The following is a 144,179-nucleotide window of genomic DNA, read 5'->3' as shown; positions in this document are numbered from 1 at the left end:
GGGGACTCTTGTACGCGAGGATGCTGACTCCAAGCTGCATGAAGGGCACCGTGAAGTCCACTGCGGTTCTCCGAGCCTGAGTGATGGTCAGGTCACAGATGCCCATGTGAGCGTCCTGGGGAGGAAGTCATCTTTGAGCATTGCAAATAGGCAGCGATTGAACTCACATTATTGATGATCTCTCCGATGATGCCATTCCACTGCTTCGTGTCCTTGTCCTGCTTTCCGTACTGCTGATCAGCCACCGGCACAAACTGGTACTCGAAGCCCACCTCCTCGGCGATGGCACCAATCAGGTCCACTGCATAGCCCTGGTAGATGGCATTGCCCGTGAGATTCAGCTCCACCGCCGTTTCGTTGTACGAGAAGTAGGGTGGTCCAATGCGAGTGGCCACGCGGTAGATAATCTTCTTCTGCACCTTGGCATCCACATTGCGCTGCGTTATCTGCCCCCGCGGGTCCCACACGGCGATTCCGATGCCGTCCAGGGGATCGTACACCTCGATGTTGAAGGTTATCCGCTGTCCCTCGTCGTCAAACTGAAGGCTGGTGGTGCGAAAGTTGGTGTTGTTCATGCCGGAAGTCTGCCGGAAGATACCTCAGAGATTGCCAAGAGTTCTGGGCCATCGGTGCGGCTCTGATTACAGACACTTACCCCCTTCATCAGGCGCATCAGGTAGCGGCCCATTTGCCAGGTGCGACCTCCGGCGGCCGCAAAGTCGCAGCTCATTCGAGGCACCCCCATCCGGTCGGGGTAGAAGTAGCTGGCATTCCGCCACGACTGCGAGAACAGCTGCAGTGCATCGTGGATCAGGTCGTGGAGGAGAGTGCGGGGGGCATCATTCGTCTCAAAGACGACATTGTCCCGCTGCGTAACGTAGCCATAAGGCAGGGAGTACTGGAAGGGAACCGAACACTGAAGAAAGGGCCATCGAATAGAGGATAATGGACTCACGGATGGTGGTTCTGGAGTAAGCAGAAGACGCGCGGCGGTTATGTTCACCGCAAAGGATTCGTTTGCTGCGGAGAGCTCTTCCAGATGATCCGTGTATGTCTCCAGATTGGTAAGGAATATGTGCTGCAAGGATGCGAGGTCAATCAATAAGCAAACACATCTAAAGCTACCTACATTGAATTGCCCCGTCAGACCAAACTCGGAGGAAGCATTTAGTAGCTCCACCAGCATCCCAGGAGGACAGTCGAGCACCACGCGTCGTTCGCCCCTGATGCTTTTCCACATGACGCGGTAATCGTCGTCCTGCTGGAACTTTCGTACGCGCACCACATCATTGTGGACCTCCCGTAGCTGCAGCAGATCCTGCAGGCGAGCAGAAGCCTTCTCTGGAGGATCCATGTATTGTGAGCATCCAAATAAAAAGAGCAATCCATAAAAGTCATACTGTACGTACCGTCACTCGAATCGTAGACAATAGTGAACTTGCGCCAGCCAAAGTTCTGCACAATGTCCGCATAGGCCTTGGACAGTATCACCTGCGAGGGATACAGGTTAAGGGTCATCTGATGGTTGGGTCTCTCTGCCACATGCTCCTCGTCCGCCACATCGAACTCGATGTGGGGTATACCCGTATTGTTGCAGACCAACGCAACGATATCTACGGAAACAAAAGAGAGAGATGGATTTGTAGATGGACTGTATCTCTCTCTGTTGTCAAACAAATCGAACAGATGCGAAGGCTTTCCCCCATTCGCTGGTGCCACAGATTCGTCGAGAAGCTTTCGGTCTTCGGTGTTCTATTTTGCTTTCGTCTTCTACACAAGATCTGCGTCCCTCCCTGGAATGCTTACCGCTCGCCGCCTTTGAACTTGGTCCGAAAATAGCCGCGACACCATTATCTATGAGATCGCAAGCTGAAAGCGAAATCGAAATTGAAAATTCACTCGAATAGAATGCGAATATTCCACATGATTCCCGTGTAGATTCACTCACCCTGCTCCTGCATTGTCACACTCCCATCCTCGGGCTTCAGGCGTTTTATCAGTGGATACAAACGGAAGGTCTGCTCCGACTCTGGACCATTGATGGCACTCACCACCGCCATGAACTCCTTCTCCAGCTCCAGTTCATCGTCGTAGAAGAAGGCACCTGCCGGAAGAAGTGCTCTCTAAAAAGGATTTCCAACATCCCCCACTGCGATGGCTATCTCTTACCAATGTTGATTTGTTGCTGCAGGCTGTCGCACACGAAAAATGCACTCCACATGCAGCAGAGCAGAACTATGCGGTGCGTCCACATTCCTTTTCACGAGAGCTTTTACTCTGGAATTCTCACCCAAACTTGTGGCTTGCAGAGCTATTTCCGGAATATTTCGTGTTCGCTTTTCACTTGAAACGCACCCGTCGGCAATTCCACGGCAACTGAGGGGAGAAGCTCTCTTTTCGTTCCGTTGGAGATCGCCGATGCAGAGGCAGATGGAGAATCCCCGATCAGCTGATTGGAAAAGCTCCCGACATCTGTTGACCTGCTCAATCGTATACTCATCAGGTGATTGCTGCGGTAGATTATGTGACCAAAAGGAAAACTCTCCCTTGGAAGGCTGTCCATCAGGAGCCACCAACAAAGCGATTAGCTCCCCAGGGAGCCCCACTGCCCCATGGAGCCGGACACAGCTCAATCAGACGCAGACTTTCACACACGGATGGAGCTGCTTGCTGCCTCTTTTTTTCTTCTCCATTGAAAAGCGATGAGGTGTCAATTTTTCATGGCAGGCTGGTTGCTGCCAGAGGCAGACCTGGCAATAAGACGACAGCAAACGCCTCGCAGTCATCATCGGTGGTGTTCCTATCGGGGGATTTGCATAAAAGGAACATTCGGCATTCAGCCATGCATACTTTTAATGGATGGAAGGAGCAGGGGATGGGACACACAACATGGAAGTAACAATATGGCCGCTGGTGTCATTTTAGCCTTTGCCTCTGTTTGCTCAAAGGATTTTGCCGATGCCGAACACGTTTCGTGCTTTAGCCTGCACCTTTTTGTCGAAATTTGAATAATTCCCCATCTTCTCCATCCTATGCCCAAACAAGGTAACAGGCGAGCAGGGCAGGAGCAGGAGCGAGAGGTAGAAGATGGACCCACAGCTAAGCCGTTAATATTCATTTGCTGGGAGGGATGGGGGCGGGATATGCCCCCGATTTCAATATGCCTCCAGCCGGGCGGCTGATGATGATAAATGCTCGCAGGCAACGTCCAAGGGAACTATTCCTCCGAATTGAATATTCACCATTAGTAGCAGCTAATGCCATAATCTGGCGCAGGGTGGGTGGACGCACGCTTTCTTTTTCGATTAAAACTTTTCCACATGGAATTTTCTGCGAGTAATGAAGTCAGAAAAGAAGAGAGAAGAAAACTAAACCGAGAGCGGGCATAAAAAATGGCAAGAGCAAAGCTCTTACAAAACATTTTCTATTACACGAAATATTTATGGTTATCATGCGGACGGCAGCCACAGCCACAGGCACAGACACAGAGCTATAGAGCTATAGAGCTAAAGCAAAAACATGGCCACGTATGAATGGAATGCCCGCCAGCTAGCCAGCAGAGGAAGCGAAGCCAGCATCCACCATCTACCATTCGAATCCCATGCCATGCCAGTCCCAACCAAAGCACACACAACATAGCACAACAAATCCAGATCCAAGCCACAACAGCAGAAGAATCTCCACAAACTTTTGCTAGGTAATAAGACCGCTCCACCGGTGGGGGCATGCCAGGGAGGGGCATGGAGCATGGCGTCCCCCTGGCTAGTGCAAAAAACTTTTTAATACTTGCCATAATGTTGCCAAAAGGATTATCCAAAAGAATGACTTTTAATGGAGACAGGAAGTAAGCGCATAACAGACAGAAGTATTAACTGTTTCCTTCCGCTTTCGGGGAGTTGTCGAGGGGCGAAATGTGGGCTGGGGTGGGTAGTGGAGTACGGAATGTGGGCTATGGCGAACCTCTACACACATATTTACAAAACTGTCAGCTGCTAAGCGCTCCTCTGGCATGCTCTATGGGTGTGTGTATTCTGTGCTTGTGTGTGTGTTTTGTGGCACGTAAGCTGTGCGGAAATATTGCAACATGCTCATAACGTGGAGACTCCAATCCTCAGGAGTCGAGTCGGGAGTCGGGGGTCTGCGTCTGAGTCTCAGTCTGCGTCTCGAGTCCAAAAGGCTTATAATGATTACTTTTATTTTCCTTACAGGCAGCAAAAAAAAAAAGCGGACTCGCCCCAGTGTCGACCGTCGAATGTCAAGTGTGGAGAGTACATTTCTTAGTCCGGATTTGGGATTTGCCACTGGCGGTTCCCTTGGTTAATGATTGCCCTGAGACTCGACCTTCGGGAAATCCAATCCAAATCCAATGAAGAAACGGAGCAGCCTCCATTTGCCCTTCTTCTTGGGGTTTTCCAATATATTTTCCTCTCCTTTTGCATTTTAATGAGTTCTTCTTCTGAATTATGAGCCCCTAAAGGCGCGGGGCAGGGCGGAAAGGTTCAAGCCGATGACAACAGTGGGTGCCATAATTTTGCATCCTTCCCTTGTTGTTCTTCTCCCTTTTGCCGTAAGATAGATGCTCCTTGCTGGAGCAGTATTTTTCTTAGAAAGTATCCTAAGTCGAGTTCAGCGGAGCCGTGTCCTGGCTGCAGGATATTGCTTTAATTGAAATTTATGCTAAATAGATTGACACTAATGAGCAATGGCTCCTGCTCCTGCTGCTAGTGCTGCTACAGCTGCTGGCCAGGTAATTTCACGAGAGGAGACTATCTGCATAATTAAATTGCTTGCCAGCCATCACCTTCGCCTTCGCCTTCGCTGGCCCCGGAGCTGCGGGGCTATACAGTGATGTCAACCGAGTTATTATTATTATTTTAGCATTTTTATATGAGCCCCATTTGCATGGAAAACGAAGCGGAGAGGAGCGAAGCGGATCAGAGCCAAGTGCCAAGTGCCAACAGCTGACAAATGGCTCAAGTTGCGAAGGCTTCCGCTGAGAGGGAGGGCTGAGTGCTCCAGTTCCGTTCCGGATGTGACTTTTGGCGACATGTGTAGTGGAGATCTCCACCACTGCAGAATCGATTCCAGTTTCAGTCCCGTGTGCGAGCAGTCTCTCTGTAGCCCCATTTATCGCTTTGCTTTGGTGACGGAAATGAGTTTTTGTCGTAAACTTTTATGGCAATAAACGTCGCTTGTTAGTCCGGAATCCGTATCCCTCTGCCGCCTCTCCCTGCCTGTCCGTCCCGTCCCGTTTACGCACTTGGCACAGAAATCATAGCCACCAGGGCCGTTGGCGAATAAACATATAAATAGCTCGAGAGCCAAGGCTTTTGTCGTTGTTTCTACGGCGTTACACATTTCCACGCTGCATAAAAATAAGCGCATGCCTGCCATTCAGCCCTATGGAATGGAATAGTGGGCCTTGGCCCACTATGATATGGAATGAGGTGGATCTGTGACCATTTTCCATTACATTTGCCACGTCACGGCACATTTCCCTCGCATGTTCCACTCTCTAACCAGAGTCTATGGCATCTCTCCTTCCGTTTCCGGTTCGGTTCGGTACGGTACGGTACTGTGCGGTTCGGTCGGGGCTTCAGTGCGGTATACTTCGGTGTGCTACTGTATCCTCTCCCTATCAGTGGCAGTTCCTTCCCCCTCTGGAGAGCCACAACCCATCTGGCGCTGTTATCATATTCTGGCTTTTGTTTCGCTTCCCTTTGTGGGGTGTCTCGCGTCTTTTAATTCTTTTAACAATTGCGCTAAAAGTTGTGCATTGAACACTTGGCTGCCTTTCAGCCAACAATAAAAATGGGCACGGAAACGTAGCTGTAAAGTATACCACTCTTGCCGTGGCACACCCCTTTCCCTATCCACACCCCGTGGTGTATGGCATGAGATAACAGAAATATTGTTTACCGCAATGCAATTGTTGCCAAAGAAAAGCATCGCATCGCCCATGAGTTGGGTAGAGGGGTGGTGGGGTAGTGGGGTAGTGGGGCAGGCGCCTCCTTTTCATTTGTTTTACTTTATTCACACCCCGTGCCAAAGTTGTCCGAGAGCCGCAGTGGCAGTGGCAGTGGCAGCGGTAGTATGGAGAGGCAGACGGAGAAGCTGCAGGAGCGTGTACAGCTTCCGTTTCCGCTGAAAAGTTTCATTTCCCACACGCTGACTGAGCCGTTATTGTTGCCACACTGTCGTTGATGCTGCCCGTGATGCTGCCTCTGCTGCTCCTCCGATGATAAAGTACAAAATTAACTTTTGAAATAAACAACAAAAGCAAAAACGTCGCTCTCCACTGCCTCTGCCACAGCCTCAGGGGCGAATGATATACGAGTTGGTGCAGGCTCACGTGTGTTCTCCTGGACTCAACGGGCATGTAAAATACCCCAAGATACGAATACGAGGAATGCATACGGTATATCATTCACCTGCAGCATCAGACCCGACCCGACCCTCATCGAAGAGTCAAGAGTTCTCGACTTTTAGGCACGTAAAAAATATGAAAAATTTCGCAGAAGCAAGCAGTTCATAAAGCGCACAGAAATCAAATCTCTGGGTGGCGCCCCAGGCTGTGGCCGCGGCAGCATCAGCTCATAGGCGCATGCATATTTAATGCGGGGGCGTGCCGCACAATACTCCATTTGCCACGCCAAAGCCCAGCCCAGCCCGGCCCAGCCCAGCCCAGCTGCCGCCCTGCCCCAATCCGCTCCACTGTGACTCCGTGTGCACACGCCATCAACACGAAAAGCAATCAAATTGCAAAAATTTGTTTCATTTTCTGCGATAACATGACTTGAATTTGATGAATGCCTTGGCAAGAGAGCCCCAATGCCAGCCAAGAGAGTGGGCCTGGGATAGGGATATTCCGTAACAAGGATATTGGCAACGAAAGCCAAATGCCAATCTCGGCGCGCTTTTTACGAGCCCAGGAATGGGAATGGGAATGGGAATGGGGAGGCAGCATGGAAAAAATGTGCAGATATGGCCAAATGAAAGAGTTATGAATCCGCAACTTTGTTGCTCCCCAGGCGCTTCTGGCTCCAGCTCAAGCATCGCCCTGTCCCGCAGTCCGTGTCCCGCTCTCTCGCTCTTCCGAAGCGAGGCGAATGCCAATGCCGATTACTAATACGCCCTGTTGTCCGCTTCCCTTCCATCCTCAATCAGGTCCCGTGCTGAACTCTGTGCTGTGCCCGATCCTCTCCTCTCTTCATGCGCTGCTTTCTGGCCAGGGATTAAAATAAATGCGCCACATTTGTATGTGTTGCACGAATGGAGAGCAGAGTGTGCAGCGATGAGAGCACATCCTGGAGAGGGTGTCGTCGAGGCAGGGCTTAGCCCGATTCCCTATTTCCGATAACCGCTATTTATGGTTAGCTGCATTGGCCATCCCATCGCCCATCATCCCTCACACACCCCACACTCCCCTTCAACCCAGCGCCCGCTGGGCACCAGCATCAAATGCAAAAATATATCTCGCTCTCTTTTTAAGGGAGGCCCTGGCAACCCCGCGGGGGCTTGGGTGCGGATTTGGGGCCACTTGGGGTGTCATCAACTTGACGGAGTCCGCTCAGCACTGACGGAACGCACCGAAATTTTGTAATTACGACCACGTCAAAAGCACTCGCCGCACAAACAAAGCCGCGGACCAAGAAATAAATGACCAGAACGGGCGAGGGTCCGAGGGCGTCCGGAAAAAAGCAGAAAATTAAAATTAAATTTCAAGCATTAGGCGCTCTCTCAACTTTCGTGGGCAACAATTTAGTCATTTTAATGGGCATTTATATGGTTGGCCAGTCTGTGGAAAGTCAAAATTTAAGGGAACGAATGGAGCCACAGCCACGGGTCGACCAGGACGCCCGAAACACGCAGGAATCATTCCCTAGAAAAGGTGGAACATAATCATGCGAAAGTCCGGAGTAAGGGGCCCCAGCTGTTGATACACTGATTTTCAAATATATATAATATAATGGAATATTCTGCTGGTAATTCCTTAGTCAGGAATAATTACATATATGTATTATTAGTATACCTAGCACTAAATGAACATCAAGATCCTAAGTAAGCCATTGTAACCCCTATAAACTGTATATAAACCTCGCCTATTTCGCATCAGTACGAAAGAAAGCTCTGAGGTCATTACTTCTTTGAAGCCCAATTTGTCGATTACATTTTGTTAGAGGTACATGAAACGGTACCGTACATGACGACTGACATATTGACGATCATCAGAATCAAATGAATGCATTGATTCAACAGATGAATATGCCTCATTCACAATGTACAAGCGAGTCTTCGAAAGTGCTACCAAAAATATAAAAGGCTACGAAACCTGCGTTGAAAACCTTGATGCAAATGTTTGTGGCATACAAAAGGATGCTCTTCCCATCCTTCAAGCTACGAACAGCTCAATCAATATGGCTTCCAATTCGAAATAATATAAGTCTTTCTTTCAGAATATTTGGGTATTTTCGTCACAGCTGTCTGTAGATCCCATTGAGCTCTTCGTTAGTTCCCATATTTGTTGGCTGCTGCTGATGTAAGCTGCTTTCTGTGCCGCCCTTACCGATTCTGCTCCCCCTTCCTCACTCTGATTGATGCTCCCCATATTCTAAGCATATGCATCGTGGGTATCGTTGTCAACGCTACCATCCCCCCACCTGTTCAATGGACACCCAGACAGTAGCAGCAATTGGCAACATAAAAGTCAATTTATGGCGTATAAACCGCTTTGTTGTCAGGGGAACTCAATTACGGGGTTCTGTTCTGCTCGTGTCCTACGTCTCTCTGTTCCCTCGGTTCTTCCTGTCAAAGGAGCGTTGCATAAATCTGCCCTCCTCCCACCTACCCCCACCCACATAAGTCGCATTATCGAAATATTTTAATGAATCAAAGTAGAGTTTCCTGCTCGTTCCTCACCTTTGATTTTCTCTCTTTTATCCCCTCGACTGCCACGAGTATTTCAAACGACTGCTCGTTTTCGGGTAGCATTTCAATCGAGCGATATGACACATCGTCAAAGTTGGCATATTTCATTATCCTCCATAGTCCCAGCCCTCCAACCTCCACTCTCCATCCTTCATCCTCCATTCGAACATCGATATCCCAACGATATCCTCGTATCGTTTGCATGTTGCGTGTCAGAGTTCAATATGGAAATCGCACAAAAAGAAACAGCCGGGGACTCGAAGCACAAACAACATTCAAGTGTTACACTTTAGTTCTAGTCGCAGGGGAGGCCATGGGCCTGGGCCTAGGGAAATTTTCATTTCATTTCGCGCGTCATTTGAGGCGGCGCCGCTTCGAATTGTTGCAACCGTTCTCATTCTCGTTCTCCCGTTCCCGTTGCCTGATCAAAATTGTTCTTCGAGTTGTTGCTGGGCCATTGATTGAAATCGCATAAAAAACAATGCCCGTATAGTGGGGGACAGGGACTGAACAGTGAATAGGGTCCTCAGGCCCGAGCTCCTCAAAATATTTACGACTCTGTGCGTCGCAGGTTCTCTGTTTCGTTCGATTTTGTTTGGGATTGGGATTGGGTGCTTGTGCCCTAGGTTCTGGTTCTGTTTCTGTGTTCTGGGTTTCTTTTATTAAAAGTTTTGATTGTTTTTCGCGTTTCAATTCGTAGCTTTCACGCCTAATGACAGCCGAGCATGCCATGAAATATGAGTTGATTGCCACGAGTGAAGGAAGAAACTTCTGTTGCTTTTTCTGTCGAAGTGGGTGACGGTGGGTCATTGAAGGGTTATAAATCTACTCGAAGCTGAAGCAGAAGCCGAAGCCGAAGCCATTGGCAATGGGGCAGCCAACCAACAAACAAGCTCATTAGGCCGCACCAATTACTTCTAATTAATGTCTTTGAGACGCATAAAATTTGGTTAAGTTTCCAGCAACTGCCATTTTGCCCGTTTACCTTTTTACTTTTTACTTTCGTTGCATGCCAATTAACTCTGAACGCTCATTACAGGTCTCGCGATGAAAGCTGACAGCTTCCCTCAGCCTCAGCCTCAGCCTCAGCCTTGGTCCTGGCCTAGTCCTGGTCCTGGTCGTGGCTAGTACTCCTCTCTATGTGTGTGTGTGTGTCAGTCTCTGCGGTGCAACGGGGCGTATTAATTAGCTACTCGAAGCCATCGCCCAACGACCAGCAGAGGGTTCAGCGGCAGGTCGTCACCATGGAGCGGCTTCAAATGTTTCCATTTGCAGGCAGTTCAAAAAGTGTCTGCTCCTCCTGCTGGAGAGCAGCACCTGCTCAAGGCCCCGTGCCCCATCTCCATCATCATTGTCGTTAGCATTACGTCAACTAATTGGCTTCATTTGGGGTTGCCGAGTGGCGCCGCCCCACGCCTTTCGCTGCTGGCAGGACTTTCTAATTGGCAATGAAAGGAGCATAATTTATGAATATGTCGCGCACTCGTTTCATGCTACACTTGCCTGCCAAAGCGACTGTGCTGCCTGCCTCATCGATGCGGCGCTCTTTGGTGCGCTAATTGTGAGTCTTGCTGAGGGTAAAAATAAAACCCAATCATTGCCTGACCTCTCGTTTTTACGTGTAATTCCCAACCAGTTTACACAAATCTATCCGTCTCTCCCTCCGACTCGCCCCTGCGACAGGAGTATTTAACATGCTTCTGCACTCCTGGCTGAAAATGTAATAAAAACCCCTTAGACCGCAGCATCACTTGGCTTTCCACCAAAGTTCTTTCGCCTTTTTATGCATCGCATTTTGGACATGGACCTGGGAAAAGGGAAAAGCATAAAGTCAGAAATTGCATTTCCCTATCTGCGATAGACGAACAGTCAGTCAGATGAGCGACTCTATGCGGATGGGCGGCCTAACAGTGCTTCTCAGAAGTGTAAGGCGATTGCCACGTTACTGTCGTGGAATATCCATTCTTTTTATATGGAAAATATTCACCTATGCCCGCTGTAAAGCTAATGAGCTGTTCTCACTAGCTGTTGAAATTAGATTTAAATAGAAAGTCGAGCTGGCTTAAACAAGAGACAAAATTTATTATTATATCAACAGTCTATATTGTACTCCGAGTTATGCGAAAGTATGTATTTGTGTGCACGACCGATGCACATCAATGTGATTCTGATTTTTACAAAGATCAGAAGATCAGCTCGAGTCTGACCAAGGGCAAGCGGACCGAACTGTCTGTGCCCTAGCGAAAGTGAGAGAACGATAAAGAGCGTCAGAAGGAGACCGCTAGAGCAGCGCGGGCTGCAGCTAGGCCGAGAACGAACGATAGATAGAGCGCGAGAGAACGGCTGGATCGAAGAAGGGGGATACAGAGGCGAAAAAACGGCCGTCGCCGCGCGCAAGTACATACAGATATCCGGTAAATCAATCAATTGGTACAATGGGCAGTGCAAAAAGCGAACAATATTTGTGGATATACGTTACTCTGCACCACTGGCTATTATTTTAGGATTTTCGTTGACCAATATCGAGCTGGGAAACCCGACAGCCACAAAAGTTGTCAATAGGATACCTATCATGTTCCTATAGTTACGAATGTTCCCAACTGTACCTATCAAGGAATATACATATGTACATATGTATATGTAGGTGTAGTATGTACTCGTATAAATATGTAGTTGTAGTTGCAGTGGCAGTTGCTGTAGTTCTGTTTGTTTGTCTGTTTGCCTTTTATTTTAATTTCCCTCGACGGCACACGCTCTATATGTGTCTCTCCCTGCCGCTCCCTATCCGTCTCGCTCTTCACAGAGCACTTTACACATTAATGTAAAAAATTTGTGCACTGATGTAAGTGCGTCTTCCGCAGTTCAGTGGCCCTCCCCCTTCCCTACCACCGTGCTGCTGCCACTGCCTTTTCCTCTGGCTTGCCCAGCCCCAACCGCCCACGCGCCGCTAACGATACTGACAGCCAGCCAAGCCGCAAACCAAACAGGCAGACGGACAGACAGCAACGCTCCCATTTTCGCATTTTCCCATTTCCCCTCCCTTCCGGGAGACTGCGCGCATTTTAATAAAAACGAATTAAAATGTGCACTAATATGTTTTTATTATTTATGTTTATGTTTGTATTTGTATTTGTATTTATTTACGAGCATGTAGCAAATAAATTGCACTCGAAAAACTCGAGTGGATTCTGTCTGTGCGAGTTTGATGATTGTATGGGTGCGTGTATGTATCTGTGTGGCTGGAAAATGTGTCACTGTGGAAATTGCTTTGTCAGGTTTAGTTTTGCATCCAAAGTTCCATTAAAGAGCCCCTCCCTCCCACAGAGCTGTCTGTCTATCGCTATTCCTTGGTTCGGAGAGATGCTCTCATGTATATTATATCATTTGCCATATGCGGATTAGCCATAAGCCGCTTTTGGCAGAGCAGAGGAAGCACCCATTCTCGTTCCCAATTCTCCTCCACAAGCAAACTTTACAACAAAACTGAGCTCCAACAACAATGGCTGGAGCTCATGAAGCCCAAGGATGAGTACAAGTGGGTAAACCGCTTTCGTTGAGGCACTTGAGTTGAGTCGGTGGCTTATAATTTGTTTGACAAGCATCAGAACAGCCACAGCCACATCCGCACATCCTACAGCCCCACCACACCATTAAAACCAGCTTCAACTCCTTCTAAAATCGCTCTGACAACGAAGCAGTACCCAAAACACACTTGTAATGCCATTCTCGGAAGAGATTCTCTTTATTACTATCTTTTAACATATAGTTGATCCCTCAGTATCGAATTCTCCTGCTTTGGGAAAGTCATTGAAGAAATCGATCTTGGTTTGATTGGCCTTAAGCCCTTTGAGGACTCCTCGGTCTTGTGCTGATGGACTGTTCCATGTGTCGACCACCTGCAGCGCCTGCAGAGCGGTGCGCAGTTCGAACAGAACGGTCCCTTCCTTGGATCGCATATGCTTGGCCTGCACTACTTGGCTCCGCAGCTGGATGAGGCCCAACTCCCTCAGCCAGCGACGTACCAGAGTTATGGGCAACTCAGCGGTGGAGATCGGATGGGTTGAGTCAGAGGTCACCAATATACGCGGACTGAATAGATCGTAGGTGTCGCAGGGCCGATCAGTGGAAGCGTGGATTCCGCCTGCCAGAGTTATGAGCAGTGCACAGCTCGTCAGCAGTAACATCTTGGGGGCTGTTCGAGATACAAATCCACACTGACAACAGACCCCAGAACGCAAGTATATTGCTCCCCAGCTCATGGCTGGGCTTATCAGCAGACTTGGCCGCATCTGATCTTGGGGTCAGATGTACTACGTGTAGAGTGGTTCTGCTTTTAAGCATCTCGGTCGTGAATCACGTTGCCATCGCCAGTAGCCAGTAGCCAGTAGCCAAGACCAGCATCTAGGGCAGACTTGGCTGCTGGCCAGGGACTTAATGATGCATACGTGTCGCCGCCATTTGTCCTCGGTGAGTGGACAGTGTATCAAAGTGGCACTGCTGCTGCTTCTGCTGCATCCGAGAAAACCAATTAGGAACAGCGCCAAAGAGGCTCCCAGCGGGACTTCTTTCAATTAAATTGGCGACACAAAAACAGGCTGGAGCTGGAAGTTGGGAGCTGGGACCGAGAGCCGGGCATTTGTCAGCGGGTAAAACAATTTGCTGCTGTCAGATAAGGAACTCGGGGCCATTGCCTAACATTTCCGCACGCTCAATTTAATAAGGGCAGCTCTCATTAGCCGCCGTCTCGACAGTGGGGGATACTGGATACTGGATCCCGGATCCAGGACCCAACTCGGGGCACTGACTCGACGACTTGGCCTCCTTCATATGGGTCTGGTCTTCAGGGAGTTGTTGTTTTTGTCGAGCCCCCCACATAAAACCCAAATTGAAAAATGTTAAATTATCATCAAATTTCATGCACTATCAAAGTCAATTTCCTGTCATCTCCGCTGCCGCAGCAGCAGTCAAGGATCCGTCCCATCCACTCCACTCCACTCCACTCCGCCAGGCCACTTCAGGCTTCCGTCTCCTGCCCTGGCCTCCAGTCACAAAAATAATTTATTCAACTTGATGCCACGGTGGCCGTCGCTGTCGGCGGTCGACGGTCGACGGTCGACGGTTGCTGGGACGGTGGGTGGACGACCGCTGCCCTGCGGTTCATTGTCAGTTAAGCTTTTTAAAAGAAAACCACTTAGAATGTTGACATTATCCTTCACTTTCTATTTATTTTGTCATTTAATCAACTTCCTGCCCGACTGACTGTCGCTGTGCGGTCCGTCGTCGTCGTCGGCGTCGGTATCTGCGTCGTCCCTGATTTGCATACCAACTCGGCCTCGTTTGATGATGGAAACTGTGGCATGGGGTTCCGGATGGGCTTAGGGAGACATCTTGAGATGGACGCCGCCCCATTTGTCGTTTGTCGTTGTGTTCGGACGGTATTTGTGCTCCGGCGCCGTCTGGCTCAATCAGTCAATGGAGCCATAGTCAGAGACAGAGACAGAGCCCTCTGGTAAATAAAAATTGCTTTTTGCCGCATAACCTGTGGCCTACTCCCCTTGCAGTCCCTGCAGTCTCTGTCCTTCTCCGTCTCCTTCTCCACGCATTAGTCCTTCATGCCATGCCATATGCCAGCCAGCCCATCGATGGAGAGACAATTTGATATCAAACTGAATGACAATCTCCCTCTCCCGCACTTGGATGACATTTTGGGGTTGCTCATTTACCGTTATTAAAGCAATTCTATGAATATTTTAAAAGCTCTCTCGTTTCGAGGCAGGCAACCACCCCCATCCCTCATCCCGTATAATAGGTTTAGAATCTCACTGAGAAGAAGGAGCAGAGCCTGGAAGGAGAATAAATACGGCAGGAGAGAGCATGTAAATAATGTGAGAGTGCTAAATGTGTATGTCCTGGACCCTGAACGAGAGACCTGCTGGCTCTCGCCAGAGATGGGGGGAAGGAGGGGCCGCCGCCTAAGCCGCATTTGGGCAGCGAGCCCCATAAAGGAGAATCCTATTGAATGCTCCCTTTGTTTTAAGCATGGAAATGCTTTTAAACAATTCCTTTCCAAATGGAACAAAAAAGCACGGGGAAAGGCAAATTTCTTGTATTGCTTCTTGTTTATTATTCGCTCAGTCAGTTCTAATGAAGGCCGCCGCCGCCGCCGCGTACAATGAGCGCACAGAGTCCACTCAGGAGCACTTATCCCTGCTTACGCTGCCCAGCCCCCAGTATCCAGTCCGAGATCGGACTCTGGAATCCGAATGGGAGCAGCAGTACAAAGGATGCGATAGAAAATATGATGGCAAACTTTTCTTTCTGCTTACTGTTTGCTGTGGAAAAAGTTTCGGACCAGAGGCGAGAGCTTAATGCTGAAATAATTACGCCGCCAACGCACTCGGACGCCCCTAGAGGAAGCTTCTGCCGCCAGCAGTCAGGGGACAGGGGCATGAGGCATGGGGCAGGGACCTCTAGTACGTGACGCATCGATGAGCCGGAAGGGCAACACATAACTTTGCTGTTGCGTTGAGTGTTTCCTTCTGAATTGATTAAACATGAAACATGTGAACGGGAACAAGAGATCAGCAAACTCATCGAAAAAGTGGAGTGGCAACTGTGTACGGGCTCTGTTGAGTTGTTGTGCTGTTGTACTGCTGCTGCATGCCACCGGGCGCTACAGAAGAGGAAGAAGGCCATGGCAACTACATGGAAACTCTGTCCAAAAGTTTGCCCTATGTGTTAGAGTTAATTAGAAGCCTATTGATAAAGTTGAATTGCAGCTAATGTGACAGAAGTTTGTCTGTCGGCCGCTCAATGTGGCCGCAATGGCAGCCAAGAGGAGGAGGAAGTGGTGAGGAGGCGGTCGCTGGTGTTGGCCCAGCGGTAAACTAGATGCACATTTATTAATTAAAATGCCACAAAAACACAAACACGCATCCATCCAACTCCCTCCTGTCTCCGTTGCTTTCATTAGCGTTTGTCAAGTGCTCATCAGAAACAGAGACAGAGACAACAACAGCAGCAGCAGCAGCAGCAGTGCGAGTAGCAGCAGCAGAGGGTAAATTGATGGCCATGTTTGTTAGTTTAATTATGCATTCGGAGTACGGCAGTGCAGCAGCGCAGCAGTCCTTCCACTGAAGTGTGTGCGGGGGCCACTCTGTTATCATTCACAATATTCGCTGCTGTCAGTGTCGTAATAATGGAAACAGGACAGGAGCATCCCGCAAACAAACAAACAAACAGCGCATGCAAACAGCAAACATAGCAGAGGTACATACATATACCTAGATACCCAGATACAGAAAGTTCGACCAAAGATAGGTACACAAAACACGCAACGTGCATATTGGCAAATGTGTCGGCAATATTAATTTTTGGCTGCATATTTAGCCAGAGGCATTCGGATTTTTAATATGGCTGTGGCTATGGCTGTGGCTTTGGCTTTGGCTTGTGGCTCCTCTGACAACCGCAAATTTCTCATAACATTTTGTAATTGCCATAAATTAAATCACTTTGTGGTTGCAGGTTCTGGTGCAGTTGCAGCAGGTGGGACCGTCACCCGCTGTTTGGATAGGACGCTTTCGAGTCACCATCTCCCGCTGATCAATTCTCACTATCACTTACTGATTGTTCATGATTATGATTATCCATCTGCCATTTAATCAATTCTTGATTGTTCACCCGAAACGATTCCCCTTTTGTTTTTTGGGGAACCATTTGGTTTCCGCTAATCGATTCTATTGATTGTCCAACCATCGGAAACGATTTTCAAACTATCAAAGAGGCAAACTTTAAGCCACTCTCCACTAGCCATTAGCCACGTGTCGGTTCTGGCTAATTGACTTTGGCTAGACGGACTCTGGGGGCGGGTGGAGGCCGCCTCGAAGTGTCTGCTATCCCGAGTCCCGAGTCCCGGTCCCGTGACTCAACATATGGTGGGTCCGGGGCAAAAGGGAGAGCTGCGTGAAATCCAATCAACTTTTTTCTAATCAGGCAAAGTATAAAGTAAATTCAATTACGCGGCTACTTTGTAAATCCGCCAGGATCACGCGCCTCAGAGGCGTTCGTTCACAGTGCGTATGTGGCATGCATGTGGGAGAGACGAGACACGACTGTCGTGTGTGGGTGTCCCAAAAGAAATTTTGAAAATAAATAGAATTCCTCCAAAGTCAAAGCAGAGTAAACAAGTGCGAAGGCTGATGGGCGGAAGAATGGCGGATGGTCGCTGAGATGAGGATGAGGATAAGGATGAAGGGGAATCCATGGCAACTAATCAGAAATTCCGTCTCATGCGCTGCCTGCTGCCATTGCTGCCGGGATGTGAAGTGTGCCACCAAAAAAAGAAGCGGAATACTACAAGAGGAACGAAAGACAGACAGACAGGCAGCAGGACGAAGACGGACTGCGGCGCAGAGAGAGGACGAGCGAGAAGCGGGAAGCGGAAAGCGGAAAGCGGCGACTGGCAGCAGAGACAGCCCAAGTGGCATCTCTACGGCGCTTGGGATTATGCAAAATTCAATTTGCAACTTAAATGTGTTTATTTTGCGTTACGCTGCTGCTGGGGCAATTTTTATTTTCCCTGAAAATGAGGGATTTACTTACTTACCAAGTGGTGGTGGCAGAGGCAGAAGCAGTGGCTGTGGCAGCGGCAGGGATCCTTCCTTCCTTCCTTCCACCGTTGCAGAGAGTGTGGGTCGTCGGAGATAAGCGAACGGGTAGCCTGTGCCTGCCGCCGCGTTACCCAACCAATGAGCAATACCGCCATCAATTTTCCAATCTTATTGAGCGTTTAAAAATGTGTGTGTTTGTGTGTGTGTGTGTGTGTGTATGTGGGAGTCGGGAGTCCGGGCGAGGCGACAACGACATCGACATCGACATCGTCCTGTGCCCGGCTGCAAATTGCTGATTTACAAACAAAATGAGATTTCCGCAGCCGGAGTTGAGGGAGCGGAGAACCGCAGTCCGCCTCTTTTATGGGGCAACATAAACAGTTTGCTCAGCCCAAGCCGCACGCCCCAACCTTCCTGGGAATCACGGGTCCTTTGCATAATAAAAGGAGCTGCAGTTCAGAGACAAATTGCCGAATTCAATTTGATAGTGAATTTAGTCAGCCGTTTATTTAATTTTATGACCCAATCAAAGCCATCGAAATGATGAGCCAGAGACCCGAACCCGCTCCCCACCGTCACCGGACCGGACCGATGGACTGAAGGGGACTGAAGCGGGGCCTGTAGCTGGGGCAGGACCTCGCTCCTGTCTGACTTGACTTATCACAGCCCGGAGATTTCATATCGCGCTTTTAATTACTTGTCAGTCAATTTTCTCATGACAGCAGCCGAGGCAGCAGCACCAGCAACAGAATTAAAATTCAAATGGGTCTGAAATTAAAGTCAGTGTGGCTCCCGGGAAGCAAGGCACTGGGGTACTGGGAAGCAGGGCACTTGCTACGCAAATGACAGTTGAATGGAAATTTAGTTTTAAACAAAGCGTTAACTGAAGCCCCCACCAACCAACCACCCACTCCGACACCCCACCCCACCACAGCTACACCACCAAACCGCCTACAAGGAAAATGTTTTAGTTGCCGCACGCAAATTAGCCGAAAGTTTTCCCTCAAAGAAAGAGGCGCACAATGAGGGGGAGGTGGAAGGGGCAGTGCCTGTGTCGCCTTGAACTCTGATATACCATGGCACTCCCTGCCCGTAGCCCCCCACACCGGGACTCGCTCTCTCAAAAGAGCCGCCCCCCTGAAAATGAATATTTGATAGGAGTGCGAGAGGACAAATTAAAAGCGCTTGCAAAAGCTTGTTGCATACTTTATGGCGCTAATTTAGGAGAGGGCCGTCCATGGGACAGGCAGAGACGGAGTCAGGACCTCGCTTATGTAACGGGACAAGTTAAGCCCCACCCCTCGTTACTTGAGTCCATCCCATCATTCCGCTGCTTGTTTATGCACGCACATTAATTTCAAAGGGCTGCTGGGGGTCGAAAGAGAGTTTCCCTCATTGGCACTGCACTCGCCACCCCCCACCCCCTACTCCACACAACCCACAACCCCAACCACATTTCAATGTTGCACAACTAAATGCTTTTAAGTGCATTTCATTGTTGCCACACCCCCACTCTAGCCGCCCTCTCAAACCGATGCACTACTGTCCGCCAGAGGGAAACAGTCGCACAAAAGTTTTGGGCCCAAAAAATGTGCACCATTTTGTGGCCTGGAAAATGCAAACAAGCGAGAATGCTTGAACGCCACTTGCAACAACTTGAGGTGTGTGTCAGAGATGGTAGCGCGACACGTCCCATCCCCCCATCCTCTCCATCACTTTGTTTAATGAACATTGCGTATACGCACTGGACACCCCAACCACAAAGAGCCACAAAGTGTGCGTTGGCGATGGCGATGGAGCTGCCTCTTTGGGCGGCCCCTCATAAATATTCATTCGCAATTTATGTAAATGCCTCCCCAGCAGATACCAACAGATACCAGCAGATCCCCCACGCTTACCTTTAATAATGTGTCGCGCTTTAATTATGAATTAATTGCGAATGATTTCAACATCATGCATTTTAATTGACATGCCATTGTGCGATGGCTACGATCTATGTGTACGAGTATCTGCAAGGTGTCATCCACTCAAACACACTTACCCTCACTCACTCGCTCACTGGCGCACACACACTGGCAAACACACACATAGCATCATTTATCAGGCGACAGGGAATGTCCGGCGACCATGTCCGTGGGCCATGGCGGATCCATTGTGTGGTCGCCGCTCGTTTCAATCAATTTCATTTCGTTATCGTTATTGACATTTTGTAATTTAATCGTGTGCTTTGTCGCATGTGGCCCGTCATTCCACACACACTCTCACATGCAGCACACTCACTCATCTGGCTGGCTCTTAACTTTATCACCGTGTTTGGCTTGTGGCAGGAAAAAACTGAAACGGCAAACAGATGACACAGAAGGAGAAGATGAAGGGGCAGTCAGCCAGCCAGCCAGCCAGCCAGCCAGCGAGATATCCAATGACGTGGCAAGCGGCAGAGGCAGCCAAAATGGCAGCAGCAACAGCATTAATAATGGCCCCAACCGAACCTGACCACTGTCCCCGACCGACACACCAATGCAGGGACAGACAGCAGGTGCAGCTGGTGCAGCAGTGGCCACTAATTAGTTGCAGCCACACAAATATCAGGGAGGGCAGATCCTTAACCCTTGGTATGATGCAACATCGATTCTTCTTGGCCCATGGGTGAATAAAGAAATTAGACAGACCGCAGCTCCCCACGGTCTAGAGGAAAAAGGAGCCCAACTACCAGCCGCATTCACTGCCACATGTTGCCTTTGCCTTGATTTTTGTGGTTTCCTTCACACACACACACTCTTACACATGTGACGTAAAACGCTTAAAAACTCATTTAGCCTCGAAGAAGAAGGAGGGCTAGAGCAGCTGCTGCCTCGGCTCGCCTTTTCCCACTTTAATATAAAATGTAAATTTACACAAAACTACTTTTTTCGGGCTGTAATTTCCCCAACGAGTTTTACCCAAGTCAGCAAATGTTGTCCCTGCCTCTGTCCCTGTCCCTGTCCCTGTCCTTCGTTGTGGTGAGGTCAACCACAGGAAGGAATATTTTGAGTGGTTCGAATGAAATATTGGATATTCCAAAACGAAATGAAACGAAAGCGGGCATGAAACGAGCCCAAGCATAAATATGTCGTAATATTTTAATCAAATTATGCAACTCAATGGACATTCGAGCTCCGTGGCGAGGCGTGTTGCTGCCACTGTCGCTCCCTGCGGGTTTCAATTACGACAACATATGACTTTTGAATTAAATGACCTGAAAATTGTCCCTACTTTGGCTCTGGCACTCAACCGTCCGTGGCATAACACACAGACCCAAGCACGAACCCACAGATATACAGATGCACAGACACGAGTACCAATACAAATACACTTTACGATCTCATCAACCTGGATAATGGCCAAATTAGGGAGACATTCTCGAGTGGGTGGATGTGGATGTAGATGTGGATGGACTAGTCGAAGCACTCAATACCCTAGCAAATTCATTGTTCCTTTGGCAGCAATTTGGTGGAGAATTTCTCCATTTCTTAAAGGCTAAAGGGGAAACGACCACAAAAACAGCACAACAACGAGCAACGAACCGAAGGAGAGAGAAAAGAGAAAATACAGAGAATACGAGCGAAGAAGAACTCAAATGAGGCGAGACAACAACACAATCATGTACAATAGTAAAAGGGAACATGTAAGGAGGCGACAGCAGAGGAAATGAATCGACTCGACATCGAAGCCCTCGAAAGACGCTACTTGGATTGCTGGGATATGGATTTAATCGCTTACACAGAATAGATAACAGCGAATAAAGCATAAAGTCGTCGCAGAAATCTTTCTTTATACCCATTATGTAGATTATTTGTAAAATATACACATATATAATTTTCCTAAAATTCATAGGCTCCTAGTGTAGGGCACCCCACATATTGAGCTTCGTTTTGTTGTTTTGTATTTTTTGTCGTTGTCAACACGCTCATATTTGTGGCCAGTGAGAATGGAGAGGACAAGATGAGCGAATGGCAAAAGAGACTACACCTAAACACACACACGGACATGGAAACGGACATAAACGGACATGTATGTACAATGTTACAACAACGACAGGGCCCAGGACTCCGGCAGAGGCTAGAGCTGAAGCTGGAAGTGGCAGTGGAGCTGCGGCCAAGGATCAAATGAAGCACGCCAATGGCACCCGAGTGGGCTAATCAGCAACACACTCGTAGATGCCTCCTGTTCCGTCAGACCATCAGCGAGTGAGTAAGTCCCTCCGACGCTTCCGCCCGTCAGTCAGTTGGTGGGTGAGACAGTCCAGTCAACATTCGACTTGGAATGAAAGAAAAATGGGGGAAAAAGGGCACACAAAATTGCCATTTTTCCTACGCTTCCTGCCGGCAAAGATGAACCATGGAAATGGAAAAAAGCTGAGGACCAAGGGAAAAACGTATAAAATGAAGTGGAAAAAACGTAAACTATGAATGCGGCCATATGCACACAGATACTCGTACACACAAGCGTATGTGTAGATATCGTGTATCTGCTGAAGGAGTATGTATCTGTTTGTGGAGTACGCCTTGTATGTTTGTGCTTTTTATTTGTTTTCTGTTGTTATTACGACTCCATTGCGTTTAGATGGAGATTAAGTCGCTATCCCCTTCTGTTACCCCACCATACCCATCAGTATCCCCTCCTTGCCCTCAACCATTCATAGTCACTGGCTCTTACGCCTTTTTTTCGTCCCGTTTCGTTTCGTTTCGTTCTGCTTCTTCTTTTGATAAGTACCCTGGAGAAGAGTATAATGCCTGCACAAATGTTTGCGACTTCGAGGAACAAGCATTTCTAGCTTCATCAAATACAGATGTCGGGTTCCTAGTAAAATTGGGATCTTTTTCCATTGCATCACGTCAAAAAGTGAATTACTCCGCCTTAGTCGGATAATAATATTAAGATACTAGTATTTATCTTAAGGCTGTCAAGCGCTTCTACATAGCTCTGCAATTTGTGTTTAAAATCTGATGAATAAATATGTAACTCCCACACTAACAATGGATGTTCGAGGGTATCTAAGTCTTCGACCCCCAAAGTAGCTTTTCTCTTGTTTTTTTTTTGTTTTTGTAATTTTTTGCTTTATGAGCAGTTTATTTGTTCTCTGAGTATGGGTAGGGGTATGTGAGTGTGTGCCTGGGGCCATATATAGAATGCGAGATAGCTGGAAACTCTGCACCAACATTTGTTTATGATTTTAGTAACAAATGAAAACTGGAAAAAGAAAGCGGAAAATATTGTATATTACAACAGAGAGAGTGGGAGAGAGCAGAGGAAGAGGCAGAGGCAGAGGGAAAACGAGCGCCGCTGCTTGACTATTATATTGCTTTTGTGGGAATGCCAGGAACTCTGTGTGTGTGTGTGTGGGTATGTGTACTTTTATTAGTCACTGTCACAGAGAACGAACGCGCTGCATAGTTGCTCCCCAAAGTGCTATCGCGCAAAACGATGTTGATGCTGATGTGTGTGTGTTGATAAGCGGGCATGGTAATTTTTTCCTCTCTTTTTCTGTTGTCCCCTTCCCCCTGATGCTATGGCTGTCTCTCTGTTATTGCCGAAAATGTATTAAAAATACACGCACACAGCCGCAGCCACAGCCATCTTCACCTAGATGGGTAGGGTTGCCAGGCTTTGGGGGGTTCTGCGTGCGAGGCGGGAGTGAAGGCCAAAACGAAGTCAATCGACAACCCTGGGAGCGCACTGTGAAAATCCACGCACGCCCCAAAGTATGCAAAGCCAAAAGCAAAAAATATGTTTAGTCCTATAAAAACAACGCGAACGCACGCGTGTGGCCGTTGAGTGGGGTGTGTGGAGGAGTGCGACGGAAACACATAAAAGAAAATTGACTGCGAAAATTGATATCATTCTACCACCTCACACCACAAATGAATGTCCTCCTGCTGGAGTGGAGATGCGTCATTTAGTTTTGTTTTTCAACATTTTGTTGCCGGATCTTCAACTTGCTCTTATCTCAACTGGAGATCCTTCCTGTTTTGTCAATGGTTATCCTTGAATCAAGCAGAGTGCCGCTCTTCGAATTGCTCTAGGATCCACTTCGAACTGCGGACTGTGGGCTCTTGGCGCGTTAGGCCTTGTCACGCTCCTTCTACGCACACACACATCAAAAGTGGCATTCATTAGCTTTATGCTTATGCCGTCGAGGTTTATGAGTCTCAGAATGCGTCACTCGCCCTCTCTCTCTCTCTCTCTCTCTCTCTCTCTCTCTTTCTGTGTGTGTGTGTGTGTGTGTGTGATTTTTAAGCCTCATTGCGAAAGCCCAAAGGTGTTGTGTGCTGTGTCCCTGTCTTTGTGTGCTCCCATTATACATGTCCTCCCCGCCTGCGTCTCCGTGCACAGCTCGAGCATAATTTCTAATTAACTTTTTGCTCGAGGGCGTGGTTGAGGTGCGCTGCGAGTTACCCCACGATGTGGTGTCGATGAGATCCCCAACTCCCTGTTCCTACAGATCCCAGCGGTTCCCTTTAGCACGTCATCATAAAAATGTTTTGCCAACACATTTATGCGACGCCTCTTGGGCCCTGTACAGATACGGGTGGCAGGGGATTGTGGCAGGGAAATGCGTAACAAATGAAGCAAAGAAATATGTACCGAACGCAGCAAAAACATTCCTCAGCTCTCGGAATGGTTGTAAAAACAGCAACCAGAAAAACAACCAACATCCAACAACCACACACCTGTAAGCCGAAGCTTCTTCGTTGTTTTTATGCGTTAAGTCATTAAAATGAAAATTTATTATGCGCACTCCCCCCTCCCCTATGCAGGGGGTGGAATGGAGACCCGGGACGGGGGTACACATAAGATGAAGGAAAGGACAAGCCGCCTATGCGGCGTGGCGCATGGCGTATACGCAATGTAAGTCAGCATATATCTCATTAAGCCTGGCCGGAATGCCGCTGAAGTTGCTTCTGATACTGATGCTGCCCGGGCTGTTGCTGCTGATGCCATAATGAAGCCAATAAAGCTTTTTATCTGGCAGACAACGTGATTTATTTATATGCCTGAGAAATTATACCTAAAGCCGCCTTTGATTTCAAAGCCATATAAAGTTATGCACTGCCTCCTGAATTAAGAAAAAGGGGGGGGGGCTAACGATAACTTAAATCTCTTAATACGCTTTCGAGGAAAAAGTAACCCTAGATTAAGGCTTGGGGTTTCTCGCACTGAAACCAAAATGGAGAAATCGCTTGCTGTCAAACGGAAATAATACCTGGACAAACTGAGACTTGCCTTAAACCATACGGTCCTAAAGGAACAAAAGATTTGCCGTTTCAAAGTTCGATTCTGTTTGCAGATATTGAAGTTTGGGTCTTTCATCACTGATCGCTAGATCTCTCATTTTTTCTTAAATGATGCCGAAATGGAGCCAAGCTCCCCTTCCATATAGAGAGTGGGGATCACGACACTCATTAAAGTTGGCTGGTGGTTCAGGTAATAGCAATTACATGTCACATCCCTGCGGAAGTCCGTAATTTGCCAATGCGTGTGCGTGTGTGAGCGGGCTGCCATCCAACTATCCGGAGGAGAAAGTTTGTCAAGTGAAATTTATGCGAGCAGTGGCTGTAATTGAAGCGGAAATCCACAAGAAGCAGCGCCCGAAGAAGAATCTAATAATTTACTTTATTTGCACCTTTGAAGAGTCGTTCTTGTCGCTGTCGTTGGCATCGCCAACCATCGCCCCCAGCCCCCAGCCACCACCCCCATCTCCTCTGTGATGGCAGCTGTGGGCAAAACTTTTACACGTACACATGCCATCAGCAAAATGGAAAAAGTTTCGCTTTCTCACTAGCAACTTGCCTCTGTCTCTGCCTCTTCTGTATCCTCTTCTCTGGCTGCTTTCCTGCTCATCAAGGCGTGCAAATTAAGAAAATTATCATGCATCGTACCTAGGCGACGGGGATGCCCCGCTGCCCCCATCTGCTCCTGTTTCTTCCCCAAACCCCAACCCCAACCCCTGGGGTAAACTTTCTGTGAGCCCGAATCCAATTAAACATAAAAATAAAATAAATTGTGACATTTTCCAATTAGCGGAGCGAATAGTTGTGTGGCAGCAGCAGCAGAAGCAGCAATGGGAGGCAAGAAAGATGAGCCTGCTGACAACATGTGTCATGCCCCCCATCATACTCCTCCTGGCCTGTCAAGACAAATGCCGGCACCGAGATGTCTATCGCTGTCTGGGAATCGCAGTTGGATTTGGAATACGGATACGCAGAAGGAGTCGTAGGTTGGGGGCTAATTAATGGCGTCACAGCAACAAATAGCAACGGGGTCTCCAAGGAGCAGTGTTCGACAGAGGAATACCCTAACCAATATGAATCCAACTGCAACAAGTAGACTGCTCGTCATGTCCTGCCTTCTGTTTAGCCTAATATTCTCAAACTCTAGACTCTCGTCTGATGCTAGAAGCATTTCTCGGAAGCTGAGACTAGCTGCAAATTACAAATGAGCTCCAGACACACTCAGAGATGGAAATAGGGGCAAGAAGGACAGTCATCCAGACAGAAGGACTGAGAGTCGAATGTGAAAATAATTGCCAAAAATAACACAGAATTTATTTATGCTCCACTACTCTGCCGCCTCTCTACCCTGCACTCTGGTGTCTCTTCGTGGGGCGGTTCTGTGCGGTGCGGTGCGGGCTCTGAGGGCAATTGGCAGTGGGTTTTTATGATTTTGCTCGGCATGGCCATAGACAGCTCTCTAAATGAGCAAAAACACATAAAAATGTTGAGCAATTTCTCTGCGGCCAGAGCTCTGGACAGACCAGACAGAAGTCCTCCTTTCGGTTCCATGGTTTCCTTCGCTTTTGGCTTGTGTTTGCTTTGCTCTGACCAACTCTGCTTTCTTGCAATTTGCAACTAATTGCTACAAATTAATTTTAGTATGCTTTTAATGGCATTTTGAATGTGGCAGAGATGGACAGTAGGACATGGATGGGGAATGGAGAATGGGGAATATGGAATATGGAATGGGGACAATGAAGCCCTTTGTCTGAGAGCAAAAAGGGATTTTTGTGGCTTGCCTTTTGCTGTCTTGCCTTGGATTTAATGAGCTGCGACAATCGTCAGTCTCCAGTAAGGGACAGCCTTAGCCTAGAGACTGCCAACAATGGAGCGCATTTGGTTGATAAGGAAGCGGGGCTTGCCCCTCCTTTCAGGGCCAGGCTAAGCAGAATGAAAGTTTTACAAGAATTCTGCGCAATGGAAAAGATGAAATATATTTCGTGCCCCACTCGAAGGCGGAAGATGGAAGGCAGTGCGTGCTCATTAGATCTCTATTGTGCTGCATCCGGATTCTGGATTCCGGTTTCCCGGAGTCACTGGCACTTCACACCACTCCCGTGCCCCTTCCCTGCGCCTGTCTCTATCTATGTCGCCACCTCTGAATGTAAATCAATTTGTCGTCGTGTCAACAGCACAACTAATTTATTTATGAGTTCGCTTTAAACTTTGATTATTCATATGCCAGGCCAGTGGTGTGCCATAGCAGCCTTCCTTTATCCCCCAATCCTCAATCCTGAGTGCTGGGCCTCGTATGTCCTCTGTTGACTTTCATTAGCTCAAATTACCCAAAAGTACTCGAGTATTGCACGCATAAATCAAACGGAAATCAAATTCACTTGCAGATGCAGTCGAGGAGTCGGCTTTGGGTCCGTCCATAAATGGAGACCCCTGTCAGGAGTACCATCGGATGACCACTGCTGTCCCTCCCCCTCTTTGTGGCATGGCCACGCCCTGGCCATGTCGATGCCACCGCCTGTGTTTGGTTTACGTGCTTAAATTGGCAATTAGCAGATTAATTGTCACTGCCAATATATGCGTCAATATTTTGTGCAACCGACAGATGCAGTTGCCGCTGCAGTTGCCGTTGCAGTTGCATCTCTGCCCCTCTGCACGGTACCCGTACCCATCCAGCCATACATCCCATCGTCATCCTGTGCACACGTACACGAACATTGGTTTTGCGTTTGCTTTACGGCCCTGTTGTTTACACAATTGTTGCTCTGTTCTGTTCTGTTGCTGTTTGATTTCACTAACGAGCATTAGCATAAATTGCATCAGTCAGAGCCATCGAGGGGGCCATCGTCATCGTCGCCATATGGACACTCGATTCGTTTGTGTGTGCATCATTTGTCAGCTGGGCATGGTCCATTCGGTCTGTCGGTCCAGTGTCCAGTGTCCAGTGTGCTGTGTCTACTCTCGGAGACTGTCAAAATTCACGTTCGAAACGAACGGATGACTGCGGACATTGGGCAGTCAATCAATTGTAAATTTTTAATGAGTTTTCATTCGGCATTGGTCTGACAGCGAACCAACTGGCCATCAGAGCTCTGGCCTGGCCCTGGCTCTGGCTGTGGTCTCACTGTCCCTCTGGACTCTGGACTAAGCAATTTGTCACACTAATTAGCTGCTGCTGCGGTTGCCCGCTAGCTGGCGTTGGACTTGCAACAAATATCACGTGTACGCCACCGCACTGCCATGCTAAGTGATGCAAATGGCTGTGTAAACGAGCTCAACCATGATATCCACTCCATGGAGCTTTGACAGAGGGTATTATCTATGTCTAGTACTAGTTCTTGTGTCTTGTCTTTTCTTTCTTTAGCGCCGCAATAATTTCACACAAAATATTTCCGCAACACATCGTCGATGGCAGGTCCTTTCCTGTCCTTTCCTCATGTCCTTGCAGTTGCTCCTACATTTCACTTGACTTCACGTCCTCATCCAGCTGCAACTTATCATTTTATAAGCATTTGTTTTTCTTCTGGTCTCTGTTTTTGTTTCTTCTCTTGTTTGGACGCTGCTGTGGCTGCTCCTCCACCTACTCGTTCCACTCGGCCTCCTATACCCGTGCGCTATACCCTTCCAGAGGGTAATATGATAATCTCTTAAGGATTATGAAACATAAGCGCTGAATTGTAAATTTAAAGTGCATTCAATTAACTTTAGGAAACGTTCGATCAATCGATCTAGTAAGGGTATCAAAACTTCGGTTCCTTTCTTCGGCTCCTTCCGTTCTGGTTTTTCTTTGTCTTGAATGTTTTTTCTGTGTGCAGCATAACAAAATATTTTGTTGCATTTTGTTTGCTCTCAGCCCTGGCTGTTCCTTCTGTCCCTTCTTTCTTCCTCTCTGGTCTGTCTCCTGTGCACACTTTATGTGACAGATACTTTAAAATGTGGCAAAGTGGTTTTTGGCAAGCCATCCACAGTTACAGTCGCATTCGCATTCAGTTCTCGAAGTGGTTTTGGGTCACATGCTGCTGCCATGTCCATTCTTGAGGGCCATTCCAAATGAAATTAATGCAGAATTATGTGCCACGTAAACTAATTTTTATGCGACTGCCACTTCCGCCACACTCCGGCCACTCCTCACTCCCTCCCTAACCCTTCTGGCGGCCTACGATTTACGAGGGATCGCACTTGCCCGCAATCCTTTCATAACATTCGGAGGACCGTTTTATTGCCCCGTTTGCTGCCACTTAGGGGTGAAGCGAGAAAAAACCAAAAAAATACCGCGTGCCGCATTAAAATGTTGCCGGGCTTTGGCTCCTCCGCCGGCCTCTAGCTGCTTCTTGTTGTTCCAGCTGAAATTTATATTAGGCCAACAAAGTCGCCCTTCGAAGATGCGGATAGGATGGGATGAAATGGCACTAGTATTCGCATAGGGCTGCTTTTGGCGTTGGCGCCTGCTCTCAAGTGCTCATAAATTCACGAAAATTTCACAGCCGCCGACGGACCAACAAAATAAAAAGCGACGGCTACGGCTTTGGCGTTGGCGGTGAGAGGATTGGAGTGGGAAAAGCGGCGTCAGCTGTTGCAGGCAGCATCCTTGTATAACCCACGCGCCCCGACCCAATCCCACTGCCGGGCACACACTCGACTTTGGTTTGGCAACATAAATTGTTAAAGAATTGCCACTTTACAGTCGTAAGGAGCACATAAGCCGGACAAATAAAAACCCTTTGCTGCTCCACCGCTGCTTGAACCCTTGAGGTTCCCTTTGGAGAGGGGTCAACGGGCGGCAGCAGCAGCAGCACCAGGTCCCCTCCCATTGCTCTTCGACCCTGGTCAACCGCATCGCACAAGAGGAGAGCAAGAGCAATCAGTCGCAGACTCCGGATTGGATGTCATAAAAATGTCATCTAGCGAATGGCACAGACTGGGACAGGGAATGGAGTGGAACTGGGACTGGGCGCTGTTCTTTGTCATCATTATGGCATCCAATTTGTACTCAATAAAAATAGCAACTCAACTGTGATGTGATGAGTGGGGGGTCTGGGACTGACTGGCAATTGTTTTCCATCAATGTAACATGCCCGAGTCTTTGAGTCCTTCCCCCTGACAAACCATGGAAGGATGCTGCAATTTTGGGCCAACCCTTCTCCCGCTCTAACCGCTCCATACCGTCCCAGCGGACATGTGCGGCAGGCGGACAGCGCCGTTATCTGTGTCCCTGTCCGCATCCGTGGAGGAGGTCCGAGGATGCATGTGAAGTGCCGTGATTTATAAGCGTTTTGCCGGCGATAACAGGTCCGAGGACACGCCCACAGCCCACAGGCAAACAATGGAAATGAGAGTGGGAACACATGCAAATCCTCCTCCTCTTTCTCCTCCTAGTCCTTTGATACCCTTCTGTTGCCAACCATTTCTTTCAATTTTCTTTGTACGGCTTTTTGTGGTCGCCTGGCTTTTCCGGCAAATTTTTATCTCAAGTTCGGACCCGTTGACAATAAAAATGGCAATAGGAGAGGCCAACCGCACAACAGTCAGAGCACAGCACAGCATAGGCATCCTGGGGCAGGCCCAGGCCCAGGCCCATATCATTAATTTTGCACAAAAGGACGAAATGTCCTTTGCCAAATGCAGTAGGATAGAGAGCAAGCAGAGCAACGGAGCGAACGGACCAACAAATAAATAAGGCAAGCAGCCGGACTTTGTTGTGCATTGGCAGCTCTGCGGTTGGGATTGCTCTCCGTCTAGATGGAACCGGAGATGGAGATGGAGATGAGGATGGGAATGGGATTGGAACCAGAGCTGAGGTTGGGTTTTGGGGCTGAGGTCGAAGATGTGGCTGCAACACGTTCGACATTTTGTGGGTCTCACGCTGCGTTGGTCATTGCCAAATTGAAATTGTTTTCCGCCAGCAAACCCTCACCGCACCTCGCACCAGACCGTATCATGCGATGGAAGGACATTCAAAGCGAAAGAAAATGAGACAAAGAATAATGTCAGGAAAATGAGATACATACATACATGTATATGGTTGGCTGCTCGGCTTGAGGCACCGCCTCGGCTGGCCGCACGGCTGCGAGGAACTTTAGCATTGAGTATCGGACCCCGACATAAATTATATAGACGGATCCATCCGAGACATTAACCTAGTGGTCAGCCATAGGATCCGAGACGTGAACCATTGGAAAACCTAAAATTGTCAGTGTTGGACAATTAACATTTGAAAACCAATGCGCCAAGGCATTGCCAGACTGCTGGAAATCGTTGTGAAATTGTGGCGCGAATTTGAATTTCACTTTGCATTTAAACTCAAATTATTATATATATAAAAAATTTTATAATTTATTTTATTCGAAATAGCACATATTTGACGATGAGTGATACTGAAGTACACCATGTGGCCAATGACGCGCCAGCGCCACGCGTAGATACTGACGATGACAAGGTGCCAGTCAGAACCGAGTCAGAGACAGAGGAATTGCGAATTAGTGCAAGGCGGAATACGCCAAAATCAAAGGGGAACTTCTGCTGCATAGCCAAAGAGTGTAAGCTTGAAGGCCATCTTGAAGACATTCCCCATATACCTCCCTGTTAACCCGCAGACTATAGCGAGTACTCCAACCTGATTGATTCGCTGCACATCATGCCTCGTATTATGATTCACCATCGCCGATTCAAGGTCAACTCCACCTACGGCCTCACGCTCAACATCAGGAACAATGGACTGGTAGGCTATCACCCATATATTCGAGTCCTCAATCTTCGTCGCTGATCAACCCACACCCATACAGTATCCCCGACTGATCCAAGTAAGCACGGACAGCCCCGTGGACACATCCATCTCGATACCCGAATTGGATCTGCATCGCTACCTGGAAACCGACCAGACGCTAGAGGTGAAGATCTGGATCCGAGCCACCACCTCGCGTGATATCAACCGAAGGCGCCACATTTACGTCGAGTCCTTTCACCCGAACATCATCTTCCAAGTGCCCATCATTGGTATGTCTCCCACTCAGATATCAGTCCCCAGTCTGTACGATGCCCCTCTATAGTGGTGTACAAGCTAGAGGAACCCTCATTATGCGAGTTCTTAACCCTGCCGCGCTGCGTCCCTAACAACAAGTCGTACTACGAGATGATCATATACAATCCCACAAAAGAACGCATCCGAATGCGCTTCAGAAAGTATGTACTAGTCGTTCAAATTACATCACCGAATCCAATCTGAATGCTGACTCCCATTGCAGCACAAATCGGGGACTGACTTTGAACACTCTGAACAAGGATCTGCTGCCGCCAAAGGACTATATCAAAGTGCTCCTGGTATTCCACGCCCAGAAGCTGCAGTCGCTGAAGGGATTCTTCAACATTAAGTTCGGTGTGAGTAGGTATTCGTGACAAGAGATCAGTCGCCGTCGCAGCATTCATACGATTAATTTCTCCCTTCCTAGGTGCATCCAAAATTATCATTTTCGACTTCACGGCCAAGTCGATGGGCGTTCATTTGAGTGGAGGTAGCGTATCCTTCGGCCTGACCAAGTTCTCCCGCGAGGAGCAACGCACTATAACCGTGTGCAACGAGTCGCCACACGAGGTGAGGGTGTCCTGCAATTTCGACGGAAACCCGAATCTGGCAGAGTCGGCGTCGCAGAGCATTGACTCCCATTTCTCGAACAAACTGATCGATGAGGCCGTCAGCATGCGCAGCGTCCTTCTCTTCGACTTTGAGGAAAATCCCAACATACAGAACGTCAGATACAGCATCTCAGCCGCCAAGCACTTCGGGTTCGTTACGCCGCACTCGATTCCATCCTGGTCGTCGGCGGAAATCGTCGTGAGCTTTAGGCCCTTGTACGACGCCACGGAACCCTTCCCAGACGATGCGGAGCCACCGTACTTCCAGCGCACCCGCCTCACCTTTTGCATTACCGATTCCGAAGATTGCATCGAGTCGCACTTCCTCGTTGTCTCCGGAGAGATTGACGGCATCGAGGTGGAGGTGTATCCCAAGTTGATTGACTTTCGCAAGATCTATCTAGGGGAGGAGCACTGCTCCCAAATCAAGATCCTTAATGTGGATGGTGAGTCTGAAGACTTTGCCGACCACTTCATCTACATATATATGTCCTCTGGTTACTTCCAGCTGTGCCCGCCAAGGTGGCCTACAAGGACACTCTCGAGCCGGACATGGGCGGGGTGCGCATGACGCCCATGGAGGGATTTTCTCTGGAGCCCTGCTGCCGGGGCACCTTTAACCTGTCCTTCTACACCACCCATCCCGCCCGTTTCACGATCACGCTGCGCTTTAAGGTAGTGAATGGAGCCCACTACAAGGTCTACCTCAAGTGAGTGATCAGAAAATTTCCGTTAGCACGACCTCCTACCAACAACTCCTCCATCCTGCTTCCAGAGGAACTGGGCAGCATGTCCAGCTGCGCACCTTTCCACAACTCGTAGAATTCGGCAGCATACCCATGGCCGTGCCTCAGAAGCGGTATATGCTGCTCATGAATCCGCTGGCGGTGCCTATTACGCTGCAGGTGAAGGCCAGCGACGATGGGGAGGAGCAGCCGTTGGTGCTGAATATTCGCGACTCCACGGAGATGCTGCCCATCACTGTGCGGGATCCCATCAAGCACTTGCAACGGGCCCACGAGGACATGCGCAACGATTCTCTGGAGTACAACAGCATTAACCTGACGTCAAACACGCCGGATATGCTGTCTATGAAGTCCCTCCACATAAACGAGTCCTTGTACAGCATGGAATTCGAGGAGGAAGTGATGGGTAATACCATCTCTAATGGATACTGATCCACGGATAATTTGATATCTGTTTCCTTAGAGCCCGTTCCAATGTTGGCCAGTCACCTGCTGACGAACCTGAAGAAGCAGAAGATTTTCGACAAGACGGAGACTGACAAGCGGGTGATCCAGGAGGCGCTGCATGGACTCATCAATACCAAGTACTTCTCCATATTCACCAAGCACAACAACTTTATTTTCATGGACTGGAACGCGATACCCAGTGACCCGCGTGAGGTCTACTGCGACAACGAGATTATCTACCTGCGGCCTAACACTGGACGCACCATCACCATCCTGCTGATCCCCAACCAGGTGGGGTACTTCCATCGCGCCCTCAACGTCCGCATCTGCCCCTCAGTTCTGTCCAATTCGGGCTCCAGTGAGGATCATCAAAGCGTGAAGACGCTCATCAAGTCGGATTTTCTGTGCTCCAAGCTATGGTTCGAGTACAACTGCGTGACCCCAGAGATTGAGTGGACCAACATGGTGGACCTCTCGCCTAGGACTGTCTATGCGGGCGAGAAGTACGAGTTTGACATGAGCTTCTATAACAGATCCACCACCGGTGGTTTTCTGCACTTTGATGTCATTGTGAGCATCTATTCATCCATTCTGCGTGTCGATTTGGTTTAACCCACGTCTCCTCCGATAGCCAAACGAGATGAATTTTCGGGATGGAATCTGGAAGTTTTACATTGGCTCTGGTTCTCGCATCTTCGCTAAATGCACGGTCACCTTTCGCTCTCTGGGCAATACCCGGCTTACGGGTCTGGTCAAGATTGTAGGCGCCCCTCGGCCCTACCCCTTTCATCTGATCGCCAACGTCCTGCCCACTGAGATACGCATCTCGCCCACCTATGTGCACCATCGCCTGCAGACCTATGAGCTTCACAAGGTCCACTTCTACATAGACAACTACACGCCCACCAACACTAAGCTAACAATGAATTTGGTAAGGAAAATGTCAGTTATTCTGTTCTTAGCTATCACTTTTGTATGCTCTTTCTATAGAAGGACACCACCGGTCAATATCTGACAACAAGGGGCGGAGTACTGGCCTCGACTGGACAGAGCATGTACACCACGTTGGTGGCGATATTCCCCGATCCAGACCTCTACCAGAACATCCTTTATGTGGACTTGCAGTTTGACCACGTGATGGAGATACCCATCACGTTCCTGGTAGAGGGAGTGCCGCTGTACTTTGAGCCCAACATAAGAGAGGGCTTCGATGCTGGGCTGCTCTACACCGACACCAAGGAAGAGTTCCACGACAAAATCTACAACCACCGCTTCCCTGTGAAGGTGATCAATAAGGGCCTCCGCTCCTACCGCGTCACCATCACCCGCCTGAAGACCTACGCCCAGAAAAATGGACGATTCTCCTCCTGCTCCTCTCAGCCACTGACGGCCCGTTTTGATATAATGCCCAAGCATCTCTACCTACCCCCGGAATGCGTGGAAACCCTGGAGATAATGACCAGCTCCTGCCAGGAGGGCGTGGTTTTCAGCGACTTTCTGCTGCAGGTCACCGACCAAAAATATCCGCAGCGCAAATACACCATCAAGGTCACGGCCAAGGCCACATTCACCGACTGCCAGCTGATCTGGAACCGCAAGCAGATGCTCTTCCAATACCATAGCTGTGAGCCGCTGAGGGAGCGCTCAAACGTACAGACCCCTATTCTGATCAACCAGCATTCGGTTCCCATTGCCGAGGTTAGGCTCCAGGCCACAGGGCCCTTTCGAATCAAGGAGCTCTACGAGGACTCATTCGAAAAGGAGATCCTCATGCCCATCGAGTCGCTGCAGCACAAGGAGATATTTGTCATCCTTAACAGGGCGGCCATGAAGCAGTTGTTCTGCAAGCAGATGGAGGGTCGCATCAGCGTCTGGGCCCTGGGGCGACAATTAAACGCGCTCTCCCTGAAGGTCTCTGTCCAGGCGCCTGACGTACTCATCCTCCAGCCCGAGGTGGTGCTCTTCGACCGTGGCATACCATTCGACAGCAACGTAAGTCTCATCAATCAGGGCTGCCTGCGGGCCGAATTCAAGTGGAAGCGCCTGGAGACGTCCGAGCAGTTCGTGGGAGACATTGATGATCCGGAGGGCATGGTCGCCGACTTCCTCTCGGAAATCCTGCGCATGCTCGAGTACAACTTCAGCTGCGAGGACGAGCCCAACATGACCCTCCGCTACCAGCAGTGCCGCTGCCAATTCAGCCACCACTCGGAGACGGGCGACCTCATCCTGGAGATACTCGATGAGATCGTCAACGACCTGGATCTCAGCCACCGACCCCTTGTATACCCAAAGGAGGAACAGTCTGGAGAAGACACCGCAATGGAGCAGAACAGCACCACGAGCTTCGTGCGTGACACCATCTACGACCTGCTCAACAGACTCCACGTCGATTCCAGTGACCAGCTTTCTCCCGCCTCCTCGGAGTACTGTTTCGCCGAGCGCTTCATTTACTTCCACGAGAAGCAGGGCGAGGTGGAGGTGCCCGACGTCCAGCCGGACCACCAATGCCTGCTGCACTTGCCCCACATTCGGCGCTCACACGAAATGCGGGCCCTCTTCCAGCTCACGGTTGTGGGCGGACGCAGCCAGTACTTATCGGTCACTTTGGTCAATCTCGCACAGAAGATCAAGTTCCACAAGGAGAGCGTTTACCTAGGGACTAAGGTAGGCACATGAACAGGCACAGGACACTCCACTCGCTCTCCTTTATCTCATCTTGTCTCCCCTTCAGCCGTGGTACGAGAGTTTCAATGCCGTAGTGCGCGTCACGAACGTGACCAAATACCATCTACAACTGGTGGTCCTGGAGATTCCGCCGGAGAGATCACAGGAGAAGCGTTTCATCGAGGGCTACTGCAAGCTAGTCAGCAGCGATTACATTCACTTGGAACCTCTGGCCAGCGACCAGATTCGGGTCAAAGGTGTCCTCGGCTTCAGCGAGAGCTTCTTCCACACTTTCGGGGTGGTGATCAACGCCAGTGCCTCGAACCAATTTTGTCTGAGGGGCCAAGGGGTGATGCCCATTTTGGAGACGGACTCGAAGCTGAAAGGGGTCCCCCAGGAGCAGCTTGCTATCCTGGAGGAATATCGCCTGTTGCAGCGCATCTACTACTATGAGATGTTCAAGAGCATCACCGAGACGGATGGGGAGCTGACCGCAGCCGGTGGCGAGGAGGAAGGCATACAGGAGGATGTCATATCCGAAGATTTCAGTCAGCTCTCGGAGAGCGAAGAGGATATGTCCAGTGCGCGACAGCGCTATCACGACACCCAGCTGTTCAAAATGGTCCGGAGCTACGTGCTGGTCAACAACAACCAGGAGCTGCCCCACGCTACCATTCTCAAGCAGATGCTTCTCGGCGAGCGATATCGCAACCGCCTCCGCGACAGCTCCGAGTTGTATGCCAAGCACCAAGAGGTCTACCAGAGCCAGCAGAAACTCCACAAGGCGGCCAGCTACAAGCTGCCGCCGAATGTGAAGCACTTCACCGTCCAACCCATTCCCTGCGAGCAGCAGGGCCACATCCTGGACCTTGGTCATCTCAATCGCAACACCTTGCGCCGCTTCGAACTGCAGCTGCACTTCTTCGGCCCCGGGAAGCTGATAGCCGCCGCCCGCACGGCTGTCCGGATACCCGGTCTCTTTGTCGACTTTAGCATTAGCCCCGAACTGCAGTGAGTATCAAAAGTTGAAGGCGAAATGTAAATCACCATATATTCTATCTTATCTACGCGTCTCGATTCTCATTAGCGCTGATAAGAAATTCTCGTTCTGGTCCGAAAAGTGCACGGCTCTGGAGTACTTCAAGAAGAAATATCGAAACATGCTGGAGCGCCTGATGGATGCCCAGGATCCCAATCTGAAGCACGCCCACTCCTTCGATCTGGACCAACTGCTGAAACATCAGCGGTCACTGTTAGGCAAAGACCGGCACTTAATGGAGGAATACTACAACAGTCTCAATCTCTCGATCTATCCCGACCACAAGCATCACTTTACCCTTGCCAAAGTATACTCAGACAGTCAGATGAACTACTCCGGGGTCGATGTCCGAGTCGTTGGCTACTTCAAGCCAGAGTCGCGTTACTACCAAAAGAATCAATTGGTCGAGGACTACATATACATAGACGTGAGTAAACGTTTCACAAGCAAGCTTCTTTTCTATATCCTATATCCTTCCCTATAGCTTCACATGGGTCCTACCCTTCCTATCCTGCTGAAAGGCTATATCGCCACTTGACTTATTTCTATTCATTGTGGGTGTTTGCGTTGAATATTATGGTTTATATATTGTGTTTATGTGCATTAATAAAGCTCTTCCTTCGATTTGGGAGGTGGGGTTCAACAGTACATGTTCAGCTGTCGAAAGAAATAGTGAAAGATGAGTAACACGAGAAAGGAGCTTGTCACGGGCAGACCCGCCGCTTTGATCCACCCGAGTATGTTATAGTCGTCTGGATAGAACTCGAACTGCTCGGTGGGAATCTCACCGCAGTTGGAGATGACGACCGGCTGCACGGGAAAGTCATCCGTGTCTGTTTTTACCTGATAGGAAACGAAAAATGTATTATTCAGAGAAAATAGAGGATCAGATTCAGGGGTTACTCACATCTTCTATGGCATAGATTGTGTCCATGCCCTCGAGAACCTTTCCGAAGACCGTGTGTTTACCGTCCAGCCACTTGGCACCAACTGTCGTTACATAAAACTGGCATCCGTTGGTATCTGGTCCCCGGTTCGCCATGCCCAGATACCCGGGACGGTTATGCTCAACTGCCAGGGCCTTGTCCTCATCCTCAAAGTAGTCGCCGTAGATGCTAATGGAGCCGGTACCGTCGCCGTGTAGGATGTCTCCGCCTTGAACCAGAAATCGATCCACCACCCGGTGGAAGCGGGCACCCACGTAGCTGGTACCGTTGATTCCGCGCAGGCAAATATGCCGGAAGTTGGCCACCGTCTTGGGGGCCAGCTTTCCAAACAGGCCGAAGGTGATCCGCCCTATGGGCTGCTTATTGTGTTTCACGTCCATGAAGATCCTTGAGGTGACCGTAAAGCTGAGTCCACTGACGGTGGCCAGTAAGCCATAGCAGTAGAGTGCCACATGGATGAACTTCATAGCGAATAGTGGAGGACTAGACTGGACTGAACGCGCTGATGAAATAAACTGAAACAGAATGAATAACAGAATTGTGGGTCGCGGGTGCCGCGAGGAAGCCGCACAAGTTTCAGGTTAAGTGCAACCCCTAGGTGGGACGGGGCGGAAATCGATTTGTTTGGCGGATGGACAGAGCAGACACCAGAAGTGGGAGAAGTTTAAATTCATCATATGACTTGGTCTTTAATAATGTAGACATAGGCTCTTAAAGCTACAATAGTAAGGGGATTCGTAAAATTGGGGCGTACAAAATTCAAAGCGATCGATCTCTCGATAAGTACAAAGTAACAATATCTTGTCCACTACCTAAACTTGTCTTCTGGGCTATACAAGTAATGATTAAATAACTTAAGGATATGACCTACATCTACTGACATATACCAGATACATACATATATACAGAGCTATAATAACTAAGGGGCGGGCAGGTACAGGCAGGAGGCCTGACCTGGCTACAGTCTTCAGTGGCTTCAGTGAACGGCTAACGGCTAATGGGGGACATGGCCAGCCTCTATTGTGGAAAATAACGCAGATTATGTGTAAATATGTGTTTCCGTGTGCGTGTGCGTCTGCGTCTGAGATCTATACAACTGAATCTTCCTGGGAAGATTCGGGCAAATTCTACATGCGCTTATTTTGCGGGTGCACGTACTTGCAAGACTTGCCCATTTTGCAGTGACCCCGCATGAACTGCTTGCAGATGCCCGTGTTGCCGCCTCTATTGGAGCCAGATCCCGCTGTGCGCCAATTGCCACCGGAGTTCTCCTGGAAGTTATTGCCGCCACTGCGCCAGTTACCGCCGCCTCCATTGTTCTTATTTCGATTATTATTGTTATTCCGTGGTCCGCCACCGTTGGGCATCGGGCCCAGTCCAGGCCCGGGACCCATTGGACCATTTGGACTGTTGTTCATCATAGGTCCGTTGGGTCCCATTGGACCATTGGGACTGTTGTGCATCATGGGTCCATTGGGTAGCATGCCTGGGCCGGGGCCAGGTCCGATTCCAGGTCCCAGTCCAGGTCCTAGTCCAGGTCCTAGTCCAGGTCCAAGTCCTGGTCCGGGTCCGTTCATCATCATCGGATTGAATCCTTGGTTGAATGGTTGAGGGGGGCCAGATGCATAGGGAGGACCTCCGGGACTGCCAAACTGATTTCCCATATAGTTTTGGGGCGGCATTCCTCCCATATTGTTAATATCCATGCCGACCGGTCCCATTTGGTTCTGCCAGATTGGAGCGTTAATTGGTCCGGGAACTGGTCCAGGAACGGGTCCTTGCATCGGCATCTGCTGGTTGGGAGGAAGATTTACTCCGTTGGGCATAAAGTTGTTGGCGAACGGCTGAAAGGGATTGTTGGTCATCATGTTGGGGGGTCCTCCATGACCCGGGCCCATCATGTTGTTCATGCCACCGTCATTGTAGGAAATGTCAGGGCCACCGGAGTTGCCTCCGACGCCTCCGATGCCACTGGGAGCATAGCCTTTGGGCTCGGGCCACGTGAGGTCGCTGTAGTCGTTGACAGCATCGTGGTTACCGGTGAGGTCATCCATTGGGATGACCGGAATGTCGTGGGCAAAGTGGGGTTCCAGCTCTGCCTCGGCGGCGCTGTCCGGAATCATGTCCGTTGAGAAGTAGAGCGCTCGTAACGTTGTCGCCTCGCGTTCGGCCTGAACCTGGCGCTGTTTGGATAGGTTGCCGTTGGGGTGATCCGGCACGTTGTCCACCTCAATGAGGGGGCGCCACTCCATTTGCGGCTGCATGGAGTCATCGAAGCCTCGCCGGGAAATGTTCAAGGCGTCGCGCTCGCTATACCGCTCCAGGTTCTTCATTTCGGTGAACGTCTGCTTGGTAACGTTAACTCGCTCGGATAGATCCACCTCGAAGAAGCGGATTTGGGTGAGCTTGTCCTCCGGCTGCCAAGTTAGCTTCTTTTTGGGGCCCTTGCGACGATGCAGCATCAGAACGCCGGGTGGGCCATCAGGTCCGCATCCTGGTCCCGGCTTTTTAGGCTCCTCGGGCACGTCTTCGGCGCCATCAGAGCCGGCCTCAACAGCGTCGACGCTCTCACCGCCCGCCTTCTCCTTCTGCACCTTCTGCTCAATGTCCTCTTTAACCCGCTTCAATGGTATATCATCGTCATCCGCATCAACGGACCCATTGGGTGAACTCGAGCGACACTCATCGTTCTCCTTGGTGCTGTCGTCCGACTTTTCGTCTCCCTTCGACTCGTCCAGGGTGTCCTGGTAGAACTTCAGCGGAGCCAATGGCGCATCCTTGTCCGTAGGCGAGTTGGCCGACTGTGTCCGCTTGCGCTTTACCACCTTTTTGGGTTCGATGGATGCTGCCAGGGCATCCGAGAAGAGATTCGTCTCCACCAACGTACAAACTGTAAGCAAAAAGTCGAAACAGATCGTAAGTAAGAAATCATAGAAGGGATTTTTTAATTAGATATATTATATTATGATTATTTATACAGATCTGTACAATTGGTGGCTTTTGCTTTTCCCCCTGTTTGCTCTTTTAATATAACCCTATGGGCGCTATGGATACCCTACTCAATAAAGTATTATATAAAATGATCACAGACGTCGGGTCTGGAATAACGCATCGGTACACTGCTTGTGGTTGTTTGAATGTGTGAGCAGGCAGGCAGGCAGGCTGGCTCCTTATCCGTCGAATCGACAGAGGAAATAGAGATAAAGCCAAGGCCGAAGCCCCTGCGCAGGTGACGCACTACAGTGATCGGGGTGTGGGTGGAACACTGGCAAGCGTCTTCTCAGTTCTCAGATATTGGTAGCACCAGGGAGATGGGAATCACACCCGACACACACACACTCGCACCAAATGCTGATGATCTTGAAGATCAGACCCCACGACAAACAGCTTGGTGGCAGTCTGCTGATCGATCTGACGAGTGTGCGCTTCTCTACCGTGGGTACCAAAACCAAAACAAGAACCGCCAGCTCAAGTTAACATTGTCTTGGGTTTTATTTTCGTTCAATGCATTTTTTATTCAATAGAAAAAGTAAATTTTTCTAATGGAAAATCGTTTTTATTTGTATGTGGGCTGGCAAGTGAATCTACATACCTTAAAAGCTTAACCTAAAGCAGTAACGAGTACGTTTAAAGAGATTTATATACTTAACACCAGGCAGACACTTGGCACCAGGCCCAGTCTTCGTCTTGTACTGATGCGCATGCGCAGTGACACCGCAGAAGCGACACCGTCGCTGTCGTCTGGACAGGGCAATCATCCGCAAATCCACACATCCAACATACACTTTCTTCTAATATTCATATCATTCCAAAACTGGATATCAGTTGCTTAGCCACAAGCCATGACTCCAAAGGAATCGAGTAGATAGCCAATTGATTGTGTAATTGAAATGCACGGCCCCCATATTTTCTGGTTTTTTGTATCTTCTGTTTGAGAAGCCTGAATTTAGTCCAATTGTCGTGAAACTGCCCCCCAGCTAGAATTAAACACCTTCAATCGGGAATAGATCAACAAATAATACAGAAAACACGGTTTTCTGATAACTGAATCGACAAAAAAAAAATGTAGCAAAAACCACCAATATACGACGACCTGTGAATAAACGCTGAGAGAAAAGGGGATTAGTAAGGAAGTTTGGAATAGGAGATGCTTACTCTTTTTGGGAGCGATCAGCTTGGCCGCTCCTGGTCGCTCCACGTGGCCGGTTACATTGCTCATGTCGATCTTGGGCTTCTTCTCCGTCGGCGAGTCTCGGGGCGGTGGCGAGGGCCTCTTTACAGTGGACGACAGCAGGGCTGATGGTGTCGGGACGATGGATGTGGGCTTCTTCAGTCCCTTTCGAGAGGGAGGAGGCGGCGCCTCTTCTGTAAGTCCGTGCGATCTGAATTTGGACTGATACGTCTTAACAGTGGCCGCCTTGTCAGTGTCGCGTCTGATTTCTATGGATATCGATGCCTTTCGGGACATGATAGGTATCGATCTGGGCTTTTGAGTCTCGCTCTCAGCCTTTTCCTTCTTTTCTACAGTACCCGTGGCCGGTGAATGAGCCGGGGATAGAGTTGGCGCTGGTGGAGGCATCAGCTTGTTGTCTTTCTCTTGCTTCGTTGCCGTCGACGAAGACTTATCCTTCTCCTTGTCGCGGTTACGATCTTTGGACGAGCTCGAGCTCGAGGAGGAGGAACTCGACGACGACGACGATGAAGAGGACTTTGACTTGTGCTTATTCGAAGAGGACGACGAGGATGAACTACTACGCTCCTTATCTTTACTGGAGCTAGAACCAGAGCTAGAGCGAGACTTGTCCTTGTCACGGTGTTTGTCGCTGGAACTCGAACTGCGATGGGACGAAGAGGACGACGAGCTCTTTGACGAGCTCTTCGATGATGAGGACGACGACGACTTATGGCTAGATGAGGACGACCTGTGACTGGACGAAGACTTTCTATCCTTCTCACGATCTTTCTCAGACCGTTTACTCTTGTCTCGGGCGCTCTTATGCTTCTTATTATCAACCTCCTCCCCGGATTTAACCTCTGCTGAACAACTATCATCTAAACTTGATTTTTTCAAATTCTGGAGACTGGCACTTGTCTCAGGACTTTTGCTGCTCTTAACACCAGCCTCAGATGGCTGCGTGGAACCATCATCGTCAACATTATTCATATCATCTGTGTCCAAATGCTCGACTGACTTCCATTTTATGGTTATGCTGTTGTGGTTGTTGCTATTTTGGGCCGAGGCAATGGTGTAGTTCATGGTCACCGGCGTTCCCGCACTATCCGTGCTGTCCGACGACGAGGCAGAGTCCACCGTACCACCAGTGGCCGGATCCGTCACTGTGGCCGCTGTAACCCCAATCTGGGGCGGAATGGCAGGCACCGCCGCTGCAGGTGCACCACTCGTGTTCTCAGTCACAATCTTCAGCCATTGTTCGACTAGCCGCTTGGCTAGAATGCGAACACCTGGAAAGTTGACCGAAACAGTAATAAGTAATCCCTTCCAGGTACGAGCAGAGCACAGGTATATCGAGACGGGGATCAATAGACTCTTACTTACCTTCGTTGCCGCCATCCTTGCACAGAGCCTTGACCAAAATGGGTGCTGAATTTATCTTCAATCTATTCACATCTACTGGGGAAAGCAGCAGTAATTCTAGGATCTCCTGCACCAGGGGCCAGTTCATAGCTCGGATGGAGTCATTCAGCCAATTGTAAACCAAAGTCCATCCGTTCGAGGCCATGAAATCCCCCAGAAGCTCCGTCTTAGTCGACTTCAAAATTTGTACATAAACGCACTTGGAAACCAACTTCTTTGAATATTTCTGCATGAGTCTGCGAAAATTGGGAAACATAATTTATTAGATTGACGCTAGAGGGCGCTTCGACTTCGACGCGCTCTCAACTTACCCTGCTATGCGCTTCACTTCCAGAGCGCTCAAAATGCCACCATTGTTGTCTAGGAGCACCCGTAGGCACTTCAATAACTGTAATGGTACTATTCGCGGCTTCAAATACAAAAAGAAATTAAATCAAAAAAAGTTAGTAACTGGGCGGATTCCATCACTCAGCCGAAAACTCACCATTTTTCTCTCTATAGTATACAAAAATACGAAAAGGGTGGCAGCACTGTACCACAGCAACAGCTCTATTGCCGTCTCTTTCACACGCGTGCAGATTCGATCATGCGTGCGAGAACCAACGTTTTTGTGGGCGTGTGCGTGACTAATGCATACAATTTGTCCAAAGATTACGTAATTCCATTTAAAAACAGCTCTTAAAGCCTTGTGTGGTATATCTAGAATAGTAAAAACACCATACTGAGTACAAACTTGTATACTTGAAGATCGTAAAATTCCACTTTCAAAACTATATACATATTCCTCCTTTAGAGGCCACCAAATGCCAGTGCGTGAAATCAATATTTCAGGAGAATACCTATTTCGACTTCCTATTTAGTATTGGGACTAAGATAAATCTTCTCTGCAATTTCCAATCTGTTTGCATATGAGCTACGACGAAAAAGAAAAACGTGTTTCGCGTTTATACAGAGTTGCGCTTATCGAATGATAGCAATCGATAATTGGCCAACACAACCCTGCACTCTAAGACTAACAACTCGGTTTTTTCTATATCTTAGGAACAAAAAATTATGAACATGTAAAAAGTTTTTAATGCACGAATGTTTCTCGAGTTGAATTTCCTGCAACTAACTTTGACGTTCGATCAAAAGGTATACGGGAAATCTACTATCTCTCACCAGACTACTTTCTCATAGACAAGTTGGCAGCACCTTGCCACGACACAAAGACGTTCAATGACGCCATATTGATTTTCACGATTTTCTTTTCACACTGCGCAATTAAAACGCAACCAAATGAAATCCAACATATATGCGTTTTTATAGCAAAATGATTACAATATTAGCCACTCCGTTATTCTGTTTTTCTGCAACAATTAGCAAATTGCCATGCGTATATCAGATATCAGTTTTATAAAAGTTTCGTATGAACAACACGTCCACGCCCCAAATAGCTATGACTTGGCGACTTTCTCCGCAGACACTTCAGTAGTTTTATTTAAGCCTACCAGAAAATAAATAAGATTTTATATCGTCCTTACAGTTTTCGCTCAGATTATTTAGTTTTTTCGACGAAATTAGCGGAAGAAAAAACTCCAGCCGTGCGCTATGTGTGTGTATACAGAACAGTGTGACCGCGGACTTATCAATGGCATACGACCCTCAGAAATATACCGAAATATACCGTGTCATTTAAAAAATATACCGTAAACATACTGACGAATTCAAATTCTATTTTACATATTCCTATTTTTGATATTCTGTGGAATATTATTAGCTTGATGGAACATTTAGCCATGCCCACATAATTTTATCCGATTAATCAATCAATTTGCCACTTGACTGGTTTATTTTAAATACTTGCTTTAACTGCATTTTGCGTAAAAAAGGTTTTAGCGAAATGGTCAAACAAAAATGTTTTTGGCGAAATAGGTCAAAACAAAAAAACGAAAGAGGATAGTTGTTCATATTGCTCAATTTAGAGATTCCGTTGAATAATTCTGTCTAACGAAAACTTTTAGTTCTGCCCACATAATTTAAGTCCGTTGATGAATAAATTTTCTTCAAGATTGGCTAGATTTTAGTCCTTGCTTTTATTGTATTTTGGCTAAAACAAAGCTTAAACCAAATAGTTAAACAAACAAAAAAAACAGTCGCAATGTTGCTGGTATTTGAAGACATGATGCGTTTATATGCCTTTTTATATCCTATTATTATCTTGTATTTATATATCCTTGTATATCCTTATACCTATTCTTGGTCTCTATGGAAAGACGATGAGCTGCAAAATATCGTTGAAATAGGTTTAAAGCAGAGGCAAAATTGCATTAATTGGAGCCTGGGATGACAAACATAACAAAAATCACAAACAATAAAAATCAAAAATAATAATTATATAATTCCGACGAATTCCTCAATTTTGATCTTCCATCGAATATAATAGACTATATAGACCATTTAGCTATGCCCACATATTTTTATAAGATTGATGAATCAATTTTTTACTTAACTGGCTTAATTTAAACACTTGCTTTTATTGGATTTCTATATAACGTTGAAAATTAAATTTAATAGATTGCTGAAATCGACAAGACATACCATTATATACCGATATACCGTAAATATACCGTCGGTTCAATTTTGACCTCAAACAATACCGAAAAGACCCTTTACATAGTTCAACTACTTCAGCTAAATGGCTGAAAACTCTTCTTGATTCATGCCATCTTTCATCTGAACTTAAAAATAAAAAAGCTAACTTTCACCTGAACTTCTCTAAAATGATTAAATTTCATTCATTATTTTTGGTGAAAAATTTAAATAGCCCCTTGGCTCATAATCGTTACCCGTCAAGGATTGGAAACCATATTTCTCAATTTGGATGTTCCCTCGAATATTACTAGCTAGATAGCACATTTAGCCATGCCCACATATAAACTATTTTCTAACTAGTTTATTTTATCTCTTTATTGTTTAAGGTTTAAACAAAAAGGTCAACAAAAATAGTGGCAACGTAAGTGAGTATGAAATGTTGTAACATAAATGAGTATAGAATGTGACGTATGTATGTATGTATTCTTGCGATCGGGAGGGTCCTGCCAATCGACTGCCATCGGAAAAAGGGACATCCATTTTTTCACGATTTTCGCAAAAAATTATGATGGTTACATCATTAAAATTGCCAAAAATCGGCCTCATTTTCATAGTCGAGATTTTGATGCTGTTCGACAGTCTGGACTCTCACGATCCTGGGAGAGTTGGTCCTTTAACAATCGTCCCATAAATAGTCGAGATATAGCCTTTTGAAGATTTATATTTTGCATTTCATCATAGTACTGGGTTCTTCTGCTCACTATATCTCTGCCATACGGCACCCGATCGGAGTGCGGCATGTCTTTTCGAGATCGGGAGGGTCCTGCCAATCGACTGTCATCGGAAAAAGGGACATCCATTTTTTCACGATTTTCGCAAAAAATCATGATGGTTACATCATTAAATTTGCCAAAAATCGGCCTCATTTTCATAGTCGTGATTTTGATGCTGTTCGACAGTCTGGACTCTCACGATCCTGGGAGAGTTGGTCCTTTAACAATCGTCCCATAAATAGTCGAGATATAGCCTTTTGAAGATTTATATTTTGCATTTCATCATAGTACTGGGTTCTTCTGCTCACTATATCTCTGCCATACGGCACCCGATCGGAGTGCGGCATGTCTTTTCGAGATCGGGAGGGTCCTGCCAATCGACTGCCATCAGAAAAAGGGACATCCATTTTTTCACGATTTTCGCAAATAATCATGATGGTTACATCATTAAATTTTCCAAAAATCAGCCTCATTTTCATAGGCGAGATTTTGATGCCGTTCGACAGTCTGGACCTTCACTATCCTGGAAGAATTGGTCCTTCACCGATCAGCCCATAAATATCCCAGATATAGAATTTCGAACATTTAGATTTTGCATTTTATTAGAATACCGGTTTTTTCTTCACGCTATATCTCTGCTATACGGCGGCCGATCGGAGTGCGGCATGTCTTTTCGTGATCGGGAGGGTTCTGCCAATCGACTGCCATCGGAAAAAGGGACATCCATTTTTTCACGATTTTCGCAAATAATCATGATGGTTACATCATTAAATTTGCCAAAAATCGGACTCATTTTCATAGTCGAGATTTTGATGCTGTTCGACAGTCTGGACTCTCACGATCCTGGGAGAGTTGGTCCTTTAACAATCGTCCCATAAATAGTCGAGATATAGCCTTTTGAAGATTTATATTTTGCATTTCATCATAGTACTGGGTTCTTCTGCTCACTATATCTCTGCCATACGGCACCCGATCGGAGTGCGGCATGTCTTTTCGAGATCGGGAGGGTCCTGCCAATCGACTGTCATCGGAAAAAGGGACATCCATTTTTTCACGATTTTCGCAAAAAATCATGATGGTTACATCATTAAATTTGCCAAAAATCGGCCTCATTTTCATAGTCGTGATTTTGATGCTGTTCGACAGTCTGGACTCTCACGATCCTGGGAGAGTTGGTCCTTCAACAATCGTCCCATAAATAGTCGAGATATAGCCTTTTGAAGATTTATATTTTGCATTTCATCATAGTACTGGGTTCTTCTGCTCACTATATCTCTGCCATACGGCAGCCGATCGGAGTGCGGCATGTCGTTTCGAGATCGGGAGGGTCCTGCCAATCGACTGCCATCGGAAAAAGGGACATCCATTTTTTCACGATTTTCGCAAATAATCATGATGGTTACATCATTAAATTTGCCAAAAATCGGCCTCATTTTCATAGTCGAGATTTTGATGCTGTTCGACAGTCTGGACTCTCACGATCCTGGGAGAGTTGGTCCTTTAACAATCGTCTCATAAATAGTCGAGATGTAGCCTTTTGAAGATTTATATTTTGCATTTCATCATAGTACTGGGTTCTTCTGCTTACTATATCTCTGCCATACGGCACCCGATCGGAGTGCGGCATGTCGTTTCGAGATCGGGAGGGTCCTGCCCATCGACTGCCATCGGAAAAAGGGACATCCATTTTTTCACGATTTTCGCAAAAAATCATGATGGTTACATCATTAAATTTGCCAAAAATCAGCCTCATTTTCATAGGCGAGATTTTGATGCCGTTCGACAGTCTGGACCCTCACGATCCTGGAAGAGTTGGTCTTTCAACAATCGTCCCATAAATAGTCGAGATATAGCCTTTTGAAGATTTATATTTTGCATTTCATCATAGTACTGGTTTTTTCTGAACGCTATATCTCTGCTATACGGCAGCCGATCGGAGTGCGGCATGTCTTTTCGAGATCGGGAGGGTCCTGCCAATCGACTGCCATCAGAAAAAGGGACATCCATTTTTTCACGATTTTCGCAAATAATCATGATGGTTACATCATTAAATTTTCCAAAAATCAGCCTCATTTTCATAGGCGAGATTTTGATGCCGTTCGACAGTCTGGACCTTCACTATCCTGGAAGAATTGGTCCTTCACCGATCAGCCCATAAATATCCCAGATATAGAATTTCGAACATTTAGATTTTGCATTTTATTAGAATACCGGTTTTTTCTTCACGCTATATCTCTGCTATACGGCGGCCGATCGGAGTGCGGCATGTCTTTTCGTGATCGGGAGGGTTCTGCCAATCGACTGCCATCGGAAAAAGGGACATCCATTTTTTCACGATTTTCGCAAATAATCATGATGGTTACATCATTAAATTTGCCAAAAATCGGACTCATTTTCATAGTCGAGATTTTGATGCTGTTCGACAGTCTGGACTCTCACGATCCTGGGAGAGTTGGTCCTTTAACAATCGTCTCATAAATAGTCGAGATATAGCCTTTTGAAGATTTATATTTTGCATTTCATCATAGTACTGGGTTCTTCTGCTCACTATATCTCTGCCATACGGCAGCCGATCGGAGTGCGGCATGTCGTTTCGAGATCGGGAGGGTCCTGCCAATCGACTGCCATCGGAAAAAGGGACATCCATTTTTTCACGATTTTCGCAAATAATCATGATGGTTACATCATTAAATTTGCCAAAAATCGGACTCATTTTCATAGTCGAGATTTTGATGCTGTTCGACAGTCTGGACCCTCACTATCCTGGAAGAGTTGGTCCTTTAACAATCGTCTCATAAATAGTCGAGATGTAGCCTTTTGAAGATTTATATTTTGCATTTCATCATAGTACTGGGTTCTTCTGCTTACTATATCTCTGCCATACGGCACCCGATCGGAGTGCGGCATGTCGTTTCGAGATCGGGAGGGTCCTGCCCATCGACTGTCATCTGAAAAAGGGACATCCATTTTTTCACGATTTTCGCAAATAATCATGATGGTTACATCATTAAATTTGCCAAAAATCGGCCTCATTTTCATAGGCGAGATTTTGATGCCGTTCGACAGTCTGGACCATCACTATCCTGGAAGAGTTGGTCCTTCACCGATCGACCCATAAATAGTCGAGATATAGCCTTTTGAAGATATATATTTTGCATTTCATCATAGTACTGGGTTCTTCTGCTCACTATATCTCTGCCATACGGCAGCCGATCGGAGTGCGGCATGTCTTTTCGAGATCGAGAGGGTCCTGCCCATCGACTGCCATCGGAAAAAGGGACATCCATTTCTTCACGATTTTCGCAAATAATCATGATGGTAACATCATTAAATTTGCCAAAAATCGGCCTCATTTTCATAGTCGAGATTTTGATGCTGTTCGACAGTCTGGACTCTCACGATCCTGGGAGAGTTGGTCCTTTAACAATCGTCTCATAAATAGTCGAGATATAGCCTTTTGAAGATTTATATTTTGCATTTCATCATAGTACTGGTTTTTTCTGAACGCTATATCTCTGCTATACGGCAGCCGATCGGAGTGCGGCATGTTTTTCGAGATCGGGAGGGTCCTGCCAATCGACTGCCATCAGAAAAAGGGACATCCATTTTTTCACGATTTTCGCAAAAAATCATGACGGTTACATCATTAAATTTGCCAAAAATCGGCCTCATTTTCATAGTCGAGATTTTGATGCTGTTCGACAGTCTGGACTCTCACGATCCTGGGAGAGTTGGTCCTTTAACAATCGTCCCATAAATAGTCGAGATATAGCCTTTTGAAGATTTATATTTTGCATTTCATCATAGTACTGGGTTCTTCTGCTCACTATATCTCTGCCATACGGCACCCGATCGGAGTGCGGCATGTCTTTTCGAGATCGGGAGGGTCCTGCCAATCGACTGTCATCGGAAAAAGGGACATCCATCATTACAATCATTAAATTTGCCAAAAATCGGCCTCATTTGCATAGGCGAGATTTTGATGCCGTTCGACAGTCTGGACCCTCACTATCCTGGAAGAGTTGGTCCTTCACCGATCGTCCCATAAATAGTCGAGATATAGCCTTTTGAAGATTTATATTTTGCTTTTCATCATAGTACTGGTTTTTTCTGAACGCTATATCTCTAATACGGCACCCGATCGGAGTGCGGCATGTCTTTTCGAGATCGGGAGGGTCCTGCCAATCGACTGTCATCTGAAAAAGGGACATCCATTTTTTCACGATTTTCGCAAAAAATCATGATGGTTACATCATTAAATTTGCCAAAAATCGGCCTCATTTTCATAGGCGAAATTTTGATGCCGTTCGACAGTCTGAACCCTCACTATCCTGGAATAGTTGGTCCTTCACCGATCGGCCCATAAATATCCCAGATATAGAATTTCGAACATTTAGATTTTGCATTTTATTAGAATACTGGTTTTTTCTTCACGCTAGTTCTCTGCTATACGGCAGCCGATCGGAGTGCGGCATGTCTTTTCGTGACTGGGAGGGTCCTGGCAATCGACTGTCATCGGAAACAGAGACATTTATTTTTTCACGATTTTCGCAAAAAATCATGATGGTTACATCATTAAATTTGCCAAAAATCGGCCTCATTTTCATAGTCGAGATTTTGATGCTGTTCGACAGTCTGGACTCTCACGATCCTGGGAGAGTTGGTCCTTTAACAATCGTCCCATAAATAGTCGAGATATAGCCTTTTGAAGATTTATATTTTGCATTTCATCATAGTACTGGGTTCTTCTGCTCACTATATCTCTGCCATACGGCACCCGATCGGAGTGCGGCATGTCTTTTCGAGATCGGGAGGGTCCTGCCAATCGACTGTCATCGGAAAAAGGGACATCCATCATTACAATCATTAAATTTGCCAAAAATCGGCCTCATTTGCATAGGCGAGATTTTGATGCCGTTCGACAGTCTGGACCCTCACTATCCTGGAAGAGTTGGTCCTTCACCGATCGTCCCATAAATAGTCGAGATATAGCCTTTTGAAGATTTATATTTTGCTTTTCATCATAGTACTGGTTTTTTCTGAACGCTATATCTCTAATACGGCACCCGATCGGAGTGCGGCATGTCTTTTCGAGATCGGGAGGGTCCTGCCAATCGACTGTCATCGGAAAAAGGGACATCCATCATTACAATCATTAAATTTGCCAAAAATCGGCCTCATTTTCATAGGCGAAATTTTGATGCCGTTCGACAGTCTGAACCCTCACTATCCTGGAATAGTTGGTCCTTCACCGATCGGCCCATAAATATCCCAGATATAGAATTTCGAACATTTAGATTTTGCATTTTATTAGAATACTGGTTTTTTCTTCACGCTAGTTCTCTGCTATACGGCAGCCGATCGGAGTGCGGCATGTCTTTTCGTGACTGGGAGGGTCCTGGCAATCGACTGTCATCGGAAACAGAGACATTTATTTTTTCACGATTTTCGCAAAAAATCATGATGGTTACATCATTAAATTTGCCAAAAATCGGCCTCATTTTCATAGTCGAGATTTTGATGCTGTTCGACAGTCTGGACTCTCACGATCCTGGGAGAGTTGGTCCTTTAACAATCGTCTCATAAATAGTCGAGATATAGCCTTTTGAAGATTTATATTTTGCATTTCATCATAGTACTGGGTTCTTCTGCTCACTATATCTCTGCCATACGGCACCCGATCGGAGTGCGGCATGTCGTTTCGAGATCGGGAGGGTCCTGCATTTCATCATAGTACTGGTTTTTTCTGAACGCTATATCTCTAATACGGCAGCCGATCGGAGTGCGGCATGTCTTTTCGAGATCGGGAGGGTCCTGCCAATCGACTGCCATCGGAAAAAGGGACATCAATTTTTTCACGATTTTCGCAAATAATCATGATGGTTACATCATTAAATTTGCCAAAAATTGGCCTCATTTTCATAGTTGACATTTTGATGCCGTTCGACAGACTGGAGAGTTGGTCCTTCACCGATCGGCCCATAAATATCCCAGATATAGAATTTCGAACATTTAGATTTTGCATTTTATTAGAATACCGGTTTTTTCTTCACGCTATATCTCTGCTATACGGCAGCCGATCGGAGTGCGGCATGTCTTTTCGAAATCGGGAGGGTCCTGCCAATCGACTGCCATCAGAAAAAGGGACATCAATTTTTTCACGATTTTCGCAAAAAATCATGATGGTTACATCATTAAATTTGCCAAAAATCGGCCTCATTTTCATAGTCGAGATTTTGATGCTGTTCGACAGTCTGGACTCTCACGATCCTGGGAGAGTTGGTCCTTTAACAATCGTCTCATAAATAGTCGAGATATAGCCTTTTGAAGATTTATATTTTGCATTTCATCATAGTACTGGTTTTTTCTGAACGCTATATCTCTGCTATACGGCAGCCGATCGGAGTGCGGCATGTTTTTCGAGATCGGGAGGGTCCTGCCAATCGACTGCCATCAGAAAAAGGGACATCCATTTTTTCACGATTTTCGCAAAAAATCATGATGGTTACATCATTAAATTTGCCAAAAATCGGCCTCATTTTCATAGTCGAGATTTTGATGCTGTTCGACAGTCTGGACCCTCACGATCCTGGAAGAGTTGGTCCTTTAACAATCGTCTCATAAATAGTCGAAATATAGCCTTTTGAAGATTTATATTTTGCATTTCATCATAGTACTGGGTTCTTCTGCTCACTATATCTCTGCCATACGGCACCCGATCAGAGTGCGGCATGTCTTTTCGAGATCGGGAGGGTCCTGCCAATCGACTGTCATCGGAAAAAGGGACATCCATTTTTTCACGATTTTCGCAAAAAATCATGATGGTTACATCATTAAATTTGCCAAAAATCGGCCTCATTTTCATAGTCGAGATTTTGATGCTGTTCGACAGTCTGGACCCTCACGATCCTGGAAGAGTTGGTCGTTTAACAATCGTCCCATAAATAGTCGAGATATAGCCTTTTGAAGATTTAGATTTTGTATTTCATTAGAGTACTGGTTCTTTCTGAACGCTATATCTCTGCTATACGGCGGCCGATCGGAGTGCGGCATGTCTTTTCGTGATCGGGAGGGTCCTGCCAATCGACTGCCATCGGAAAAAGGGACATCCATTTTTTCACGATTTTCGCAAATAATCATGATGGTTACATCATTAAATTTGCCAAAAAACGGCCTCATTTTCATAGTCGAGATTTTGATGCTGTTCGACAGTCTGGACTCTCACGATCCTGGGAGAGTTGGTCCTTTAACAATCGTCTCATAAATAGTCGAGATATAGCCTTTTGAAGATTTATATTTTGCATTTCATCATAGTACTGGGTTCTTCTGCTCACTATATCTCTGCCATACGGCACCCGATCGGAGTGCGGCATGTCGTTTCGAGATCGGGAGGGTCCTGCCAATCGACTGCCATCGGAAAAAGGGACATCCATTTTTTCACGATTTTCGCAAAAAATCATGATGGTTACATCATTAAATTTTCCAAAAATCAGCCTCATTTTCATAGGCGAGATTTTGATGCTGTTCGACAGTCTGGACCCTCACGATCCTGGAAGAGTTGGTCTTTCAACAATCTTCCCATAAATAGTCGAGATATAGCCTTTTGAAGATTTATATTTTGCATTTCATCATAGTACTGGTTTTTTCTGAACGCTATATCTCTAATACGGCACCCGATCGGAGTGCGGTATGTCTTTTCGAGATCGGGAGGGTCCTGCCAATCGACTGCCATCGGAAAAAGGGACATCCATTTTTTCACGACTTTCGCAAAAAATCATGATGGTTACATCATTAAATTTGCCAAAAATCGGCCTTATTTGCATAGGCGAGATTTTGATGCCGTTCGACAGTCTGGACCCTCACTATCCTGGAAGAGTTGGTCCTTCACCGATCGACCCATAAATATCCCAGATATAGAATTTCGAACATTTAGATTTTGCATTTTATTAGAATACTGGTTTTTTCTTCACGCTATATCTCTGCTATACGGCAGCCGATCGGAGTGCGGTATGTCTTTTCGAGATCGGGAGGGTCCTGCCAATCGACTGCCATCGGAAAAAGGGACATCCATTTTTTCACGACTTTCGCAAAAAATCATGATGGTTACATCATTAAATTTGCCAAAAATCAGCCTCATTTTCATAGTCGAGATTTTGATGCTGTTCGACAGTCTGGACTCTCACGATCCTGGGAGAGTTGGTCCTTTAACAATCGTCTCATAAATAGTCGAGATATAGCCTTTTGAAGATTTATATTTTGCATTTCATCATAGTACTGGGTTCTTCTGCTTACTATATCTCTGCCATACGGCACCCGATCGGAGTGCGGCATGTCGTTTCGAGATCGGGAGGGTCCTGCCCATCGACTGCCATCGGAAAAAGGGACATCAATTTTTTCACGATTTTCGCAAAAAATCATGATGGTTACATCATTAAATTTTCCAAAAATCAGCCTCATTTTCATAGGCGAGATTTTGATGCTGTTCGACAGTCTGGACCCTCACGATCCTGGAAGAGTTGGTCTTTCAACAATCGTCCCATAAATAGTCGAGATATAGCCTTTTGAAGATTTATATTTTGCATTTCATCATAGTACTGGTTTTTTCTGAACGCTATATCTCTGCTATACGGCAGCCGATCGGAGTGCGGCATGTCTTTTCGAGATCGGGAGGGTCCTGCCAATCGACTGCCATCAGAAAAAGGGACATCCATTTTTTCACGATTTTCGCAAATAATCATGATGGTTACATCATTAAATTTGCCAAAAGTTGGCCTCATTTTCATTGTTGACATTTTGATGCCGTTCGACAGACTGGAGAGTTGGTCCTTTACCGATCTCGTCCTATTTATCTGAGATATACCCTTCCGAATATTTGCATATCATTAAAATACTGTTACTTTATAAAACTCTTCCTTTCTTTTTAGCAGGTCGCACCCTCGGGTTGCTAGGAGTAACACTTGCGTGCCCGCGGTCACCGATGCGCTTGTTTACCAGGGGCATGATTCGGGACATGATTCTTGTCTCGCGAGGCTGTGGCCTTTTGTCCGACAATTTGGCCCGGCCACTGCCATGGCCCTCTTCCTTGCCTTCCACGCTGTTTTCTTCGTCTTTCCAGTTCGCTCACTGTCGGTACCTCCTCCACGGGTGATTCCGCCGTAACTCCTCGTCCTCTGTGACAGCCACTGGCTGGCCTGTCGTGATGATGCTGCTGTGTAGCTGGCCTGACAATGTGGCGCCCGGTCCGCTGCAGCAGTGACCAGTGATCGACGGCGGAGTTGTTGGTTTACGCCAACAGGAAATACTGTCAGCCACCCCCCTTTCATAAACCGCCGGATCAAACGCTGGGCTTCAGCTTCACGACGTGTAAGCGAATCCATATATAATTTTGGACACATTTTTAATTTTATCTTCCTTCACACAGGACTTACATATGTACCCTACGCTTTGCCAGAAACCATGTCGTATCTGATTTGCCCCAGCCAGACGGTCCCATCCAAGCATGAGCGAGGCGTTTTCGAGTCAGACCGAGTCTTATCCCAGCCAGACAGAATCGTATCTCATTAGGACAGAAGCGCACCCATTGCAAGATACACACCTAACCAGCCATCGTCATCGTTCAACCTAGCCATCGACAACAAGGACTTTGACTATGGCAACCAAGGGAGGGGCTATGCGGTCTACTAGATGCTAGATACACGCATCCATTCATTTAGATAGTAACTAAAACTGTTTTGCACTTGTTTATTTATTTATACTAAGCTAAGTTTTGATGAATAAAACTATTGAAAAATTATCCTTGCTGTATCCTTAATCCGGGAAACTATCCCGATTACAAAAAGGCGTGGCACGCCGAAATCGATTCACAAACAGTGGAGAAAACTAAATATTTTTAATTGGGGGAAATGTCCTTGATCCTTGATAAGGACTAGCAAATCTGAGACATTTTTCCAATCAAAGGAAGCCAATGCACGCCCAGATCGGTCCACAAATAGCCGAGAAAACTAAATATGTATGGCTGGGGTTTTTGGAGTCCTTATCAAAGGATCAGGGACATATATCTGATCAAGGGAAGCCATGGCACGCCTCGATCGGGCCACAAATAAAGGAGAAAACAAGATGTTTAGGTCTGGGTACAATATCCTTTATCCTTGGTCCTTGATAAGGACTCTATTAAATCAGGGACATTTTTCCGATCACAGGAAGCCTTCGCACGTCCTGATCGGGCCTCAAATAACGGAGAAAACAAATCTAGGCTGTAATTTGTTATTTTTGAAAGTGTAGTTCAAGAAATCACCGATAGGGGCGCCACCGTACAAAAAAAGACTCGCGTCAAATGGCTGGGATACCAGGCGAACAGAAATCAGCAGCAAGCAACTGTAGGAACTGCAAAAAATTTTCGCAGCATACCTTAGGGGGCTCGAAATTTAAAAAAATCATCGACCTTCTGCTGATTTCTGTTTGCCTGGTATCCCAGCCATTTGCCGCGAGCTATTTTATTTGTACGGGGGCGCCCCTATCGGTGATTTCTTGAACTACACTTTCAAAAATAACAAATTACAGCCTAGATTTGTTTTCTCCGTTATTTGAGGCCCGATCAGGACGTGCGAAGGCTTCCTGTGATCGGAAAAATGTCCCTGATTTAATAGAGTCCTTATCAAGGACCAAGGATAAAGGATATTTACTCCAGACGTATATATATTGCTTTTGCCGTTATGCCGTCACGGGCTCAGATCTTGATCCTTGATCCTTCGGTAAGGACATCAACCGCCCCAACCATACATATTTAGTTTTCCCGACTTTTTGTGGTCCGATCGGGACATGCGTCATCTTCTTGTGTTTGGAACAGCACCCTTGATCTAATGCAGTCCTTATCAAGGACCAAAGATCAAGGATATTGTACCCAGACCTAAACATCTTGTTTTCTCCTTTATTTGTGGCCCGATCGAGGCGTGCCATGGCTTCCCTTGATCAGATATATGTCCCTGATCCTTTGATAAGGACTCCAAAAACCCCAGCCATACATATTTAGTTTTCTCGGCTATTTGTGGACCGATCTGGGCGTGCATTGGCTTCCTTTGATTGGAAAAATGTCTCAGATTTGCTAGTCCTTATCAAGGATCAAGGACATTTTCCCCAATTAAAAATACTTAGTTTTCTCCACTGTTTGTGAACCGATTTCGGCGTGCCACGCCTTTTTGTAATCGGGATAGTTTCGCCGATTAAGGATACAGCAAGAATGATTTTTCAATAGTTTTATTCATCAAAACTTAGCTTATTATAAATAAATAAACAAGTGGAAAACATTTTTAGTTACCATCTAAATGAATGGATGCGTGTATCTAGCATCCAGTAGACCGCGTAGCCCCTCCCTTGGTTGCCATAGTCAAAATCCTTGTCGATCACCATGTTGAAGGATGACGATGGTTTGTTAGGTGGAAATCTTGAAATGGTTGCGTTGACTGGGATAAGACTCGGTCTGATTCTGATAGGACTGTCTGGCTGGGGCAAATCAGATACGACATGGTTTGTGCGCCAAAACTGGCACATCGATGTACTGCTAAAACTAATAATTCTATAAACTAGATACATATGTACATACATACATATGTATTTCGATGGATGATATGATGCGATGCGAGTGCAGAAAGTCCACGCCGGTTAGGAGCTCACGCGACAGACTTTACAAGATGGCAGTGTATTAATCTCTACTGAATATATTAAGCGTACTCACCTGGATTATGGTGTTGGCAGGCGTTCGATAATATATATTGTAAGGATTGTGCTACAGCATATAAAATCATTTTATTGTCTTTAATCTAACATATGTTAGACAAAAGTTTTTGTCTAGCTTTCTATAAATAAGGTAAAGTTCTATTGTCAGTGAAAGGATATTATTCATTTTTATTGAAATATATAGGTATGGCTTACGAAGACTTTCTGCTAATTATCTACGCATTATTTTTTTGATTTTTCTGAAAATGTTCCGATTTATTTCGTTTTTCTTTCAAGATATACCTACATTTCTTGATGTTGAAAAGTTGACGCACTGGTAGTGGTGCCAGTTGTTGAATGGACACAAATGAACAATAGGTTTTTCTTAGCCCACTGAAACAACCTTTAAAGACCATCTCGATTTGTCTCTCATGCTCCTGGCAGCATAGTTACCCAATTCTAATGTTATATGGCTATAAGAGCATTTCTACACGACTTATACATTGCTGCATTGGACAAGAGGGTGGTCCTATGAACTTCAAGAAGGTGCATGGTGTGTGACCCAGAGAGGGGATCTGATACCAGTGTCAACTCATAGGAGCGCGAGTTAGGCGCCACTGTTAGCTTTACAGCTAAGCAGTCAGTGTTTTACAGTTATATACGTTAAATTTGATTTAACCCGGCTTTTATCTACGCCCCACAATGGAAACTTTTAATATTCTTGGTTTTTATTTTATTTTTTTATTATATTTTAGCAACAAGTTTATTGAATTTAGTTTCGTTCATATACTTTTTATGCTTAATTTCATTCAATTTTCCATATCCGACTTCATACTTTTGTGAGTTTCTGTTACAATGTTTTATTCTTTTCCGTGACTGTTGTTCTTTTAGCTTACTCGTAGTTTTTTATATGTTACACAAAAATGTATGGCATAATCGTAAATTTTTAATCCGAATTTGTGTTTAAACTATATTCAAGCTGTTACTTAAATGTGTCGCTTGGGTTTTTTTTTGGATATTCATACATTTATATATAGAAATAATATTCCTGGTTTGAAAATGTAGTATAGCATAGTTTCATTCCTTTTTTCTTCTTTACCTCTCCATCTTCGTCTCCCTTCTTTGCTTTTCTTGATTTTTACATACATACATACATACATAGCCATAGTCAAATTCATATACGCGTGTTTTTTCTGTAGTTCAATAAACTTAATTAATCGTTTTATTTTGTAGATTTCCCTTTCAATAGGTGTATACCTCGACCATATACATTAATGTAAAATCTCAGACTTTAATTTTTAACTAAAGTGCACTACATACAGAAATCGATCAGTGAAATGCGGAACTAAATCGAAGGTCTTCAGTTTGTTTTCAGTTTCAGCCGTGAATATAGCCGTTACAGGTATTGTAAAATAAGAGCAGACTTTACTAATAATTCCAAATAACTTAGATAAATTTATTTTGTATTTTCCTTAGAAGATCTTTTGAAGTTTAATATTTCGGCTAATTAAATATTTATTTACTTATTCTCTGTCGCACTGTCGACAGACCGGACAGACCGTACGCAAATACTCGAACTCAAAAGCGGTTTCAGAAAATCCATTCCATTCCATTCATATTTCGTATTTGCCATTTTCTTTTCGATCAATAATTATGCAACATTTACTTATCAACGCTTCGACAAGACAATCAAATGTAATCACAGTTTTATGTTTTCCTTCTTTATATAAACTCATTTTCATTTAGCTATTTATTTCACTATTTTGAGTGTGTCTTTGTGTGTGTGTACTATATGTATGCGTGTGTGTGTGTCTGGTGTTTCTGTGTTGGTTGTAATGGATGTTCTTTGTAGTTCTTGTAGTTGTTTTTTGGTTGTTGTGTGGGTGGTAAAAAGAAAATATTAAAAGAGTAGTAATTACTAATTACTTAAGTACATGCCTAGTCTTCATGTGCTTCAAAAACTCACCTCACCTATTCTCACCTTTCCCATCTCATGCCTAACCATTCCGATCCATGCCTTCACTTCCCTTCTTTATGAACATCTCATCTCAACTCTCGACTCTTAACTGATCTCTTGCCTGTATTATCTTTCAACCTTATTTTTTTTAGAGTATTAATACTATTACGTATTTAGAAAACTTTAAGAATATTGCACAACTTGTGAAAATGTTTACTTGACTGCCGTTTCTCATTTCGTTTTTAATTTTTTAAAAATATTTCCATTAACATTTAATTCCTGAGTTGTTCATAATCGTTAGCATGATTATTACATTCTTTTTGTTGGTTTTTCATTACCAATATAATTGTAATACATATCGAAAAGAGTTGGTTTTTTTTTAAATGCATGTATACTTCTTCGTGAGTCTTGATAATGCCCTGAGTTTGCTTCGTTTAAAACTATTCTCTTTTTTTCCTTTTTCAAGTTTTTTTTTTACCTTTTACATATACATATTCACGTAGTTAAAGTACATTTAAATACACATTCACATTCAAACGTTATTCTCAAAGTGTTCGACTGTTGTCACTTCTCAAACCATTCTTTCTTTCTTTCTTATTTGATTTCAAATGATGAAAACTTCGTTTGGTTGATTTGAAAACTTTGCAGTTCAGAACAAAGTTGAATCGAATTCCCTTTTAACATTGACAAATATATCTCTTTTGTGTCATGTGTAACTCAAGTCTTGTTGCATTCAAATTTCAAATAAGGAACCAAAAAAGTGACGGCTAATCAAAAAGATGATGAAAGAAACTCTTCGATCGGATGTAAACTTAAATTCAATCAACACTCAATCCTGAAAGTCACACCAACTGTCTTCACTTTTTCCTCAAAAGTTATTCCTATCTTTATTTTTACGTTATTCTTTATTCCGAAAAATTTGTACGATTTCATCTTTCTCATCGTTTTTATACATATGTATGTATATCTTTAAATTTTAATTTATCTGCTAAATTTTGTTATTCGTTTTACCTGAAATTTTGTACTGTCATTGTTCCAAAAGTTTTTTGTAGGCTTCTTTTTGTTTGTTTTTTGCATTAAGTGTGACCTACACATACATAATTACTAAAAAGATATACATAAATCCAACTGAAAAAATGAAAATATATAACTAAAACAAATATAACGTGTACACACATATATTAAATTTAATTTGTACTCGCTGCGATTTCTCATGTTAGACAAATTTACAACAACTTGATTTACACATTAAGAGGGGTGTAGAGACGTGTATTGTACTGTACCCTATAGGAGGTGGATAGGATATATAGTCGGATATCGTATGCACAAATACAACTAATTAAAGGAAGAATTCTCTTCCTCCAATTTCGCATTGAACTGAACTGTAAAGTCGCTTAGGCCTAAACACATTGATTTCCATTTCATTAATTTCGATAATTATAAAATTTTAGTATACATATTTTCGTTACAATTAAAATCGAAGGAGGGAGCGGGGAGTAGGAATTCCATATGTTGTCAGAGTGTACTGTAAAGGGAGAAATTTTGTGGAATGAAAATTGCCAATTACGAGAGGTTTTTGTGTTGTTTTTTTTGTTTTTTGTTTTTGGGGTTTAACATTTATTTAGTTGCATTTTTTTTTAGCATTTACGTGTGTTTAGATTATAAATTTAGATTTAAACGTAAGGGTTACAAATTAGAAAAATGTGTGTTTGAACAAGCCAATTTGTTGCGATCGAACAGAACAAACATGAAAAATGATTAAAAATTATAAAAAAATATATATTACATTAATTTGCCTCCTCCTAAACATAAACTGGGTTCGGTTCTGTGCTTCCTTATATTCTTGTGCTGTTCTTCGCATTTTTTATAGTTATTTGAAATAACTTAGATAAAGTAATGTAATCATAATAGGTAATAGGTGGTGGGTGGGGTGGACTGTAATGGGGTTTTGAGACAAACGGTACGGTCACAAAATAAAAATAAAATTGAAATTGAATCATAATCGTAAGTACAATTGGCTTGTTGCGGGGAGGACTTCCGTGGGTTGCGTTGCTGTTGCACTAAAAATTTAATAGAAAAACAATTACTAACAAAAATATATAACAAAAATTACATCGATCTCTTACAAAATGTTTCGTGCACTAAATTTCATTCGAAATTTAACTTAATTTTCTTTTGTACCTGTGCACACACTATTATGTACTATATATTTGTATGTATATCGCTATCATTTTATTCTCGTTACGGTTTTTGTGTTTGCTTAAAAATAGTTTTTACAACGCAAGAGGGGTAGGGGGTAACTAAACTGATTCCAGAATTACGAATATACAATACACAATACACTCTTTAATATAGTTTTTATGTACAATAATGTTTTGCGACTCTCTTCTGGGAGTCACGCTTCGTGTGCTTTTCTGTACTGTACGCTCTAAATGCAAAATGGCGACATTTGTTTTCGTTTTTTATTTTACGTTTAGATTAAGTTAATTATGCTTTCGGGGAATATTTCTTTCCTGTTTTTTTTTTGCAAACATATTTTACAAAGAAATTATTTTACGCCTTCTTGTCGAAAAGTTGGGCCTAAATTCTGATTATAGATACAAATATTTTTCCTTTTTTTAATTTTTCTCTTTGTTTTCTTTTCAAATAAATATTTACGTTTGTATAATATTTGATGCATATATATAGATTTCTTTTGCATGTGTCTAATAATTGTTACATATTTTCGTTTTTGTTGTTTTTTTTTTTTTTTTTTTTAGCCAAAGTTTAAGCCTAAAATTGTTGGTTTTTGCAATTAGTTTGCTTGTTTACGCAAGTTTCTTTTAGAAAATTTTCCACTTTCGTTAGGTAGAAATGTTTTAACTTCTCATTTTGTTTTTATAACCGTTTGGGGTTTCAATTTTGTTTAGTTTTAGAGTTTTTCTTGGCCTCTGGGCACTCGGCTCAAGGAAAAGTATACTTTCATTTAACTGTATTCGTTTTTCTTGCTATCCTTTTTTTGTGGATTTTCTTTATTTCGTTATTTTCTTTTTTTTTGTTTTGTTTTTTTTTTGTAAATTTGGTAGCCTTAAATAATTTCTTTGTATTTTTGTTTATAGTAGGATCATATAGAATTATGTGTGTGTTTTTTTTATTTAGTTCATGCCTCATTTAGTTGCTTTGCCAAAAATGTATGTATACAAATGATCTTAATCCTGGTCGTACTCGTATTTCGCCTACATCTGCTCTGCTCTCCAGACATACTCGTACATGGTAAAATTGTAGGATACTCATATATATCCGTATAATTAGAGATTAGGCGAAAGTATATTTTTTTTATGTTTTACATTTAATTTTTAATTTGTGTAAGCTTCAGCGCATATTTACATTTATGGATTCCAAAGGAAAATCTGTGGTGGATTTTTCAACCGAATTTTGTTTAATTAGCCAAAAGTTTTCCATTGTGTACATATGTATGTATGTATGTGCGTGGCGTGTGTGTAGGCGTCACCATTTTACAAAAAGAACCAAATGAAATGAAAAGTGTATAAAATAATATATGTAGGTATTCATTACTTCGTTACTGCGCAGTCTATGGCTTTTGAGGTAGTTCAGTTTACTATTGCAGTTCGATCTGGTTTTGGTTTCCCATTATAGCTATTGTGTGTGTGTGTTGGTGTTGTGTGTGTCTTTTGCATTTAAAATTAGTTATTGTTAATCGGTAATTGGTTATTGGTTATTGGTAATCGCATGTACCGTGTGAACTAATCAATAAACGAACTAAAAACTAAAGCTTTCCTTTATAGCATCTTCAATTACAACAAAATAGTTTGTGTATTTCCACCCCACATTCCATGGAAACCGAAATCATAATCGTAATCGTAATCATAATAATAATAATCGTAAAATTAGTCGAAACAAAGCTTAAAAAAACACAAAGAGGTAGGTTGCTTCCTGAGGTATATGAGTTCCTGAGTTTGATTACAGTCTAATTTCAAAAACGAAAACGAAGAACCTAGCATAAAAACTAAATTAAAAAATGAGCTAAAAGTATTACATATATTATGGTTAATCATAAACCCCTGAATATTAAATATTGTTTGATTGATTCACGGACTGATCTGATTGGTTAATTGATTGATTAATGGGTTGGACCTCGTTTCAGTCCTTGGATGGAGTCCCATCAACGTAATTAAAAATAAAATGTAATTCAGACTCCAGCGAACGTTGATGGGGAACCCCGTCTTCAGGACTGCTATTAGGGGTACTCTATCTTCATGTGTGTGTATGGTCGTGTGTGTGAGCGTGTGCGGCAAAGAGGTAGTTTTGGTTAAAAATATTGCCATGTTTTAATTGTATAATATTGCTATTGTTTTTGTCTCTATTTCTCAACACGAAGGCAAATTGAAATTCGAATGGGCTTTTCATCTTTATAGGGGAAGAATTAAGCATAGAACGATAAAAACGAATTGAATGAAAATAAAAACCTTTTCTTCATTTGCAACTTCAAAACGATATCACAGAACAAACTGGGTGTCGGTTAAGTAAGAACTATTTTAACTTTACTTAAAAAATCGGAGCCCAAAGAGCGAGCTTCCTTCATGCGTGGATTTTGTATAGTATGCGTGTTTTGTATGTGTTTGTGTGTGTGGTTCAACAGTTAATATATTTAAAATATTCAACATTTTGGCTATTATTTTGTTAGCTTTTCTATGGAGTTGTCTGGCTGGTTATCAGAGTGGACATCCTGTAGTTATCAGGGGACTTCCTGCTATTGCCTGCTATGGAAATTCAGTTAGCTTGTCTCAAAATCAAATTAAACCCTTCTCTATATCTTTCTCTCTCTTCTTCTCTGTTTCTCTGTTGGCGAGCCTAAGTGTTCCTACATATGCGCTTAGTGCTGTATGTATTACAATGTATATATACTATATATCTATGTATATCTAGGCTTTCCATTATACAACTGAGGCCACACATATATGCTGCAGACACACACATATGTATGTATATAGATGTATATGTATGCATATTGATAAATGTATTTACAGGTTTTGTCCGCTCTGTGGAGGACTGTTTCCCACTTGGGGTTTTCTTTCAATCTTTGCTTACAACAAATATTTATGTTTTTTTGTTAGTTATTTTACAGCTTGTTCTTTGTGGGTTTTCTAGCGGGGGAAGGTGGGCTTGGATTTAGTTTTCCTCCCTCCCCTTTGATGTAGCCTTCCGAAATTATAAGAGCCGAAATAATTAATTTTGAATTTTTGTTTGGTGGTTTTTTCTTTTTTCATTTTTGGTGCATTTTTTTGTATGAAAAATGTTTTCCAAAGGTGTGCCAAAAGTTGTTATGATTTTGAATTTTGTCATGCTGTAGATTTTGCTGTTTTTGTTGTTGTTGTTTGTTGCGCTGAAAGTTTTTGAGAACGTTTTTGAGTGGTTGCTACTGAATCTTTTACATCGTTTCGTTTTCGTTTATCAACATGTTTCACACTTGGCTAGAATTAAACAATTTTTAAAAAATAATTACATTTACTTTACGTTTCTTTCCTATTTGTTTTTCTTCATCCTCCATCATTCCCTCATCGTTATATATATTCTTTGTTTTATAAAATTTCACTAGTAGTCATTTAATTATATATTCTTATATAGGCACCCAATTTACCAATGATTTTTTTTTTTCTCTTCTCATTACTTTCTTAAGAAACTTTTAAATTGAATTTCGGTTTTCTTTTTGTTTTACGCCAAAAGAAGCTAAATGGTTTTGAAATTTCGAGGCCTAAAATTGATTTGAAAAACTCAAGAAAACAAAAAGAAACAAAAAAAATTAATGTATTAGTATTCTTCTTTTAAAGCAAATCTTTCACTGGTTTTAAGCAGAGGTGCCAGGAGGCTTGGCCCTCATATGGGAGGCTTTCCATCACATATCCCGACTGTATACCTCGTTTGCCTTTTCGTATTATAAATTTAATAAAATTATTTACAAAAAACCTTGGACAAACGGCAGTTTGGAAGTGAGGTAAGCCCGTTAGGGGTTCCAAGCAGCCTGTGGCACCCCGTATTTCTTCCCTAGGCATTTATCATCTTCTCGTCTCATTTCGTTTCTCTTTGCTATGTTGTATTTTGTTTCTTTTTTGTTTATACTATTTAATTATTGCAGGTACTTGTGGTTGCGGTTTTGTTGTTGCTATTGTTGCTTTGTAGTTTGCTTATTTTTGTTTGTTTGTTTGTTGCAGCTATTTTTTAATAGTTCTAAATTCAGTTTTCTTTAGCTTTACGTTTCGTTTGTGTTGTGTGTTTTTTACTTTAGGAAATCAAAAATAAATACGCGACAGTCATTGAGTCGTATCGATCCGATCGATCGATCTACTCTTTCAACACACGAAAAAAACAAACATCTGACATTTGTTTTAATCTTTTTTGTCTACATTTGAGGCTGTACCAATCAAAAACGTTCAAACTTTTTGCATTCACTATTATTTGTTTGTTTTATAGTTTTAGTTTTAATTATCTTGCAGTTTTGCAGTTTGCGAGCTTTGCAATTTGCGAAATTCTCTTTGATTAGCACCCTGAAAACAATTTTTCAGCCGGATTGCAGTGTTTATAGTTTATTCTGTTCTGTTCGGTTTTTTTTTTTGTAGTGTTCTGTTCAATTATTGTTCTGTATCTGGTTTTGTAGTTGTTTCTGTTTCTGGTTTCTGGTTCTGGTTAATGCTTCTGTTTCTGTTAAATATCACTAATTTTTTTATGTGTAGTTTGTTTCATTCGTTCCATTTAGTTATAAATCATTTTTGGTCTGTTATATCCTTTTTGTGGCTTGTTCCAAAAAATATTTGTAATGCAAAATTCTGCAAAAAGTTGGACATCAAATACTGCCTTCTGTTCGTGTGTGTGCGTGATGTAGTGTGCTTGTGTGTGATGCATGTGTGTAATGTTGTCGTTGTCATACAAATCTTATGAAACATTAGTTAATTCTTTGTTTTGTTTTTTTTTAGTACAAATTTTCCCTGGGCCTCTGGTGCCAGGGCCTCCAGGTTGCTTGGTTGGTGGTCTCCGAGGGCAACAGCAGTTGCAACAGTAGTCATCTGTTTCTTTTTCATCTTCTTAGCGCGCGCGTAAATCATTTGTAAATCACTCTCCTCTCCTTCTCCTTTATCCTTCATCCGTTTATCGGTATCAATTCTTAACCTAAATCTATGCAGCTTCTTTGGGGGGCTTCTCTCCTTCTTACTGCTCTACATTGACCTTGGGCGTGGAGGTCAATGTTGGCGTATCGTTGGGCGGTATAGTGTGGGGGGGGTTGGTGGGCGTGTGTGGCATTCGATTGTAGATCTCCGGCTCAGGCTCCGGCTCTGGCTCGGACATGTGCAGATGATGATCGTGTTCGTCCTCATCCTCAGTGTCCGACAGGGGCTCTATTTTCGGCTCCACTACGACGAGCTCGGAGCCGGGCTGTGGCTCTGGCACGGACTCCATGTCCACCTCCATGTTCGTCTGAGTCCGCATCCGCTCGAGGCTACCATCGCTGGCCTCGGCTTCGGCATCGCTGCCGCTGCCACCGTCGCTGGTGCCCGTTGTGGTGTGGCTGGTGTTGGTGGTTGTGGTTGTGAGGGTGGTATTAACCGTTGTGTTCATCGTGGTGTCCATGGCCTCTGCTTCGGCCTCGGCCTCGGCCCGCTGGGCCTGTTCGACGGCCATCGCCGCTTTGATCTGCTGAGCCAGCTCGTGGTGCATCTTCTGTTGCTGCTGCTCGTAGCTGAACGGTTCAGTGCCCGCTGAACCGCTCGTGTGTATTGTGTGTGCCCCCGACGCCTGCGATGACGCCTCCATCTCTGAAGCCGCCGCCTCCTCGCCCCCTCCTACCGCCTCCGGTACTGCGGCCATCGCATCCCGCCGCTGCATGCACTTCTCGAGTGCCATCTTGAGTGATTTACGTTTACGCTGCTTCGCCGCCTCCTTATGGGCGCTCATGACTACTGCTGCCGCTGCTGTTGCGGCCGCTTCCTATGGTGAATGATTGGCGGCCGCCGCTGCAGCCGCCGCGGCTGCCACATGGGCAGGGGCAATGGTTGCCCCAGCCGCCAGTCCGATCTCCTGCTTGTGCTCACGGGCGATGTGCCGCCGCACCGTGTTGTTTCTGGTGAAGGTCCGTTCGCAGAACGGACAGGGTACACGAATGCCCTGATGACGCTGACGGATGTGGGCGCGCAGGTTCGTCTCGTACCCGTAAAGGCGGTCGCAGTACAGACACTTCAGCTTCTTGCCGTCCGCTGTGTTCACACTGTTCTTGTTATTCATCTTGGTGGCATTCCAGACGTTCAACATGTCGGCCGGCGCTATCGATGCGGCCAGATTGCCAGACAGCGTTCCATCCGCATTCTTCAGGTTCTCCAGCAGTGCGTTCGGGGTTGTCGATGAAGTGTTAGAGTTCGGCGGCGGTGGTGGGGAGTAATTTGAGTTCTCCAGCTTCACTCGTAGATCTTCGGCTCCATTCTGATATTGAGATAGAGTATAAAGGATTAGTTGGTTTAACTCTTTTTGTTGGTTTGCTGGTAGCACTCACATCTGTTGACTCATCCATGAGCTCGCGGTCATCATCGTTTGCCTCATTGGCACTACCATTGTTACGCTCTGATTTGACAATGCGATCCAGCCCACTGTTGGCATTGCCGTTGCCAGCTGTGGTGCTGGGACTGTGGTTCTCATAGCGACTAAGGGCAGGACAAGACAACGAAGAGATAAAATGGTTGAATAAGTGTTGGATCAGCTTCAATAGGTATCAAATCATTCGTTAACCCACCTGGACTGTGGCGAGGCTCTTTCCGAGTGCATGGTATCCGCTTCGGTGGGTGCCGTCGATGAGGCACTGGACGATGGACGATGATAGGGTGGCTTGTTGATGGGACTTGGGCACTCGGAGGACGAGTTCTTGGAGCCGTCGCGCAGCACAGAGCCACGCAGCTCCTGCTCGGCATACGGACTGCGGAGGGCACGCTTGCGCAGCGGCTCATAGGAGATGGGTCTGTACATGGGCGGCACATGGGTGTACCCCATGGTGGAGGATGAGCTACTGCCCGGATGCATCATCGAGTCGCACTCCTGCTTCAAGCTGCCAGTCGATCCGCCCAGATGTAGAGCGGCGCCAGCACCGCTGCCCAGGCTAATGGGTCCATTGTTGCCACCCACTCCATTGCCACCGGCTCCGCCAGCTCCGGATCCAGCACTCAACGGTCCATGGCCCGCTGCTGTGCCCCCGATAATGTTGCCACCGGCACTGCCACAGCGATCCAGTGCATTCGCACTGGCCGCCAAGGCACTCAATCCGCTGGCCGCCACACTGGCGGCGGCTGCCATTCCACCGGCGGCCATGCCACTAAGGGCACCTGCCAGACTCAGACCGTTACCATTGCCGAGGCTCCCGGGAATGGAGTTTACCCCGGAACCACTTCCCAGCCCGATGCCTGCTCCTCCGCCCGGCATAATGCTGCTACCACTGAGGCTGTTGCGCATACTACGTCGCCCTGTGGGCGAATCTAGCGGCGAGCTGTCGCCCATGTGTTGCTGTTGAGCCTGCTGTGCGGCCAGACGACCGGTCTCTGTGGACAGTCCCTTGACCTGATCGAAGAGATAGAGACCTTAGAGAGATGTGCCCCATTCAAAAAACACTCCACTACACTCACCTGCAGGCTCTCGGCAGACTTGAGGAAACTGTTGAGTGCCTCTTGGGACACATGCACCTCGCCCTTGTACATGAACTCCAGGAGAGCGGCCATATTATCGGGCGTTGTGGCCTCCAGTATGATGACGCACTGACCATTGGTGGGCGTGTTCTCAAACAAATCGGCGAACTTCTTTGAGCAGGCCGCCAATATAAGTTTGTGTGCTTTGAATACTGCGCCTGTAATGACAAAGAGGGGTAAATTTAGTATCCCTTAGGCAGTTTAGAGGGCTTAAAGGGCTTCCAATAAAATCTCTGTTGCCTACTTAACATATCCCTCCATATATTAACGCTAATAATCTTTGCTTCCTTAACAATTTCCCTTTCCATTAAAGCAAGTCTACCGGCATCTCATCCCAGTCATAAGCAGTAGCCAACAGGTGGCGCCGAAAACGGCGAAACCAAGACCTTGAACTCGTAAAAAATCATGTCAAATATATATACTACGAGTAGTATAATCTCCCCATCCTTCCTTCCTCCCACACCCACCCATTTACATTCACATGCATAGAGAGAGAGCGCCACACACACATAAACACGTAGCACAATAAAAAGCGAAAAGCAAGGAAATGATTTCCTTGCTCTTGACTACACACACAAAAACAGACACACAATGAGCTTTTCTCTCCCCCTTTTTCTAGTCTCACAGTCCCTTTCGCTGCCCTTATATACATACATACAAATACATATGTACACTATATATACTCTCTCTCTATCTGTGGGTCTGAGTTATTATTCAACATCAATGTGTCGCCTTGGTCTTGGTCTTGCTCTTGGTCTTGGCAATCTTTTGTGTGTGTCCTGGCGTCTGAGTTTACCTGGCAACTGATGGGCGGAAAAGCACCATCCCACGCTGGAAAACACAGTCACTCCAAAATAAGTATATTTTGATGTGCTCTCTCCCCCACCACCCCGCTTTTCCTTCGAGTTGCTTTTTGTGGTATATGCGATGTTTTTCGGCTTTTTTCGGCTAACATTTTTCACGCTTTTCTTTTGGGTCCCAGGACAGCTGGATGGGGGGTGTGCGCGTGGGTTTGGGTGTAGCAGGCGATTTTGAAAGTTATGTGTCGCTCCTTTATGGGGCACTTGTTGTGTTGCCAGCGAGCATTACTTAAGCCAAATTGAAGTGACACTCGAACACCGGTGGCTGCTGCTGGTGCTGCTGCTGCTGCCATAGAGATACTCCACACTGAAGAAAAGTGACATTTTATTTACCGCCAACATTGTTCATAAATACATTTCAAGTTTGACACTTTTCGTAATTTGAGGCAGTAGCAGGAGCAGCTGCTGCATTAAACATTTCCTCGGGGGCTTATCGCAGTGCAGTACCTTTTCCCCCGTCCATTTATATATTGATTTCAGCAGAAATTGTGCCAGCTCGTGCTGGTGCGCCTCCAATGCCAATTGCCAGATGATAAGACAATTCTAGGCGGATTGATAGTGATAACAAAACGGGAATTCGTGAGCCACAAGACACAAAAAACAAAACACCATCAAGGTCATCCATACAAAGCCGCATTGCTTAAGAGCTTTGAAACCATTCTCGGAAGTAGAGATGGAACACGGGTGCGCGGGCTTGGCTCAGAATACGTGGGACAGAATACTGCGAAACCAGCACTGAAGGCACCATCATTGCACCAAAAATAGGCTTTGAAATGGATTTTGTTTCAGGCACGGATTCCCACCACTAACTCTACTAGGAAGTGAATTAGAAAAAAGCACCACCAGTAATCCAAGTCGTCGTCGTCGTCGCTTTTGTCGTCGTCGTCACTCATTAGCACGCAAAAAATGCTACCTATCCGCGCCGATTATATAATATTCGTGGATTAATACTACGCAAATTGCATTTCACATATGCCGCACACTTGTTTACCCTCCGCACAATATATATACAACTTTTATTTTGGTTGTTTTCTACGTTCTGTTCTCATGATTATGTTCTGCCTTCTTTTTTTTGTTTTTTGCTTTTTGTATTGCTTGATTTTCTAACACTTGATACAACAGAAATTGGGTCACAATCACCACAAAAGAAAACGCCAAAACCCACAATACACTGACGAATACGAGTATATCTCTCTCTCCGTCTATATGTGTGTGTTCCGATATGACTGTATGGTCTGGCCTTGATAAAGAAATGTCATATAATGTGTAGAAAATAATTTCGTGGGCTGTTTACGTTTTGGCTCGCACCCCCGATCGATCCGATCCCCCGTCCGATTAATGCCCGAATAATCATAGTAGTATTCCTCAACAACTTGTTTTGATTTGGGGCTGGGTTTTTGGCACCCGCTAACACTCTAATGCAGTTTGGCAATAACATTCCGCACAGAGTACTCGAAATATTGGCAGGTTTTCGGGTTTGGGTTTTGTAATCTAATCGAATAATTCATGGGATATGAAAAGCACGTGGTCTGCTGCCAAAGAAGTTGTTGCACTTAAAAATTCTTAAAATGATACAAATCTATCGATAGAAAAAACTGTAATATTTGTTCCCAAAAATCCATACCAAGAACACACCTTAATAAAGTACAAACAAATCTTCAAATATATTTTGGTTCATCTGAAAATCATCCCCTCAAAGGGGAAATCTCCCACCAGACAGCACCAGCCACCCCACAACCCAGTCACACCCCCTAGAACCATGGCCCAAGGCCAAGCAAATGTTCATTTGGGTAAAAATGCTCATTTCTCAAGTACCAAACAAGGCCCCCCAAAAAACCAAAAGCCATGCATCCTTCTGTTATCGAAAATGTGTAAAACAAAAATACAGCCACATGAATATTAAAACACAATAAAAAACATACGTTGTTTGCTTTTGTTTTCGCAGACGGCCAAATATTTAATGCTTCATTTCGAATCTGACAAAAGGGAACAGAGAACCATGAGCCAGAGACAAATCAAACATAACAAATGCAGATTTTGGATGGACTCCCAATGTACTGCCGCCATCCAATGTGGACCCAAGCCACCAAAGAATTATTAAAAACCACAATTAAAAGCAGGGAAACCAAAGGGTTTACGAGATATGTGGGGTTGGCGTTGGGGTTGGGTCGAAAAATTTTAATCAAAAGTAGTACCACTTCGATTGATATGAGTGACAACGGGGACTCGCACACGGAAAGAGAGAGAAAGAGAGACGTAAAGGGGTTCCAGGATTTGTCTAGGCTTTTTTTGTGTTGTGTTGGAAAGCTATGTCTGCGTATGTCTCTGCAGAATCCCAAATCCCGAACCCCTTCCGTGGCACCCATAATCCCAGTCGGCGACTGTTGTTCCCACTCATTCAATCAATGCAAAAATCTATACCTCCACATGAGTAATATCTGGAAGTGCTTTAAAGGGCGAAAGCTCACACTCTTGCTCTTCAAAGTTTTGTGTAAAATTTAAAATCATTTGAAGGCCAAGGCTTACATAAGCATAAAACAAAAAACCATAAAATGGAGTAAATGTGTACACACAGAATCCTATATAATAATCATAAAAGTAAGCCAAGACGACACACAACACACATAAACACCCAGCAAAAACGGGCCAAGAAGGGAAATATTTAAACCCAAATCAAAAGAGAGCAAAACGGAAAGAAAAGGAAGGTTAACAAGGGTCCCAAAAGGCACACCACACAAAACACAAAAGAACCCGAAAAATAACTGACCTCAGTCAAAGCCAAATAAATATACTTATAGTAGGTATGTACATATGTACAAATATATACTCGTACTTATACATAAACGTCCCATCCCTTGCCGTCTCGTGCGGTCCCGGCCCGCATTTATTTTCCATTTAATAAGCCAGCATAAAAACTGTAGTAAAAGGCCGTAAATGAACTAGTAGACCCAGACGGGGAACATTCAGCAACAGGGCGACGGGAACAGGACCTTGACAGACAGACAAGGACGAGACCGAGACCGAGACTGAGACAAACCATAAAAGCTACTTCGCGCGTCGCATCAAACAAAAACCCGTAAGGAACACGAACAAAAACACGGAATCAATGTCTGGTAGCTTATTAGCCAACAAGGCGAAAAAAACTGCCAAGAGTCTGGTACAAAAATAAGGAATAATTCAATGTGATGATTTGCCGGATTATGTTTATATTTATCTCATAAGGATCTTACTTCTTCCTGTTCTGATGATGTGATGATTATTACATCGCTTAAATCAGACACATATTAGGATTTTGGGGTTGCGGGTATAAAGGTCTCTGAATAAATGTATGAAAATATTACTCAAAGTATTCCAATCTGAAATATGACTAGCCGTGTCCCTCAAGCAAAGGTTTTTGTATCCCAAAATTTAACTAAAAAATTCCAATATCCACTCAGAAAATTTCATTGAATCGTAAAGATTTTCCTGTCAAAATTTTAAAAAAATTTCTTAAAATATTTATGAATTTAATGTGGGAAATAATGATTTTGTACAATCTTTTACTCTTTGCACTTCTAGCCATATACTCGCATTGTGATCCTTCCCTTAAGAATTCAGAATTTTATAGAAGTGCCCTTTTCTTTGATCTTTGAATGGTTTTAAGTAGTTGTTGCAAAACTTACCATCGCAGGATAGTGTAACATCGGCCAGTAGATCCGATTTGAAGAGATTTGAGAACGTTATTGCCAAATTGGAGGAATAACTGTTCCATTTGAGGCAGAACTGCTGCTGCGGATCCATGTTGACGGCAGCTGTACCTCCGTTGTGTTAAGATCTATATCGGCCGGGGCCGTATTCCTATCCGGCGTATCCTTCTTGTTGCTGCTGAATTTTCAGGATAAATACGGTTCGAACGGCGCCAGAGCGACTAATGTAAATGATTCTTGATTGTTGAAATGTTGTACGCGTTGTGCGCGTTGTTGATTGATTTTTGTTCTCGGGTTGCCAAAATGGAATTTCGTTGAATTTTGTGGCTGCCAGCCAAGCATAAAAGCCGTGTATGACCGCCGCAAATCCTTAGCCAAAGGGAATTTTGCAATTGTTTTGCTTAAATTTTTTGTGTGTTATTTCCGTTCCGTTGGTAATCGTTGGTGATAACTAATTGTTGATGTCGATGAAAATTTCGTATAAATTCAACAAATTACGAATAACACAGATCACAGGGTCCGAACACGACAAATACTGCAACGAGAATGAACAAAATAAACATACAGCTGGGATTATTTTCGGTTACGATGCGAACGAATGACATTTCAACACACAGCGGCAGCGGGCGCAGCGCCTGCTTTTCAATCAGAAATCATTCAAAAATTAGTCTATCGACTGGGATGCACTGTTGCAAAAGTGTACCCTTAAAAGTTGATCCTTTTGCACATAACACAGTAGTTCCTGGAATAGTGTTCAATACACTCGAGTTTCAAATGCATCGCATTGTGTTGGTAATCCTATCTTGTGGCCTGCAGCATTTCCTCTGGCCAACCAATTTATTAGAAATTAATCGAGCATTTAGAAGGGCCAAGCGATACAACCAAAAAAACGAAGATATACGATTCAATTCTGGGAATTTTCGACCACTCAAATATGCCGCCGTCCGCAGGTTCAGCCGCAGCCTCAGCCACAGCCTCAGTTTTTGATGCAACGAAGAGAGAACTTTCTGATTTGCTGATTCTGAAAGTGACTACGGGGACGACTCTCCTCTCCGTTGACTTTGTTGTATGCCTCTCGTCTACGGTTTCTTCTGCCTTCTGCCTCATCGTTGCGTGCCGCTCGTCCCTGCTCCATCCCTGCCTGCCCCAATTCCTGGAAACTGCAGGTGACGTTCCGTTCGCCTTCGCCTTGGACTTGCCACCGCATCGCATCGTTGCATGGGATGCGTTTGTTTTCTTCGAATTTGTTTAATCGTTAGAAAAATGCGGCACCGCCAACTTTTGTGGAAGCCACTACTACGCCTTTGTGAGCCCTCTCCCTCATCACTGACTCACTCATTTTTTTCCCCCGTTTTTTGGGACAGCGACAGGAATCAGAAATCAACGGTTTCGTTTCGTTTCAAGCCCCGAAGCAACAGCAAACACCACATGGAAACACATTGAATGGCCAAACAGAGAAAAAAAAATATATCGGTAAAAAGCTATTAAGAAATTCCTGGGAAGTTTGCAGTTTTTGAGTCTAAGGTAGAGTCTCCTCTCAATTGGAATTCTCTGGATGAGAGCTGAGGAGAGCTTTAGGGGAGCAGCTGGGAGTGGCAGGGGCTGAAGGCTGCTGCCCATGATGGCTAAGATGGTTGGTAAAAGAGAAATTGATCGGTGCTGATTGGGCAATAAAACAGGAGAGAACGAGAACTTCTTATAGATACTTTCTTTATTATGTTAATTAAGAATATAACTTTCATTCCGAATGGTATTGCTGCTTGAATGTAAACTACAAAAAACGAGGTGGAACGTTGTGAGTTGCTGCGGACACCGCAACTCTACGGTTATACCCGATACTAAGTCAGTATGGCTCTCCTCCGGCAGACGCCGCTAATATTAAACGACACGACAAAGAGTGCGTGCGAGAGAGACAGAAAATCAGTCTGAGCGTGACGTAACGCGCTGCGTAGCCACTGCAAATTGATTTGTTCCTTTTGGCTATAAAAATGATCTGATCTGATCCAGATTCAGCAATCTGATAGATATGGTCGTTATCTATGATTCTGCGTTTTTAGTTTTCTCAAATCTGCAATATTGTGGATGCAACAGATTTTCGTCCTTTGTGGGGGCGGAAGGGGGTGGGGCGAAATTTTGAGATAAAGGTTTTATAGTGAGATCTAACAGGAGTGCGGATACCAGATTTGGTTACTCTAGCTTTAATAGTCTCTTAGATTTGTGAATATCCCCAGATTTGCATCCTTTGCGGGGGCGGAAGGGGGTGTGGCGAAATTTTGAAACAAACTCGTCTCGGTCCGATATATTAGGAGTGTGGATACCAAATTTGGCTGCTCTAGCTTTTATAGTCTCTGAGATCTAGGCGCTAATGTTTTACTCTAAGCAAAGCCGCCTATGCTACCTGTGTGTTAGAGAGAGACAGGGCGAGAAAAAATGAAATTGTTTTCTTGATGCTGGCTATAATAATAATACGATCGAATTCAGATTCTGCAGTCTAAAAGATATGGTCATTCTCTACGATTCTGCGTTTTTAGTTTTCTCGTATCTTTAAAATTGTGGATGCCACAGATTTTCGCCCTTTGTGGGGCGGAAGTGGGCGGGGCAAAGTTTTGAAATATTTTTGGTGACATATTACAGAAGTCTGGATCCAAAACATCGTTGCTCTAGCTCTTATAGTCTTTGAGCAGACAGGGCTCAATCGACTCGGCTATTGATGCTGATCAAGAATATATATACTTTATAGGGTCAGAAACGATTCATTCTGGACATTACACACATCCACTTTTACCACAAATCTAATATACCCTAATACTCATTTTGAGTATCGGGTATAAAAACATCACATTCATCTGTCATGTTATGTTAAAAGATATCTTGAGGACACTACGTTTTAGACACAACGCTTCTAACGAGGAGGAACACAGATATAGGGATTATATCAGCTATTAGTGATGGTTCAACATTTTTAAATAGCCCCCAACCGTAACCAAGTAGCTCGAAAAGGGTTACGTAGATCATCCAACATCCATTACATATGTATACAGCTGATTGGTAATACAAAGATTAGAAGAAATTACGTAATTACGTAGATACCGTAGATACCATACGACCCTTATAACAGATATCTCCATAATTATTCCTTAATTCACCTATCACCCTTTCCTTTCCCGGTCACCAATCATCCCCTACTGCCATCTTCTCATTCACGGAACCTTCTAAAAAAAACTTCCTCAATCGCTTCTGCACTTTACCAAAGCTCCCTTTTCGAGCAATAGCTTCACTTGTGCACAACTGTACTTTTAGGAGCGTTTTCTCAACTATTTCTTGCCTTTCCATTGTTGTATTTGTTGTCTGAAAACGAATACGCAATGGAAACTTACGCAGCTGCATTTGAAATGCTTTTTCCATTACACAAAATGCTCACCAGAAGCACAGAGAGAGCACCAACAAACAAAGAGCCTTTGGCATATAAAGCCGAAGCTGAAGCCAAAAAATAGATCAAAAATTGCGTATAACCATCTCGTTTGCACTCGCTCTACACACTGACACAGACACAGATACGAGATACACACACACACACATACATGCACCTGAATGACGAAATTTCAAGGCGAAATCATAGCTCAGGTATCTGGTAACCTATCTGCTCGCCGCCTCTGCCACTGCCCCTGCCCCTGCCCCTGCCCCTGCCACAGAGAGACGAAACAACCAGAACAACATCCCGAAGAAACGACGATACGATGTGCGAAATATACAAGAAAAACAACGCGTAAATCCTTTTCACAAACACAAGCACACATTCTCACATTCACATTCATTCTTATAAGGAGCTTCTGTACAAAGCTGTGTTCCTGGAACGACAGCTCGCACACAGTCAAATGAAAACAACTTTTTTTTTCGTCATTTAAGGATTTTACGAATGGGCATCACAAATTGGGGGAAACTTGTGTCCTGGGGAGGGTTGTCTTGATCTCCTCTCCCTCCTCCTCAAAGGCAACGCACTTTCCGTAGTAAATTACGCAATAAATGAAAGCAAAATGCAACTAAAAACTTTGAGGGAGTAAGCGAGGATCGACGGAACTGAAAGTCATCAAAAAGATATCAAAAAGAAGGAATATCTCATTGGTGTTACATATCCCATACTCGGGTAATTATTTCTTCATTTCATTGTTCTTAAACGTTACAAATTCTTTTTATTTTTTATACGTTTGAACTGTTTATTACATGCGAAGCAAAAAGATATAACCATGTCCTATTTTTAGTAAGTATCATTCGGTCTCTTTTATATCCTTTTGGCTGATTGGTTCATTCGTTAAATGCTTCTAGAACATTCCATCTAGATACACAGGCACAAGCACATACAGCTGCTCTTTCACTGCCATAAGGCAGAGATGTGCAATATTATATCCCCCATCTCTTCCCACATTTGAAGAGTTTCAAATGCTAGAGCTGTCACCGGCAGAGTTCCCAAAACGTCAAACTGTGCAAGCTGTCACTGACAATTGAATTACCCCCTTTTGGCTCCTTTAGATATTGACATAATACATATGTATGTACATACATATATGCAGATTTATATAATTATTTGAGCGAGCGGTTTTATTACTTTCATTAGGCGATCGTTGTTCAAACTGCATTGGACAATTCTTGAAAACAGTCTGTTGTTTCTCATTTAGAACAGGATCTAGTAGATCGCTTTTAATCATTGACAAAGTAATCCAGTTCTTCTGATTGCTCTTGAAACATCCAAACAAATCAAACTTCAAAACTAACTCAAAACAAAACATCACTGAAATGTTATCGCGTAAAACAAAACAAACTAAATCCACTATTTAATTTATATTCGGAGTATGTATGTATGTACATATGTATGGATACATTTTGTTGATGGTACAAGTATTTCAACTAATTGACCTTGTGCACTATTTAGACGAAACGTCCATTCAATTCCGTGATTCATAATTTGTTTGTTTTTTCGGTTCGATTCATTTGAGTGCAGTTTGGCAGCATGGCAGCAAGTGGTTCTACATCTACGAATACGACTACGAGTGCGAGTGCTAGTATAGGTGCAGATACATTTGACTGTATGCATTAGATACTATTTGCCTATTTTCGACAATCTAATATTTGCTATTTTTTGATTTGAATGGCAAATGACGCATTTAACTGTGAAGTTTTGCTGCGTCTCATTCTTCCTTCTCTCGCACTTTATTTAGTGATTTATTCTTCGAGTGAAATGCCACAGAATTCAGTCTTGAGAGAACAGAGTACACAAGTGTTTCCGAGCATTCCCAGCATTGTTTACAAGACCATTCGATGTAACGATATAGAAAATATACTTCTTCGTCTAAATATTATTAACTGATCGAAGGGTTTATCAACTAGTCCCAAGTCGGGCATTCTCTTATTCAGCATTCGCGTGTGCGTCTCGAATCGAGCATCAATGAGCAGCGACATGTGGGAGTAGTTGGGAGCAAGGACTTGCCTACCGCTCAATCACATTATCTTCGGTACGAGAAATTATTCATTTGTAATATTATTTGTTCCAGATTGTCTCTACAGCAGGCAGCCTCGATCACTCACTCCATTCATCAAATACAATGTCAATATAAATGTCAACCTCCCCTCCCATCCAAATAGCAATAGCACGATACATATATATGTACATATTTCTGCAGCAGTCAGCGGCAGCTCCGCGATACGTTTCGGTTGCTCTGCCATAATCCAAAGGATTTTGAATGTCAATCCCCCTGCCAAGACAAATGGAATCACTGGAAAATAAAAACAGATACATGTATATGAAGAACGTACTTCACGTACGAGAGGAGTAACGTTGTTACAGCTGTTTGCCAGATGCACCTGATGCTCCTGGTGCCTGAATGACGAGAAAACGCGCTCAGATGCTTATCGCAGCGGGTGGTGGAGATGTCATAACTCAGGCACATCTCACGACTGTGCCACCAGTACCCCCCAAAGAGTACTCCTCCCTGTCCACGCGCCTTTATGTAATGCATGTTGCTGTTGAACGTTGCTTTGATGTGGAAGTCCCGCAGCGCAGATACCAAGACAAACCAACCATTTCATCATTTTCTCCAAATGGCATTGGCATTGGGGAATATGCGTTGGATTCCTGGAAATTGGAGCTAAACCGAGAATCTGGAGCTGTTCTAAAAAAGACCCTGCTTGCACATCTGCCGATATGCTGTGCCATTTATACGGACATGTGTAATATCAAGCAGTTTCCAAAGAAATGGTGGGGAATTCCCTGCCAAGGTGCTTGTGCGAAAGAGCTGTCAACGGCACAGAGTCCTCAAAATGTGATGGCTTACAGAAGCCTACAACTGGCAGTGTCACTGGAAACTGGCAACTGGCAACTTCTGTGCTGCGGTAATGTTATCACATATGTACACACAGCTGCAATCGCTCTTGTTGGATTGTTTTTCAAATGCCACATTATATATACAGTCATACGAGACAAGAAGTCCACAAGTGGCTTGAAAATTTAGATCCAAAAGTAAATGCAAAGTACGATTGTAATGCCATTTCCTTCTTTGAATGAATTTATTGATTTTCTTGTATGCCAGCTGTGAACAGATGATTTACGTATTGTCGCCTTGGGCGACTTGTACTTTTGAGAATAATTTAACATTTCACTATCTCAATGGATTCTATATTTTCCTATGAATATTAATTCGTAAAAAAGAAATTATTTTACATAAATTCCTAACCTCAAATGTAACTGCAACGCTCTACTGAAAACGCTTTACAACACTATTCGGTGAAAACTTTAGTGACAAAAAACATCTGACATGCATGGTTTCTCAATTAAAAACATGTAACATAAAGCAAATTCCATCTCTGATGACATTTTCTCTCATATTTTTCTTTTTTTTCTTCTTTATATAGTGCCCCTAATCATCATAGATGGAGCCGCCATTAGCAGGTAATTTCTTTCCTCCAAACAAAAAACAAAAAAAATCAGTTTTATCCAGTGGAAAGGAAACCCTCAAGTTTGTTGCTGCGGTAATTAGGTATGCACGCAAATGCAACCAACTCGAAATGCAGCTCCATGAATAATAAATGACTTTTCCATGGAGGGAGACGAGGCCGCAGAAAAGCAGTTAACACACAAATACGGTTGACAGTTAGGTTAATACGCTTCGCTGAGCAGACAAACAGACAGACAGGCAGACTCTAGAAAAAAATGTTGTGTTAATGCAGTGCAAGTACAACAAAAGTATCTTCAAGATACGCTTCCCTTGTCGCAATTACAAATTGTAATTCCTTTTTTTTTTTGGTGAATCTTTTTGTATGCATATGTAGGTCTCCCAAATTAATTGTTTGAAAACCATAATTAGGGAGAAGCAGAAGATTCAGGTGGGGGTGGGGCAGTGGCGGTGGCTGTGCAGTGGAGCTTTATTTTATTCTGGACTTACAATGACATGATAACTTTTCAGGCTATGCGGGTTCTGGACCCAGAAGTTGAACGCTTGAGAGAGCAATCACACACAGAATACTCGTAGTTTTAGTTACCTGTAAGTAGAAGGTAAAATAGAAAGGAAATTAGTGAAAAGTACTTGAATAGTCACCATTCATTTCGGAACATTAAAGATTAATTTCTAATTGAAATCTCAAGGATTGATATCATGGAGCCAGTGTTAACATAATTCTAATTTTTCATAACTTAATTTTGTATAAAAGACAAATAAATAACTGTTTGTTTTTACATTCGTTGCACCGATCCTCGATCCCAGTCTCGAGTCGAACATGCATGCCATGCCTGGTCATACAAACGACATGTATGTGGTTTCTGACACTTGGGCAATCTCTTTTGGTCTTTTGCAATGGGAAAAGTTGGGAGCAACTATCATTTGATAGGTGATAGTTTAATAGCTCATTAAAGGTCAAATTTGGCCTTCATCTCAATGGCTTTCAATCAATCCAAAGGGTAAAAGAAATTGCCATTTTAATGGAAGGTTATGTTACATGTGAAATCGAACCCTCAGCTTTTGGCCACATTCATCACGAAAGGCGGCACAACAGACAAGCGTAAAGTGGCAGAACTGTCAGGTATATGTGCATGCCACCACCACCTACCGACCCAAAGCAGCACGCACCTCCTCTGACACTGGCTACTGGCGGCGACTCAGCTCAAACCCAATTAAAAATGTCAAAAAATGGGAATACCTGTAGGTAGTTAGCAGTTAGCGCACGCAGTAAATATTCATCACGCCATGCCAGGAAAATGCACACAGAAAAAAAAGGGCGAGGTGGGAGCCCATCCACTCTTACTTCTGGAAAAGCGGGAATCAAACATCCTGGCAGGCATTCATCCTTTCCTCTCTCTCTCTCTCTCTCTCTCTCTCTCGCTGGGACAGCCTCTCTTCCCCACGCGTTTTCAGCGCGTCACACAGTTTAACTTTTCATTTGGCGCGGCGCGGTGCGGTGCGGCATAGGTTTGGATGGACATACCCTCCTCTAACCCAATCCTAAACACAATCCCAGGGCCGACTGGCTACTGCTTATCAGCATGAGACGCACACATGGCCTGACAGGACGTACGTACAGGGAGGCTGTAGCTGTAGCAGGACCATCCATGGAATGCATTGTTGGATCCTGGGGAACAATTGCGTTTTGTATGTTTTCGTGCCTCGTCAGCAAAATTAAAAAATAGATACGCAAACGTTGGGTCCAACAGCGTGGTGGCATGAGGTGTACGAGCACGAGAACGAGTACGAGTGTGCTACGTAGCTGCCAAAGTTGTATAAAAGAAAATGTTTGCTCCTGTCGAAAACGCATGGGGGGAGAAGAGGGGTTTTTTGCCTCTGTGCCGAATTCAAATGTCACACAAGGATCGAAAGGTACGCATGGCCGGCCACAGTCCTCTTTCTATATCCCTCACACTGTGGGTACTTCTCCCCAATCTGTGGATCTGCCTCACTCTGTGGATCTGCCTCGCTCTGTGGATATATGTATGTGTATATGTATAGTATATGCTCCTGCCACATTCTACGACTACCTCTACAGCATTCGTCCCCCTTGTATGGACAGTTTTCCCTACTCTCTGTGTGCGTTGGTTTATTGCAAAAATACACAACAACAAATGAAGGAACAACGAGTAGTACGAGGCAGAAGGACCTCTATGGAGGACCAAACAACAGCTGCTTTGGCTGCTGCTGCTTGGTTCTATGCTTTTTTTTTGGCACAGCGAAAATTTAATAGAAGTAACACTGGACCCGAGTCCTGCCTAGAAATGTCACTGGTACAGCCTGATAACTATTGCCGAGTGGGGGTGGGTGCCCAACTCTAACCTCCAAACACACCCACACAACAGACACAGACCCGACCCCACCCACGACGATGAATGTTCCAGTGTTGATGGTGTTTTTCCTTTCCTTTCCTTTTCATTTTTTTCGGTTTGTCCGCCCGCTGTTTTCCCAGCTACCATTTTCAATTTTTTGTTTCAATGCGTCTCGGTCTGGTCCCATACCATTCCCGCACTGCGTGTGTGTGTGTATTTTTATTGTATATATCATTGATGAATTCGCCGATAACAAATCTCAATCAAATGTCAAAAAGGTAACTGGCAGGACCATCCATGGAAGAATGGAATGGACTGATCCCGCCCCTCCGCACTTCTCCATCGATACTCGCACCCCTATACTATTTTCCGAACATGTTGTAATGTTGCAATTTTCACGCAGGCCACGCGTCGTATGCGCAATTGTTTTACGCAATTCCGGAGGCAGATAGACAGGCCAGGCCAGGCCGCTGGAGAAGACAGGAGGCGGGGGCAGTACAAAAATTGACCTCTCACCCACCACCAGGGTGTACCTGTACCATTGTACCACTGTACCTGTGCCTCTGACAACTCAAATTGTCATCTTGAATTTGGAAAACTGTCAAACTTTTACGGAAACATTTCAAGTTGGAAAGTCAAGGGGCTCAAAATAAGAGAATGAGAAATTTTTGGTAGGGGGATAGAGATAGGGATGAGGATTGATGGAGCAGATAGGGGAGGGGAGCAATCTGATTCTAGAATAAATATTTAATAGTTGTCAAAAACAGTCAAAGAACTTTTTTCTCTTCTTTAATGAATCTTAGAGAATAATTCTTTATAAATTTAATTTAATTTTGCACAAATATTTGTTGATCGTATTGAGCTGATATTCCAGTAATAGTATGTACGTACTTTTCAATAAAGGGTACAAAATTTTAAAAAGTCTATAATTTAAAAAGAAAATCTTTTCTTTAATGACTACCGAAAACGTACAAAATGCTCCACTGGAAGTTATTTAACTTCGATTACCTCACACCTTATGCACTCTGTTCCTCTGTTCTACCCAAAAACCCCAATCCTAAACAAATCCCAACAAAAGGCTTTCAGTCTTGTTGTATTTCTAATTCCAGAAGCATTTACCACTCCAAGGACAAGTACGAGTACGAGTACGTGTACATGGAGTACAAGGAGTGCAGTACAACATCAGCTTAGCGTACTAATTGACAAGCAAGCAAAAATATTTACGTACTCAAGTCCAAACATTCTAATCAATGCACTGGGAGGGACACAAAGGCATGGAGCGCAGGGGAGGAAATCGGAGAAAAAAGATAGATGCAGTCCAGGCCAGGCCAAGCCGCAGCCTCTCAGTGGGGAGGTGTATAATGGGGGAACAGGATAATGGGTACGGGGCAACAGACAGCAGGACAACGAAGCCTTTCAAACAAACAACAATCGTTGGAAAGCCGGGAACCAGAGAGCCAGAGTCCAGGAACAGTCAAATTCATCAAAGCGACTCAAACCAGGATGTGGAAATCGCTTCAGTCTCAGCCAGGAACCCCCTATATGTAGTGCCCCCCTTTTATGCCCCTTTTCCTGCCACGTCCACGTCGCTTCCCACCCATCCCCTCTCTATGCGTTGCCTTCTGTCCAACTGTCAAAATGCGTCGAAGCGAACATCATTGGATTTGTGATTGAACAAAAATTTCCATACATTGAAGGTTCTCTCCGTTCTGTTCCTCTTGTTTTTTCGCCTAGCCCTGCCCGTTTTCATTTAGAAAATGCACGGCTGGAGTGATATTATTTGGTGGGTGGGAGGCGGTAGTCCTGCGGATCCTTCATTAGACCCAGAGATGGCCCCACCCCCACAACATCTATGGAGCAGGGACAAATTTATATTTACGGAATTGTACGAGTAAGTTATGCAGTCGACTGATTCCCGCACTGTACAGTACGTATTGATTGTCTCTGTCAAACGTACGCTTACCCCTAATTTTTTTTTGATGTGAAGAGTGGTTTTCGTTGTACGATTAGGCCAGGACATGTCCGTTAAGCCTCTCCCTCCCGGCCACTGGCAAGCAAGCGTTCAATAATTGTGTAAAACGTTTTCAGTTTTACATTTCAATCTTAATTTAGTTTTTGGCATAACGTTTGCCTGCCATTTGCGGCTGCTATCTGCCCAGGGATTGACGGACCGGACCAAAAACGACAGGACAAAAACGGGGTTCAATCCTATGGTCCAAGGGTTGTACAGCGCCAGGGGCAGGGGTGGGGGGTAAGCAAATTGTTATTTTTGTTGCCTTGGCATTTGGCCAGTTGATCTTTTGGCTAATGAAGTTTGTCATTGAGCTTTATTATACCCGATACTCAAAATGAGTATTGGGGTATATTAGATTTGTGGTAAAAGTGGATGTGTGTAACGTCCAGAAGGAATCGTTTCCGACCCTATAAAGTATATATATTCTTGATCAGCATCAATAGCCGAGTCGATTGAGCCCTGTCTGTCTGTCCGTCCGTCCGTCTGTCCGTCTGTCCGTCCCCTTCAGCGCCTAATGCTCAAAGACTATAAGAGCTAGAGCAACGATGTTTTGGATCCAGACTTCTGTGATATGTCACTGCTACAAAAATATTTCAAAACTTTGCCACGCCCACTTCCGCCCCCACAAAGGGCGAAAATCTGTGGCATCCACAATTTTAAAGATACGAGAAAACTAAAAACGCAGAATCGTAGAGAATGACCATATCTTTTAGACTGCGGAATCTGAAATCGATCGTATTATTATTATAGCCAGCATCAAGAATACAATTTCATTTTTTCTCGCCCTGTCTCTCTCTAACACACACGTAGCATAGGCAGCTATGCTTAGAGTAAAACATTAGCGCCTAGATCTCAGAGACTATAAAAGCTAGAGCAGCCAAATTTGGCATCCACACTCCTAATATATCGGACCGAGACGAGTTTGTTTCAAAATTTCGCCACACCCCCTTCCGCCCCCGCAAAGGATGCAAATCTGGGGATATTCACAAATCTCAGAGACTATTAAAGCTAGAGTAACCAAATTTAGTATCCGCACTCCTGTTAGATGTCACTATAAAACGTATATCTCAAAATTTCGCCCCACCCCCTTCCGCCCCCACAAAGGACGAAAATCTGTTGCATCCACAATATTGCAGATTTGAGAAAACTAAGAACGCAGAATCATAGATAATGACCATATATATCAGATTGCTGAATCTGGATCAGATCAGATAATTTTTGTAGCCAAAAGGAACAAATCAATTTGCAGTGGCTACGCAGCGCCCGACGTCACGCTCAGACTGATTTTCTGTCTCTCTCGCACGCTCTCTTTGTCGTGTCGTTTAATATTAGCGGCGTCTGCCGGAGGAAAGCCATACTGACTTAGTATCGGGTATAACCGTAGAGTTGCGGTGTCCGCAGCAACTCACAACGTTCCACCTTGGTGATGATGCGAATGGAAACGGAGGAAATGGAGGAAAACGGGAGAAAAAGTGGTTGGAGAGAGACCATGAAAAGGGTTCGATTAGAGATTGCCCAAATTTTTTTTTTTCTGCTGTTGTTTGTTTCTGTTGGCTAATGGTCTTTAAAAAAAATATACAGAAGGAATATTTAACAGGAAAATAGCTGTCCTTGTCCATATTTTTATACAGTGAAAGTGACATCAATTTTGTAGGAAAAACAAATCTCAATATGCATTTTGCTTTTCCATTCCAAGCTCTTCGTCTTATAATCTCATTACAAACAAATTTTGCCAGAAATAACTTCGATCCAACATTCTCCTCTCTCCTCTTTCCGCCCAAAACAGGTTCTTTTCCTCCTTTCCCTACCCGCACCACTTGAGCTACTCAAAAAGTCATTACTTTAATCGAATTCGCATTTCCCGAAATGAGCTGCCCCGAAGGACTGTTCCACTGCAACGCCTCCTTCGAAGTCCTGTAAGCGAAGCGAAATTCTCATAAACTTCAAAAGGCGATACAGAGGCAGAGCAGATCCAGAGACAGACGTTGGCTGAGGGGAGAGTAGGAATGGGAACGGGAATGGGAATGAGGGTCAATGCAAAATGTCTAACAAACATGCAATTAAGTCGTTAATACTTCATCGATTTAATACGCGCGGACAGGGGAAGGACAACTGGCCACGAGCCGCAGCAGGACACGGCAAGGATTAAAGCATTAGCGCGTCCTCAAATTGAGGATGAGCCGTTGGGCCCACACAGGCCACGGCCTCCGAGCCCCATCCACCAGCTGCGTTTCTGTGTTTCTGTGTGTGCCTCCGCGAGACGGAAACGGAAGCGGCGCGATAGACGAAGAAGGATGATTGCAGACATTTGATTAGTTTGTTTGGACTCTCCTCTCTCCCTCATTCCCTCTCTGCACCCAGCCCAAAGAGATATGCAATTACGATATAAAAGTTAAACAAACCAAAAGGGATATACCGCCGATACGATCTGCAACGATATGGGATATGGGATATGGATACCGTATCAAAAGTGCGTTCAACATTTGAGCATTTGATTAAAAACGCAAATAGAATCGTGATGGCCATCATATCCCCTCCCTCCACTCCCCGCCTCACCTCTAGTACTCTATGTGCATAAAAAATTTAAAAAAAAAACCCAGAAAAATGCCGAAAATACAAACGTGGAAATTTTTTGAGCAAATATGGCCAACAATTCATCAGAGGAGAGAGCCTTTCGTTGAAGGGGGGGGGCTCAACACTCTCCCACCTGTAATAAAAATCATCATAACCGAGGAGGAGGCGTGGCACCAGACACCAGACCAGGAGCAGGCAGGACCCCACGCACATATTGAACTAACGACCAAAGGATGGATGGGGCATTGGGCATGGGCATGGCCCGCATGTCTGTGTAAAAAGGTAAAAACCAATCAAGAGCATCAATAAAAGGCACGTCAATCAGCGTGTGGCATGGTAGTAAGCTCTGCTCTGTCTTTCTCTCTCCCTCTCTCTTGCTCTTGGCCAAAACTGCTGCTCAACAAGCACGAAAAAATCATATTTCCTGGTCCTGGCCATGCGTACGAGTATGTCTCTTCCACTTCCCTGTTTCTCTCTGTGTGTGTGTGTGTTTGTGTGTGTTTTGGCCTTTTGTCTAGCATTGGCAACGCGGTTTTAGTTCAGTCAAGCTGTCATATCGACGCTTTTGCATGCCAGACTCAGACTCAGGCACAGACACAGGTCCAGACTCAGAGACATAGACAGAATCCAGGACTCGCAGCACTCGCAGGACTCACAGGACTCAGACGTAAACCATGGTACCATGGGCTGGCTTTCCAGCTATCAGCAGGGAGGCAGGACTCCTCCTGTGGTTATGTGATGGTTACATATCATGATTTTTCAATAAATTCAACGTCCATGGCGGCACTTTGCTCATTGAATTTTGAACAGCCGATCTCTTCGCAGTGGGATGGCACACGGGGAGGACCATTGGGAAACAGAATGGGAAGCACTCTTTTTGGGTAGATGGTACTAGGCCTAAAGTTTACAGCAAACAATGGTAATGGATGTTCAAGAGTTAACAGTATTCAGAGATGGTTGGGGGTCTGCTTTTCAACTTCGGACTTCGTCGACAGCCAGTAGAAAAACTACTATCACGTGAAATGGTAAATTGTTGGCACTTTTTGTGAATAATGATAGCCGGATATGCATTGCTTACCTTATTAATCTTAAATATGCATTCCTATGGCACGAGTGTATATGAATCCATTCAATCAGACTTTTAATCAACTTTGAAAAGTAGTCTCTTGACAGCCAGTTTTAGTTATGTTTAAAAAGCATGGGGCTCTAGGAGTAATAGACTGAGATTGGACATAGCAGTTCTTCCTAAAGAGTACCTTTCGAATACTCTGCTTCAGATCGTATATTTTCTGTCCATATTTTGGCTACATTCAAATTTTTACAATTTCTCTATAGGATTTCAAAATCAACAACTCTCAATTTGCTTAATTTATTCAAGAATTTTCATTCACACATTTTTCAATATTCATAAGACTTCACGCAGAATTGAATTCTTGTTTCATTCAATATTTCATATAAATTAATTCTGCCGGCAAGGACAACCCCTAACGAGTTGTGCGTGGACGTGTATGGGTGCGTGCGTGGGCTGCCACGCCCACTGGCTGAATGAAAATCACTTGACTTTTCATTAATAAAATTGGCAGTAGACAGAAGAGGCAGGAGGACTTTGGAGGAGTTCCATTGAAAGAGAGTCTATACACATACATATATACACACACGTATGCATCCGATACATAGAGCATTACTTTATACACATGCACGTTTCCATTTTAACCCTTTTTATTCATTGTTAAATTTCATAAATTTTTTTGTTTTTCGGGTTTCCCCATCAAGTTTTTTTTACGTCAAGTGAGACACACGCAAAATGTGGCTTACCGAAAAAAAATGAAAGGTTCCCGGGATCCGCGAATCGCGCATTTGTCAGAACTTCTTTTCAAATTGGTAGACCCACCCACCCACACATGCACTGCATCAACCCCAAAACGAGAATTGATTAAAAAAAAGGAAAAAAAAATATTGTTTTCCATACGCATTAATGCAGCAATGCGTAAGCAAAGAATGAACAGGGAGAACAGGGGGGAACAGAGGGGTTTGGAAATGGGAGGTAGCATCGGGACGGATAGTCCTTCTTAGCATTTGCCGTGATTAGGGGTTTGAATTGGGAGGAAGGCAAGTCTTTTGATATGCGACAAAGAGCTGGAAATTTATTTATTATTTTTTTGTTGGTCCTCAGAGATTGATTAAGGTATGCATATGTACTACAGAAAGGGTGAGGGACATGCTCTAGAGAAAGGATAAGGTATGAATGGATGTAGAAGGAGAGTGGAATAAGCTTGAATCAAAGTAAGAGTATTCCATCTGAAAGGTACATCCCTATGCATCTTTTTAGGTCCATAATCACACCATTCATTATTGTAACGCGACGACCATAATTGGTTCTTCTCAACGGATTGTTTGGGATCCCTGCTAATTAGGGCTGCTAATTAATGAGACCTTAAGCACCTTCAAAATTTGAGAATTACATATGCTCTGGCCATGCGGTCCCTGAAGTAAGGAAATCTATTGTGTCTCCTTGCAGACATATTTTTACAGGCATTGGTAACGTCCTTTAATAAAGTTCTGTCCTTAAGTTTCTCCAAGCTAAAGCTTTCACAATTCATTTCCTTATTTAGTTGGGGCTTACGGGTAACGGGGCACGGCACGGGACGGCACTCTTGTTAAGTGCTTACCTATACAGGGTGCTTAAGAGGGTTGCTTATCAATGCAGAATAATTCAGAGAAACCATTTGTCAGGTCGTGTCCCGTCCGCCCTCCCTCTCTGGCCCTTTGACCACTCCTGCAGATGCTTCTCCAGGGGGCTACTGCAAATCAACTCAAGTAAAAGTGTCAAAACAATACGAGCGACGGTGGCACAGGCGCAAAAGCTGTCCCCTCAACGCTAGCCGCCTTCCAGAACACCCATCTTACCCCTGGAAACGCACATAATTTATGCCTATGTACAAGGACTGGTAGCAGGACCAGATCCAGACCCAGAACCCGGCAGGGACCCCAAAAAGGAACGCACATAAAACGCAGACTGCAGCAGCAGCAGCAAAACGGGGAAAACTGCGGAAAAATCAATTTTCTTTCAAGCCCATGCTAAGGGTGGGCGCTTCTCTTCGAGGGGATGTAATTGGTATTTTTGGGGGTTGCACACACACGCACACACACACCCAGACATTGTCACGCACTTGTGCAGCAAATTGTCACCCAGTTTCACCCAAAACGAAAAAAGGACCCAAAGGAGAACAAATTGTAATAGAAAGAGAAAGTCGTAAAAAAGAATCACCGAAAAAATATGGTGCGCATCGTCTTTGAAGTGCAAAAATGCAGCATAATTTGGAGCTAATGCAATTAGGCAATTATTGAACAAGTATGGGTGAGAGGGAGAGTGTATGTATGTCTTGTGTTGTGTTGTGTGTGCGAGTATGAGAGAGTGTGTCGTGTCGTGCAGTGTGTCCTTTGCGTGCGCTGCTAATTACTCATGCCGCACGCATTTGCCAAAAAGGGCACTGAGGCGTATACACAATCATTTTCATTGGACGTGCATTGAATAAGGTTTAAGGCTCGAAACGACAGAGGGAAACTGCAGGAAAGAAAGAGACAGAGAGAAAGAGAGAGAGAGAAAACGAGAGGAGACAAGTGGAAAACAAAAGAGTACATGAACTTAACTCCAATAGGCTCCCTCTATCATCTTTCCCTCTATAAACGAAACGTACACCTAACATCAAATAATTTTCTTAGACCTATAGATATTCCCAACTATCTAGATTTCCGTCAAGGAAATCATCTTATGGGCGTTTTCCATCCCTTTATATCTTGCTCACTCCGCTAGGGGGCGCACCACTTTTCGAGAGCAAAGGAGTGGTGGGAAGTCAGGGGAGTTCTGGCTACAATAACGATCTGTGCCGAATTTTGCAATCGGGTATATAATCAATCATTATGATAATTCTGCTTTATGGAGTCGGAAACGTTACCCTCTGGCTCTTACAGATCTCCTTCTAGTCGTATCGAATAGACCTTTATACTCTTTGAGGATCGGGTATGACAAATATTTTTTTGCAGTGTACACCCGAATATCATTAAAGCGACTTTCGCAGCCCACTCACGCATTTGGCAAGCCAAAAAACCCAAGAAAAAGGGAAAATGCTATTTCCAATGACGTAAGCAACAAACAAGTTTAGCTCTCCTTTTTCGCTGTTATTAAAAAAAAGTCCCAAGTCCAAGTTCATGTCCAGATTCTGCTCCGAAACTCCCCTTGCTGTTGCTATTTGGGGCGGCAATAGAGCACAGGCGGCAACAAAATGTTGCAACAAAGTTTTTTCTTGCCACTCTGTGGCATGTCTCTCTCTGCCCCCTTTTGGCTCGTGGGAGAGAAAGAGAACCCGAAAAGTGATGAGCCACAGAGGCGTGACTCTTTCTTCTTTATAGGAGGATACATTTTTTTCTATTCTTTTTCTTTTTTGTGAGGCGGAGGGATTGCCTTGCAGATTGATGAGGGGGCTGATGCTACTGCTGCTGATTTTGCGGGGAGTCGTGCAGAGTGGAGGGTGACTATTGAAAATGTGTCAAATTGAGGTTATATTCGATTCGATAGGATTGCTTTGTAGTAATTTTTTTGGGTCTGGAAAATTTGAAACAAGGGGCCGTTTTGGTCTGGCAACGATTCATTTTCAACTTGAAGGATGTGTGGAAAGGACAATGGGAATAATAAGAAAAATAACACTCCTCTCAGGTGTTAAATTTAAAGCTTGAGGACTAGAGAAAGCTATTATTAATCTCTTATTATTTTAACCCTATTCCCTTCCACCCTATTCCTATTTAAATATTTTGAAAGCTTACCGAGATTTGTTCCATTCCAGTTAGATCTCTAAGCTTGTGAGATTTACACTTAAAAATATTCCAATTAAAGATCTAAACTTTAGGCCAATTATGAAATATCAACAATCTATCAAAATAATCTCTAACCAATTTGCTGTGCGTCGGAGATAATCTCTATTATTGTTGTTACAGAAAATTCTCTCGTACCATATCATGATGTTCCCACATGTTTCATACATGTCTTGGTAATAGTAACTCTACCCCAAGCAACAAATCTCTGCGTAAAGCCTCTCCTCCTAACAATAGGCACAACACAACAGAACAGAACACATCTGTAATGGAAACCAGTTTTCCGCAAACTCCTGTTTGGATCGGATCGAGCACTGCAATTAGTTGGGTGGCGTCGGGACAGGACACGCGCCGCTGTGGCACGTCGCATTGGACACAATTCGGACAGCTTAACGGGATGCCGAGTATTCGGGATGGATGCTTTCAACCCTTCAACCCTTGTGGCGGTACGATGCGGCGGCAGACTGCAACAAAGACTCGACTCGACTCAATGGTTAATTAACCCAACACAACTTTGTTGCAGTTGCACTCGAGGGTTGCGCAGGGGGTTGTACGGACAGAAAGAGAGGGGGAAGCAGGAGCACAGGGCACGGGGCACTGAGAAATCCTTTGATGATGCAGCTGGGCTGCAGTGCACTGGGGATGGAGTGCAGGGGATTAGGTACAGTGCTACCCCTAACCCTTATGCGTCCAGAACGGGGGAGGGGACGCCACTCGACCCTCGAGGGTTGCAACAGACCAGGTTCATTATCAGCACGTGCCCAAAGGAAGTTTTCCCGCTTTTTCCGGCAGAGATTTGTATTTGAAATTGCATTTTTGTTTTGGTTGCATGTGAAAGTGGCAGCCAGTACACTCGGGTGGGTGTGGCACTGGGTGTGCATTCGGTGGTGTACTTTTTCCATCTGTCTGGATGATGAATCTGGTTTTTTGGAATGCCCTTTTTTCGGTATTTGGAAGGAGGAGGGTTGCACACTTATTGGGCCATAATATGGCAAGTTCTCCCAATCGCCTGAGGCATGCATGACGAGGTACGATTTTCAAGATTTCCTATCTAATTTTGTGGAAAAACTTACTTGGGGTGGCTTTGAAACCTGAAGTTTTAGTTCCGTTTATGCCATTGTAAGGGAAGAAAAGTATTTACCTGGAAAAAAGAAATGGAAACAGATGATTAATTTAAATTTATGAAAGTTAAATACAAATCAATTGAATACATGTTACTAGAAAAATATAACTATTTAAGTCCCCATATGATCCTTAACTTTGTCCGAAATATGTACGTGGAATCAACCACAGTAAGACATTATATCTGGCGTTTGCTTCGGATATCGATGGATGTTAGTCTTCCGACCACGAAGGCGTGCACACGAACTACCTTCGTGCATGTCTGCGAATGCAAAAACAAAAAGCGCCGACAAATTAAAATTCACAGCGCGTTGCCGAAGTCAAAGTCGCGATCGAAAGCGCAACGAACGAAAAAATTGCAACGAACGCCAACCAACCACAGGCGACTAACAACAAAATCGAATGACGATCGCCAAGCAGCGAAAAACGACAGCAAAGCAAGGCAAGCAAGAGCACGAACGGGCAAACAAGAGAGAATGAATGCAATGTCAGTTCATCTCACTCACGCGTGTGCAGTTTTTTGTGTGCGAATGCAAGGTGTCTCGCTCTGGCCCTCTCTCAAAGCTTTGTGCAGTCTTCTATCTCACTTTTGCACTTTCATAGTATGCAATTTACAGAGGTGTGTGCGTGATAATAAGTGCAAAAATATTGGTGCTTCGATGCATTCTGATTGGAGGCGCGAAAATGGCGTTTGACTAAAACTAATTCAAAAATAAAACATTATCAAATTTAAAATTTTTTAATTAGTCAATTATTCGATTCGACACACTTCAATCTTTCTCCTTTTAAGCACCTGTTTGTAGGCGATGTCATATCATTAGTCATCCAATCATACTATCTACATATCTCAGTCTCTTGTCTCGACTTTGTTCAGTTATTGCATAATCCACAAGGACACACAGACAGACAGACAGAAAGCGAAACCGAAACAGAACATCGCTATCTGAACACGTATCTGATTTTTTGTTGTTTTATAGCAATTTTATATTTTTATACCGACACATAAGCGCTGCTATATGTACATATGTATGTATGTGTGTGCATGCGTGTGCTTTCGTCGCAATTTCCGTAAATTTAACCTACATTTTGATTTTTATTTTTTGGCAAAGCAACAAAAATTAGTGGAACACAAAGTGCAGACGTTCGAACGAGAATGAACGAGTGAGAGATTGATTGGGAGAGAGAGTGCCAGCACAGCTGAGTGCTGATATACATATGTACATATGTATGTATGTATGTACAAATACATGCATACATATGTTAATGTATTGCGTTGCGCATGCCAAATTTTCCCTTTTTAGGGGGCATTTCTGGTGGCAGTGTTCTTTTTTTGTTGCTGTTTCCATGCGCAGTGGAATTGAAAGGCAAGACAAACGCACAGAAAAGAAGAAGGAGAAGGTGAAGGAAAGGGTGGCGCTGTGAATACCCTATACTTCAAATGATCGATGATCAACAGGGCTCAACCGTAAGCTCGAATACCTTCTGCAAAAACACTTGTTCACTCTCTGCTTATGTTGCTGAAGCAATGTAAACTTCTCTTTCAACCCATCACATCCCTCCATAGGGTATTGCCAGCAAAAACAAAACACTTGTGCACTTGAGAGAGCAGAGCTTCGCATCGGCTCTTCTACTGGTTCTTTCTCCCTCGTTCTCTCAATCGCGCCAAGCAGCGAAAATTCGAAGCAAAGCAAACAAGCCGAAAAATACGCCACAACAGGAACAACAACAACAACAGAACAGCCGCAAAAACAAGCAGTATCACAAATATGAATTCGGCTGCAAGCAGAGAGAGAGAGAGAGAAAGAGACTCCTCGCTCGCTCTCTCTCCCCATCTCTGTTGCTCTTATGTACTGTGGCATATCTTGTTTGTTCTAAGCAAAAAAGCCAGCCATATACACATACACGGAAAGATCGAAACAAGGTCAAATGCAGTTATTTGTTCATTCGAAAAAAGCGCAAAAAAAGCGAACCGAACCATGGATAAAACTGTTTACTGCTATATCTCTCTTTGTCTCTCCCTCTCCTTGCTTTTGCTTTTTTCGGGGATTGCATTTGTGAGCGTGTATGGTTACTTTTTGATTTATCTTTTCCGTTGTTGTTGCTTCTATCGCTGCTTGTGCAGCTTGCGACTGCGCCGCCAGCTTCACTTATACACTTTCATGAGGTATGAGGACTATGTTAAACGGTTGCAACGCTGAGATTCAGTATTAACTGTTGAGAACAAGTCTTCCACAAGCTAGTATTACGTAGCTTAGAGAAAGCTGTGATCATTGGTCGAATAATCAAATGGTCGTAAGGGTATCTACGAATTCGGCGACTGAAGCTAGCCTTCCTTTCTTGGTCGTGTTTCTTGCTTAGCGGCTTTTGCCTTTTTCAAGGATATTCGGCGCCATTTCTGGCTGTTGCTTTGCCCTGGCTGCCTTTTGTGTGGTGCGCGTGTGAGAACAACTTTTGGGTTAGTCAGTCAAAGGAATTCCAGGAATTAGTCGCGCATGCATGAAAGGTGAGAATAAGACCCCGGAGAGAGATCTCAACAAATTCGAGTGTGTGCCTTGCCTTAGAGTCTGCGCGTGTGTTTGCTTCTCTTCGAGTGTTTGCCGTGAATACGAAATTGAGTGAATTGAATGAAATGTGAATCAATTAAGCAATTAATGCATATGATTTACATATGTACATATGTATGTATATACATACATACATATGTGTATGACATATGCAAAACGATGGGAATCGCTGGGATATGAGAATGGCTTTGATCATTTGAATGATCATTGCATGACGAGGATCGGGAGGATGTGGAAAGATCGTAGGAAGCAGTGGGGGTTTTCTAGAGAACCAGATACATGGGAGATGAGAGATCCTTTTTTCGGATATATGTATGTACATATGTACATATATATATAAACATAAGTATGTATGTATTTATTAGGATCTTAAGTTAATATTAGATATAATAATTATAATTATTTGCAGTTATTTGATACAGGGAAAGAACTGATGGTGTGGATGTGCAAAGCAGGATGTAGTCAAGAGGACTATGTGCCACATGGCCTGTGATCAACATCGCCAATATCGAATGGTTGTTTCGGTCGAGAACTCGTAGAGATTATCTCCCGATATACATACCGATAAATTCAGGTACATACATACACACATATTATACAACTCAACTTAAATGCAAAACTCACTTGACAAAAGCCACCACAAATTTGGGCCAGAATTCGCACTCGCAGAGCGACAATGCACAAATAAATACAACTAGAAATATACAGAGAAATATAAAATAAATGGAACCCATATATAACGTACATATGTACATACAAAGGGTATGTACATTCATATGATACCTCCCGTACCTCCCCCCCCCAAGAGAGACCAAGACCAAGACCCGGACCCGGACCCGTTGTGGCGACTGACAAACAAATTATTTACTTTGCACGGCAAACCCAAAAGTCAGTAAAGCACCAAAAATATAAAGAACGCATTTCAGTTCCATCTCTCTCTCTCTCTCAGTTTCTCTCTTTCCCTGTTTGATTCTCGCTGTGTCTCTGCAAGTGGAGATCTCTGACTGGTACAGAGAGTACAAAAAGCAAAAACCAACAGAAAAAAAAACCGAAACAAGAACAGCGCATTTGCTGTTATTCGTCATTGCTGACCTTGGTTGCAATCTTTGAGTGTATTCGTTTGTCAAATTTCGGTGTTCGGTTGTTCGGTGCTTTTTTCGGAATTCTTCGTGCGCATTTCAAGTTTTGTTTTTTATACATAAAAATAAAACTGACTGCTTTATTTTTGTGTTTTTTTTATTTTAATTTTTTGCATTTAAAGATATGCAAAGAGATAGTGTGAATGCGGGAGTGCTGCAGTTGCTGCAGAAACGGAAGTAGTAGATATTAATCATACGCCCTGTGTCGATCTGATCGCTGTGGAAATTGTCGGACATGAAATGAGTGCAGTTTGCCCAAAATATTTACCCAAATAATTTGCCAAAAAAGAGCAAACAATTTGGAACTAAATGAGTGAAGAAATTGTTTCGTTCCGTTCCATTTGACATTGAAAGACACGCGCTACAAAAGTTTGTGAGGACAAATGAAACAGCAAGAGTGATGGATGAAATATTACGTGACTGGGATACCCTGTACTCGGAAGTAAGGCAGGCTGGCAACAGGATCTAAGTAATGCTCGGTCGTTGCATCCTGCGGTAGAGTATGGGACCCAGTTGGGATAGCTGTACCTGGATATTTCTCCATTCTGTTGCATCCATAATTTCCTTAGCCTCGGAAAATACAGGGTACACCAAACATCAATAAAATGCGCCAAAGACACACACTGGCACACAAAATTAAACACACGCGCCGCAAAAGAAAGACAGCGAACGGGGAAGCAAACGGCAACAGCCGCAAAAAAAATTTTGAAACAGAAAAAGAAAGAGACGCCGTAGCAGAAGCAGAAGGCAGAAAGAGAGACAACAACAAAAGCGCACACACTGCACACAAGTGTCCCACTTCCACGAATCTCTCATTCCACGCTGCTTCCAGCACGACGCCGCGCGCCACGCAGCCAGAGCCAGCGTCTGGCGAGTAAATAATAATGCTGCTAGCTAATACATAATAATGAGGAGATAAAATACATGGAGGGGAGAAGAAGGAGGCAGACGGACGGCCAACAAACAGTTATACAGATAACTACACAGACACAGGGGAGTGGAGTGCAGACACAGAGATAGAGAAAAAATACGTAAATAAGTAGAGTATCGGTTGTATAAGAATTTATAGGTCGAATTAGGTAATCCTTATAAGAAATATACTGGACTGGTCATTATTTGTGCAATACCATCCGTCATTCTTCATCGAAACGACGAATCAGTCCCATTCCTTAAATGTCTTTTCGGAATTTTATTAAAAGTATGTTTTAAGAAAGTGTTCTTGCACCACCGAACAGCATCTAGTATTTTATTGATGTACACATGCTTGCAATATTAATCAATAAAAGTACGTTTCATAATAGGTGAATATGTATGATATTGAAAAATTTCTTTTCTTTTTGAAATGTCGCACTCATTTATTTATGAACTTGCATCGGCATTTATTTATCCCACCAAAAAATTATACTTTTAAGTAGGTACATTCAAACACATGCATGTATGTATCTTAGATATACATACATATGTATGTATTTATATGAACCTACATTTATTTGCTCTATTATGTCATTGGATTTGCTTCTCTTTAGCTTTGGACGTGTATTTATTTATCCAAAATTCATTTGATTTCATCTCTCTCATGAGCTGACGTCGCATTTGCTGCTGAATTTTGTTCTTTATTTACGGAAGCGTTTATTGTTGCTTCTTTTTTTGATCGCGTCGGCGATATTTGACATTTTAATATTGAGTGCATTAGTTGAGTTTAATTGATACTAGCTGGATTTTAATGGACAAATTTAATATACGGATTTGGATACTTTTTTTGGGACTCTAGAGAGCTATTGAGATGTACTTTTATGTCTTTTATAGATCGTAATTATTGCTGTATGTGTATCTGCATCTCTCCTCTTTTACTGAAATATTTGCCAATTTTCCAATTTTTAATTCGAATTTGTAATGGCTGCTTATCGTATGTTATTATTCGTATATCTCTTCAAATATACATTTTATCTCTCCCTTAATTGAGCAACGTTTTAAAAATTTGTATTAATTATAAAAAACTATATTTTACCTAATTAAACCCCCAAATGTTGGACCCATTAAAAGCCGCAAAATGACGCGATCCTCCATTCAAGTCGAGCTCTCAAACTCTCTCTCTCTTTCTCAATGCAGCGAAATGTTGCCTCATGCATTATCCATTTGTATGTACATACATATCGGTATATCCCCAATCCCAGACAGAAGATATATGTACATATACTATATGGGTATATGTATGTACATATATATTCCATATGTACTTTTTTGTGCTATTTTCGGACACTGTGTCTGTGTCATGATTAACTTTTGCACAGCATTTTTGTTTTGTTTTAGCGATTATCTCATTAAAATACATTTTGTGTGCATTCAATGTGCTCTTCCCCATTACCCCCTAAACACCACCGCTCCATCAGAATACAAGTTTTTATTAATAAAATATTTGTTGTTGCAGTCGAAACGACGCGACGCTTCAAAGTCGCATTTTGGGCAAGCAGCAGCTGACTTTGAGCCTCTGCGCTGACATTCAAAAAATAATAAAATAATATAAAAATATCAAATTAATTACACATTTTCATACTGCAAAATGTCGGCGTATTAATTATTACTCTTTTAATTTTTTTGTTGTCTTTTTTTGGTTGGCATTTGTTTGATTTTTGGGAGCTGCAATTGTTGATTGCATTCGGCTTTTGTATCGCTGAGCCAGTAATTTCAGCATCTCATCATCATTAGCACTAGCGCTGGAGAGTCGTTAAGAGTTTTAAACAAAAGCGAAAGAAGCTGCAGAAACAATCACCAACAGTGCAATCGCCAGCATCATAAGTATAAAAAATAATTATAAAAAATATATAGTGAAAAGAAGCCTAAACCCGCATCTCTAACCGCAACCAACTCCCCATAAATAAACCATAAAAGGTGCTACAACTCAACAACATAACTAACATATACGTAACAAGAACACAAAACAATACATTTAACAACGACAACAATACCAACATGAATACGCTCGCATCAACGACAACAACAGCATTATCCACAATATTACGAGTATTCCCCCAAACAACAAAACGGGCAAGTCGCCGAACGAACCAAACCATCTACATCGATGTGTCTTCATTTTCATTTTGTTTTCAAGTTCAAGTTCAAGATAAATTTGATTTTTATTTCAGCCTTTTCTTTCGGTCGCTCTTTCTTTTACTTGACTTTTTTACATGATTCACAGACACAGATACAGATACTTGGCAGAGATACTATATATGTACATATGTACGTACATATGTATATCTTCCTCTATGTGAGTTTGTGTTTGATATGCATACAAATATTTTCATTCATACAAAAGAAAGAGAAATGAATGAAAGACCAGAGCAGAGCAGACCAGACCAGAGAGGAGAGTTTTCTTTAAATTTATGGAAAGTGTTACAAGCTTAAAATGTACATAAATAAGTGGAGTGGAGTACTACGAAGCGAGGGAAAAACTCTTGGGGAATGAAGGTTACCCGAAAACCAGTTAGAGCGCCTAATATTTGGAACATATTTAACATTTGAAATTGGTATATGAAACAAAATTCAGATCGAATTGAAATCTTTAATAAAAACATTCACCTTGAAGAAGAAGTTCTGGTGAAAATATCGTTCGAAATGTTGTATTCCATAGACCTTAGGAATCATCTGACATATGCAAACCATCATATCCAAAGCAACTTTCTTTCAAATCAAAACTCTCACAATGGAATCTCTACATCTCCATCGTGTGTCCATTAAAATTCTCGCCCACCCAAAATATAAACCTATTATTAATTTACCTATAAAATTTCAAATGTTTATAAAAACAATTGATATACAATTTTATTATAAACAATAAGCAGAAAACAAATGATGAAGAGAGAGGCTTATAAAAGTGGATTTTTTTGGCACTTCAACAGATGCGTTCTCGCCCACGAAAAAGCTCAAATAAAGTGCTGCCCCGAAACACACAGAAAGATAGATATGTATATGTAAAGATACAGATATGGTTGTGTATACGAAAAGTCACACTCAAATTGTCCCAGACAGCGTTTGTCACGACGCCGACAACCACACAAAAGGCGCAAAAAAAGAATACAAAAAAATGAAACGTCGCATGCAATTTACTGCAAAAAAATTTGTTTTGTCGCATGACTTTTACTTTTTGTCGGTTTTTTTGTTGTTGTACATATTTTATTTATTATTGTTTGCCGCTGTTTTTTCTTTTATTTTTTTTCTGGTTGCGTGCAACAACTTGGAAATGCGACAATGCGCCCATGAGACCCGTGCGACGACTTGGATTGTGACTCGGTCGGCGTCTGGTTTGGGGTCTCCTCTTGGGGTCTGTGCCTGGGGTTGGACTTATTCCGTGGCACAAACGAAACAAAAGCGAAAGTTATGACTTTTTGGCAGCCAAATCGAAAGTGTTTTGGTGTAGGTGTATCTCCGCCTTTTTCCACCTTTCATTGACTCGTTTTCATCGCTATTTCTGTGTGTGGAGGTCTCAAGTGTAACGGCTTCAGATTCGTATCTGCGAATTGCAGTTGCCATAATAGACCCACAACAAACTTGAATAAATATAAAGAAAATATATGAGCAGCTATCCATCTTTTGATGTTCACTATATGAAGACTCTTCTGAATTGAAGAAACCTTTGGCCGGCGCCTAAAAGTAGGCTAAGAATATGGAAAGGAATCCTGAATATATCGCAGGACTGAATTTTGTACTTTTCTATTATTTGTGCGGCGATTCCTATTTCGAACTCTGTGCGAATATATTTTTTGTTTTTATTTTATTCTCCTATGTATCCATGAATGCATTCAATAGATTTATTCCCATTCCCATTCCATCTGCAATATCGGACCATTTCCAATTACTATCCTTCATGCAGAAATTTATTTTCCCATTCAGCTCTCAATTTATTGCTTTTCTGCAACGATTTTGCTCTCCCCCCCCCAACACTGCACTTTCCACAGAAAATCACAAAAATTAACTAGAGAAAACTGCCGCAGGACCCAACAGAAATCCTAATGAAAAATTGCTCAAAAAAAAAACAGAAAGAGAGAGAGAGAGAAAATGGGAAAAGGGGAAATTGTGTGAAGCCCAAAGAAATTTCATTTGGGTTCAAGTTTTTCTCAAACCACAAAAATGGCCACACAAAAAAAGGGGGAAAAGGGAGAAAAGGAAGACCAACCATTGACAAGGATGATGTCCCAGCAATAAATTGCTCAAAATGCAACAGGGATGAGGGAGAAAAGGGGGAAAATGCAAGCAAATTATAGCCGGAAGGCTAGACGTGCGCTTCCCAATGTGTCAGCCGAACCGAAGGCTAAGACAGAAGGCCAGAATGCTGAGCTGATGGAAGGGAAGGGAAACTTGTGCTCGTAGTAAAACAGAGAAAATACTATAAAATACTGCAAAACGGACAGAAAAAGAGGCAGAGAGAGAGAGCGAGAGAGATAGATAGATGCACAAAAAGAGACAGAGGGGACAGAGGGAAAGACTGAAATGAATTTTCACTCATTTCCTTATCGTCTGTGATTTCCTTGCCAGACTTTAGCCAGACCCCAGACGAGCAAACGAATATTTTCTCTATGCAACACCCAACCACCCAACACCCAGTCCTCTCCCCCACTACGCGCCACTGTCTGTCGCATTGTCTGCAGGCGGCGCACAAAAAATGCATTCTGTTGCCTGGAAAAAAGTTTTTCCGCCTTTTATTTTTTTGGGCCATGTGGAAAGAAGGAATACCTAAAAAGGGAAAGAAAAAAGAAAATCAATGAAACTGTGGTAGTGGCAGCAGTGGAAGCAACAACATTGCATGAGGGTTGTAGCCCCTGCACACAACGTCATCATCAGCATCCCCATAGCATACCATCATCATGATGATGATGAGGCAGGAACAGCATCAGGAGCATCGGAGTCAGAGGCACAACGTTCCCTGTCATCATTATGAAACACAACAACCCTCGACTGCAGCATTTCTGGCCCAAGGGGGGGGGGGGGGGGGGGGGGATGATGGCACGGGCACGGGGCCAGTGCCTGGAGGGGGATGCAACCCCCAAACAAAGTGCAGAGCATACATACACCCTCTCTACCCACTTTTCCTGCTCTCTCTCTCTCTCTCTCTTTCCTTCTCTCTGGAAAGCTCAAAAAAGGAGCAATAGAAACTTTCACTTTTTTGCATGCGGCACACAGAAAAAGGCAGGGGCTCTGGCAGAAGGGGCTGAACACAGTGTAGTCAAAGGGGGTCTTGTATGTTCAGGGGGTTTGGGCTCCGGTTTGGGTTTGGGTGTGGGTTGGGTTGGGTCTGGGTCTGGGGTGGAATGGGGTAGGCGTCATGCGGCATTTCATTTATAGTCGGTTAGTGCAATGCGCCAAAAACCAGACAACACATATGTATACGCCATAAAAGAGAGACAGAGCAACAGAGAGAGAGAGAGAGAGAGGGGGGGGGGAGAGGGAGAAAGAGAGCGAGAGAGAGAGAGATGAGCAACTAAGAGAAAAAGAGTAAGAAATATAGAGACTGCAGTTTGCAACCCTTTTTTACCAGAGTTGCAGCAATCATTTTGCATAACAAACAACAATGACAAACATTTTTTAGACCAAAAAATGCAATTCTGCAAAAATAAAACTTTACCAAAGGCACAAAGAGAAGGAGAGAGAGAGACAAACAGTGAGAAAGACGGGGGAGAGGGTAGAGTAGAGAAGGGTTGGAAAACTCCAAAGCTTGGAAAAACTTTTACAGCTGTCTGAAAGGGGGGTGGGTGGGTGGTCGGTGGTGCTGCAGGGCTACGTGCACGAGTGTAGATAAAAATATTTTAATTTATTTCACATTTGCTGCAGTTGAAAGAGAGCCCTGCGAGAGGGTGCAACGGAGGCAGACATTACACTCCACCCCCTTGGAAAACCACTCTAGAATTTCCGCTAGCATAGACATTGCACATTGGCTTTCAACTAGAGGCTTTTCCCAAACATCCACTTCCCACATATGCTCGATTCGTCTGACTTTTTCACATTTTCCCTTTTTCCCTGCATTTGTCGCATGCAGCTCTCCCCTCCTCTCTCTGCGCTTCCCTTTGCCTTAGTTTTTCCCCATTTTATTTATCTTTGATAAAAGGTTTTAGTTTTCCGTCTGTGTGAGCTCTGGCATCCATCAATAGTTTCGGCTGGGACTAAAAGGTTTTTTGTTTAGAGGATTTCTGTAGATGTCTAGAGAGGGTTGGCAGCGGCGGCTTATTCTAAAGGGTGGTGGAAAGGGGTGGCGCATACATACGCTGAAGTATGCAAAACGACGTGGGTTGACCGCTTAACTAAGTTGGGGTCTAAGTGAATGCAATTTAAGGATATCTCGTTAGCGCACCTCAAACTCAGTTAAACCTGAATCGATCTCCTTAGTCTGAGATGCTAGAAATATCATCAGATCTTCAGATCCTCAGGTTCTTTAATAATCGAAAAAGAATACCAGTTCGGCGCACAAATGTGCTGTTTATGTTTTGTTTACTGTGAAGTGCGTTTTAAATGCAATATATATTTTAAATTATTTTATCATGGAATATCATGAAATTTAATCCACTTGCCAGCTTGGAAACCCATCACAAAACTGTTATCCTCCCATAGGAAATTGTTTTTTATATATTTTTGTTTTTATCAAATTTCCAATTCAATTTCATTTAAAAATTCCATTTTGTGCTCAAATTCCCTTTTAGTTACAAAATAAAACTAAAAATAAAGTTTAGTTGTTAGATAAAATGCAGGCTGATTTTTCTCTCTATCCATCTCGAATTTCCATTTCGATTTACGATTGACAGCATATTTTTTGCAGAACAGGATACTGCAATTGGATCTCTAGCGAAAAGCAAAAAATGGAGTCCCCCCAATACGTTGATGATTTATTTATGCAGCGGCCAGCACACATACACACACACACACAAACAATTCAACAAAATTGATTTGTGCATTCTGCAAATTTATCGTTGCAAAAATTTATTTATAAAAAAAAACAAAAACTTTTTGCACAACTGACAAAACAAACAAAGAGCGGGTCCCCAGAACTCGCATCGCATACGAGGAGTATTAATGGAATATTGCCGAAAATTCTGCAGAAAAGCGCATGCCAAACAAATGTGCAACACACACATGCCACACACACACACACCCAGACGAAAAAGTCGGCATCCAAAAAGTTTTCAAAGAGGAAACGCTTACCAGAGAAAAAACAGGCATAGAGGGGAATTACATTTTTGTTCGTTTTATTATTTTATTTGTATTTTATGCTGCTGCTGCAGTTTGCTGATTGTTTATCTGCCAGAGAGGGAGGCGGACGGGCGGCCGGGGAACTGCAGCATTTTCTGCCACGCCCATTTTATAGAGGAAATGAAGTTTTGAGGCTACAGAGAGAGATAGAGCGAGAAAGGAGTGTGAGTGTGTGCAAGGGAAATGAAATAACTGGGAAAATCGAAATTATATTAGAGGAGGAGCAAAGAACGGAAATGGACAAAGCACACTCACACACAAGTGGTACAGGGTGCAAAAACTATGCATAGGCAGAGAAGGAGGAACAAAACAAGAAGATAGGGGGAGATAACGACTGGGAGAAACTGCGAGGGAAAGAGATTAATGAATGGGTGTCGAAATGAAAGAAAGAACCCAACAAAAGGCAATAATCCAACTGCAGAATCCGCAGGAAAAATCAATTTGCAATTAGAAAAACTATAGATATTTTCAGGACCAAATATCTATGGATCAGTATAAGAAGTCCCAATGATGAATGATGAATATTTACTTTCCTTTGTGAATTGAATCAATTTCCGATAAAGTAAGCCCACTCATTCGAGATTTTAAAAATTATATTGCTGCAAAATGAATTGAAACATGGTAGCCAGCCACACAAGGCTGAGAACTATTTCAAAAGTCGAATATTTTTTGAATATCATGAATTAAATTCTCTGATATCCCACACTGCTCTACTCTCCCCAAAAGAATGCAACAAGATATGCCATGGCAAAAGCAAACAGAAAAAAACCAAAAACTGCATTTAAAATATTCTCTATAAACAATTTCCTGTTTCGCCTCTGCCCCCCATCCACCGGCCCACCACTGCTTTGACATGCAGCAGAGGCTTTCGTTAGCCCCCGAAAGTGGGTGGCAATTGTTATGCTATAGGATGGCTGCAGTGGGTGCACGGTGGGTGAGGTTGCCACAAACTGAGGCTCGGACTCGGACCCGGACCCATCGTGTCTAAATTAAACTTCATCATCGTCAAAAAAAAATAAAAAGGAGCAAAAGGAAAACAAAAGAAAAGTGGGTTTTGGGTATGCCAGGAAGGAGTGGGTGGCTGGTGGGGAATTTTTGTAAAAATTGCATAGCTCTCGTTCTCCTTGTCTCCCCTATGTCCCCTCCCTCTCTCACCATCGCATGGATTCTCTGGTAGCTGCAGCAATTGGCAGCAAAAATATAAAATGGGAACAGAGCAAAAAAGAAATCAGAAATTATTGTAGATTGCAGGGACCCTAGGACCCCAGAACTCGACGTCTGACCAGCATGCAACACAGCCCAAAAGAGTGGAGTGGGCTGGGGCGGAGTTGGGAGGGGCTGGTGGCCACAGAGTTGGAGCCGTAGCCATGCAAAAGAGAGCAAGTGAAGTGCATAAATGGATTTTATAACGTTCCGAGCCTGGGCTAAAGTAAATTTATGCTTTTTAATGCAATTGCAGGACGAGCAGACCGTAAGAGTGGGTGGTGTGGTGGTGAAGCTGGGGAGTGTAGTGGGTAGTGGTAGTCCGCCCGGTCAGAGGCCAGGACATGCTTGGCTAGCTCCTGGGCTAAAAGCATTCACAGCCAGGCTCTGGCTTCTGGCTCAAAAAAAGGAAAAAAAAAGAGTTGTACCTCAAACCCTCCGCCCCGCCCGGTTGAGCTGGAGTTCCTTGCAGTGGATGTCGTTGTCGTTGTCGTAGTCGACGTTGCCATCGGCCAGACAAAGTGACATTTGTCGTTAATTGCAAAATTTATGGCCAGGAATCCCAGAGTATCAGAGAGAGAGAGAGAGAGAGAGAAAGAGACCGAAGGGAAGGGAAGTGGAAAGGCAAATGGAAAATGCCTCCAAGGAAGTGGATGGAGTTGAATGCAAAACAAATACGGCAGAAAACTAAAAAAAAAAAACAGAAAGAGCAATACAGAAATAAAAAATGTTTATACAATTATGGTGCAAGAACTTACGTTTAGTTAGGCGACGCGACGGCCTAATTAGTTCGAACAAAAGGAAATTCGCTTACCTGCAATGAGAGAAATTAAATAAAATTGTGGTAAATTCATTTAGGCAATAGCAGAAAACAATATACATACATATGTGTGTAATTATGGTAAGCTTAGATGGAAATTATGTAAAAGTAGCTAAGAGTGTTCACTACTATATACCACAAAGTCCCACTCATGAAAAAGGAATGGCTGCAATCCTTATGAGACATTTTGGCCACATCTGTTGCATGAGACATCCATCCCGCTGCTCGAGTGCATCATCCAACGCAACTCCACCCCACCCTCAAACCAGTAGCCAACCAGCCACCCATACATGTCTGGGCGCTTGACTGAGCAGCTCAGCCACAAGTTGGCATTGTCTTCTTTCTTTGTCATACGCTTGGTTGCCTAATTTGGTTGTAACAGTCACACTTTGGAGTAGCCACCAACTCCAACTCCGACTCCAAGCCTCCCACTGGCAACATCAAACAATTGAGAAATGCATTTGCGCAAGTCTTGCTTGCTCTTGCTCATTGAATCATTTCTGTTGCATCCCTCGCACTCAAGCACTGCTTGAACAAGACAGCAGTAAGCAGCATGCAGTTGAACTGCTTAACTCTTTCTGTTTCACTTGTTGTTTCTTCATTTACTGCTTTGAGCTGTTTCAAGCTTAATTTATGCATTTTCCCATACTTTTCCGAGTTTTTCATTGCGTTATGCGTGGGTGATTCTCACCCCCGCCTCCACTCGTCTTGCGCAAGGTGTCTCATTTACATTGCGATGACCACTGATAAAAACACATCTGGGGACCGCCTGCAGTGATCGCGTCTTTTTCTTTCGGTCTAATTAAAATGCATTTCGGCGGCCTCTGTCCCCACGAACTCAAGTGCAACGCTTTTTCAGACGTGATTTACAGGGGAGAAAACACCATGGAACACACAGGAAAAAAGAACCTCTTTTTTAGTGGGAGGATGGGGGTATAACCATGAAATTGAATTGCTACTTTGAAGTGCACTCAATGTCAGTTGAGGTTGAGGGGCCCAAAAGGGTTAGCTGCACACATGGCTGCACGGCTGACAGACAGTCGAAGAAGGGACTGTAGCGGTAGCAGGAGAGTGGTGTGGAGTGTATAGAGTATGGTATGGTATGCCAGTGGAAGTGTTGGAATCATCAAAACTGCGGGCGAAGGGGTGGGGGGCCACCTAGTCACCCCACACTAATTACAAGAAAATGCAGCCAAGGCAACGTCGCAAGTGCAAAGGTTTTTTCTCTTTGTTTCTCTGGTTGGTTGGACCACGAGTTCATTAGAGGCTTGAGGGAAAAAACCCCTGCTATTGGTGGGGAGAAATGCCACGCTATTTCCCTGTTGTTTTTTTAGGATTTTGTTGATTGGGAATAGGCAAATAAGAAGTGATTAAGAGTTAGGTAGAGGGTCGAGTAATATACACCAAAAAAGTATTTTTCCAGTGCAATTTTCGTTTAGTTCAACTTATGTTTATAGAGTGGCTTGCAATGGCATTTCCCAATTACAAACAAATTGTTGTATGAAACGTCTAAGAACCATTCAAGAACATGCGTTTTTTTTGTGGACCAACCAAAGACACAGTTTCTTCTCCATAGATCGTTTCATTTCCTATCATTAGCAGCTTGAATGAGATTCACTCGAGAGCTAACCCCCCCAATTGTTGGAATTAATTACCCGCAAATGATTCGTTTCCCATCGGGCAAGTGCAATCCGGACTCCGGAGTTCTATCTGCATCGCAAACGAAATCCGGGGAACAGAACAAAGAAAAACACGACATAAAACAAAACAAAATCAAGAAATTAACCACAAGATCAAAAAACCGCCCCTCGAAGCGACTAACGGTAAACGCTGCATATGTGCGCTTTGCGTGAGTTCTTCTCCATCGCTCTCCCCCCCTCGTTCTTACGATTTGGGAACCCTTTTTTTTGCTGCTCGCTTTCTTTGTTCCTTCTTCCACTTGAATTCGCTTTTGTTTTAACGGAAGCTGCTTCCCTCCTCCTCCTTTTCCTCCACCTTCTGCTTCTGCTGTTGTTTTTATGCTTTTTAATTTCCTTAACCATTTTTCTTTTGTGCTTTTTGTTCCACTTCTCGCTCTCGCTCCCGCCTTAACTGCGACACGAGTGCACTCCAATCGTCTTGTCTTTGCTTGACTTGGCCAACGAGATGGGGTACGGTATGTAAGAGGTGGTGCCGGAAAAAAGGCGGTGGGTATAAAACTTCCAAGCAGGGGAAATTACAAAAAAAAATGCACATATCCTGTAATATGGCTGTAGATGGCATTTCGACTAAAAGATATCCATTATTCAGAAGGAAGGTTGCTGTTTTAGATAGAGATAATGGAACGCTAAATATGAAACAATGAAAGGGAAGTATATATGTATCAATTTATGTTAGCTTATATTTTATCTTTATCCGATCACGAAATCAAGAATCAAGAAAACTCAACACTCCTATTATATTAAGGTAAAATCCAGAGAAGTTAAATATACCCCTTGTGTCGCACGAGTAAAGGGTATTCAAAATCTCATGTGACAGTCCCAGATTGAGGAAATTTTGAAGATTTATACAAGTATGTGTTTCGTCGAGTGTTCTGGAGTGTTTGCCTGTGTTGTTGGCATAATATCCGTATATTATACTTGACTTAATTAGCTGTTATTAAAAAGAAATTGGGGTAGCCGAAGGTTCTTCAATTAAATAATCATTTTTGTTCCGTGGCTTTGCCTAGCATTCTCTCGGTAAAGAAAGGGCGTACTACGAATGGAATGAAAATGAAAAGAAAATGTGTCACCGTTGCAGCTTCTCCATGGTAGCTTGAAGACCGGTGGCGAGTGGAACGGAATGGGGGCCCAATTGAGTGCGATTTGAAGGAAGAATTTGTGGGTTCTTTAAAAAGTGATTTGGTCCAGAGTTAAATAACTTTGGATTAAGGAAGTGTTTAAGTTTGAATTAAGATTTGTTTGATGCCAAAGCCAAGAAGGTGATTATGATGTGTACATTATTTATTTATTATTATTATTTTTTTATTAATATAAATATATGTATGTAGTTCAAGAGGCTAGGGCCACAAAATATCCTTGTCTGTCCGTGTCTTTGGTGTATGTACATTGTACATTTGTACATACATATGTACATACATAATCGAATAGCTAGCACGAAATTGATACCAGATTTTATAATTTACATTAATCCTGACTTTCTACATTGGATTAAAAACAAACTTAAACTCTAACTAAAGTCTAGTAGCTAAATGTTCCACTTAGTCCTACAATAGATCGATCTATAGATCGTGCCATGTCAAAAGCTTTTGTCCAGTTGTTGGTGTCATCGCAAAGCTCTGCGAAGTGCGTGTGCGGAAAGCTTATCATCGCTCTGTCTCCCTCACACGTTTGCATTGGTCATAGGCCTACGAGCAGCAGTGTAGTTTTTTGTGTTGCGGCCATTTTTAGACTTCCTCGTCCCCCCCTACCTCCAAACACCCCCTAAAAACTAAAAGAGAAAAAGCATTTTGTTGTATTTGCAGTTGAGCTTTTTTAGGTTTATGATCTTGTTGTTGTTGTTGCTGCTACCGCCTGATATTTATTGCGCGTGAATGTCATTTGTGAAGCGGTAAAAGCTTTACGCACTGCAAAAGTTTTTTTTTGTATTTCTCTCTATCTCTCTCTGTCTCTGTGTGTGTGTGTTTCTTTGCTAGTGCTGATGTCTACGCACATTTTTAATTATGTTGTGGCGTTCAAGGTTTTTTCTATCGCTGCTGCTGCTATTGCTGCCGTTTTTTGTAGTTTTTTTCATATGTATGTACATATATTTTTTGTTGCTGTGCAGGCCGCTGCTTACTCCTCCCCACACGCCTCTGCCTGCCCCTTTACGCACTTTGAGCCATTTTAATTGTAGGTCGCTCTCTGGCTCTCTGATACACTACTCTCTCTCGCTCTCTCTCTCTCTCTATCTTTCTCTCCAATTCGGATGCGACTTGTGAATATTTGTTTGTTGCTGCTGCTTTTTTGCGTTGCGTTGCGTTCGCACAGAGTGACAGAGAGATAGAGATTGATAGAGTGTGCGACGGAAAGAGAGGGGAGATAGTACATGGCCTGACGACAAGTGTACATAGGCCTATTTCTATGGCTGTATTTCCTATATAGCATCGACATCCATTAGCTTTTTCTCTCTTTCTGATTTGTTGTAAATTTTTATAGTTTTTTCAGCATTTTGTTGTTTTTTCGTATTTATTTGTTGCGCCCTTCTGCATGTGTGTTTAAAATTTATACGAATCTACACGTGTGTGTGTGTCGGTTTATTTCATGCCGGAATTATCAGCATTCGGTTCTGGGGCTGTGATGTAATAGGGTTCTGCTTAGAATTGACAAATTTTTGTGTTATTTTTGGCCTGCCTGCAATTTTATTTAATTTAATTTGTATGAGAATGTTTCTATTTTTCCGTGAAAATGTTTTATATTTCATAAGGAATTTTGTTTAAGAATTTTTTAGTGAATTCAGAGATTTATACCTACATACATATGTATAAAACGATGCTTTTCTATTGCATCTGTATCTAAATCTGTATGTAAGTATCTGCCGTAGTGTAGAACAAAGAACTTGTAAACAGAACAGATCAAAAACCTTTCCCAACATTCAAATAAATCATCGTTGCAACAGAGATCAATAAACCTCTGCCTCTACCTTTAATTTGTTTTTCTGCAGTTCCCATAACTTCCATTCCCTCTGGCTATATATTTGGGCCCCATGTCAGTACATACATACATATGTACATATGTATGTACATATGCCATTTTTATGGCTCTTCACCACACGCACACACATTCATAGAAGCACTCTCGAATGGCAATGAAACTTTACACATTTCAACTGTTCAATGCAGATAAACTCCAAAGAGGAGCAGAGATATATATACATATAGACAGAGAGAGAGAGAGAGAGAGAGAGAGACACAAAGATGTCCGCCCATGAAATGCGTTTTCTATTTGTGCAAACTATTGCGGCAACCATAGTACATAGTAATACACCCACACCCACACATAGGAGGCCCTCACTGCTCTGCCGCTTGCATGCAAAAGTTTCATTTCGTTTGCTCTTTGGATTGTTTTGCCTGTGTGTGAGTGTTATGTGCGTGTGTGTGTCTGTGTGTGTGTGTCTGCCTGTCTGTGTGCGAAGTAGAGCAAAAGGCAACTGACAATTAGCAACCCAACCGGGGAGGAATGGTGGGCAGAAAAAAACTGCACGAGAAAGACAGCCTCAGTCCAAAGACCGAAGCTTGAGATACTCTAAAGATCGATCTTTTTTAAAACAGCTGAAACGTTTAAACTAATATTTGTACATGTTTATGGGATTTTCTTTGAAAGCAGAAAATTTGTTGCCACTAATACACATGTTATAGGATATGAAACTATTATCCGCTCTTCTGGTAAAGACTAAGATGCGCAAATCTGACCAAAATACCAGTACCCCCGTCTAAGGGTATTAAGAAAAATAAAAGCTTCATAGTTTGCCAAACCCCAACAGACATTGCACATATGTATGTTGCTCCACAAATATGTATTTATATGAGCATATATGTACATAGATATGTACATAAGCATACATAGACATCTATGCCCGTCCTCTGAAGATAGGCCTACTATGCTCATGTGGTACGTTTCTCTATGTATGTATGTATGTACATTCAACACTTAAGTGCCATGGAAACAACATACCCAAAAAGAAAAAAAAAACTAAATAAAGAGAAGAGAAGCAAATGAAGAAAAAATTGTCACTTTGACTGACGCTGACAGGTTTCCATTCGGTCGGTCGGGCACTCCCTCCCCTTTCAACATAGCCCCCCCCCTCCATCTGACACTCTTTTGTCACATTTTTGCAGTCTAGAAAACCTTTACTCGTGTTGGCCTTCTCGTTATTTGATAAGTCTAATTAGTAGCTCATAAAGACGATTAATTCATACCAACTTTTTTATGGTCAAATTTCATGTAAGTTTCGTTTTTTGATCAAGATTATAATTTTGCTGCCAAATGCAGCCTTTGGCGAAAACAGGTGCGTGCTTTGGATTTATTGTTTCATAGGGTAGGGTTGGGATATAAAACGCAAAGTATAAAAGAAATATCATGATATAATAATTAATATTTGAGGGATTTACCTAGAGGTGCACGTGTAGGCGCAGGGGCCTAGAAACGATGTTTAACGAACGCTGAAGCAGGCTTTCCTTTCTTTCCATTTTATGGGCTTCCCATTACAGTTTTCTTTTAAAAACTTGCCCAAAGCGCACTTCTCATATTTTTATGGGAAATACTCAAGAAAAAAAATAAATACGAGTATTTAAATGCATTGCCAGTGCTGCTCAATGATGACGTCTCAATTGGCCCTTTACCTCATCCCCTTTTCTCTCCGGTTCCACCGCACCCCACCCATTTTAGAAACAGCCAAGTTGGAACAACTGTACCAACAATCATGCAACTGGAGAGCAGTTGTTGCACGCTCGCTTGCATAGTCTTGAAATAGGGTATTACGAGTGTATCTCAAAGCAGAAATGACAATTTATGTATGTTTCATTCTTGCAGTGTACTCAAAGGTTCGAGTTTGTCTCTCTTTTCTATTGTAGTTGTTGCAACATAGAGTTGCATTTTCTATGATTTTACTAGTATTATATTTCTTTCTTTCTTTAATTGTGGTTGCTTCTTGCTCTTTTGCTTTCTTGGTAATCGTTGGCATTAAAATTCAAGCAACTGCAGTGGCAAGTCATAAAATTTAAACAATTATTGTGACCAGAAGAAGACCAGCCGTGTGAGAGAAAGGGGGCATATCATAGGCACTTTACGCAAGTGCCGACACCGACAACAGCCACAACAACAGCTAGAATGAGAGTCACTTGCATTGCGTCAGTTACAACATCAAGCAGTTCAGACGCAACATCAAGCAGGTCTGGCCTCATAGTACATGTCGGACGAGTGTGCAAGGGAGATGGGAGGGGATTGGTTGGCCTGGCCCCCTATTCTAAGAAACAAACTTAATGATTGTGCAAATGCACGTGAGAGAGAGCATGCGAGACGGAGGTGAGCAAGAGAGGGAGTGTGAGTGTGTGCCAGAGGGAGACGCACTTCCGACAAGTGAAAATGCAGCGCAAAAGAAACGAAGCAAGACACAAAAAAGAAACAAAAAAAATAGTTGTGCATTTAATTAAATGCGGAAGACCCCCAACAACAACAACAACCTCAGAAGCAGAAAAACTACACGCAATAGAAAACCCAGACAGGGGGAGCGTGTGAGCCAGAGCGAGAGAGAGAGAGAGAGAGGGAGCGACCAACAGCAACAACAAAAAAAGTACACACAACGCCACAAAATTTGGAACACGCTGCGCCACTAAGTAGGTCAAAGTAGCAGCTACGCCGGCAGAGCAGTCAGCAACAGAGGCAGGCGGCGGCAGGCAGCGGCTGAATGGGGGGATTGCGTGTCAACTGCGACGCAGTTTTTGGCTTAGATGAAACGCCAGCAGCAGCAGCAGTGTGCAGTGGATGAGGAAGCGGCGGAGGCAGGGAAGAGCGCAGTAATATATTTTTAATTTATGCACAGCCCTTTAGAAGGGTATGTGTGACAGGGACATAGGCAGGAGGGATTTATGGGGGATTAAAACACCCTTAAAGCAATTATATTCAAAATGTTTTTATTGAAACAGAAAACAGGTAAGAAGAGACTATGACCGAGTATTACGACTACAAGTTACCCTCTTCTCAGGAAGTTTTTAAGAACAAAAAAAAATACGTTTAAAATTTGCGTTCATTGATCATCAGATAACATCTTTATAGCTATTTTTAATATTATACCAATATTTTGTCAAGTGTGGAAAACAGAATATTCTCAGAAAATTCACAAGAGAATGCAACCCAAAACTTGAATCCTTTAGTTTTTAACAGTAGGAACACTATGGAGGCTACAAACGTTCCTCCCGGAACGAAATATCCTGCCTACGCCACTGATGTAAATACATACATACATATGTACATACATATGTACTTCCGAAAGTACATACATATGCACATATGTATGTATGTATATGTCTACATACTCGTAGCAATGTCAACTAAGCAACTTTTGCTTTCTTGCTTCATTTTTCTTCTTTTTTTCGCTGCTTTTCTTCCTCTGCTTTTCACGCATTACCGTTATTAATATGCAACGCTGAGTCGAGTGTCATAAATCATACGCAAAGTGCGTAGACAATTTTTTTCGTTTGTGTTGCGTTGGAAAAAATGTTTTTCTTCTTTTTTTGCATAAATTATAATTGTAATTAGAGGCAGTTTTTTTTGTGGTGGGGGGGGGGGGGGAGCTTATAGGAAAGGGGCGTACCTGTAATTGTTTGCAAATGTTTGTGGACGACACTTTCTAAAACAACATATTTGTCTGTACGCACTTTTGGATGGGGATATACATAAGTATCTTAAAGGTAGCGTAACATGAATTGAAAACAAATTAGTATGCTGTCTTTATTTGGTATGAAAAAGTGGATGGATGATATCCACAAGATTGATGGCTGATTGATTGATTCGTCTAGTACGTAGATAGATATGTACATATATCCATTTTAACTTAAAAGTTTTGTTTGAAACTCACCTTAATATCCAATTGCAAATTTTCGCATTAATCCAAAACCAGAATCCAGATTGAATCCTCAATTTGTAAAACTCTTTACAAATGTTAATTTTGAATTTCTTAAGTTTTTCCTTCTTCCTCATTCACTTCACTTTCCTAAACACTTTCTTATGCCAAAATGTTTTAGTTTTAGTTTTTTTAAATTAATTATCAAAAATTGTTTTCCAAATACTTTTCGATAAGATGTTGTAAGTATAGATATATGATAGATATATATTTTATAAATATATTATTACGATTTGTGTTTATTTTGAGTTTTGTTTTGTTTTGCTTTAGCTTTTACTTTGCTTTGCTTTTTATCGAAACGAAATTTTTATGCAAACTAACACACACGTTCTCTGCTCTGCTGCTGCTGTTGTTGTTACTGAGGAGTGATTACTGTAGCGGTTACTGTAGTATTTTGTTTACTGTAGTTGTTGCTGTTGTAGTGCTGCTGTGTATAGTATTGCGGTATGTCCGAACCAATAATTTTGAAGAGTTGACCAATTTTGTTGGCTTAAATTTTGGATGCTTTTTGCGTTTGGTCCAAAAAGATTTCCCTCTGTTTTCTAACTGATTTTGGGTTTTGTTGTTTCTTTGATTTGTTGTTTACGACGGTTTTTGGCTTGATTAATTTAAAATTTTACATTGATTTTATTAAATTTTTAGTTGTTTCCTTTTTTTAGTTGCAAAACATTTTCCCTTCCCGTGTGGACGTTTGAGATAATTTTTGTTATTAAAATTTATATTCTTTATTTTTTTGCACGCAGCTTTGCCAAAAATCGCTTTTGTTTTTTAATTTTGTTGGTGTTGAAATTTAGTCCAAAAATTATTTAATGCCAATTTGTAAATTTTTGCGTTGCGTTTTGTTTGTCATAAAGTTCTTCTCTTCAGTTCATTTTTGCTTGAATTTTGTTTTCAATTCTAAAGAAATTAATTTCAATTTTTTGTCATTGATTTTTAGTTGTTTAAATATTCCAAATTTGTGGCATTTTGTCGCATTTGCCGGTTTTGGTGGCGTTGAATGTTTCTCTGGATTTTGTTGAGGTGGTTAAAATTGGTGTTGGTATGTGGAGTCATTTTCACAGTGACATTTGGCTGAAAGAAAAGAATGGAATGGAATTAAGAATTAGTTTTGGCATACTCTCGACTAAATTTAGTATGTGCTTGCAAGGTATTATGCGCCACTTCAAATGCACGAGCTCCTCAAAACTCATTCAATTACTTTGGTGCAGACTTGTACTTTTCCAATGTTTCTTTCTAACTAAATTAAAAAAATCTCAAGGATTGATGCATTTTTAAAGATTTTACAGGCGGCTACACGTGCTCGCCACTGTATGTATGCCTACAACCGAATGGTATGCCCTGCATATACATGTACATGCATATGTATGTACATAGTCGATTCCCTCTATACATAAATACAATCTTAAATTTTTTTTTATTTTACTATAGATTCTTGCAAGCTTTGATTACGGTTTTCAGCTTGATTTACTTTTAGTGATAACACAAATAAACTCTAAAAATATAGTATGTACTTATACATATGTAAATATTTGTATATTTGTACTCCAAGCATATTTTTATACAATCGGTTGTATTTCCATATACAAATTTCATTTATGAAACCTGGCCCTTGTCACTTCCCACAATGAAATGAGCTTATTCGTGTTCCAAACATAGTTTTCTTATCAGTGGAAGTCGAATAGCTCGTAAAGTGAATTGCACAAATCTTTTATTTCCCAGCTACCCAAAGAATCTATGATTGAAGCTGGGATACTTCGGTTAGAACAGCTGTTATGTTGTCATTTCTTGCAGTTGTATCACTTCTCCAAGGTTTTTATTTCCTTATAAAGTGTTTTATAGAGGATTCTGTCATTATTTTTCAGCTTCACACACGAATTTGTTTTGCCGATTTTGTGTTCTTTCTCTTTGATCACGAAACAAGTGTCCCTTTTTGTTGTGCTTCCCGGTTTTTAGGTGTCTCCATGCACTTCTTGCACTTCTCTCAATCTATTTCTGTCTCTTTACTCTCCACCACGGTTTTCCTTCTGCACTTTCAACACACATAAACCATGCAATGCACACAAACACACACACACACACACACACACATAGGCTTTTTGGACAGTGCCAAAAAGGGGTTCAAATTCACTTGGATTTTCGCCTTGTTTATGCTCCGGTTGTGCCCCAGGAGGTTGTTGGTGGCTCGGTGTATGTGTGTGTGCGGAAGGGACGGGGTTCGGGGAGGGTTGTTTATTGGTCGCCTTATTGTTGTTGTTGCTATGCGCTATTGTTGTTGCTTGATTAAAAATGCAGACGGCTTTTCGTTGTGCATAAAGTTTTTGCTTCACTGTTATTTAGTGCCGTTTGCTTTTGGTTTCAGTTTTTGATTCCGTTTCAACGTTGCTGCTGCTTCTACTCCGATTTTACCGTTGCAGAAGAGCCACCCCATTGATGGGCATTTGCAAAAACACACGCACACGCACAAACTGTTTCGAGAGGATTGCACTGCCAGCATGTGCTGTTTTTGGGGTTTTTAAAAATTGCAGTTTTTTTTGGCGAATACTCAGTGAATATTTATGGAAGCTGTTGCCAAATGCAGTTTTTCATACTTCGTCCAGTGGATTTCTTATATGTACGCGTTGGGTATCATTTTTATGCACTTTAGAAGAGTATTTAATAGTATCTTCGCAGCAGAGTTTTAACAGAGGTTTTTTTTTACAATGGGTTTGCTTTTGATGTTCTTTTTTTGGGGCACCTTTTGATATTATTTAAACATTTGAATAGATCACCAAATTACCTTTCAATCACTTGCTAAAAAACACTCACGCGCTTGCAGTTATTCGTGTCTCTTTTTTGCATTTGTTGAAACACAAACCAAAAATGTAAATAATAAATGAAAAAATGTTTTAATGCCCGTAAACCGTTTTCCGATCGGGAACACTGCAGTTTTCCCACAAGAACCATATACAGAAAATAAATAATAATTATTGTATTTTTTGATGGCTGTTCGATTATCGTTTTGGTTCGAATATTTGTGATATTTTTGTTAGTTTTTTTCTATTTTTTGTTGTTGGAAATATTGAATATTTTGAATTTTTGTATTATTTTGTGCTGGCGGCCGCTGCTTCAGTACTCAGCTTCTTAGCTTTTCAGCTGCTTTTTACACGAGAGAGACGATAGAAATGCACACAACGCTGCTGGCTGCCGCTGCGAGCACACCGAAACCACCGAATAGACCGAGCCGAATAGACGAGCATGAAGTTCAAAATTTTCGTTTATGGCCTATCAACCGGGCGCAGCGCAGGCAGCGGCAGCGGCGGCGACAGAGACCAGCCAGCCCAGAGTGGAGCCACCACCACCAGTCAGAGGCATTAGCAGCAGCAGAGCGCAACAGTCGCCCCGGCGGGCAGAGAGTGAGAGTAAAACGCAGTATTGAGCGCAGCAAAGCGCAGCCAAAGCATAGAACGCCAGCGCGGCTGCTCTCAGTTTACAGTGGGTCGAAAGTGGTCTGAAATATAAGTTTCACTTGAATTCCCTTCTGCTTCTCTGATCTCACTTATGTATATTTGATTATATTTGAAGCAAAAAATGGTTTAGTTAAACTGTTAATACCATTGTATCTTAGACAAGACACAAGAAATGTTTAAATTCGTTGTGGAGGGTAGAATTGGATTCATAGCCCAATAACTGCATTGGAATAACTGTTTGCCGCTTTTGACTGACTCTTTATCTTTATCGCAAATTTAAATTTCAAATATTAAGGACTTTTTTCTTCATAGAAATTTTAAACCTTTGCCATTAACTTGCGTACCACTGTTCGTGGCAGCGCCGCGGCGTCGCCGTCGCTAGCAGCAACAAAACAAGTACCCGCCTGCGCTGCCAGCGATTTTCGGCTTTTTTGCATTGGTTCGCTGCCGCCGCCCCCGCCGCAGCGTGATATGTGCATGTATGTGTGTGTGAGGGGGCTTTTGTGTTTGCTTTTGCTTTGCGCCCCATTGCAAATGCAAAAGTTTTGCACTGGTGTGTGCGGCGCGGCAGCGAGAGAGCACAGTTCTCTTCAGTGCTCTGCTTTTGTTATGTTATGCTCTGCTCTCTGAGAGTCACTCTCTTTCTCTCTCGCTCTCTGTCTGTCCCACTCCCACTCTCATGTGGCAATCACTTGCGGTTTTTGTTTCCCTTTGCGCTATTAATCCAATTGGAATGCAGGCGGCAGCTTGCAATTGTCTTGAAAAACGGAAGCTTTCAAGAAGGATGTGTCGTGGGGGAGGAGGAGGGGGCCTAACATTCTTATCCAATAGTTAGGTAAAAACATTATAACGGTCTGGCCTCGACAGTTATCTGGGTCTGTCTCCTCTCCCGTGATGCAACAACCCCTCTCTGCATTTTCCTTATCCTGTGTGTATGCACAGGACCACATCGCGTATCCCTTACCTGGGGGTGGGTTTCTCTGCAGTCTCCCACTCTCCAACTCTCTTGCTTTCGCCCTGATCCTGCTCTCTCCTGGCAGAGAGTTACATATACCATCCATCCGCTTCATGCAGTCGAAATTGCATAAAGTTCGACATGAGGTAATTACGGGAGAGGAGCGTAGCTCCTTTCAAGCAGAAAATGCTCCGGGAAAATCTCGTCCAGGAATAGAAGACGAAAACTTGGTCTTAACCTATTCCCCAGCGGGTGGTACATGTGTACATCCCCAGGTGGTCTGCCGGGCATAAGATGCACCATTAAGGGTTTCGATTTGGCATTTCTGGAAACGGTATTGGGGTATTGTAGGCTCCGAATGAAACAGCTATTTAAAGATTGAGGAATTGCCCAATTGAGAACGATATGATTTGATTCGAATAGGGTTTATTTAGGGGCTCGTTTACAGGATGTGGAATTCATAAATTGAGCATGATACGATTTTTTGACATTCGATCAAATTCCTACGAAGTACATACATACTTACGGATATTAGGGATTTCAAGAATTCGGAATTTATTATTATTAATTACGATTGAACAGCAGTCAAATGATATTATAATTAATTAATTTAGATTAAGATGAATTGCTTACATATTTTACATATATACTTGGGAATGCTTGGAATGGGAATGGGCTTAGTAAAAATAAATGTTTCTAATAACAAGAACATTCAGATCATTTAGTTTACGTTTTCAGCTTTTCCTTAGAGGACTGAAATTTCTTTCATTAACAAAGAGCCTATAATTGTTATGGTATTGTAGAATATTCCCACAATATCACTTAATTTTCAATAAGACCCACAATTTGTGTACTATCCCAACAATTGCCATAAGTAATTTGCATTTCCTTTGAAGTCTCTTAATCAATCAAAACCCCTTCAAAACCTAACCATTTTTAACCCAAAAACTTCCCTTATTACCCCTCAGAATTACAAGCGATTCACACAAGTGTCTGGTCCCCGTATTGAATGCATTTTCCTTACCAAAATATCAAATTCCTGCACAATCCAAACAATTAAAATCTAATTAAAATGGAAATAACAGCCAGAAATAACCCCAAAAAAATACGTGTAGCTGTGCCTTTGATTTTCTTTATATTTCGATTAATTAAAAGTTGATTTTGATTCTTATAAAAACCTAAAGAAAAGACACTAAAAATGCTCGAGTGCAAAGACACAAGCAAAGCCAGATATAAGAGCGAAGCGGGCGTGAGAAAGAGAGAGAGAAGAAAAAACTGACCCTGTTGAAAAAAAGACTCGTTTCTCCTGCGCTTCCAATAGCAAAAATAGAAAAAAGAAAAAAGAGGAATGGCAAAAACACAAAAACAATGCGCATTCATTTTGCAGCGGAGGGGCACGCAACAACAAATTGAGAGAGAAGCTTTTAAGAGCCCGTACATATCTGTATGTGTGAGGTGAGAAGAACGAACAAGAGCGCGCATGTCGTTTTCGCTCTTTCTCTCTCTCTGTGTCTCTCTTTCTGTTGCGCTGCCATTTTATGCACACAATGCGAGAGAGCAAAGAATGACAATGAATGTTTGCTTGTGGACTGATGGAAAGCTTGAGGGGGGCAGGCAGGCAGGCGGAAATTTACGCAACTCAACAAACACGTGGAGCCGCTTCTCTGTCGCTGCCGTCGCCGTCGCTGTCGCTGCCGCTGCCTTTGCCCGTTTATGCTGCTTAGAAATCCAATAAGCAAAAGCTTTGGCCGCACACCAATGCAACGCCCATTATATGCGTGAGTGTGCATACTGAATGCGTGTATGTATGTGCCTATGTATTTGTGGATCCCTCCCAGCCAGGGACGGATTGCAGGGGCAATTAATATTGAAATTGATTGGTGAGACATTTGCGCATGGTTGGGTATGGGGTATATCCGCTAAGTCACGAGCTCTAAGTCCATTCGTGTTTTTTCTGTAAATTTAGGTGATTTCATTTGCCATCACCGATCAGCTGTTCGGAGGTGCTCCACAGTCTATGTCTAAGTCAGTCTCTAAATTGAAATGAACCCACTGCGATGCTGATCCTGATTCTATTTTAAAAGCGATAGTTCTGAAAATATTGATAAAATAGGGGCTTTAAAGAATTCAAAAGAATTTGCTTTGCATACATACATATGTATGTATATTAACTACTGGCTAAATTATAGCTACATATGTATGTATATCCAGGGAGATTTTGAGGGTGTAAGAATATTGATACGCACCGAATTAATCCTTAAGCTTCCATTACATTAATTACCAAAAATCGGCTTCTTATCAGAAGTTCCATAGAAAATTTCCTGCACTTCCTCTCACGGGCCACCTTCTCTTCCTCACTTTGAAATCCACCCCTGGCTTTTGTGGCTTTTGCAGTGCTGCACGCACTTTTTCGGACTCACTCCCACTCCCCTCCCACGTCCTTTCAAAGACAAAGTTTTTGCTTAGCTTTACAATTCGTTGTTGTTGTTGCTGGTAAGGCCTATGTACAGCTTTTGTTGCCTGAGAGAGACAGAGGATGGGAGAGGGAGAGCGTGGCATTTTATATGCTCCACTTTTTGGGCGCGCGCCCCCATCCACCCAGAACATTCTCTATGGGGAACGCACTTTTGCAGCTTGCGTTTGTATATATGTATGTATGTACATATGTATGTATGGTATGTACGAATATATGAGTATGTATGAGTCTATGTGTAGGTGTGTGTGCGTTTGTGTGCGACACGCGCCCTTACTTTTGCCTGTGTATTGGTGTGCGCGCATTTTTGGGTGTGCTTTTTTTTGGTATTTCGTGAAATTTTAGCATTTATTTGTTATGTACTTTGGCGCTCGCTGCGTCAACTGACGTCGCTGCTGCTGCTGCTGCTGCTGCCTGCCTGCTGCAGAGAGCAGAGCATGTTGCTGCTGCTGCTGCTGCTGCTGCTTTTCTCCCTCTCCCGCTGTTTCCTCCGCTTCTCCTGCTTTGCTTTGCTTTTGGCTCTTGCTTTTGGATTTGGTTTTGCTGTATGCGTGAGTGCGTAGGCTCGACTATGTACAGTGCACACTATTGGCAATTACATATGTATATATACCTATGTATACGCGTACACTGCATACATAGCATTGTTTGTATGTATTCTATGCATGTGTATATTTTACATTTGTATGCCTGTTTGTACAGTTAACTTTTATTTTTGGGGACGGGGGCGCTCTACAATATGCGCCGCCAAAAAAATTGCTTATGTCTGTGTATTGCATTTTTTTTCTTGCCTGCGTCACAGGTCTAAGGGTGGAGAATCCTTCTTATATACTGCACTATAGTACATCGTATAGAATCTGTTTGGTTTCAGATCAGTAAGTACGCTTTTGTGGCGGAAATTGGTTGGGAACAGAGGATGAATGCGGGACAAATATTAAGAGATGCTATGGTTATCATACAGATCAAACTTTGCACAGCACAGCACCTGAAGAAGGTGTTGCCGGACTGTTGAGTCTCCTCCACCCTTTCCGTTAGTTTCTACGCAAAGAATTCTTCCCAAAGAATTGCACAAAAACAAATGCTTATTTAATTGCTTTGTTTAGCAGTTTGGCAGGTTGTGTGAAGCACACACACACAATCATTTATATATTCTTTTTTCATGGACAGCCCATCCACTCCAACAGCAACAGCAACAGCAACCCCAACCACAACCCACACCCCCACACCCCACTCCCCACTCCCCATTCGCTGCCTGTTGTTGCGTTGCGTTTTCAGATAAGATGATATCATTTGTTTTTGTAGCAATGCGAGCACATTAAAATTGTATCTGTGTGTGCATGTAGTACATACCATGTACAACCACAAGTACGTATGTATGTACATATATGTACATATGTGTGTTCATTTATGTGGGGGACGGCAGTGGGGTCTGTGGAAGCCGCTGCCCAATTTGGCGCTTGCATTGACTGCGTTTCATGCTCTTTGCCTTTGTTTCTGTTTCATTTTGCTTTTGTTTTTTGGGTGGGTTTCGATTTCAATTGGTTTGAACCAGTTTCATGAGCGAAATGAGAATGGGGGCACATAATGCCTGAATATGGAGCATGCTATACTTGACACTGAAAATGTTGCCCAAGAACTATGCTTCTTATACATATGTACATATGTATGTATGTCTGTCTGTATAACATGTACACGAAAACTTAAGAAGTTCAACGAATGAAAGATTGGAGAATCATAATAATACATACGGTACAATCAGTAGTTAAGATGGTTACATTTGCGACCGACTATTTTCTCTCATGATCTCTTATGGGAACATGACTATTTTTATGAAAATTCTGCATTAATAACATTTTTCTATTCCTTTTCAAGAAAAGAGGACCATTCCAACTCAATCCACCTTAACTTATATCACCTAAACGAAGTTTCAACTGCATTAAACATGATCTCGCAGTCGATAGGATTATTTAGGATTATTTAGTTATCGTAGGGCCAGCATGCAGGGCATGCATTCCTCGGATTCGTCTCCTCTTAGTTTGTCTTCATTTTGTTTCGAACTGTCTTTAATCTGTAAAATTCATAACGAGTGAAAATGGCAGTCGTACAGCAGGAGCGACCCAAGTAAGCCATAGGAAAATAAGCAGTGCAGGTGCAGTGCACAGAAGAAACGATTCCAATGATCAAATATAAATGATTAAAACTTTGAAAAACAAGGGAAATTCGGACATAATCTTCAAAGAATAAAAAATAACTGCTACGCAGTCAAGAAACTGCGTTTTGAGCTCATTTCACTTATTCATTCACTCATTCATACATACCTTCATTCATTCATATACTCCCTCTTCTTCGCTCTCTTGTTTATTCCCTCATTCATTCAAAAGTAAGGCGAAAAATAAGAGAAAACAAAACCAACAATGGGAACGGAAGGAGTAAGAAAGACAACAAAAGATAAAAAAGGGTTTCAAGGACATTTTACACATAATTTTTACTACCTTACACGCTTTCCCCCGGCAGGCGACAACAGAGTTTTCGAAAGAGGCACGAGGGGTACGGTTCCGTAAGTGGAAACCCCAGCTAATGTAATAATTTTTGCGCTCTGCTTTTTTTGAAAGATGTAAGAGTAAGAGTGTTCAACGCTGCTCCTGTTGCTCCTCTTCTGCCACTGCCTCTGCTTCCGAGTTGAATGCTCTATTACGCTCAATCAACGACGTCGACGATGCCGACGACGACATGACGCCTGCAGAAGTAGTAAAAAAAAGGAAAGCTAGTTTAGGTATCCGAAGGTTTGATACCCTTGAAGATCGATAGATTAAATCTGTACAAACATACAGATTTGTATCACAAAAACGGATACACTAATGCGAACTCTGCTTCCAGCAATGAGAAGCAATAGACAAAATCATCATACCCCCCTCAAGGGTATAATACATAAGTGTTGAAAAAAAGGAGTGAGGTCGGTGAACGCGTAGAACGAGTGAAAAAGGTGAAGTTCTAGGACGACGACATTGATTGCCTTTTCACCTTTGGCTCTTAGCTTTATTATTACCGCTTTTCTCCACATCTCCCCACCCTTTCAAACGACTCCACTCCACATGTTTTACTTTTACTTTCCCTTTTTTTTGTTTACCTTGCCGTAGTAGTCCTACGGCCAATCGATTATTATGATTTGGGTGAATGAACTTGAGTGGGTTGACAACATTCTTATTTCCATATGAACAGCGTCTTTTATGTACCCTTTTTTGTGCGTAAGGAAATGCAATATGATATTCTCATAGAAAACCAGACTCTAGAAGTAGTAAACAAAGGGGAAGAAAGCAGTTGCATTGCTGTTCATAAGAAGCAATTAGAAGAGCACGTCGGAGGAGAAGAAAATAGCTAAAATAAGTCACCAACTAAAAAAGGAAAAGCATAGAGCGATTCTTTTAGGAAGCAATTCGAAGAGAAGAGGAGTTAGGGCTGCCTCTAGGGAGATCTAGGGAGAACAAGAGCGATTTTCCAGAGATACTCTTAAAATGGAACTGCAAAGTACTAATAGAAATAGCTCCTCAAAAGCTCCTCCTAATCTGAACTCTTTATAATTAAGAAGTAAATAAGTAATCCCAAACTAGAAAAGAGGATGAGAGGAACAGCTGAGAGGAGAACTCCAAAATTTGCTAAATAAACTAAAGCGCAATAGGAATTAGAGCACGAGGAAGAGTTAGTAGCAGCGGGTGATGGATGGACGGAGGGAATGAGAGCGGTAATGATGTTGTATTACGGCTGGGTGGCTCAGCGAGAGAGAGAGAGAGCGAGAGCGACTGCGGGAGAAAGGGATGGAAATTAGGTCACGCACGCATGTTGTCGCTGCAACAACAACGCACTTACGCAGAAAGACAGAGAGAGAGAGAGAGAGAAAATGAACTAGACGATGAGATACGAGATATCATCCGCATGGCAATGCCAAACTACAGCCAGACAATGCGACGCGACGGCTGCAGGCAGGGAGAGTGTAAGAAGTGCTGGAGGGAGAGCTAAAGGGAAAGGTAGAAGCAGAGGACGGAGACGGCAAGTCGTTTTAGCTGGGCGGTGGTGTGGCGCATGCAAAGTAGAACCAAGGCACAGTAGTGACAGTATAGGTATACATAGGTGAAGGTATAGCCCGATATTTGCATTCCCCAAAGGATCACCCTGCCTGGCCTGAATAATGGAGTAAGCCATTGAACAACAATGTATGTTTTATGGCTTCCAAGCCTTGTTGCAACATGAGGTTGACCATCTATTGATGTTCAGCATTTGGTTCAAGCTTAGTGATTGACCCAGCCCCCTATCTCTATTGATGAATGCAAGAAATCCCCCCAAAACTATTTGATCTTCCATCCTTTAAGTTGCTCTTTACTTGTTTTCACTGTGGATCCAAATGATTCAAAATTGTTTGCTTCTGTTTGGTGCAGTCGGTGGGCCATACACTCTGCCCCTGCCACACCAAAACTTCCACCCCTCTCTCTTTTCGACTGCAATTCTAGAACAGAATTTGAACAACATTTTTTGTTCGCTTCAGTTTTTGGGTTTTGTGTGCTTTTTTCGGTTTTTCGTTCGGTGAGTGGAAAATTGGGTCAATGCATGTAATTTGGAGTGCGCCCTGTCTCACCCGTACAGTGGGACCTATCTACACGCACAGATGCGTTCGGGCTTGTGTGTTTGTGGATGTTGCAACGATGGCTCTGTGCCACTGCCACCGCCACTGCTGACGCAGTTGATTGCTACTGCTGCTGCTGCCCTTTGTTGTTGTTCTCCCTTTGATCTTCGTTCTCATTTTGGTTTTGGTTCCCATTTACTGCCGCCCTCTTGCTGGGCCTCCCACTGTGCGTGCCACGGTGTGGCAACATTCTGAATGCAATCTATCAATCGTTAGCGCTGCTGCTGCTGTTGATTCTGTCGCAGTCGGCGCGCCTCTGCCGGCGTTTTTGTTGTATTCAACCACTGAGCAATTATGTAATTCTTGCCACGCTGGGTCTGGTTGGGGAAGGCCTGGGATATTTCAGCAGAGGGATTTGTTAACCGCCGAGAAAGAAGAATCGTCGAATAAGTGATAGTTGGGAAGATCGATTGGCAGCAAACGAAGGCTTTCACGGTTTCCATCATTACTCTGATGATTGGAGGAGACGGTGTAAAAGAGAAGCGAATGTTATTCGGAAATTCCCACCTATCTGTGGCATAGGGTTGGCTTAAAGTTCCAGCATCTCTAGGGATTGCAAAATAATTAAATATTTTATATTTTAGTATTCACAAATGCCCTTGCCGCCCTTCGACTGTCCGTTCCACACTACTCCCCCCAATGTCTTAAGTATCTGCCACACAATTGAATTCTTCCGGTTTCTGTTGCAAGCAGAAATCTTTTACGTCATGCTATACAAAATTTAGCTCAACATTTACAATTCATGCATAATAAACAAATAAAGAATACTTTGAGAATTGCCTATGAACATTGCCCTGTCTCCGTCTCGGTCTCTGTCTCTGATTCTGAGATACTCATTCTCTGATTTTTTCTCTTGCTTGTACTTTTTCTGGGAAGCCCTTTAAATTGTGCAAGCTTTTCAACTTTTTGGGGGTTTTTTTGCATAAAAAATAAATAAAAAGGCAGAAAAAGAGCAAAGAAAACTGGGGAAAACATCATGGACAATTGTGGCTGGTGAAATTGTTTGGGGTTTTCCGCCTGTTATACACATTATACAGGACTTTGTCTTGCCTGTTTTCTGTATTCTGTTTTTCTCTCTTTTTTGAGTTAATTTAATTTATGGTCAATTCGGTCGGAGGTCCTTGTTTTGGTCCACTAAATGTGATTTTATTATGATGTGATAATCCTAATGGGTATGTTCGGGGATCAGAGACCAGTTCGAAAATTACTATCTTTCAAAATGCCTTAAGAAGGAAAACTCTGTTTAAAAAAATTACACAAAAGATGCCATTTAAATTCTGTTTCAGAATGGTCATCTTTATTTCCAGCACAAAAACAAATCGCTCTAAAAATCCATTCTTAAAATGGAGTAATTAACATTTATCCCCCACCCATTCTGCACTATATTATTAACAAATTTCTAATAAGTGCTTTTGGTAACCTTCGCCCATTTTAAATCTTCTGTTTTTTTAGGTTAAGATGCTCTCGTGTACTTCCTCCCCTTACCAGAGACATAAAGTTTCTCTTCTCGACTGGGGAAAATCGCAGGCAATTTCGATTCCCACGCGTGCACAGTTTACGCCAGCGAACTAATTGCAAATTAATGACTTTACCAAAACTCACAGCAGCAGCAACAAGGACTGAACAGAGGGGAAGGGAAGTGGTAGGAGGAAAAGCAACAGCAGCAAGAGCTCTAAGAACTATGAGATACATATTTGGCATTAGATATTTGCACATCTTTAAGATGCTAGCACTGCCTACGAATACGCGCAGGGCCGAGCCCTTTGGGCTTCAGTTAATCAATCATTTTGTCTATTACATGCCTCGGCTCGTGGCTCAGGGATCGGGGCTCCGGGTGAAGCAAAAAAGAAACAGTTTCTATCATGTCTGTCAATTTGTAGTTAATTACTTTGGTGTCTGTGCCTGTACTCCCAGAGATCGATGGCAGAGCGATAGGGATGGCCATACACCACTGCAATTCTGAAGTTTATGCGCTCTCTGTCCGTCTCCCTCTTTCTCCTACCCGTCGCTTATCTCTGCCGGTGTTGCACTTGTGCTTGTATGCGCCGACTGACCGCACATGTGTGCGTGTGTGCGAGAGAACAAGCTTTTTGCGAAAGCTATGGCGAAGCCGAAGATTCTCATTGGATGCGCAAAAATGGCGATTGAATTGATAGCGAAAATATGTGCAGGGAATGGGGAAAGAATTGCAAATTGAGTAGAGTAAATATTTGTGAAAATTGTTGCATGCTCTTTAAAAAATGTTGTAAAATGTTAGAAACTAATAAAAATATGATCAATATACCCAACGCGAACATCTTACCTGTGTACATTTTCCTCGATGCAAAAATTGGTTCAGCAAACGAAAAAGTAAATCAAGTTTCGACATTGTAGAAAATCGAAAACATAGAGAATTATAGCAGGAACTACCCTTGAAAAGGGTATTACGATATTCTAACAGTTTGCAACGCTTTGAAGAATGTGTTTCCTAACATTCCATTTCCATTAAGTTATTCACGATTCTTATGATAATCCTACCCTGCTAAACAATTTTTAGTTCAGCCAAATTCGAACCAAATTTTCTGATCTTACGATCGATCGATGCAAGGGTATCTATCGCTTCGGAAACCGAGGTCTTCTTGTTGTTTGTTGCTTTGTTAATCTTCGTCGACGAGCCGCGTGGACATGAAATTTATGGGATGTCAAAGGGCCATAATCTGCTCCAAGAGAGGGGCTCTTGCTAGAGAGACCGAAAGAGAACCACCAAACAAAGTGAACAGGGTATGAGTGTGGAGAGGGGAGGGTGTGGAGCAGTGCGGTTCGGCGCGTGCAATGAGAGCCGCCGCCGCCGAAACTGCTCAAGTTTTGCGCTCACGCACACACTCGCGGTCCCTCTCTCTCTGACCCCCTCTCTTCCATTGTTCCTCTCACACACGCACGCACATTGCTGATTACCTCATCGCAGCGAATGTCAGCGCTGAGCAGAGACCAAAAAGCAGAAAGCAACAACAACAAAAAGAAGAGGAGGAAGCAGAAGAACAACAACAGAAAGGCATAGGCATAGGCATGGAATGCGTGCGCATAAAAACTGAAGAGGAACGAGAGGGGGCCTAGAGGGGGCCTAGAGGGGGCGCTAGAGCAACAGCACTTTTGTACGCTCAAAGGCCACGCATACGCGTACAGTGGCTGACAAGACTGTAGGCCTACCTACTCGCCTGTCAAGGGCACATCAATTGTTTTAAGCATTTAATAAAATAATAAGCTTTAATCATACAGGAAATTGGACAATGCAATTGGACGTGGTAGAAAGTCTTATAGTTTTGCCCGACACTGTAGTATGTTCTGCGTGGTGCTGCGATCCTCTCCTGCTGCTGTTGCTTCTGCTGTTCAACGAGCTTTGCCTTTGTTGTTGTTGCCTTCTGGTTTGTTGTAAGTTTTGGGGCCCCAGAACTGGTCCAGGCAGCATTTGAATTAATGATCCGTTGCTGCGGCTGTTTCTGCCTTTCTTGGGGTTCTTCTGCTGCTGCCTATTCTCCATGTGCCACTTCATTTTCGTTCATAATTTTGGGCTTTTATTTTGGTATATAGCGGGATGGGGCATGGGGTAGGTCATTCTGCTTGTCTTGTAACAGCCGGAAATGTTTCGTGTTTGGTTTTAGTTTTGAAATTTTTCTTTACAAGATGCCCAGATTTGGTCTGAGATTCCACAATTACAATTGCCTGCCTGGGATTGACCATTTTGCATTTCACTATATCTGTGTGTAACTGTATCTTTATCTTTTAGTTGCTGTTGCTTTTCGAGTGGCAATTAATCAAAAAAGTTGAAAGCATAGAAATCTCATAAATCATACACAAGAAACCAAAATAAAGAAAAAGGGTGTGTTGGAGTGTTTGAATGAGCTGAGCTCCTTGACAGGGACGACTGGTCACCTTTCATCAAGTCAAAGTCCTCTGTGGCGGTGCTTTCACGCAATATGGAAAATATAACATAATTATCGTAATTTGCATTTCAATGGGAGGAATGGGAGGGTGGAAAGTGATGGGTGTGAGTGGCGAAGAACAGAGGGAATGGAATGTGGAAAATGTGCGTAAAAACTATTTTAATAATAAATCAAACAAGTGGAGTAGGAATACACAAAGCGATTTGGGAATGCTCTAAGAAATTTGTAGCTAAAAAAATAGAATTTGCGATGTATTGACCACAGATCCCTTGCATCCCAAATGCTTAAAATTACAAAAAATAATTGAATTTTAACTAATGGGAATATCAGAAGAATTTCAGAGGCCACAGAGTTGTCAAATATTTTAATCAGACGATTAAGATAATAAGAGGATAAATCTGAATGTTCTAGGTCTTTGAGTGTCCATAAAGGTGTTTTTTAATGTTCCTTAAATTTTACATTATTTAAAGTTTTAGCATTTTCTAATACCACGTCTCGGCTGTACCTAAACCTATGTCATAGTAAGAATACCCCCAAAATACACTCATGTAAATGTATATGTAGGTACTCCCAAATCATATATCGGACATTCAGCAAAAGGTTTTCCTTCACATGTACATATATATGTATGATATGTAGCTGCGCCCCAAAAATAACTAAAACCAAAACCACGGTTACGTATACGTAATACATTTCGTTGTCTAAGCACGCAGGTCGCAGGTCACCTGCTGATGCAGGAATAATCCTATTTAATGGCCGAATGGCATTCAAAATCAGAGAACACATACGCCATGTAGAACACAGCCCAACCCACGGAAAATTTCCTTTTAATTTTATTATTTTCATATAAACTTGTTTAGTTGGTTTTCTACTCCTCCGCTCTTTTTTATTGCATTTTAATGGAAATTTTTTCGGTGCGACATGCATGAAATAATTGGCCATTCTTCGGTATTCATTTGGAGGGCCTCCTTCTGCGTTAATGCGTACCAGAGAAAAAAATTCATTACAAAAGTTAAATAATTTCATTATTTGCTGCGTTTTTGTTTTGGGGCTTGGCCAACGCTCAATGGTTGGTTTTTATAGGAAAATTGCGTTTTCATTTATAATTCTATTTTTTTCTTGTCGTGTCTCATCAATTTAGGTAATAGTATTGCCTTGTCCAAGGGGTGTGCCTTTGCTACTGGTAACGATACACTTTTTGGGTTATTGCAGGATGGTCAAGGAGAATATGCAAATCGAAATAATTTTTTTTTGTTACTGGAGGTAAGACTTCTAAAAATATGTGCCGTTCACTTCCTTGTTTTTGCCGATTTGTACATTTGGAGCATTTAACGATTATTACAGCATCCCAACCAAACCAAATCTAGCGACAAAAATATGATAATAAAGTTGGAAAAAATATAAATGTGTGTATTTATACCTAAGCAACGAAAAAATCATTCAAATTAGTTCCAGGACGAGGGAGAAGAACAGTAGCAGCCGCAGTAGCACTGTAGTGGGTTGGGGGGCAGAGAAAATGATGTGAAAAACAAGTCAACGAAAGGGAAAGGAAGTGCCTAGCAATCCAGAACAGAACAGAACAGAACGAAGAGGAAACCAATCCAATCCAATCAGGCCGAATGAAATGTGCAAGTGAAGATGGCGAAAATCGCTGACTGAAGTAAACCGAAACGAAGCCTCTTCCATGGAAGAAGAACAGAGAACTATTGGGCCTACGCTCGGAAGCAGGAATCCTGGCGCCTACTGACGCCTCATAAAAATAACACAGCACAACATAGCAGCAACAAAAACCAAGGGGACTCCCCCATCTACATAGTATAGTATAGTATATATGTGTGTATGTATGTATGTATTTCTGTGTGTATTTTTTCATGCGTTTGTTTTTAATCTTTGACTTGTTTTTCGCCTACTTTTGGCCCCAAACAAATTTCCTCGCCAGACAATGTTATTGCATTCTGGCGTCGCTGACAAGCTTTGATCCTGGGAATGAGGAATGAGGGTTAATGGTTAACTCTGTGGATATATAAAATATATATGTATGTACATTCGTATCTGTGTCTGTGGTGCACTAGGCTTTGACATTGGCATTGCCCCTTTTACGGCCCCGTTCCGCTTCTGTTTGTGACATTTGTGGGGAGATTATTTTTTTCTTATTTGCGAAATTTTTGCTGCCTTGTTTGGACCTGACCGACGACCCGCCGACGCCAGTTGGCCATTAAATTGATAAGCGGACGAGCCAAAGCAACAAAAACAATTTGTTCTTAACAAACTGCAAGGAAGAGAGGAAGTTGCGGCTCGGTGCCAGTCGATGCCAGTCGCTTGATAGAGCGAAATATGTACGAGCGGGGAAGCTGTTGATGGGAGCGGGGGTTATCAGGTTGTAGGTAAATCTGGTGTAAATGGTGAAGTTCTTAAATACATTCTCTTAGTGTTTTTGGTACATTAATGCTTTAAAAAAGCTTGCAATCTGTGTTCTGTAATGATTAGATCCTTTTATTTATTCTTCAAGCTTGATATTATATGCACATATGTATATTGAAATTCTCTTTTGGCAAGCCAAAACAACAAAATCATCAATCGATATGGGGAAAACAAACCTCTCAGCTAGTGAGCTCACGGATTTTTGTAAAAAGTTTTGTGGCGAAGAGCGGAGGAGGGGAGGTACTTCAAAAAATAACTTGCCAATAAATGTCAAAAAATATAAAATGGCAATAAAACAGGGCTGTCAAAGACAAAAGTTGTAATGACAGCAAGGAGGAGGCGCACAAAGACATTAACATGTGGCACACATTTTCATTGACCGCCAAACGCAGGAAACGAAAGTCAAAGACCAGAAACAACAGTCGGATACAAAGGACTTTATTTCAATTGAGATTTGGTGGTAAGGAAGGCCCAGAAGAGGACTGCAAAAGTGGGGGACCGTGGGAGGCTAAGAAATGGCAGCCAATACATTAAGTACTTTCTGGACTAACTTATCCCCGACCCAACCCCCAACCCCCAGCCAATTGTCACCCTAATAATGTCATTGGCAACTACAAACAAAAAGAACAATGAAGAGAACTTATCCCCCTGGCAAATGTCAGTAGATCAATAAGGATAATGAATTTTCTGAGATTTTGTTCTGGTTTTTATCCTGGTTTTTGTCCAATAGTGATATGGGGAAAAAGACGACTTAAATTGAAATGAAATGAAATCGAAACTTTGGCTTTTTTCTATAATTTTTTAAGCCCAGCTGTTGGGTGTTTTGCAGGATGAAGGAGCCAAGGCCATTGCAGAGATTCGTCCCAATTATATTTCCAACTGGCTTAACAATTTATTAAAAATCAATATAAATAATCAGCTACGCATATGCCGACTTGGCTGTTCCTCCGAAGCATCTCCTGTGTGCTTCCATCCGGTTAGCGGGGATTCTGCAGGACCGGAATGCGTTGGTTGCAGAACGCCCACCACAGGCCGAATGTGCCCATCATTGTTATCCAGGACAAGATAAGAGCGACTTGGAAGACGCTTACCAGGCCCGACATGATCATCTCGATTTCCAGGTGTTTGGAGTACTGGCACGTGTATGAGTTGAACCGGTTCTTGCACATATGCTGGCCCGGCTGAAACATCTGGGTGGCAAGGCCTAGGCCAAGTTGCATACCTGCTCCCACTGCCTGCAGCAGCAGGGAGGTCGAGGTGGCCACACGCACTGAGTATAAAAAGCTTTCATCCATAAAACACATGACGGAAGAAACTCCAGAGAGGATGGCCATTCCCATACGCACGAATTTGGGGAGATAATTGCATTGATAGAGGATGTCCTGGGCCGTTGAACCTACCATGGAGAAGAAGTGACCGAAGCCGTACAGTGTGAGACCGATAAAGAAGCCCGTGAAGGCCGAGAAGCCGATCCCGAACAGCGAGTTCTTAAGGCCCAGCCAACAGAACTTTCGGTCCCCATTTACCGACCCAACAATGGCCGATATGACGGGTCCGTTTAGCGGCGAGAACATCCCGGCTAAGATCAAGAGCGCAATGTTGGGCTGTAGCAGATACAAACACCAGAGGAAGGCACCGGCCAACAACTTTTCGTAGTCGTTGTAGGTCATGGATGCACAGATTTGAATCACGAACACCATGAACACTGAGTCGTCGTGTGCTGCCTCTGGTCGGCCCCTGTGTTCGGGGAAATTGACCCTGTTCCAGGCAACAAGATAAGCGACTCGAGGAGGCGTTTGTTGGCGCCTATGTCGATGTTCTGGGCGCCTATTTCTAGGAGCATCAACATTTGCTGGAGTCGCTGGAGCACCAGCCGCTTGTGGCACTTGCTCTTCTGCAATCACCTGGACAGTCTGCTCCGCTGCTAAAGGATGCTGCTCTTGCTCTGGCACCGGTGCCTGATTCTGCGCGATCATCCCAGTCGATGGCATCCTTAAATCAATTTAGAATATTTATTTATTGGAATGTTCTGCTTTACTTTAAGGCTCGACTGATCACAATGATTTTTTCAGTCTTGAATAGTGTGAGAGCACAACTGATTCGTCAGAGGTTCCTTGGATCCAATCATTTCTAATGACAATCTTAAAGATTTATCGAGCAGGTTTTATTGCGACATGCGTCTATTTTATTTTTTTTAAGGAGTTTTGATACTTCATGATCCACCTTCCTGTTAAGGGAACACTAACTCCATTCACTTCGATTTTACGTATCTTCGAAAAGCAGACACATATATTTCAAGAGAGCAGCCACCTGTTATGGAAGAGAGCAACGCATGACGTTCGCTTCGCTCTGGTCGGATCGTAAGAGTGCAGCGCGATCGTTTCGTCAAGTTCAACGAAAGCAAAAGTGAACTGCGCAACCAGAGACAAGATACCCATAGAATCGTTCAAATGGTTTGGTGCTCGAATAAGCTAAGGGGCGTTAGAGATTCAAACGTGAACGGATTTGCAGCGAAAATAAAATATTTGGATTGGGCAATTGAAATGCGGAAATGCTGAAAGATTTATTTGGCTGATGATTCTACAGCGGCTGATGAGGTTTCACAACGATTTTCTCAGCCCAGAAAATAGTTTGCAGCGTCATTTCTGTTGTTGCTAGTTGGACTGAACATGCATACATATCTACATCCATCTGGTACACACATATGTATGTCTATATACATAATTACCGGTTATTGTACGCTGAAGCTGCGTCGACCTTACGCACAAAATGCGTGTTGTGTTAACACCAGAGTTTCAGGCCAAAAGCCCACATAAAACCAACAGATTTCAAGCCTCGCGCACAGATACACACTCATACTCGCACACACGCCTGGCAACACAAATGTTTGAACAAAAAATGTATTTCTGGTTTGGTTTGGAGTTTAGTCTCTCTAGGCCTAGACTTGGGCCGCCGGCCTGCGCCGGAGCTTGGGACAGAAGAAACCGCACGCAGAATTTTATGCGTTTGGCAAAGGTTTTCGATTTCGGTGTCGCCTCTTACTGATTCTCTCTCTCTACCACTTCGTCATTCGCCGTTCGCTTTTGCGCTTCATATTCGTAGTTCATGACAGAGTTGAGTCTCTGTTTGTTTGTGGAGTTCGGCTTGGCGTCTCAAGAGGTGCGCTACTTAAAGAATTATATTTGATTGGTTTCATCTGATATTAATCGATGCATAAACATATGTACATATGTACATTCATTCATTCAGCTTGTAGTTACACCGTATCGGACACTATTTATAAAATATCATTCTAAACGTCGAATCAATGATCGAATATTGATCTTTTTCCGACACTCAGCAATCGATATTAGTTTTGGTTTTGGAAGCGCATTCAGTCAGCCCGCGTGACCGGACCGGGGTCCCCAGGGGGCAATCCAAAAAGCTTCGGCAACGCATAATTTCGGTTGGTTTTTTTTCGGTTGCCTTCAAGTGCCATGCGCCTATGTCTAGATCTATGACTGTGACTATGCCTATATGTGTGTGTGTGTGTATGTGTTTGTATCCGTGTGATTCTCTCTATCTCTAAGCGATTGAGTGCCCATGTATGAGTGTATGGTCGTGTGCGTAACGCATTTTTGCCCCTATCTCTGTCTCTATCTCTGCTGCGCCTCGCTCTAACGCATTTATTCAACAAAAGCTTCCACAGAGAGGCACTAAAATTCATGAAAAAAAAATTAACGAATCTTTAAATAACAAAAAAAGCAACAACAAAAACCACACTCAACCCAACTCAAGGTTATGTTCAGGGCTACACGCATCGCATCGACAAATGAATTTCAGTCGCTTTTTTCCTCGGATTTTTCGTCAGTGCGTTTGACGTTTTTGTTAGTTTTGTAGCTGTACTGTACGCATATTTCATTCTATTTTTCTTGTATATATGTACATACAGACATATTTACATATGCATGTGTGTATTTGTATATTTTTGTTGGATTCTTTTTTTTGTGTAGTTTTTGCAGCTGCTAATCAAAATGGTTAATGCTCTTGGCCCTTGTCGCTGTCGCTGGGGCTGTAATTTATAAATGCCTCAAAAGAGCAATGGGGCTGGGTTTTGGGAGGGGGGCTTCCCATACGATACGCATTATTTACGCAACTGATTCGTATTTGCACTGCAAACTATGGAGTACATTCGGTCTGGCATTTGCTTTTTCAGTGCGATTGTTGGATAAAGAGATATGTATGTATATATGTATGTATTGAAGCTAACAAATTTACATACATACATACATACATATGTATATATGTACATTGTATACTTATTTAATTATAAATCTTCACTTTTATGCCTATTGCCAAGTCGATTCCAATTATTATCGCAATTAATACTAGCATGTACATATGTTATTTTTTAACTAAATTTCAATTTCTATTTCTTATAATTATATGAAAAATATTGATAGGGACAGCAAATATAGAAGTGTTCATGTATAGTCTAGAACTGATTAAAGTTCTAACAAATGTTTCGATTAATTTGTTATAATAGCTCAGCAATAGTCTTGGAATAGAGTGGAATTTAATATGGAACTTGCATTGGAATATGCTACTTGCATTCCCCAAGGAATGCATAATCTAGTGCTTTATTACTCCAACCTATACACTATAAACTATATAGATAGTTTCCAATATTCGTACAACCCAAATGACAGCAATTCGAATTTGTATACCTTATCCCGCTATTAATTGAATATTTTATCAAGCAGTTAAGCCAATCATAGCCAACCCAAGACCCTCTCACCCGATTGACGCCCTTCCTCAATCATAAATTTAGAGCCCAATCATCATGTAATGAAATGCACAACAAACCATCAAATTAAATCAAACAATGGCTTCGGTTAATCGAATGGCGCATTAAGATAAATGTGGATACCGATATCGATGCCGATGCCGATTTTCCCAGGGCAAACTCACGTGTGCACCGACATTCCAACGGTTCTTCGTTCGGTGGCCATGCACCGCTCTAGAGGTCAAGTCGAAGACCGAGCTGAAAACTGAAAAGCCGAACCGAGACCGAGACCGAGACCGAGACCATCAAGAAAACCATCGAATGATAACCTTGAAAACAGCCGACAGGTTACAGGTTTATGGCTCAATTTAAATATTTAAACAGATTAGAAGAGGCAGGGCATTGCTGGGGGCTGAGGGCTGCACGCTATTTGGCTAGAGCTATTTATTTGGTTAGAGATATGTACATGCACACTTTCGAGGCGTGCCCCCGCCAGCTGTTGGCACTCTCAGGGAAATTATGAAAAAAATTGTTTTTTGATATATCTATTTATAATATTAAGTAATTTAAAGCGGAATATTTTAAGGAAATAAAAACATTCGGATCATTATCGGAAAATGTCCGACGAAAGTGAAGCTGCCATTGAACCTCAGTGACACTCATAGATAGAGTTATGCTGGACACCAGCGTCGTCTCCTCTCAGCTCCTGTATGCTGCCGCAGTGTGGTCGAAGGTGGCGAGCTATATGCGAGGAGTCGAAGCAACGCACCGCTTATGTGCCATCAGGATCGCCTGCGCGTTTAGACTCATATCCGACGACGCAGCACTGGTCATCGCGGGACTAGTCCCATTAGCAGAGCAAGCGAGGGAAAGGGCCGAGATGTACGAGCTATCTCGCAGGGACACCCACAATCCTCCCACCGGAGTCGAGAGAGAATCACCCAGGCACGAGACTGTCAGGAGGTGGCAGATGAAGTGGGATTCCTCGACTAAAGGACGCTGGACCCACCGGCTTATTCCGGATATCAAGCTGTGGGTGGAGAGGAAGCACGGACAGGTGGACTTCCACCTCACTCAGATGCTGAGCGGTCACGGATGCTTCAGATCGTACCTGAAGCGGTTTGGACACAAAACGGAGGACTGGTCCTCCATCATGTGGTCGAGGTATCGTGGAGGACGCTCACCACGTCTTCTTTGAATGCCACCGTTTCGAGCGCGAGAGGCGCCAGCTAGAGGATGGGCTAGCCACCAGCATTAGCGTCGGAGGGATCGTGCCGCTCATGGTAGCGAATCCCAAGGCGTGGGATGCCACCACTAGGTTCGCCGCCACTATAATGCGGGAGAGCTACGGAGAGCGGAGAGGGAAAGGAAAGTGTCGGAGGAGTAAGGAGGAACGGCTGTGCGAAGCAATGCTTTGCGGCCGTACCGCATAGCTACGCCCCATTACCCCACCAACAAACCACAGTCACAGACCCTCACAACTAGTTGCTAACCTTGTATTGAAATTGGGGAAAAATTGGGAGAATTATGAATACTTGGCCAAAATTTAACAATTTTTCAGTCCAATATCTCGACGCACAGTCGCTTGAAGTCCTTGCCGGCGGCATTTAGCTCTTGGGGCGTGACCTCAATGTCCTCGAAGCTGGAGATGGTGGCCTTTGCACGATTGCCGGGCGAATGCGCTCTCTTGGGACTGGGAATCGCTGTGGGACTGATGGAGCTGCTCGTGTAGGTATCCAGGGAGATGGGACTCATGCGCTTCAGCATCTCGCGACGCTTCTGCGTGAGGAATGTCGTCCCCAGCTGACGCACATGCTCGTTGGTGGCCTCCGCCTTGGTCACAATTCGTGGCGGCATCGACTGCGTCTTGATCGCGGTAGTTGTGGACTTGAAGGTCTCCTGGACGCCAAAGTACTTGGCCGTCCACGCTGGTCGCTCGTATAGCACCCATCGAGGAGCTGGTGATTTCTGTGGTGTGTCGGCGATTGACGGGCTGTGCTGGCGACTGCTTCTCCTAAGACTGGGACTGGGACTGGTACTGGCCCTGGACCAGTAGCAAGATCTTCTTTCGCATCTCGACGATCTTCTGGAGGGCCATCTTTTGGGAACATTCAGGATGTGCGTGTCTTCAAGGACAAGGGTTTCGCATTCATTAAATTCGTGACCAAGGACTCGGCGGCGCACGCCATCGAGCATACGCACAACACCGAAGTTCATGGCAATCTGGTCAAATGCTTCTGGGGAAAGGAGAATGGCGACGATAACTCAATGAACATGATTGCCGCTGCAGAGGCTTCGACGCCGTCTGCAACATCCGTGAAGCCGCTGCATCCAAGAACGTCTGCCGCCAGCAGCAGTGCAGTCTCAGTCGGAGTCGCAGTCGCAGCTGCAGCTGCTAGCGCATTACGCACCCTTAGTTTAGTTAGAATACCAGGTCCTTGCCAAAATCTTATCATCCTCTGCCAGTACCTAGCGATAAGAGCAACAGCAACAACATCCTGTCAACGAGCACTCTCAGGGAAATTATGAAAAAAATTGTTTTTTGATTTAGAGCGGAATATTTTAAGGAAATAAAAACATTCGGATCATAATTGGAAAATGTCCGACGAAAGTGAAGCTGCCATTGAACATCAGTCACACTCATAGATGGCACAGGAATATCTGCCAAATGTCAGTCTATCCCTTTTAATACATTTCAGTTAGACTTACGACTCCTTCCCCTACGTTTGGGAGCTCCACTTTTTATATTTTTCGTGCTTACATTTAACACTGAGAGATAGACAAATTTTTTAGAACCGTGACGAAATACACTCGGACACTTGCAGTTTCTGCCGCTGCTTAAGCTCGTTTTCCAAATTAGAGGACAGCGAGGCGATTATGGAAGAGCTCCCACAAGAACCAGTATGCGATATAGCAGAAGTAAGTATAAGAAGTATATAAGAAGTAAGCGAAAGAGAATCCTTGCACCATATGCTAATTACACCCCACTCCTCTAGTTGTTGAGCGCCGCCGCTACAAACACAGCAGGGTTTCATTGAGGCGCTACAATCCACACACGCACACACGCACACACACATGCAGAGAGAGCAAAAAAAAGGGGTAAAGGCTGAATTTCGATTGGGGATTGCGGAATTGGGGAAAAATTGGGAGAATTATGAATACTTGGCCAAAATTTAACAATTTTTCAGTCCAATATCTCGACGCACAGACGCTTGAAGTCCTTGCCGGCGGCATTTAGCTCTTGGGGCGTGACCTCAATGTCCTCGAAGCTGAAGATGGTGGCCTTTGCACGATTGCTGGGCGAATGCGCTCGCTGGGGACTGGGCATCGCTGTGGGACTGATGGAGCTGCTCGTGTAGGTGTCCAGGGAGATGGGACGCATGCGCTTCAGCATCTCGCGACGCTTCTGCGTGAGGAATGTCGTCCCCGGCTGACGCACATGCTCGTTGGTGGCCTCCGCCATGGTCAAAATTCGTAGCGGCATCGACTGCGTCTTGATCACGGTAGTTGTGGACTTGAAGGTCTCCTGGACGCCAAAGTACTTGGCCGTCCACGCTGGGCGCTCGTATAGCACCCATCGAGGAGCTGGTGATTTCTGTGGTGTGTCGGCGATTGACGGGCTGTGCTGGCGACTGCTTCTCCTAAGACTGGGACTGGGACTGGGCCCTGGACCAGTAGCAAGATCTTCTTTCGCATCTCGACGATCTTCTGGTGGGCCATCTTTTGGGAACATTCAGCAGCAGTGCAGTCTCAATCGGAGTCTCAGTTGCGGTTGCAGGCTACGTTTTTGTTTTGAGACCTGTGCGTCATTGTAGGGAATAACTTTTGGGAAACCCGTATCTTTGTATGCCAATCCAATCAAAATGCATCAAATTCGTGGAGCGTTTAATTTTATCCA

At 43.6% G+C, this 144,179-nt stretch overlaps 7 protein-coding genes across 9 annotated transcripts in view; 1 reads left to right on the top strand and 6 right to left on the bottom strand.

Moving 5' to 3' along the window:
- GluRIIC (Glutamate receptor IIC) overlaps window positions 1–2,385 on the bottom strand; it is a 3,737-nt gene extending 1,352 nt beyond the window's left edge. The window contains exons 1-9 of the mRNA XM_001357082.3: window positions 2,170–2,385; window positions 1,949–2,104; window positions 1,807–1,869; window positions 1,410–1,613; window positions 1,130–1,341; window positions 956–1,078; window positions 656–898; window positions 168–584; window positions 1–115 (exon numbers count right to left, since the gene is read on the bottom strand). The exon at window positions 1–115 is cut by the window's left edge and continues 938 nt beyond it. Of these exons, the coding sequence (XP_001357118.2) occupies window positions 1–115; window positions 168–584; window positions 656–898; window positions 956–1,078; window positions 1,130–1,341; window positions 1,410–1,613; window positions 1,807–1,869; window positions 1,949–2,104; window positions 2,170–2,254 (1,618 nt within the window). The 5' untranslated portion in view covers window positions 2,255–2,385. The remainder of the gene's footprint in view (window positions 116–167; window positions 585–655; window positions 899–955; window positions 1,079–1,129; window positions 1,342–1,409; window positions 1,614–1,806; window positions 1,870–1,948; window positions 2,105–2,169) is intronic.
- A 28,746-nt stretch (window positions 2,386–31,131) lies between these two features.
- LOC6903288 (uncharacterized) lies at window positions 31,132–37,981 on the top strand. 2 transcript variants are annotated; one of them, XM_033379373.1, is made up of 14 exons: window positions 31,132–31,341; window positions 31,399–31,523; window positions 31,588–31,798; window positions 31,852–31,984; window positions 32,047–32,183; window positions 32,251–32,880; window positions 32,943–33,144; window positions 33,210–33,586; window positions 33,644–34,197; window positions 34,259–34,558; window positions 34,618–36,294; window positions 36,362–37,305; window positions 37,382–37,760; window positions 37,818–37,981. In XM_033379373.1, the coding sequence occupies exons 1-14, from the start codon at window positions 31,170–31,172 to the stop codon at window positions 37,869–37,871; spliced, it is 5,895 nt and encodes a 1,964-aa protein (XP_033235264.1). In that variant the 5' UTR covers window positions 31,132–31,169; the 3' UTR covers window positions 37,872–37,981. The 2 variants fall into 2 exon arrangements, with proteins under 2 accessions (XP_033235264.1, XP_033235265.1); XM_033379374.1 differs by lacking the exons at window positions 31,132–31,341; window positions 31,399–31,523; window positions 31,588–31,798; window positions 31,852–31,984 and having other exon boundaries at window positions 32,073–32,179.
- On the bottom strand, window positions 37,893–38,811 carry ninaA (neither inactivation nor afterpotential A). The gene is made up of 2 exons (XM_001357083.4): window positions 38,241–38,811; window positions 37,893–38,176 (listed from the first exon to the last, which is right to left on the bottom strand). Exons 1-2 carry the CDS (start codon window positions 38,745–38,747, stop codon window positions 37,973–37,975), a joined length of 711 nt encoding a protein of 236 aa, XP_001357119.2. The 5' UTR covers window positions 38,748–38,811; the 3' UTR covers window positions 37,893–37,972.
- Window positions 38,812–38,943: 132 nt separating this feature from the next.
- Window positions 38,944–45,520, bottom strand: PNUTS (Phosphatase 1 nuclear targeting subunit). Of its 2 annotated transcripts, none has more exons than XM_015180177.2 (6): window positions 45,400–45,520; window positions 44,361–44,575; window positions 44,188–44,285; window positions 43,838–44,112; window positions 42,436–43,743; window positions 38,944–41,170 (listed from the first exon to the last, which is right to left on the bottom strand). In XM_015180177.2, the coding sequence occupies exons 2-6, from the start codon at window positions 44,361–44,363 to the stop codon at window positions 39,408–39,410; spliced, it is 3,447 nt and encodes a 1,148-aa protein (XP_015035663.2). In that variant the 5' UTR covers window positions 44,364–44,575; window positions 45,400–45,520; the 3' UTR covers window positions 38,944–39,407. The 2 variants fall into 2 exon arrangements, with proteins under 2 accessions (XP_015035663.2, XP_002132477.3); XM_002132441.3 differs by lacking the exon at window positions 45,400–45,520 and adding an exon at window positions 44,716–44,881.
- A 17,830-nt stretch (window positions 45,521–63,350) lies between these two features.
- chinmo (Chronologically inappropriate morphogenesis) lies at window positions 63,351–117,823 on the bottom strand. Its single transcript, XM_001357086.4, is given in 6 exon segments — window positions 63,351–69,358; window positions 69,429–69,576; window positions 69,666–70,480; window positions 70,546–70,763; window positions 75,128–75,686; window positions 117,582–117,823. Coding segments are annotated over 5 exon segments (2,565 nt in total). The 5' UTR covers window positions 75,246–75,686; window positions 117,582–117,823; the 3' UTR covers window positions 63,351–68,092.
- Window positions 117,824–136,364: 18,541 nt separating this feature from the next.
- LOC117183961 (uncharacterized) lies at window positions 136,365–137,633 on the bottom strand. The gene is made up of 2 exons (XM_033379697.1): window positions 137,047–137,633; window positions 136,365–136,912 (listed from the first exon to the last, which is right to left on the bottom strand). Exons 1-2 carry the CDS (start codon window positions 137,505–137,507, stop codon window positions 136,804–136,806), a joined length of 570 nt encoding a protein of 189 aa, XP_033235588.1. The 5' UTR covers window positions 137,508–137,633; the 3' UTR covers window positions 136,365–136,803.
- A 4,180-nt stretch (window positions 137,634–141,813) lies between these two features.
- LOC6903282 (uncharacterized) lies at window positions 141,814–142,876 on the bottom strand. The gene is made up of 2 exons (XM_033379696.1): window positions 142,693–142,876; window positions 141,814–142,518 (listed from the first exon to the last, which is right to left on the bottom strand). The coding sequence occupies exon 2, from the start codon at window positions 142,496–142,498 to the stop codon at window positions 141,839–141,841; it is 660 nt and encodes a 219-aa protein (XP_033235587.1). The 5' UTR covers window positions 142,499–142,518; window positions 142,693–142,876; the 3' UTR covers window positions 141,814–141,838.
- Window positions 142,877–144,179: the final 1,303 nt, after the last annotated feature.

This window comes from Drosophila pseudoobscura, chromosome 4, assembly GCF_009870125.1.
Source record: "Drosophila pseudoobscura strain MV-25-SWS-2005 chromosome 4, UCI_Dpse_MV25, whole genome shotgun sequence".
NCBI classification, from domain to species: domain Eukaryota; kingdom Metazoa; phylum Arthropoda; class Insecta; order Diptera; family Drosophilidae; genus Drosophila; species Drosophila pseudoobscura.
The sequence above is the reverse complement of the archived record's forward strand: the minus strand, read 5'-3'. Positions and strand labels throughout refer to the sequence as shown.

Bases quoted from the DNA above. Each gene is read 5' to 3' on its own strand.
- PNUTS (XM_015180177.2), bottom strand. The intron at 43,744-43,837 runs GTAAGTAAGAGT...TCAACTTTCCAG, and splicing joins CAAGGATGGCGGCAACGAAG to GTGTTCGCATTCTAGCCAAG. The intron at 41,171-42,435 runs GTAAGCATCTCC...TTTTGCTTACAG, and splicing joins GCTGATCGCTCCCAAAAAGA to TTTGTACGTTGGTGGAGACG.
- LOC6903282 (XM_033379696.1), bottom strand. From the start codon at position 142,498: ATGAACTTCGGTGTTGTGCGTATGCTCGATGGCGTGCGCCGCCGAGTC.
- LOC117183961 (XM_033379697.1), bottom strand. From the start codon at position 137,507: ATGCCATCGACTGGGATGATCGCGCAGAATCAGGCACCGGTGCCAGAG. The intron at 136,913-137,046 runs GTCGGTAAATGG...TCTCCATGGTAG, and splicing joins GTCATATCGGCCATTGTTGG to GTTCAACGGCCCAGGACATC.
- ninaA (XM_001357083.4), bottom strand. From the start codon at position 38,747: ATGAAGTTCATCCATGTGGCACTCTACTGCTATGGCTTACTGGCCACC. The intron at 38,177-38,240 runs GTGAGTAACCCC...GTTTCCTATCAG, and splicing joins CAATCTATGCCATAGAAGAT to GTAAAAACAGACACGGATGA.
- LOC6903288 (XM_033379373.1), top strand. From the start codon at position 31,170: ATGAGTGATACTGAAGTACACCATGTGGCCAATGACGCGCCAGCGCCA. The intron at 31,799-31,851 runs GTATGTCTCCCA...GCCCCTCTATAG, and splicing joins CTTCCAAGTGCCCATCATTG to TGGTGTACAAGCTAGAGGAA. The intron at 33,587-33,643 runs GTAATACCATCT...CTGTTTCCTTAG, and splicing joins ATTCGAGGAGGAAGTGATGG to AGCCCGTTCCAATGTTGGCC.